At 36.8% G+C, this 132,170-nt stretch overlaps 1 protein-coding gene across 3 annotated transcripts; it reads right to left on the reverse strand.

Annotated features, from left to right (window-relative positions):
- Positions 1 to 28,845: 28,845 nt before the first annotated feature.
- On the reverse strand, positions 28,846 to 74,960 carry LOC131067365 (single-stranded DNA-binding protein WHY1, chloroplastic). 3 transcript variants are annotated; one of them, XM_058002331.2, is made up of 9 exons: positions 74,729 to 74,960; positions 74,489 to 74,619; positions 60,865 to 60,959; positions 60,616 to 60,708; positions 60,203 to 60,297; positions 59,405 to 59,478; positions 29,767 to 29,855; positions 29,583 to 29,676; positions 28,846 to 29,498 (listed from the first exon to the last, which is right to left on the reverse strand). In XM_058002331.2, the coding sequence occupies exons 1-9, from the start codon at positions 74,803 to 74,805 to the stop codon at positions 29,485 to 29,487; spliced, it is 762 nt and encodes a 253-aa protein (XP_057858314.2). In that variant the 5' UTR covers positions 74,806 to 74,960; the 3' UTR covers positions 28,846 to 29,484. The 3 variants fall into 3 exon arrangements, with proteins under 3 accessions (XP_057858314.2, XP_057858315.2, XP_057858313.2); XM_058002332.2 differs by having other exon boundaries at positions 29,799 to 29,855; positions 74,489 to 74,622; positions 74,729 to 74,959; XM_058002330.2 differs by having other exon boundaries at positions 74,489 to 74,622; positions 74,729 to 74,956.
- Between the last annotated feature and the right edge of the window lie 57,210 nt (positions 74,961 to 132,170).

A 132,170-nucleotide genomic window follows, 5' to 3' on the forward strand; every position in this document is an offset into this window, starting at 1 on the left:
TCTATACTATGTTATTCAAATAGGTCTTCAAGCTTATGTGCTTGGTAATCACTATGTAGCATCCCTGTGCTTACACTTGCCCACATACATTGTTTATCAACAGTTCCTTATTTATAAACAGTTTGCCAACCGCTTAATCTCCTTGATCACATATCCCATGATCAATCATAGCCATCAAATCTTCAAACTTGACTAGGTTCAATGTATCCTTCGATCTGAAAACGTTTTACCCTACCTTGGAACTTGCATACATTTCTTGGAACTTGTGCTAGGGTATTGCGGTTCAATCTGAGTTGTAGATCTTCTTGTCGATCTTCCTTTGTCATAGATCCTTAACAACCTTTATACACATTGTAACAATCATTTAATCATAGCCAGCTCATCAGCTTCCTTCATTAAATAATACTTTTATTCATTCAATGCATTATGTTCTTACTCGATTGCAACTCGGTAAATACTAAACTTCACTCGGTAGACATTCTGCCTTCATTAGCCAACGGTGATAACCTTAGAGTTTACCGACTAGGTTCCTTAGGGTTTACCGACTAGGTTCCTTAGGGTTTACCGACTAGGTTCTTTGCTCAGTAACATAGTATAGTATTAACCTTACAATCAATAACATATGTATGATATCAAAACAATCTAAATATCATGATCTCATCATTGTCTAACTCGGTAATAGTTGCCCATTGAATAACTTATTCCTCCCCTTATTCATCACATTCTTTCTATGTCTTTTACCGACATCTTTATACTCATCAAATCATACTTCTTAAGATATGGCAACATCATACTAAATTAGAAAATCAATTTATTAACATCAATGACAAAATAATAATATTAAGACAGTAAACATCCTTTAGCAGTTATACAATAATCATCAACAACCTTCTCAATATCCTAATTGAAATGCCAACAATCTCTCATTGTCTGTTATAATGCCAACATTCTCTAGCTCTGCAGTCATTTTCAATATTTTTGTCTAAGTCTACAGGAGTAGGATTGTCAAATATCAGATCATAAGGTGTATATCCTTTCTCAGTGATCTCCCAAATATCTTTTCCAAGACATCTAAGATGAGTCTCCATTTGGATTTTCCATATCCCATAGTTTGTTTCATCAAGCTTAGGGATTTCTCTTCTGAAAATAGTTGCCGGTGGATTTGAAGTATTAGATGTCATAGGATCTACCTCAAGCGGTTAATCTTCTGCAAAAGAGGACCAAAGCTCTGATACCAATTGTTAGAATAATCGGAGGGCAACTGAGAGGGGGGGGTGAATCAATTGTCAAAAGATTATATTAATCAAACCACTTCATAACCTTTAACCGGAGCACATAAACATTGAATACTGGAATAGCAGAAATAGATATCAATAAACAATAAAACTTAAGAATGAAACAGAGAATTAACACAATGCAACCATACGACATAACACCATGATTTGTACGTGGAAAAACCAGTAAAGAGAAAAACCACGGTGGGAAGCCTACCCACAGTCAGATAATACTTTTGCAGAAAGTATGTGATACAATAAGGGTCCTGCACATGCAGGAAGGCACACTGCCTAGAGCGTACTGCTCATTACAAAGGAGTCTCACTAACTACAGAGAGGTTATAACCACCTCAATATAATTGAAAAACAATCCAAAAGAATGAATTGCCAGTGATAGCATCTACCATGTCTCATTACAGTCTCGGTTAAGCTCAATATCGGAGGCCTTTGACCTCTTACATAAACCCAATTCGATCACCTATGATCGACCAAATCTTCTTTGCGTATGATTTTTCATTCCATGACCAGGACCATGATCTACAATGAGATCTTACATCAATTTATACAAACCCTGAGGCCTAAACCAATTAGGTTGGCCACCTAAAAGATATTACAATAATATCATTACATACATCCATATTACAATGATATGCCATGTCGTCTTCAGACCAAAACAACATTAACCAATCCATAAATCATCCTAGTAACGTGTAGAGAACATGTTACATGATACCAGCCCATAACCTAGATAGGTACCGTACCTAATTTGAGTCCACCACGCCAAAGCAATGTCTCCAATCAATAGAAGCATGATCAAGGATCACCTTTTGCATCCTAAATTCCATCTAGAAGCTGCACCAACACCACTTATGCATCCTGTCAAAGATTCTCAGTAAAAGCTTTGTCGGTAAAACCTTAAACCTTTATGATATAGGCTTATTAGAGTGTATGATAGCATTTGATCATCAAGTCAATACCAATTGACTAAAACATACTCTAGAAACGTCAAACCAAACATGTCAATAGTATCCAACTGATAGTCCCTTCTGTCGGTAACACTAGTTCTTCTATTGGTAACCAAAATTTGTCTATCGGTAACTAATCATAACAGCTAGTGTTGACATCAATGAAAAAACATCAAAGCAACACATAATCAATTCCTTCATATTGCCAACAATATATATATATATATATATATATATATATATATATATAACATGTGTGTCTTTTGAGTCAACATGGGAGAGACCAAAAGAGATCTCAAAGCTCTGCATCGTCCTCAAGTAGACAACATTAGGGACAACAAATAGAAGAATAAGAAGAAAAAATAGAAGAATGTCACAAATAAGCAAGAGAAGAGAGAGCGGGAGAGAGTCTACGATACTAATGAAGCTAATCAAGCACGCCATCCTCCCCCCGATCTTGCCCACCATTGTTTCAGGAAGGTAGACATCACGCAAGAGGAGCCACATTCAGCACAATAGATGGAGCTATTGCAAGTTCCAAACAAGGACCATTCTCTAATGATAAGTCACTTTGTTTGTTACTAGGAGCTAGGATTAATGCTTTTAAAAAAAATTCAGATAAGTCATTGTCAACGTCAACGTATTCACATTTAGCATCAAAAATATTAGGATCAACATTTTCATCACTAAGAACATTTTCATCTATTTCTTCATCGAGATTAATAAGAATAGGAGCTCTAATAGGAATAGAACTTGTATCGTAGTTTGTCTTAGCAATTTTGCCTCTTGGAGAATTAGGTTGAATATCCTGTTTAGGAGAAAATGGAATCATGTCAACAGTTGGTGTTTTGGGAGAAGAAATGGTTTGGGAAGCAACCTCACAAGCTCCAGCACGACGTCTTCATCAATGTTCTCTCACACAACGGTTTCGTCTAGTCTTGGTTGAAGGTTGAGGAGGGTTAGGCTCATTAGGTATAGGCTTCGTGTCTTCTTTTAGGGAAGGATGAGTGGGTTGAGGTCTTTTAGGTTGGGCAATGGGAGAGGCCGGTCATTTCTCTCTATAAGATGGAGGAGGAACCGCACCATATAAAGGAGGAATGGGAGGTGTAGGAAGGAGACTGGGTTCATCATGAGGAGGAGGGAAAGGTCTAACCTTAGGAGGAATAGATTGTTTTTAGGAGGAATTTTTTTTCTACCTTTGGGAGGAAGAGGAGACTCATCCATAGGAGAAGGAATGGATTCTTTGTTAGGAAGAGGGATATCTCTTTTCTTGGGTGAAAGGATACTCTTCTCTTTAGGAGAAGGAATAGATGCTTCTTTGGGAAGAAGATTATTTCATTTCTTAGGAGGAAGAACAATCTTATCCTCAAGAAGGGGTATATGATCATCAAGATAAATGCTAAGTGTTGGATTTCTAGGTTTTCTCAAGGACAAAATCATTTCGTTTTTCTAGTTTTGATATGATCTAAAAAGAGCATCACTTCTAGGTTCAAGAGGCTTGAATTGTTTGGGCCAAAAATAATCAAGACAAACATCTCCATGCCTCGGTGTACATTGAAATAGGCTATGATTAACAGTTACGTTTTTATCACTATGAGGAAATTTAAAATACTTGTGAACAGTAGACGCAATCATTTTCATGGAAGAGAGCCAAGGATGTCCCATCTTCACACGAAATTGATCAGATGTAGGAATGATAGCAAATTTAACATCTAAGAATTTAGTGCCAACATAAATAGGAAGTGTTATAGAACCAATAACATGACAAGAGAAGCCATAAAAAACTTTAACTATCACATCAATATCATCATATATCACTTGATGCAATTGCAAAGTATAGAGAAATTCTTCAGTTATCACATTAACCATGCAAGCAGGATCAATAAGGACTCCTCTAGTAGGTATACCTTTGAATTTTGCACTTATGTATAATGGACCATCAGGTGCCTTAATGGTCTCACTAGGATCAAATGTTATGCACAAATCATTAGGAGGTTCTTGTTGATCTACAAGGTTCACCATATTATTATATTCAAGGCCAACATCATTGGGAGAGAAAGCAAGATGATCAGTTTCAATCACATTAGTGGAATGGGATGGTGAAGGATCGGTGAAAATTTGAAGGTTTTGATTAGGAGGAGCTACGGATTTGTTTCCTTTATCATTCACACCTGCCACAAATATAGTGTTGTTATCAATCAATTCTTGAATCTTACTTATCAATGAAAAACATTTTTCAGTATCATGACCAAGTTGACGATGATATTGACAAAAAGATTTAGCATCAAAGTAAGGGGAAGTTTTTTTAGATGGATCAATTGGTTTGATTTGGGGAAGTTTTAGCACATTATTTTGTATTAATTGAGACATACTGCTATGCAAAGATTCATTCAAAGGAGTAAACTCTTTTTTCTCTTATAAAGAATTTAGACAAAGGAGGCACACCTGTAGCACCTACCAGTTGACTATTGTTGTTGTTGTCATTGAATTTGATGAATCCTTTGTTTGGTTTGAACTTCACAAATGGTTGTTGAGTACTATCACCCTTATCACTCATAGCCATGGAAGGAGATGATTGTTCCAATTGACTCACAGTCAGTTGATAAATGTGAAGTACTACACACAACTACGAAAAGGAAGTAAACATGGTTAAAAGAAGTTTATCCCTAATGTATTTTTGTAAATTAGCATGAAAATATTTTGAATGTTTTGATCAAGAACAGGAAAAGAAATCTGAGAATACAAATGCTTATACCTACCAATAAAATCAATCACTTTTTCTTTAACACCTTGTTTACAATGTATTAAATCAGTCAAAGTAACTTTAGGACCAATGTTATTATGAAATAGTTGAATAAAAGCATTAGCCAGTTGTTGAAAAGAAGTAATAGAATAAATAGGCAAAGAACAATACCATTACAAAGCTTTATCCCTTAATGTTCTAGTAAATAGTTTTGCTAACAACCTTTGATCATGAGCGCAGTCACTACAGAAAGTTTGGAATGTTTTAACATGAGTTAAAGGATCACCTTTTCCATTATAAAGTTCCAATTGAAGGACTTCTACATGTTTAGGAGGGATGGCTCTAACAATGTCATGAGATAATGAGCTCGCGACATCAAATGTGGGCACATTATACTTCAATTGATTCATAGAAGCTATTTGTTGTTGTAAGGAAGATATTGTTTGGGCAAGGCTATTGATTGCAGCTTTGGTAGAAGGATTTAAATTAGACATGTTGGATTGAGAGGGTGGAGTAATGTTGTTTAATGAAGGAAGAGATTGAGAATAAGGAGGTGGAACATTGTGATAAGTGGGTAATGGGGAAGATTGGGTAGCACATGGAAGACTCATAGGAGGAATGAAGGAATTGTGATTAAAGGAGTTACCCCCTTGACTAACATTTATAGGTGGTGAATGTGATTGGGTAACAAGAGGAACACTCATGGTAGGATAAATGAAAGAAGAGGTATTTCCCCCATGACTAAAATTTATAGGTATGACATTTTGGGTAGAAGTAGCCCTAATGTTTGATGTGAAGGTAGGAACACTAGTTATGGAAGTTGTCAAAGGAATAGAATGATTAGCTTGACTAGGAGGTTGTGTACACCCTAGGTTTTCAACACAACTCTTCATAGCCATGATATTATAATCAACAATATGAGAAATACCATGGAAGATATCAACACCATAATTATCACTTTGAATCATTCTTTTTAATCCTTCAATCAATGGGAGAGATTCACTATCCTGGTATTCTTGACTCATCCATTGTTGAAGATTGTCAAATTGATTGTCCATCTTCGCCAATTGATCAACGGATACTCTAATTAGCGATTCCTCCTCATTGTGAGAGTTATCAAGAGGATAAATGGGAATATCTAAAGGATGGGAAGAAGCAGCAATATCCTCATTGAAAAACCTAGCCAAATTAGGCTCCATTTCCTCAATAATTAAACCTTGGGTAGCCTTAATTCTACAACTTCTTCTAATGGGGATACTATAGGTAGGACTAATAGTAGTAAAACTCATGCACTAGGGAAAAGAAATTGGAAAGAATAATGCAATCTACTAGAAATTTGAAATTTGAAATCAGGGCTTTGCTTAAATAACCTCTTAATTTTGAAAGTTTGAAAGGAGGGAAAATCAAAATTAAAATTAAGGTTGTCCAAATTTAACCTCTTAATTAAAATTTTGAAATGAAGAAATGAATTTAATTTTAAAAATTAGGGTATGTGTAGTGAACCACTTAATTTTAAAATTCAAATTGACAATGGAAATGTTGAAATTCATATTTGTTTTCAACCTTAGGGTGACCTAAAATCAATAAAATTTCACAAATCTCTAAAATTGTGCAGTAAAATACAGTCAAAACAAGCTCCCAAAATTTGAGTAAAAAAAGTCGGGACCAAGTTGGTAGCGACTTGGTCCAAACACATGGTCCGACCAACTTTTTTCCAATTTTTTTGGGGAAGCAATATTTTGTGATTTTAATGCGTATTCCAAAAGGATATGGAAATTGGAGATGTTGAGATATTGAAAATTAAGCCATGAAGGTCGAAATAGGACACACCTAGGATGTTTGACAAAGGGTTTAATTGGAAGGACAACAAAAAGGGCACACTTAAGGGCCAACTTTTATGATGATTAAAAAGACAAGAAGAGGCTTTAGATTTGATTGAGCCAATTAATTGCTTAAAGAAAAATTTGAAATTGCACAAGGTTAATTTAATTTTAAAAATTAGTGTTTGTTGTATAAACTGCTTAATTTTAAAAATTTAAATTTGAAATTTGAATATTGCAAGGAGGGAAAATGAATTTTGAAAGTAAAGCCAAGAATCAAATCTAAAAATGAATTCAAGATCTACACAATCCACAATGTCAATTTTTAAATTAAAAATTAGGGTTTTGTGATTTAACCACTTAATTTTTTTAAAAAAATTGAAAATTGAAAGTGTAAATGAAAACTTGAATTGTAAAAATGAAGAGTTAAGATCTGAAACAATCAATCCAATTTAGACTAATGACAAGCTCAATTTTGAATCTAAAAATTAGGGTTTTTGTGAATTTAGCCTCTAAATTTTTTTAAATTGCAAAAAAATTAAGCTTTTAATTGAAAATTTGAATTTTAAATTACATGCACTCAAATCTAAAAACAAAAATCAGAAGCAAACATAAGACACGTTGGGTTCACTAAAATGTAAAGTGGAAAATTGGGAACCTTAGCCAAATTCGCCACTCAGAGGAAAGATGGGAACTTAACTAAGGTTCAATTTTCGCTTTACATTCAAAAGAGGGGGATGAATTTACTAGATCCAATCCCAAAGGATGCAAGGATTGAATACTAAGTAGATTGGAATGTAATTAACCCTCTTTTGTAAGTTGATTGATTGAATTAAGACAAAGTGCTGAAAATGGAGACAAAGTATGCGAAAAAAATGAGCTATAGGTTTGAGATTCAGTTGTGCACCTAGATTTGAGAAGTTTGAGATGATTTGGAGCTGCTCTGCGAAATCCAACAAAAGTTGCAGGGACCGTGTATCTGGACACGGGTGTCGTCCTATCGGTCCTCCGAACTTTCTGCGTGTCGAAAAGGATTTTTTCGTCTTTGTGAATAAAGTTTAATTCTAGAAGTATAGTTGCGCACCTGTTTCTTCATGAAGTTTTGCTTTCCTCCACATGGAATTAGGGTTTCATGAAGTAGAATGTTGATCTCCTCTTCAATGCTTGAAATCTTGTCTCTATTGCTGCTCCAAATCTTGAAGGAAGACTGAAAATGCTCAATTGATCTTGAATGCTTGAATGCTTGATCTTTTGAATGCTCGAATGCTTAATAATGATTGACAATAGATTTGATAGGATGTCAAATGAGAGGGGAAATCCCTCTTATATACGTGCCAATGGGTTTAATTGACTGGTTTTCTTACTTACATTAACATAGGGGGAACCAAGGGCGCCACGCCCTAGTCTTCCCCTATTTTGGGGCAGGATCAAGATGCGAGCAGAGTGCAGGGTTGAATTGAAATGTATTTTTGATGTGCATGAGCATATTCAGGTCTTCAATCAGGTCGAGGGGCGCAAACACTAAGGCGAAGACCCAAATGTAGTTGAAAATCAAGGGGTGCAATTTTAGGACGTTACAAGATGCATTTAGAATAAAATACTAGATATGGCTATAGCATTTTGACTAAGCATATAATTACTCTTACAAATGACACATGCTTCATTTGTAAAGTGAATACCAATTAATATAGAAGTGATGTTGTAGGATGTGTGTTGATTTAGGTTACATATACATACATATGTTTGTTTCAAATATCACTTGAATTCGAATTCAAATTCACTATAAGAATGATTAAGTTGACTTTATTAACACTTTTAATCAATATTTCATTTGAAATATTTAATTATATTTATGTTATATTAATATTAATTTAAAAACTCCTTTCGATTCTCAGAGGTTTTTTTTAAATTAAGATAATTTTTTAAAATAATATTTTTTATTAAGGTAAGTAGAGATTTTGAAAGGGCCTAGACACTTGTACAACAACATTAATTAGATTAAAAAAAACAAGAAACAAGTGTCTCAACCCTATACAAAGTTTGCCAAAATGTTGGGTGAAACAGGCCGAAACATGCTAGAAATAACACCACTAAGAGAGGGGAACAATTGCAGCCAAGCTGCCAAAAAAGACTACAAACGGACGAGAGTTGAGACCGCTAATGTCTCACTTAGACAATCCCAAACCTAGAGAAAGTTATCCTTTCACCCAACACTCGATAAGGAAGACCTTTTTGTCTTCTTACAAAATTCCAATAGACATTATCATCCAAATTCTTAGAAGGGAAACAAGAAGAGAAACCCCCATAAAGTGTTCATCAAGGCATGAAGAGGAAGCAATAAAATGACTAGAAAAAAGGTAAATTTCCATTGCATGAGGAATCTAGAGTTGAAGCAAAACTAAGGAAAATTAGTCCATGAGCTTGAAGAAAGAGGTTCCCCAAATGGGTTTTCAAACACATTAAGGCCACCCTAGAAGCTAGGGAGTCATCATAATCTTGAGAGGATTCATCTAACAAAGAATTAGGAGCATCGATAGCCAAGTGATCTTCATTAGCATTATTCCACCAAGTAGTAGTGCCCTTATGGCGCAAGGAAAAGTCCATAGTCAATTGGCCTATTGAGAAGCAATGACATTGAAAAGGGAGCCTTTATAATCAAGAGGTCAAGTCCAAGGCCTATCTATAACCATTAAAAATAATTTATAATATGAATGATCATAAATTTTACTACCCTCATTTTAATTGTTGTAATGGTGAGGAAATGGAGTTGACTAGTCTAAAAATTCAAACTAGGAATCAAATGCATTCATACCAACATCACATTAGGTGAATAAATCTTAAGCCCAACTTCATACTTGTTAGAAAGAGTTGGGCACAAATTGGATTCGCCACCTTTTTGTTGAATTGTTCTAATTGGATAAGGTAAACTAATTAAATATAATAACTAGAGCTAATGATACAATATTGAGAGTAATTAGCATAAATAAAAAGTTTCAAAATAGATATGCAAACTCTAAGTACAGATTTGAAAATGAGAATAAAAAAAGGAAGTCATATTTGTAATTTGAAATTAGAAATGTTGGACTATGGGGCTAGGTGACCTAGTCCTGAAGGTGTTAGATACAGCTATGTAGAAACAGTTTCAAGATTAGAATGCCACTCATAATATTCTCCTAAAAATTTATTGGACAAGTGTCAAACACTATTCAACGATTGCCACTATCTAGTGTTTTTTGCTTCTTCAAAATTAGGTTTTGTTTTTCTTAGTCTATACTTTCTAGATTTGTATTCCTTGTCTTCGAAACCTAGAACCTGTACACATAAGAGAGAGAAAATTTTGTTGGGTTGATTGGGGTTTGCTTAGGTCAAACCCTAAGTTTGAAATTAACCTTATGATTAATGAAATAGAAAATAAAGCTTACCCTTGTAGGGCAGAGCTAGATCTAGAAATAAATGTTGAATTGAAATGTTTTTTTATTAAGAAAGTAGCAAGAACATGCTTGTTAATGGGCTTCCTCAGGTTAATCCTCCTCAATAGAGGACAAGCCAAGTTAGATGGATACCTCCAGAAGAGGGTTGGATAAAGATAAATTTTGATGGTGCGGCTAGAGGTAATCCTGCTCCCTCAGTTGTTGGGTGTATTGCGAGGGATTATCACGATAGAGTTACACCCAGTGCTAGTCAATGGCTAGGAGTGGGGTCCAACAATGAGGTGGAAGTGAAAGTTTCACTTCCAGTGGTGCAAATGGAAAAGAGGTTGGGTGTAGAAAGGCTCCATCTTGAGAGAGACTCCCAAATAATTGTGCATGCTATCCTTAGGGTTAAGGCAAAAAAATACAAACTCAATCGAGATAAGTGTGCAAATCATGCCTTCAAACTTATTGAAGGTGATAAATTTGAATATGCATCATTGATTCATTCATCGATGATAATAGTTTGAAATTATTCTAGCTGTTAACATTGGTCAAACGGTTGAGGTGGCTATTTAATTTGTCCAATGTGGTGAATTATCATAAAATGCAGTGTATCTTTAGATGACTTGAATGCTTGTAAGGTGGTTTAAATTTGCAGAAGACCGAGAATCGAAATATCCATATCTTGGCTAAGCTAACCATATTGCACAATCCTATCCCATAGATGCTTTGTTTTGATGTGGTGGCGACAGATAAGTCAGGTGTTGTACCATTACAGAGGGTACTATTGTCAGTGTGGGAGAATTTTCCTTTCTTCATCCCCCGAAAAGCTAGGGGCATTAATGGAAACCATATCTAGGAGAGATTTGAACTCATTTGGCTTGTATGTTAAGCAAGCTTGAGCACATATGCATTATTGTTTTGGGGTGTCGAGAACTTATATGCTAGCTTTAATCGAGGGTTTGAGTTCAGATCCTTCTGCAATGTTTGAAGTTGAGAATTACAACTCTGAAGGAGTTTTCTGCAGTAAGTAATGGAGGCAATTTTTTCACTACAAGCAATGAGGCCGATGGTGGCGTTTTGGGGTCCTATATTGGATGAAAGACTATCAAATGTGTTTAAAATTAGGGAAAGGAACTTCCTTTCTCGAGTAAAAATTGTCTTTGGTGACTAGTATATGAAAGAAAACTTTCGATACAGAACCAACACCGACATTGCTTCCATGTTTCTGGCATGGTGTCTGGAGTTGGAGTCCAAAGAGGTGGCACACTAGATATTTACTAATTGTGTCTATGCAGAATGGAGTGGGGGCTTGGAAAGCTTCATGGGGATGTCAAGGGATGGAAAAGGTTTCATATGCTTGGGTGCGGAATGGTTTCAAGTTAGTGAATTCCCCCCTCCATTGTGACCTTACTTCTTGTGGAGCGCCAATTGTAATAAAGAAGTGAGGAGAGCCACTGCAAGAATTGGTGTGGATGGTGTGAAGGAATTCTTGAATCCTATTGAAGCACAAGCCATTCAAGAGGCAATGCTAAAATGGGGACCATATGAGATGCGAACAGGATCAAGGACATCTGCTTCTTCTTCAAAATGTAAAAGAGGCAAACCAAGGGGCTCGTTGAAGAAGAGGAGGGTAAGTATGTTGCAGATAGGTGAACTGAGTCACAAGGAGGATGCAGGTGTTATGGTCGCTTCAGTTGGTCGAGATGTGCCTTCAAATGATAAAGGCAAGGCCATTATGCTTCGATAGTTTAGCATCTTTATGTTTTTTGTAAGAAAGTGATATGGTTTAGCTGTTTTTTCTCTTGGACTGGGAGGTATTATCATGGTATGTTTTTGTAAGGGTGTTTTGGAATGGTGTGTCGGGTGTCTCATCTTTTCAATCTCAATACTACTGCAAACAATGTGACTGAATGTTATTATCAATAAAATGAACTACTTACCAATGAAAAAAAGCAACAAGAACAAGGGTGTTGACCCTTAATACAGCAGCCTAAAGGCAGTAAGAGAGACAACAAAACAAGGGAGAAATCCTCGAAAAACACAGTCGAACAAGCCAAAAGAAAAAATTTGTCAAACCTGCAACAACCCAAAACCCCACTCAAGGAAGGAGAGAGACACCTGAACCTTGACAAGTAGGGGTTTTGGGGAGGGGAGAAGAATTCCCCTTCTATATGTGACAAACCATAGTCCAAGCAATAGTATCATTGGGACCATCAAAAGAAAGATCAAGCAAGGAGGTCCCTACCGAAGCACAATCAAAGGCACCAACAGAGTGTTGTTGCAGAACAGTAGCAGGTTGCTGTAGAGGAACAACAATAGGAGAAGATTCGATAGGAGTAGGACAGAGCTACAAAACATGAGCAATTGGAGTTGAGTCCTTAAAAATCACAACAGTAACATCAACGGCAGTAAGAGGCACAACATCATCCTGGAAGGGGGTCTCATCCTCCTAAGAGGAGTCAACAGAGTCAGAAGAATAGGAAGTTTAGTGATCAATTGTAGCATCCTTCCACCCAAGAAGCAACACCTTTGTGATGCAAAAGAGAGAAATCTGAAGCTAAATGACCTATAGAGAAGCATTTTTAGTAGCGAAAGGGGAGGCCCTCAAAATCCAACAATTGAGTCCAAGGCCTATCCCCAACCATAAGAACCACATCCCCCGGGAGAGGTGAGGAGGTGTCAATATCAATTAAGATGTGGGTAAAGGTGAAGTGGCCCATGGAAGACATGGCATCATCAACCTTCAAGAATCGGCCTATAGAGTTACTGATGGCATCATAGCAAGAATGCTCCCAAAAATGAAGAGGAAGGTTTGAAAGGTGAACCCAAACTGGATGCGCATTAAGTGATTTGGTAAGAGGGTTAAATGAAGTTAAACATGGCTTAACAAAGAGGGAGTGAACTCCCCAATCCCACAACTTTCCCAAAATCAAGTCACGATCAAACGAAGAGACAAAGGAAGCAATGAAAAAACATTTAGCACAAGGAAAAAGCTCAATATTATGAGTAACCAAAGGCTTCCATGAATCACTCACCCAACAATGGAGGTCTAATAACAAAGGCCAAGGCCTGGAGAATCTGCACACCAATGTACAACGTTGATAGAACCCAATGTTGTTATACCTTCTTTATAAATCTTCTTTTCCATGAAGTCTTCATAATAAGTTTGACGTTGTCATGTAGAACTCATGCATGTATTCATATAGACATGTAGAACTCATGCATGTATTCATATAAGAATTAATCATGGATGTCATTTTGAATGCTTGAAATTTTGAATACTTGACCTCTCCTTCATTTCTCTAATGATGCTTGATTGCTTGCTCACTTGAATTTGAATTGCTCTTGAGGAATTGTAATTGGAAGATGTTGAAATGAGGGGATATGAACTGCTTTTATACCTATCCCCATGAATCATTTCCTACTTGACTTTTTCAATCACTGGAGGATTATAAAATGGGCCCTTTTGGGTTGGACTATGGCACCTAGTGCCCTAGTCTAGGAGAACAATGGTGCTAAGCACCCTAGTCTATTCCATTTGGGCTGAAACAAGGTCTAGGAGTCAAAGTAGAGAGAAAATACCATAGATTTGGCATCGATGTGAGCAAAATCAAGGATAATCAAGGTATAGAGGGCAAAAACACCAAAGTGAAGCACAAGTATGAAATTGTACAAGGATACAATTTACAACACTACGATTTTTAAAAGAAAAAATAATATATATCAAGTGTACAAGAATATATAAATAAATAAATTATCTTCGAGGGTTTTCTATAGTGTTATCTTATAAGGATAGTTAAAAATTAATAAGGGTTAAAAATAATATTGAAGTGATAATCTTTTATTTGAAATGTAGAATTATGTTTTCAATGTTGCGGTATGGGATGAATGTGTGTGTGTGTGTGTGTGTTTATATTTAAAATATCCATATTGGTGTGTGTGTATGTGTTTGTGTATGTGCATGTGTGTGTGTCAAGGGGTTGGATTGCATGGTATTCATATTGGTTGATATGGCTAGGCATATCATTTTTTTGTAAAAGGCACCTATTTCAGTCTTGAAGGTCATATCAACATAGAAGTGGGGTGTGTGTTTATGTGTAATTTGGCATATCAAAAACCATCAAATTTATGTTAGGGTTATTTTACCACCCATTCATACTATTACAATCCCATCTTGCTCACATTGTAATTATGTCTCTCAACATAAATACATTCATGTGCTCAAGTGAGACTATTTAAGATCAATCACCATCCACTTTTTAATTTCACTGTCAACATCATCACCAATAATCTCCTTTTAAGCATGTTTTCAATCCCACTCTATCCTCATTTTCAAGTGATTATTTTTCAATTAATTTCTATTATATGATGAAAAGTTCGTCTTGACATGAGAACAAATGACTTAACCTTTCATATTACATTATTCCTTGTCTACACTAAAGAAGAGCCACAATGAACTAAAAAGAGAGTTTAGATATTTACTTTGGTGTTGTATAATCTCTTAGATGCCCATGCACCCAAGATGGAAAATGAGAGCCAACTTTAAAACCTCAACAAATCATCCTTACTATAGGCAAAAATTCAAGAAAGAACGTGGAATGGAACATATTGTCTCAACCTTTCTTGCACTCAACAAAATCAAATCTTCTTTTTCTCAAATTGCATACCTCATTGTTTATGCAAACATACCTTTACATGTAAAAATAAATACAATGAATCAACCTACCTAAAAATAAGAAAATCATGGGAAGATACCTTATGCAAGAATCTCTACCAAAACCCCAAATAAAGCAAAACCATAGACACCACCACCTTGTCAAAAAAAAAGTGATCCCAAAAAAACTAAAATTCTAAATGTTGTCGTAAAAGAAGTGAAACCAAGGTTTTGATTAAAAGAAAAAACTTTACATTTTAACAAAAATAATCATTATTTTAAATTATTGTAAATGATTAATTTCATTACACTTGTACATTGGCATCACAAAATGCATCCTTTGTTTCTTATTAATATTGTAAAATAGGTTTTGAATTGGCCCCAAAACCCTGTTACAAAAGGTTGACGATTAACACAAGAAAAGGTTTGCAAAGACGAACCCCAATAAGACAAACCTATAAAACATAACAAAAAATACTAAACAATACAAGTAAGCCTACATAGTCCAAGGTATCGATCAAACCTACTTGAGGATCTCTAGTGCCTCAAGTTCATGTTGATAAAAATTCTCATGTAGTTTAGTAAAGTCCAACGCATCCTTTTTCTCTTAATCAAACGTCTTCTTTTTACTAAACCCTAGTTCTAGTACAAGGTCCAATTTTTCCACTTTTCTCCCAAGAGCAACAATCCTCATTGATAGGAATAACTTATCCCTCATGAAGATCCATCAATTTATCAATCAAAATTTGTATTCTTGTGGCACTATTTTGAATGGTGTGTTTACTAACTTGCACGACATGGTTGAGATTTTCTTTTATGGTTATGAGTTCCTATTCCAAATTAGCAACTCTATCATTATGATCATGGTTCTAATTTTCCCACTCAATCATCTTGGTCATAATCTCATCTTTCATGTCAAACAACTCTTACTCTTTTCTATTCATCTTATGGATGGCTTCCCAACCCTAACTGTTGTGCGTACCATTCGTCCCTTGCAAATTTGGTTTGACCTCCCATTTTCTTATGCAAAGAAACCAATTTCATGTTACGACAATTTATCTCCACAAATTTTTTTGTTGTAATAGCTTCCTTAATAGTATTGAAAATCTCAAAAAAATCTCCTTGGAAGATGTGTTTGTGACAATAACTAAAAAATCCTTCAGGAAGTCCAAGGTAGGGTTTGAAAACCCAAGGAAAGAAGCCCCAACTGAGGGTTCATGTGAGGCCCTACCCCAACTCATCCTAGCATTTCAGTATTTTTCATGTTGAGACTATTATGGATGATTTAGTTTTATGCATTATGGATTTGGAACTTATATGATTCTATGATTTGGATAACATTCATATATATTGATGCTTCATTTCTATGCATTATAGATATAGAACTCTATATGATTCTAGAATAAGATTACTTTGTGATGATGTATGTCATTATTGGAATTGCAGGACTTTACTATGATGATAGAAATAGGATGCATGTTTTATGTATGGATCAGCATTATGTGGATTATGATAATTGCTTATGTGGATTTATTTGGATATAAGATCTATCGATTTGTTTAAATGTAAATTGTATGCAGAGTGTTTGATGTGTATTCTTATTCATGTGTTTAATATTATATGAGGTTATTGGAATTACTAATGTGTAATTGAGATGTGAAGGAAAATTATCCATGTGACCATGGAAATATTATGGAGAACCAAACATAGACCTATGTACGTTCGTAAAGTCAGGGGTTGTCTATATGGAGAGACAACACCCTGTATGTATCGTATTTTATTTGTAATAGTAAATGATGCATGTGTGTTAAATTTTATTTATTGATTTATTTAAATCCAACAAGAGACAATTTCCATGTGTAGTTTTGTAATGTATTTTATTGTGTCACTTGACACGTGTTGATTTATGTCTTGAATTTTGACTTGTCTCTTGAAGGGAGTTGTTCAACTATAACTTTTTCAAACATTTGAATGTGGTTCTAAATTTTCCTTGGGTAGAGTCTTTGGAGTGATCAACACAGGTTTGACCCGAAATTTAACTTCATATGGGTTTATAAGGGGTCAAATGGACTCCTAGGGGTAGTTTAAAGGTGTTTCCTAAAGCCCATAAGGTATACCTATGGGTTAGGAGTATTTTTAGGCACGTGTCTACTCTCATGTGACTGTTTAGTCACCTCAAAAAGTGATTTTCCTAAGGTGAGCGAAAATTAAAATTAGAAGGTGCCATCTAAGTTAGATAACCTTCCCTTTTGATGAGAGATCCTTTTTTATCTTTTTCTTATTTTTTCCTTTTTCAGTTTTAGAAACCTGTGAGAACTCTCACTGAGGTCTTCTTAGGCAAGAATGAGATATTTTGTGGGTAATCACCCACTCTCCATTTTTGGAGACTATGCATTTTGAAAAGTTGGTTTTTGGATTCGAAATTTGGCTAAGTGTAGAAGGGAGGATTGTGGATTTGGGTTGTTCATCCTCAAACTAGTTCTAGCATACCTTTGGGCAGATTGAAGGTTGGTTCATCTCTTTGCTTTTTTTTACGTTGCATGTCTATGTTGGAAAGTTTGGTTGTATGTGAAAGTGATTCTCTTGTATTTTCTTTTGTGAAAATTATTATTATGCGGTCTGTCTTTTATTTTCTTGTATGCATTTTTTGTGTTTTTAGAGTAACCAAGGCCTTCTACTCTTGGGAGAGTAGGATGGTCTTGCGGGTGGTAGAAGTTTGACAGCCCTCGAGTGAGAGATTCTCATTATGAGAGCGAACTCAAGGGGTGTATATGTGACCCTTGTTGCATGGCCTGGTTTGTGCATTTGGGGGTCATGAGGGGAGAAAGTATGACATGAATGTCTTGGGGGGCATAAGGAATGTGGGTTTAATGAACTTATGAAATATCTTTGTTTGCCATGAGGTGGCATTGTGATCTACCATCCTTGCAGTCTCCTCAGGGTATTTGGTCCACTACCACCCATGTAAAATCATCACATTTTGTGATGAAGTGTAGCCTTGGTTGGGAAAGTGTTGTTGAGTGTTTTTCCCTTGCTTGTTGTGTTTGCATGTCTATAACCTGTCTAGGGTTTGGTTCTCCAAGCTCGAGGGTGGCTTCTAGTAAGCCTAGGCTAGGAGGTGAGCACTCCATAGTCAAGCCTTACGATTTATTTGCAGGATTGCTTGGAAAGAAAAGAAAAAGACAAGCTAGGAGTTGTTGGTTTTTGTTTTTGATTTGCAGAAAAAGAATAAGAAAAGGGATGCTATATTTTTCAGTTGCAAAAATGTAAATAAAAGTTGCATGTTGTATTTATTTTGAAAGGAATGTATTCATTTATTTAAAGTCATCATTTAATAGAAAAGAGAGACTAGTTGGGTATATCACCCATTTGTATTGTTGGCTATATTGTATTTTAAACACACTTTAAAGAAATGCATTATTTTTATTAAGTATTATTTTGTTGCAAAAAAAAAAAGTGCCTATTTCTGGATTTAGTTCCTATAGTTCTGAAACTAATATTTGTTGTGTATGTGTTATTTTCAAAATCAAGAAATTCATTTTATCCCCTTATGCATTTGAAATATTGGAAAAGAATGAAATAAAAAAGCATGTATGTTAGTAAGCTGGAAATAAAACATTTAGTCCTATTTATGGAAATGCAAATATAGTTTATTAAATTCTGTCATTTTCCCTTTTATTCATTCGCAGAAAATAAATCTAAAAAAAAAATTAACATGTCTTTTAATGTTTTTCTAGACTAATATAGTTGCTGCTTAAATTTAATTAATTCTGTCATCTTCTCCTTTATTTATTGCAGAATCAAATTTAAATAATGGCACTATAGATTTATGTCTAGATCTAAAAGATGAAATAAAAATATTGGATTAATGCTATGATGCTAGTTATTTTAATAAGTTTATGTAAATATTTAAAGAAAAAAATATATAACATTATACATTTATGAAAATCTATATTAAACCTACCTTTGACTTAACCATGGTTAGATTATATATTTTTTTTTTTTGTTATATATTTAAAAACAAAAACAAAACAAAAAAAAGATTTTTAATTTATTTAAAAAAAAAAAAAAAAAAAAACTACTGGGGGAGCCTCGCCCCCACTCCCCCCGCGCTGTGGGTGGCCGCAACCCACAGTCGAGGAGGCTTTGCCCCCCCCACTGTGGACGGCGCCACCGTGGCTATGGGTCGCGACCCGCAGGCACGATTGCGGTCGTCCCTGCAGAGAGCCCTCCCCCGTGACCTCCGCCTCTAGCCGCCATGCCTTCAGCCCCTCCTCCCTGCAACAAAAGAATATGAAACCCTAACCCGGTTAGGGTTAGGGTATATCGAAAATTATAAAAGGAATAAAAGAAATGGGGTTTGAAAGGGGCATTTTATAATATTTTTATTAGGGTCCATGTGTATTTTTTTTATAATAATGTTTGTTTAAAGAATATAAATATATATATATATATATATATATATATATAGAGAGAGAGAGAGAGAGAGACGAATATGAATGTACACATCTAACATTAGTTTAATTATTTTATTTGTACATTCATATTTTATGACCAATTATATAAACATTAAATATGATGTTTTTATATTGTAATTATTTTTGGAAATTAATTACTTAGGAACTTATAACAACTTTATAAGATATTTTGACTATAAGGGGTTATTTAATCCACCTAAATTTAGGCCATTCCAAGCTAAATTTCATAGGAAAATTTTCATTATGGATTTAATTGACCCTTTAGTCGAATTAGATTAATCACATTTTAATTATTGTTAAAAGAAAATATAGGCATTAATAATCTAAGTGTTAGGACTAATTTATTTAGTTCCTAAAAGCAATTAATGGATATTGGAGATTAATACTACCTTTATCAATTAATTTAGAGATTTTTGGTTAAATTAATTTACTGATTCAAATTGATGAGATAATAAATAACTCTTTTAGTATTCTGCATTTAATTTAAATTATTTTGCTTACTTGAGTTAGTGGTTAGAGTTAACTCAAAACATAGTTAAGACAAAACTTGTTAGTATGTTTCATATTAGCGAATTTAATGTTATTAGGTTGTTATTTAAAAAAAAAAAAAAAATTATCCCGTTGGTGCCCAAAAGTTTGGGCATGAAAGTTCAAGAATGACTTTCCCTTCCTATTCACTCCTTGGATCCCAATTTGACAATTCTCCACACTCTTATCTTGACCCTATTTCTTAAGCCTATTTTTCCTTGTCCTAAAATCATCTATTCAATCAATGATTTTCTTCCTATTAATCCTCTTACTAGAAAGAGTGTCAAGCTTCAAGATTTCCACAATGGATTTCCTTTTGAGCTTTTTAGGGGTAACAAACTCCTCGGATGCTTTATAATCTAGGTCCCTAGAGATTTCAAGCCCAAAGCACTAGACTCCCCCAGATTATCACTCAAAGTTGCATAGCATCAATCATGATTTTTTTTCTCTTCAAATGTGATAGTTGTTTTAGGTGCAAGTGATCTCTAAGAGCAATGAGGTTATCTATCAACTCCAACATAGACTTTTGAAGGCAATGAATAACATTTAAGGAATCTCCTTCAACAATTAACTCTTAAACGCCTATCCAAGAAGCCAAAAGAATAGCATTAAAAGCAATTGCCACTTCAATAAAATGACTTATTTGGTGTCCTAAAGACAAAGCAAAAGCAAAAATAATTTGCTCTTTGTAATCTCTAATAACACCCCACCCCCACTTTCCTACCAGACCCTACTTGCTTTTTGATGCTCCAACAAAGGTTACTTTAATCCAACCCTTGGGATGTCGAGTCCAAACCATACCATCTCTCATCATTTTCATATCCTTAAACAATGTAAACATATCAAACTAAAGATTCCGATATTTAGTGATTTGAATATCAAAATTAGACACAATGATCTTTGCTTTATTTGTGATCTTGTCAAAGACGCCTACATAAAGTTTTCCTTTGTCACTCGTATGATTCTCTCTAGGACCCTTCTAGTGTTGTATTTTCTTTCCCTAAAAAAATGGCATTCCTCTCTCCACAAATCCCACACCACATGGAGAAGCATGAGAGACCATAAGAACCTAAAGGAAGGATTTGAGCCGGGAGAAATCCAAAGATCAACCCAATCACATGCATAAAAGTAGGTAAATGGGAATTAGTTCCAACTCCCACATGAGAAAGAAAAGTAGAATATCTCGAGAAGCAAATAACCCCAATTGGCCATTGTACATTGCCAACATCAAGAAATGCAATAATCACGGATTCCAAGTAACTGGCCAAGCAGCTAAAGTAGTTATAAATCCCGTTAATAAAATAAGTCTAATGGAAAATCCATCAATTCCTAGTTTCCAATGAAAATGGATAAGATTTATCTAGTTATAACCCTCTTCCAATTGGATTAATGAATTACCAAAATGATAATGATAACATAATATATAGGTCATTAAATGAATATCTAATAAGCAAATACCTAGAGTATACCATCGAATCATTTTATTTCCTTTATGGGGAAATAATGGTATTAATAACCCCACAGATATGGGCAAAATAACAATTATTGTTAACCAAGGCAAATTACTCATAATGAAGAGAAAAGAGACTTTCGATAAATGGAATTAGGAAACATCCAACTAAGATTTCGAAGGGAAAACATGGTCTCCCAAATAGATAAAGGGAAGTTGCATTCTAACAACATATGAATAACACTTTCTTCATGACTTTCACATATCTATTTGAGAGAGCGAACGCCCTCTTCGTTAGGTAATAAAGTCCTTTAGAATGGCTCACGATGCTCCCTCTAACGGCTCTCCCACCAACGCAATTCTGAATGCGTCTACTCGTTTGTGGATAAAATGTTGTGGACAACATTGGGTACTATCAACGTTGTGAATTGGTGTGCAGAGTCTCTAGGCTTTGGCCTTCATTACCGGACCTTCATCGTTGGGAGAATCATTGGGTGAGTGATTCTTGAAAGTCTTTGGTTGCTCATAGTATTGATCTTTTTCTTTGTGTGAAAGGCTTTTTCATTACTTCCTTTGCTTCTTCATTTGATCATGATTTGATTTTGGGCATGTTGTGGGCTTCCGAAATTCAATCTCTCTCTGTTAAGCCTTGGAAAACTTCTTTTAACCCCCTTACTAAACCACTTAATGTGCTTCCAATTTGGGTTCGCCTTCCGAACCTCCCTCTAGATTACTGGGAGCATTCTTACTATGAGGCCATTGGTAACTCTATTGGCCGATTCTTGAAGTTGGATGATGCCACGTCTTCCATGGGCCATTCCACCTTTGACCACATCTTAGTTGATATTGGTATTTCCTCGCCTCTCCCTAGGGATGTGGTTCTTATGGTTGGGGATAGGCCTTGGACTCAACTATTAGACTTTGAGGGTCTCCCCATTCACTACCAGAAATGCTTCTTTACAAGTCATTTAGCTTCAGATTTCTCCCTTCCATGTCACAAGGGTGTTGCTACTTGGTAGAAGGATGCTACAACTAATCACTTGATTGTCTATGTTGCTAACTTTGTTGACTCCTCTCTAGAGGATGAGACCTCCCGAGATGATGTTGTGCCTCTTATTGTCATTGACATTGTTGTCAATGTTGTTGTTACTGTCCTTGCGGTTTCAACCCCTGTGGACATTGTTTTATAGCTTCGTTCTAGTATTACTGAATCTGCTCTTGATGTTGTCCTTCTACAGTAGCACTCTGTTGCACCTTTGATTGTGTTTTGAAGGACCTCCCTGCTTGATCTCTCCTATGATGGTCCTTATGATAGTATTGTCTGGACTATGGTTTGCCACAGACAAAAGGGGAAGTATTCCCCCCTCCCCCAAACCCCCCCTTGTCAAGGTTCAGGTGTCTCTCCCCTTCCTTGAGTGGGGTTTTGGGTGTTTGTTGATTTGACAAGTATTCCTTTGGCCTGTTCGACTATTTTTTTTTCAGGGATTGCTCTCACGTTTTGCTGTCTTTCTTACTGCCTTCAAGTTGTTGTATTAAGGGTCAACACCCTTGTTCTTGCTACTTTCTTGATCAAAAACAACCGAGGGGACCACAACTTTATCCAAAAGGGAACCGATTTACTCTGAGAGCCAAGGGAGCCCAAAATGTAGCGTTTTTATAGTTCAACCCAATTTGTCATATTGACATTTACGTCTTTATTTATTTCATCAACATGTGTTATATAAACATTCTTTAGGCATTAAGGTTATTACATTATTTTAATTTTCATAAATTGTTAAACAAACGGCATGAAAAAACCCATGTTTCAACAATCAAAAAATCTCAATGTTGTTAAATATGTGCCCTAGATCAGTAATCAGATTTGTAACATTTAATCATGCCCTAGTTTATTAATCAAATTTGTAATTTAGTAAACTATTATCAAGTAAATTCAAGAATGAAACAAGGAACCAAAAGACAAACACAAATACCCTGGGAAAACCTCCAAGGACGAAAAACCCAACATTAAAGACTCACAGGTCAGATTATGTATTCACTCTTATTGCACAAATACAATACTTAGCTTGCTTTTCTGAATCTGATCTTTATATATCAGATCTGCCCTTTTTACATGCTTCAAGACTGCACCAAAATGCCCTATATCCTCTTGAATAAGTTCGTCCAATCCTTGGACAAATTCGCACAACCTTCTTTGGTGATTTCGAACATCTTGTTTGCAGAGCTAATTCGTTGATTTCATGGATAACTAAATTGTATTTGCATTTGCAATTTAACCTTTATTTATATGAGTCCTTAGCCTTTATTAAATCCAAGTCGGCCTCCCTCTTTTGGCGCCAATTTATTTATCGTGGCGTGGAGTATTTAGGATGGTGTGGAGGTATAGGGTTGGGCTCAACTTGGGGGCACATTACCCCTTTAGGATAGGACCCAGTCTTATATGGGTTCGGATGTTGCCTCAAGGCAATCCGAACCCATTTTTACCTAGTTACAAACAACACTCCCTCTTAACTAGCGAAAAAGAGAATACATAATCTGAACCTTTAGAGTTCCATCTAGCACACAAGCATAGAATTACATCTTCCACCTAGCACACAAGCATAGAAAGTGTAAAACACAAGTGGGTCTTTACATAATTACAATTTTCCATCTAGCACACAAGCATAGATTGGGCACAATTCATTCTTGCACACAAGCAAAGAATGATCAAAGTGTTGTAAATAGAGTCACTGAGATTGGAGGTCCCTCTCAATCAGAGTTCCGTTTTCCACAATACCAAGTCTGTCTCTGAAGTATTTGAACTTCACTCTGGATAAGGGTTTGGTAAGGATGTCTGCAACCTGTTCATCCGTGCTAATGTACTTTAGTTGAATGGCACCTCTTTGCACCATATCCCGAATGAAGTGATAGTGTGTTTCTAGATGTTTGGACCGATCATGGAACACAGGATTTACTGACATCTTTATACATCTTTGATTATCACAATGAATGATGGTAGGACCACTAGCTTGACCAAATAATCCAACGAGGAGTTTACGAAGCCACACTGCTTCTCTGGATGCAACAGATGTTGCAATGTACTTAACTTCTGCAGTGTTCAATGCTATGGAAGATTGTTTTCTACATGCCCAAGAGATCACTGCAGAGCCCAAGTTGAAGCAGATACCCGAAATACTTTTCCTGATACATTCATTGTGCAATCTGTAATCTAAACTCAACCAGCACTCCTTAGAGAGGATCACAACAAGTAGCCAGTAACCATAAGTAATAAGTAACCAAATCACATAATGGTAACTCATCATGGATCCTTTTATAATATTCATCTTGCCTTGCCTGTAGAGGATGAATCCTGAACTTTATCATGTACACCTGCAAGACATGAATACAAACACAAGTATATATATGTTCATCATGGACTCTTTTCATGATATCTATCACGCATATACACCATTCATTGCCTACTAAGAATGATGAAGAGTTTCCATTTCAATCTTCTCTCAGAGAAGATTGCAGCACCAACTTTATTTGCACACGAGTATTCTCCTTAATCTTCTCCCAAAGAAGAATGCATTACCTTTACCTCAATCTTCTCCCAAAGAAAAATGTAACATCAAAAAATCATAATCTTTCATCTTGCTCACAAGCATAGAATGAAGCTACATAAGCCATAGTCCTCCATTTTGCACACAAGCAAAGAATGAATAAACATAATCTTTTATCTAGTACACTTTCCATCCAGCACACAAACATAGGATGAAAATCCATCTTTTCTACCATCTTACATTGTCTGCAGAGGATGGTAACAATTACTCTTCTCCCTGAGAAGATTACACTACCACCTTACATTAGCCGCAGAGGGTAGTTGATGAAACACAATGCATCATTGAGGTTGAGACTTCTTCTCAATCAAGGCGGTGTTCTTCACAGCTCCAAGTCTATCTTCTGAAGTACTCAAGCTTCAAAAGACTTGGTGAGAACATTTGCAACACAAGATTATCCTGCCATAAGACATTGAATTTTCAGGTATCTCTATACGACTCTGATAATAAATAATTATAAGAAAGCATTCAATAAGAATTTGAAAAACCACACAATTTCCTTGATACAGTTCATGCTCCAATGAATTCAGCTTCAACAGTACTCAGTGTGACTGAGGACTGTTTTGTTGTAGTCCTAAGAGATCATAGGGTATCCAAGTTACAACAAGAGATTGAAGTGACTTCCCTTATCTGAGACACTTCAGAATCTGAGTTAGCCTTCTGAAGTGATTACAGTCTTCTGCTCACAATCATTTGAGATTTTCAAAATGCAAAAAGATATGCTTGGCAGCAACAACATGCTTCAACCTTGATCAGGAATTAACTGAGGCATCCACCAATCAGCGACTTGTCTTCAAATGAATCTGCAAAATCAGACTTTGCTACAGACATCCTCAACCTTTATGTTATTTTCATAAAGGTTTACAATCCATTATTCTAAATATCAAAAGTATACTTGACTTGGAATAATTTGGTTAGATCCTTGACATATTTCTAATCCTAGAAGACAATAAATTTAGATCCTTGCGCTAATTATTCCTTATATTCCAATGATGAGAATAGAGTTAAATCATCACATCAAAAACCAAAATACTTTAAGAATGGAAGTTAGAACTTTACAAAACCCTAGACTTAACAAATGATTGTCGATTCTTTAAATACTAAGTCTTTATTGAAGATAGGACTCCCTCTTAATCCTTAATCAAATAAGAATCAATAAAGGAACCAGAAATAATATAACACTGAAGATGCTACTTGCTTTTCTCTTACTTTCACCTTCTGCAAGGTGAATTTTCGGAACACCTTCATCTTTAACCCCGAGAGGCTGAGATACAACCTAGTTCCCATCCAAATAACCATGCCTGAAAGGATCCTTATATACTTATTCAAGCAAGCAAAATACATAAGTCAAATCATCTTTCAAACTGAACAACTGAAATTAAGATTTCTTAGAAACCCAATCACAAGATATAGTATGACTACATACATATGATTGATAAATATCAAGTAGAACAGAATCTTCATACTTGGTTGAACAAGATCCTAATTATATTCAACTTTGGTGGAAGTAGAAGAAGTTAATGAGTAAAATGCTTACCTCAGCCTGAAGAGACCTCAATGCTAATCACAGAAGGAGACCACTGACTTGATCATCTTTCACTCTTCCTACATATGCTATTTACACCAATACATTCTAACTTCTACTATGTAGGAAAGAGCATCATCATAACCAATTAACTGAAAGCAACCTGTCATGCAGTTATTTTAACAGATAACTGACACATAATAAAACTGCATTTGTCACAACATTTTATGACATGAGCTTGAATGCAACAAGGATGATATAAGGATGGTAACTTGGGATAACACGGGCACAAACTTGCTCGTAGACCTACAAGGATAAACACCTGACACGGGGAACCTCAAAACATGATTGGCCCAACACGGGTTAATTCAAAGAGAATATAATTTTTCTTTCACACAACCCAACAAGAGTTTTTTTACAAAAATAAGTAAGCACAAACCCATAACAAGCAAATATTGATAATGAAACCCTTATTATTACAACTTGACAAAGAAACCCCATATAAACAAATTGACAAAGTTATTCAACAGGAATACTTAACCTTCAATTATCATAAAATCTCTCATCACAAAGTTAATAAAGAATTAAGAAAAATACACCTGTTGATGTTTAGATATCACTGACACTGGAACCAAAAGCTTCCCCAGAAGAAACTATCTTTGCAGTCTATCTTCAAAAGGCCATAATTTGCAATCTCCTCTTGATGTGCCTTAGCACAGTCAACTAGGATTTGAAGATTGGTGGAAATACAACTGATTTTGTTAGCAATACAAAATAGTAGTTGCATGTCTAGTAGCAAAATAAATCTACCATACCATCAAAGATTCAATCATTATTAAAATTGGATCGGATCACATCAAGGGTTAAGAATCATGAAATATATACCAATCTAGGGTTTAGACCAATTTTGAAAATCAACAACTCTGAAGGTCTGAATAAGGTAATAACTCCACAGTATACACTTTGCATTCCAGAGATCTGAAAATCTGAAAGGAGAAATATCAGTTACTTCCTTCTTTGATTCTTCACTCAAATCTACACAATCTTTAATGAATTAAATAATGACTCTTTGATGAAGACCCGATGATGCCCTCTAACTTCACCCCTATCATTATCTTAATAAAAAACGAACAACAACCTGAAGGTAAGAGCTTACTGAAATCTGAGGGTTAGTATAACCTTAGCTCTGATACCATGTTAAATTTGTGCCCTAGATCAATAATCAGATTTGTAACATTTAATCATGCCCTAGTTTATTAAATCATATTTGTAATTTAGTAAACTATAATTAAGTAAATTCAAGAATGAAACAAGGAACCAAGAGACAAACACAAATACCTTGGGAAAACCTCCAAGGAGGAAAAACCTAGCATTAAAGACCCACAGGTCAGATTATGTATTCACTCTTATTGCACAAATACAATACTTAGCTTGCTTTTCTGAATCTGATCTTTATATATTAGATCTACCCTTTTTGCATGCTTCAAGACTGCACCAAAATGCCCTATATCCTCTTGAATAAGTTCACCCAATCCTTGGACAAATTCGCACAACCTTCTTTGGTGATTTCGCACCTCTTGTTTGCAGAGCTAATTTGCTGATTTCATGGATATCTGAATTGTATTTGCATTTGCAATTTAACCTTTATTTATATGAGTCCTTAGCTTTTATTAAATCCAAGTCGGCCTCCCTCTTTTGGCGCCAATTTATTTATTGTGGCGTGGAATATTTAGGGTGGCGTGGAGGTATAGGGCTGGGCTCAACTTGGGGGCACGTTACCCCTTTAGGATAGGACCCAATCCTATATGGGTTCGGATGTTGCCTTAAGGCAATCCGAACCCATTTTTACCTAGTTACAAACAACACTTTAGGCATTAAGGTTTTTACATTATTTTAATTTTCATAAATTGTTAAACAAACGGCATGAAAAAACCCATGTTTCAACAATCAAAAAATATCAGTGTTGTTATGTACATATATGTATATATATATATATGACTTGAAAATATTGTACTGTTGAATATATAAGACATTTAAGGACATTACAGGCTTTCTATTATCTCGTAATGATATTACAGCCCCTGGGTTCAGTTTAAAGTTTATATAAAAACAAATTTAAATTTATGAAAAGACAAAAAAAGCAAAACTTAGTATAAGATCATAGTGCCTTATTTAAACCACACATAAAATGCAGAATTATTATTGATGATCAAAACTAACTTCAGTTTCAATTCGAGTAATGAACTGAAAAGCATCAGAGATATTGACTACATGTTATTGTCAATTAATTATTACTCCCCTAAACACATATATAGGAAAAAATCAATTACAAATACAAGAATCTAAATTTAAACATCCATACAATGCATAGACGTGATTCTGATGTGCATGTGAAATTAGTCTGAAATGCATTAGGAGGCTGCAGGATAAATTTTAATCTAACACCAAAATAATGGTTGTGTCGTTACAGGGTAGGTTTTAATAGTCTACAGTTTTTAATTTATCTCGGTTTTATTGTTTGAGCAATTTTAACATTTTTGCATCTGTAGCTATAATCAATATTTACCTAAAACATGGAGGCTAGTGATTTCTTCCATCAAAAATAACAATTGATTTTCAATAACACTGTTTCCGCTAAATATATTGCACATTATGATTGGTGATGGGGATATGTTTTATCAAAAGAGAGCTCCGTCGCCTATTTTTAAACTCTTAAATCATTATTCATCCAACACAGAAATCTACAAAATTGTGGAGGACGATGTCAATGCCTGGAGTACAGAATCTGAGCATAAATTTCCCCATAAGCAGGAAAAAATCTTAGCTTGTTTCACTGAAGTTGGTCAGGCTAACATCAACCTTTGCTGTACTTTAGGTGATACTAATCTTCGAACCCATTCTTGTGTCCATGTGATAGAAGCATAAAGAATTCAAAGAACATAAGTTCCGTAGATAGGTGCCTTTTTGCAACAGCCCTTGAATTCTTGCTTGTTAGCTACTTATCAGCTTCCAATGAACAGTTCATAACATGGGCATCAAAATGGCGGATCTGGGCAAGCAATCCAGATAATCAGGATAAATTAAACTAAACCTCTGCATTCTTTTTGAGAAGATGGAATATCAAATTACCTACCTTGCTCTGGATACTGCCAGACAGAAAATGCAGACTGGTCAGGCTTTGGAGAGTTCGCAAATGCATGCCAGCCCATGAGATGAGGCAAGATAAACTGCAAAATAAGATCAATTCACATTTTAAATATCTACCAGCCATTACACTCGAAAGAAAAACCATGGACCTAACAGGATTTAGACCATACATTAAAGGCTGACCGCATCACCGCAAATTCACCTTTTGTAATAGGTACATAGAGATTATCATCAACATTCAAATTTCTGTTTGAAACACCTACAAAGAGCAATTCACGAGGAAAATTATCACAAGTGATCAACAAATCTTTGAATTAAAGCATAGTCCGCAGATTAATACCAAGGCTGACAAAATCACATCAATCATTTAGACTCTTTTCAATCTAACATCTCCTAACCATCCAAGACAAACCTAGCCAGCCTTATGAATGAAAGGATGATCTAAATGATGATTATCATCAACAGCCATCAAACATTTTATTTTTAATTTGAAAGCATGCATTTCATATTAAAAACCTAAAACCTAGAATATGCTGATGTGCATATTGCAAATATGGAGCACATGGGGATAGAAGCCCCCAAAACTTGGATTTGCGGCAGTGTAACATAAAAACTCAAAACACTAAATTTGAAAGTATAAACATGAAACATAGTATCATTATTAGTGAATCAAATATAACATCGGAAGTTCTCATCAAATATAAATATTGAAAAAGCTTCTAGAGAAAACTGTCCGTGTTTAAATTTCATCAAGATAGTGAGACAAAATGATAAAAAGATAACATGCTAGCCCTATTAAACATGAGAAGCCAGAGATCACACAGAAACCAAGACAAAGTAAGAGGGTATAGAAAAATAATTTAATAATATAACAAAATCAATGAAAACATTAATCAGGAAAGGACATGGATACCAACACAAAATAAAAGGGTATAGGGGAAAACTGTTTTAAAATTATTAACCTAAATGAAATAAAATATACTGGAATAAGAATAGTATAGGTATATGTACAGTAATTAAAAATAGTGTGATTTTTATTTTAAGGGAATTTTAAATATGTGAAGACTGGAAGGGGAAGTGGGGCTGGAGCAATTGAAAATAAAAGGTTGGGGGCTTAAATAGATTAAAAGAGTAAGAATAGATTAGAGCGAGAAGACAACTATGGGATGTTCAGAGTGAAGAGGGGAGGAGTTCAAAGCACATGGGATGTGAAGAGGGTCAGGAGTTGAGGGATTGGAAGGAAGGTAAAGTAAGAAACTGAGCGTTTTGAATAAGAAAGAGGGTAACTTTAGGTCAAAGCTGTTCAGAGGAAGAAAGGGAGAAGAAGCAAGGAAATGAAATAAATATTTAGAGTAGGTAAGAGGTACATGATTGAAGGTGGAAAAAAGAGCAGCTGGGACAAGAAAATACAGTGCGGGGATGGGGGGTGATGTGTACAGTCCTAGGAAGGAAAGAATCTGAAATAACATCGACTAGAATCAACTGCAGGTGCTACTACTGAGTAAGAGGGTTTATGATCAATCGCCAAGAGTAGCTTCAACTCCATCTCTCATCTCTGTTGAGGTTGTGAGGGCATTTATTGATTTCAATCATTTCTCTTAATTTTCGATTGAAATAATTATTCCCTTAGGCCACAACTTTGGTAGGTTCTAATAGGATTGTATGCTTGGTCAAGGACGGGCATTCAGCAAGAGTTGACCTACCAATACATTGAAGCTTGACGCCTGCTGCCCACACTATGGTTTGAAGGGTATGCTTGAGAAATTGCCCCTGAACTGCCAAGTCTTGAATTCCATCCACAGTCAAAACCTTTATGAAGAACTCAACAACCTCTTCTGATATTTTTTGGATCAGCCATGTAGAACCCCCTTGAAATTCTATTGACTTGTCTGTTAGCAAAGGAGAAAAAACCAATATAACCCTGGATTTAGTCTCCAAAACTTCACATTCTCATATAAGACTTTAACATTTCCTATTATAGATATTTTCCTTGTCCAACAGAACCTGCATTTTCCAAGCCTCATTAACCACCTCTGGCAATCTTACCCTTTTCAGAGATTTTCCCTTAGTTCAATTACTTAAAACTACTTTTTTATATGCTGAATTGCAAGCCAACTTGTACCACCCTGAAACAACCTGCATACACTCTTAGGAGGGAAAGAACCTGAAACAACATCAACTAGAATCAACTGCAGGTTCTACTACCGAGTAAGAGGGTTTATGATCAATAGCCAAGAGTAGCTTCGACTCCATCTCTCATCTCTGTTGAGGCCATGAGGGCATTTATTGATTTCAACCACTTCTCTTAATTTTTGAATGAAATAATTATTCTCTTTGGCCACAACTTTGGTAGCTTCTAATTGGATTTGCACGCTTGGTCAAGGACAGACATTCAGCAAAAGTTGACTTAGCAACGCATTTTAGCCTGATGCCCGCTGCCCACACTACAGTTTGAAGGGTATGCTTGAGAAATTGCTCCTGAACTGCCAAATCTTGAATTCCATCCACAGTCAAAACCTTTATGAAGAACTCAACCACGTCTCTTCTAATATTTCTTGGAGCAGCCCCATAGAACCCTCTTGCAATCCTATTGATTTGTCTCTTAGTTAAGAAGAAAAAACCAATGTAACCCTGGATTTAGTCTCCAAAATTCTTCTCCTTCTCATACAAGACTTCAAGATTCCCTATTATAGAACTTTTCCTTGTCCAACAGTTGTTCTTAGAAATCTTGCATTTTCCAAGTCTCATTAAACACCTCTGGCAATCTTACCCATTTTCTTCAGAGATTTTTCGTTAGTTTGATAATTTAGAACAGCTTTTTTAAATGCTGAATTGCAAGCAAACTTGTACCATTTAGACCCAACCAATCTAGGACAACTGGTCCATCAACCCTCAATAAATTGTGAAAGTGACTCGTCCTTAAGTCACATCAGCTGAAATTAGATGAAGCTGGAGAGGAGTTGAAACACTTGATGGCTAAACTGAAAAGGGAACAAACAGAGACGAGCTCTGAAGAAATCAAGGTTTATCCTCCATTTTTGTTCCAATCAACCAAGAAAACCTAAGAATCTGTCAATCCTTTTTGCAATAGTCAATAAGCCTTTGCAGCTGGTGCCCCAAGTAAACCTTCCATAATTTGTCTAATATCCTACAGAGAAATATCATCCACGGATCAACTGAATTATTCCTAGGAAAGCTTCCCTATCAATGCCTCCAATGTCTTTATCATGAGCTACAATCGTATTAATTCTCCCCTGTAATTACTCCATATGTTTTTACAACCCTTAATTGCAGCCCAATAGCTCTTTATAAGAATAATCTCCTTAAAGCTTTATATCAGACATGCAATCCAATTTATGTTGGGGTATAGCATACTCATTCCAAATTTATTATTTTGAAATATCTTCCCATCAATACCTCTGCTGCTTTTTTATCTACCATACCTTCTAGGACGAGAGTCCAAAAGGAGAATATGCATCTGGCCATTAAGCAGCTGCCTTTTGTTGGGGGTCCTTGACCATAACATTCATGAAAAATACTTCATTTCCTTTGTGGGAGACTGCCTTCTCTTAGCCTTTCATGACATCCTAAAGCTGTAATTCACACCATGCGTTTATAACTTGCCTAGTTTCTTCATCCCCCTTTTAGTTGGTGTTTAGTTCACATTAGGAGTCTTTTTCTTTTTTATGGCATAGTTCAAATCTCAATCTCGGAAAAAACTCAGCAGATCCAAATGTGACTCGGACTTGGCAACTCAGCAACTTCATAAAAAAAGCTTAAATTCCATAAAAAACACAATTTATGTATAGTTACAATATCTGTTCATAAGTGTTTTCTATTAGATTTAATTACCAAAAAACAATATCACATCACCATGCAAATACAACAACCAGATAATAAATATGATACGTATTATAGTAATTGTCATAAAAAATTACATATCCATGCAAGTTATAAAGTTCTCAATTTCCTCTTCCCTATTCTAGTGAAAATTGGAGCCTAATTGTAGTTGGTTGTGGCTCTACTCTAGTACTGGAAGCTTGTCGCTCCACCCTAAACTAGATGGCAATAAATCTTTTCCCTCAAGTTCAACATCATTTGCAATGATGTCATCCAATCCAATTTCACCTCCTACTGCAACCCCCTCTACTTGCCTCTCAAAATCAACAATCTGATCTTATATAAACATGCTGATCTCCTCATATTGCATAGTCCAAACTATGTACCGATCAATCTCATCCAAGTATATAGTCTCCCGAGTGTACCGATCAATCTCATCCAAGTATATAGTCTCCCGAGTGTACCGATCAATCTCATCCAAGTATATAGTCTCCCGAGTGATTACGTCCTCCACTTGAATTGAATAAAAATAAAGTCATTGGGGTGTTGTGACAACTTGTTATATTTCTTGATATGGATGGCCTCAAAGAAACCCCAATTGCATTCACATCCAGAAGCGCTACAAGATTGAGACAAAATACAAAGGGCTAATTTTTAAAGATTTGGAGAATGTCCACCCCCCTCTTCCCACCAAGTAATTACAAATAAGATATTCAAAAGTTTGTAAGCAATAATTGTAAGATACAAATGAAAAGTCTATTTTTTTCTTATGTAGAGCTTGAGAATTCTCTCAAATGGTTACTGGTGAAAGAGAATGCCTCCCTGCAGCCTACTTTTAATTTTGCAACTCTTGAATAACAAAGTCCTTCACTTGTTCAAATGCCATCCTTTCAATGCACATTAAGAGGCTCTCCATAACCTCCCCCTTAATACCTATGAAGGTTTGTGAGAAAAAAACTTAGGGTTGAGGTAGTACCTGTTGTGACGTTTTCACACATCGCCCCATTGCAAATGGGGACCCCCACTTTTTTTGCTTTCTAGGATAGTGGGAGTCTTTTGCTATTAGCCTTTGCGTTGAGGAGGTGTAGTTTCTCAGGTGTCCAGGAGGAAATCAAGTCAAGTTTCTCTCTCTTGATTAAGTGAAGTTAGTCAGTTGTCAAGGTTCAGGAAATGAATCATTATATGATGATAATTCCATTTGATCATCGTCATTGGCTTGTGAGATGTGATATGAGGTGTCTTGGGCGAAATTTGACTAAGTATAGGAAAATTTCCTTTGCCAGTGAAAAAGTTTGAAGTCATTTCCTTTGCTCTTCAATGGCACTGACAATGACTTCCTTTGACCTTCCAAGGCACTGACAGTGACTTCCTTTGCCCTTTCCTTGGCAATGGCAGTGACTTCCTTTGCCCTTCATAGAAGCAAAATGTGAGGTGTGAAATGAGGTGATGCGAGATGAGGTACCAATTTGAGCAAGATAGGCAAGGAGGTATGAGAGGTAAATCCCTTGGATGAAATTTCACATTGTATAAAAAAATTTCTTTGCCATCCAAGAGGTCTGATTGCACCTTCATTGGGAAGCAAGTCGCATAGACAAAATTTGGCTAAGTATAGGAAAATTTCCTTTGCCCTCTTAGAGTGGCAGCCTCACTTCCTTTGCTCTCTTAGAGGAGCGACCTCACTTCCTTTGCTACTTGAGAGGAGCGCCATGACTTCCTTTGCCTTCTAAGAAGTCTGAGATGTCTTTGCTCTGCATGAATAATGGTTTAGGGCCTTTGTTAAGTAATGATTTTGATTTTCTAACCAGCAATCAGGCCTTGTAGACATTTTTTCTTATCATCCTAAGAGATTTGACGTATATGCAAGGCGTTCTTTGAAGGAGAATTGATAAGCTTAGGCGAATGGAGGAAGAAACCTTTAGCATTTCTTATGCTTCACCTTGAATACCACCTTGCCTTTGCTCATTGACATGGCATAAGCAAGTGAAGGGGTGGAATTGATGGAGAAGTTGATGGAGATGGCGATTTTATCTCACTTCCATTCCCCCCTTAGAGGAGCGGCATCACTTCCATTGCCCCCTTAGAGGAGCAGCATCATTTCCTTTGCCCTCTAGGAGGAGCGGGCATACTTCCAATGCCCTCTAGGAGAAGCGGGCACACTTCCATTGCCCTCTAGGAGGAGCGGGAACACTTCCTTTGCTCGGAGCGGGCATACTTCCATTACCCTCTAGGAGAAGCGGGCACATTTCCTTTGCCCCCTAGGAGAAGCGGGCACACTTCCTTTGCCCCCTAGGAGGAGCGAACTTCCTTCCTTTGCTCATTAAAGGTCCGGTTGAATAAGCAATTTTGGCGCCAAGGATTCAAAAAAAGAAGAAAATCTTTAAAATGCAACTAAGTCGGCCACCTTAGGGATAATATCAATTTCATTTAAAGCCTTAAGAGGTCGGCCTATAACTGAAAAGACACACTTATTCCCTTGCATACCTATAAATGCCAAGACAGAGCAGCGAATCTAATCATAAGAGCAACGAATTCAGTACACATATATACATATGTATGTATATATATATATATACACACATGTATATATATATATATATATATATATATATATATATATGGAAAGGTAGATGGTCGATAACTAACTCCCCCACTTCCCCGTGAGTATTCGACTGGTTTAAAACTCTTTCCCTGCGAATGAAAAATAGAAACTTGAGGAATGATGCTGAAATCCGGGTGGGTGGTCGATTCTAGCCCTTCTCGATAGCAGGTTTATTAATTCACGCAAATGTTACATCAAACAAACAACGACATCAAATCAATATACCAATATAAGAGCAGCGAATTCGATCATTAGAGCAGCAAATTTGATCATAGGTGGAGCGAATTTATCCACCTGCCTTCAAGCACCAGTGAACTTCCTAAATACTATCAGTCACATCTTTTGATTAGGTGCATCAATTCAAGGTCAGGATCAGACTTGAAAGAGGCATAATTAAACTTGATTCCTTGTATTTTCCAGTAACCAAATGCATTTCCAGATTTGTTAAATGAGTTTTGATGTGATAAGGGTGTATTAGATTAAGTTTATTTTATTCCATCATTATGATTCAATATGTTTTATTTTCAGGTTTGATGGGAAAATGATGATGAGGAATGATGATGCACATTCAGGACTACAGCTCCAACACGCATCAACATCAAGATAAGGATCATAGTGCAGAGTCTACTTTCCAAGGGAAAACTTCACAAGACTACACAAGGAGATTGCACTAGAGGGAAGTCAACACACATACACTTCACTCTTTTAACGATATACTTCAAGCTAGAGAGACATATCAGCATGAATATCTAGATGGAGAAACTGCACAAGGAAGGAACATATGACTATCTTGAATTTCCTCCAGAAATCCAAGAAGACTTGTCGGTATAAGGGGATGATCTCGGTTGAGGAGGCAATTGCATCTAGATAAGGAATCCAAGTCAGAATTACAAGGTGGTGATCAAGGTCAAACATTATTCACAAGGATTCTACATCAGGATCAAAGTTAGAGTCTACATTTCAAGACAACAGTAGGTTCCACATTTCAAGGCAACAGTAGGTTCCACATTTCAAGAGGATGTCAAGACAAGGAGGCAATCTAAGACAAGAAATTTGAGATAAGAGTAATGTAGGAACAAGCTCAAGACATCACAAGGTCAGGGTTCCCAAGTTAAGAAGGTTGAAATGCACGTATGAACAAGATGGATAGTTTTAAAAGAGTTAATCAGAGTCAGAGGATTAGCTTGAACAACATGATATAATTTGGAAATACGCCTTCATCATCATCATTGTTGAAGTTTCAAATGTTGAGTATCAAGAGATATTACTTGAAGTATCAGCATCCCTTCATGATGATGAATCAAATCTACAAGTACAAATTAAGGTGGCATCCCAGTCACTACTCACCCAATCAGAAGGTTTCACATTAGCATGTCTGGATACGATACACCTAATGCATCATATGGAGGCATAGACTCCAATGTACCTACCCTCACTATCTATTGGTCAAATATTCAAGACAGGACATGTGTCCAAATATTGTAATTATCTCATTGGCTAAGGACAGTTTGTTACAACAAACCCTAATTAGGGTTTTCATCTTATAATCTCGGTCATTAATCTCAAATCGATCCGAGCCATTATTTGTAAAGAGCTATTTATAAAAGGCTCAAATCTTCTCATTTGTGGAGGTTAATAGGGGGTTAATAGCGAATAGCAGGTTAATAGTTAGTAGCTCAAGAATAGTTTAGTAGAAGTTAGAAGTTAGAAGTTAGAAGTTAGAAGTTAGAATAGAGTAGGAGAAGAGGAAATTGTTGCTAAGGCTTGTAAATGGATATATACTATTTCATTAAAGATATAGTGAAATGTGTTATTTCAACAAGCGACATGGTTTCTCCTTCTCATTTGCTTTCATGTTGATTAGTTGAATGATAGAGCGTTGTGCATGATTCATGGTGAAACTCTTAATCCATACCACTAGCAGTTTGTTGATTGCAAATTCGCCTTGCGTGGTCAACTGGAATACTTGAATGAGCTTAATTTCAATTGTTGTTCAATCATTGATATGAATTCAATTAATGGTGTCTGTGCTTGATAATGATTTGAAAATCATCTAATTTCTTTAGAAGATTGCACTAAGCTTTGTGGAGTTGTTGCTTTGTATGTCAAAGTAAGGGTTAGTCGAGTTTCACCAAAGATTGTCCATCGTTCCTACATTCTTAGGATTAGATTAACTTCTTAAACCCTATGTATTTTGCCCTTTTTTATTCTCCAAGCAAGTAGTTAGAATCTAAGTTCCAGCAATTCAAGCATTCAATTATTCAATGTAAGTCCCCTTGGATTACCAACAATCACATCGACCATTGAGCTTATCCAGGAGTCATGACCTGACAATAGAAACCTTGGAGTTGTCTCATTTGATCGTGAAGCATAGCATTTGAGAGACTTTATTCAAGAGAGGATAAGATACCTTGATATTTTATTCTATGTTTGATTGTGCGTAAAAAACACATCAACAATACCCCACTACATAAATTAGTTGGTATAAATGATTGTTCCACCTCCTATCAAAGATCTCCCAATGGATACAAATTTGTCTTTATCTCCCCTATAGTAGTTTAAAATGGCCTCTTTGACCCTATTTGTGGCCTCATAAATGCATCCCATCAAATTTTGTTCCCTATCCACCAAGCACAAAACTCTCACCAAAGGCTCTCACACCCACAAACAAGTTAAAACTAGAATTTAAATGAATGCTTTTAAAAAGTGAATCTAAACAATTAATTTTTTAATTCAAATTGAAATCTGAAGTTACGTTGATGATCACTATGGCTCTCTTTGCCAAAATGTCATCAAAAGTTGTCTTTATGACCCTCTCTACATCAAACTTCTTTAAAGGCAATGAATCTAGCCATGCTTGGCTCACAAACATCTACTTCAACGTTATTATAGAACTACAAATTTTTGCATCATGACAAGATAGTTGCAAATCATGTCATAGCCATTCACACAATTCTTTCCCCTAGTGCAATCTCTCATCAAGATGAGAACCTAAGGGTAATTGTAGATGTATTTGGTGAGGTTCCTAGCATGTCCAACTGTTTGTCTCACGTAATCAATTTTGCATGTCCTTCAAGAGAAGGTCAAGGTAATGGGGGTAGCACAAGGGGTCAAAAATAATGGATGACTCTTTTAAAATAGTTTTTGTACAACCACGTGCTATTGAATTATTAGTAACAGCTTACATCACATTTTCAATGCCCACCTCCACCACAAACTCCGCTAACATTATACTTAAATTCTCAGTATTATTTACTTTATTAGATGAGTCTATGACTTCAAAAACACCATCTCATCATTCAAAACAACTAGGAAGTCAATGAGAGTGCAATTCCTTCCATCCATCCAACAATCTAAAAGCATGATACATCCAAATTTGTGTCCTTTCTTCCTTTGTTGTTCAATATTAATTTTGCATCTATGGCAACCTTCTCGAGCAACCATCCACATAATTCATATGGCAAGGGCACCTTGTACCCTTTATCTACAACTATCAATGTTAGAGATCAATTCCTTCCATCCATCCAACAATCTAAAAGCATGATACATTCAAATTTGTGTCCTTTCTTCCTTTGTTGTTCAATATTAATTTTGCATCTATGGCAACCTTCTCGAGCAACCATCCACATAATTCATATGGCAAGGGCACCTTGTACCCTTTCTCTACAACTATCAATGTACCCTTTCTCTACAACTATATATAGGCTCTTTGCCATGTTGAAAAGAAGGGTGTGGTCGAACCAAAAATTAGCACAAGCTATATCAACTTTCTTATGCTTTTCTTTGTTCTATGGTGTACCCTTCAAACAAAGTTATGATACAGGTAGGTTTTGAGGAACAAAAGAGTCTTGTGACTAGACTTTGCTCAAGCTAGATGAGGAGAAAGTGTCACACAAGTGTAGACCACAACTAAAGCCCAAAAGCTCTATCATATCTATCTCTATTTCTTGGGCCAAGTTAGGGTAAATGATTGTTGTCATGGCTACATTTGTCCTCATCCTCTCCAATTTATTTTGATTTGTCAATACAAGGGTTGTGTACATCTCTTGTTATACCTTATTTGTGGAATTGGGATCAATGTTGACCTCATGGCGAGCAATACATGTAAGGTCATACTTGAAGCAATTAAATGTCTCCACTCATCATCAACCCATAGTAGTTGCAAAAAACAATCATCAAGTGCAGTCCAATTGTGCCACGTTTCCAAGTGATGTCCCTTCTCGGAGTGGGTTGGCTTTCAGTTCCTAAAACCAATGTATGCTAAGTGCAAACCTGCCACATTCATAAAACCAGAAAAATGCATTTCAATGCAACATTTTTAGTACAAAAAAATGTTTAAAATTAAAATATAGCCCTTTAAACCCTAAAAAATCAACCCTACAAGCTACACCAGTAAAACAGCATTTTCACCTAAAACATAAAATAAATCAACATAAAATGTTTTGAATTTCAAACATAAATGGAATTTGATAAAACCAAAATAACGTTTTTTGAAACTAGAATTTGATAAACCCTAACTAGTAAAAAAACTAGCATTTTCCTTCATAAACTATAACATAAAATTAGCATTAAAGCTTGTGAAAACTGAATGCAATGCTTTCAAAACATGCTTAAACAAGTAAATCTAACATTTAGGAAAGAAATAAGATTGTTCAAATGCTTGGGAAAAAAGAAAAGAAAAAACTCTAACTTGGAACTCTCAGAATTGCAGAAATTCACTCCTCAAATCAAATTCAAATTCATTCAAATCACTCAAACAAATTTGAAAATGTTGTGTGAAGAAATTACATGGATCATATTTGCTTTAAAATGCAAAAAAAAATCATTTTTTTTTCGCATATACATGTTCAACATACAAACCCACTGCATATAGAGAGTCCACAAGGTAGACTCATGTCTACACCAACATGGCAAGTCTGCACTGTGAACTTGCCTAAAAACTTCTACAAATCTGTTGCCAAGTAATCTAGCCAGCATTATAACTCGCACACTGCACAAGTACTCAATGTGTTTTGATTCTATGGCTTATGAAATCAGCTAGTTGTATCTCGTCTCTAGTTTCTCTTGAGACCATTAGTATGCTTGTTGGTGCTCACGCAATGTTTTCCTTTCAAGATTGCTCCATGTTCTTTATTTCTAAACAGATCAAGATATGATTCTAAGAGTTGAGACTCAAACAACATACTTTCTATTTTCAGCTCCTTACACCACAAATTTCATCTTATCAAATTACCATGATGATGTTCACTTGATGTGGCTCTTTTTCACATGTTAGTGATATTTTAGAATTATCTCCTTCATTAGTTCTTATTCTTGAGTGCCTCCTATATCTTCTTCCTACTTCTAACTTTGAAGGTTTCTAGAGTTGCCATAAAAATTCAGCATTCCATGAGACCGTTTTCCCTGCAAAATGTAGCTGTTTCGAAAACAGAGACATACCCGAGATGGGGGGACGCCTAGGGAATGTCCCTTGGTCAACCCTCCACCGCCACCACGAACTACACCACATCTCCAGGACATTTCCTAGTCAGAGGGTACATTCTGAGATGTTTCACTTGAGAAAACATAGAAAGGGAACGCCGGGAAGTCCCCTAGACTCCCAACCATCCGTCGACTAGACAAGGGATGCACCCAAGTCTCCCATGGCGCTGCTGAAAAATTCGAGATTTAAAAAAATAAAGTTACTTCTATTGCCGAAACCTAACCCTAACTTGACCCCAACCCCAAACGCTCACCAAAAAGTTATAAAATAAACACCTAGTCTCTTTTTCAATCACAACAAAATCAAAACTGAGTGGCTGGTAGTGGTGGCTGCAGTCTGAAACAATGAAGACACTGAAAGTGAAGAGTGAGTGAGAGATTGAGGTGGAACCGTGCAAGCCTGAAGGAGACTTAGGAGGCAAGCAAGCCAAGAGGAGTCCGATTCTTCAATTTCATTCTTGCAGGAGGAAGAGGGTAGCAAGATTAAATTTAGGCTATTCAAGTTTCATTCCCTATTGTTAAGGTTGCCGGTTTGGGTTCTGGTTCTGGTTCTGGTTCGAAGAACCCGGTACGCCGGTACGGCAAAATTTTGAAAAGGGGTTTGGGTTCGTTTGGGTTCGTTTGGGTTCGTTAGTACAAAAACATGTAATTTTATATATATATATATATATATATATATATATTTTGATATTTGTGAAGCCTATAAGCATGAATTAAAATTTGCATGTCACATAGCATCATATAAACAACAAAACAAACATAAACTTGTAATCATAGCATCATGATCATACCATAATTGATAATAGCATCATATACATCAAGTTTAATATCAAAATGACAAAATATTCAAGTATCATTGTTTCAACTTTCAACAATATAAACTTAAAAGTTTAATCATCAAATGGATCATCTAATTCATCCTCCTCCTCCTCCTCCTCCTCCTCCTCCTCATTGACGTTGACATTAGATGAGCCAATGCCACTTGCACTTGCACTATAAGTTGGCTCAATTTCTGAGTCATCAAGTGTCAATGCAAGAAGCTGAGAAGCAGGAGCATCCAAATCAGTATGTTCTGGCTCTATATCCCACATCTTTGTTTCCCCTTGTGTGTAGTCATGTTGTTTGTGTGAAAGAAGACGTAGGTTGGAATGCACATATACTAAATTCTCCGCTCTTTTTGATAGCAGCCTATTGCGCTTTACTGAGTGGATGAAAGACTATGTGCTCCAATTTCTTTCTGAAGCAGATGAACTAGCAACCTATGAAGACAAAGTAAACAATTAAAGTTATACATTAATAAAAATAAAATTACTAGCAACCTATGAAGACAAAGTAAACTATAAATAAACTAAAACTTGTAAATTTAAAATTTTAATTAATTAAACTCACTTGCGATAAAACTTTTATAGCAAGGGGTTGTAGGTGTTGGAAGCATGTGCCATGGAAGTACCACCAGCTATGAGCATCCTTCTTGGATCTATGACGAAGTGCATCAACACTTAGACCATTCCCATTTGCGAATTCTATGAACTCATTTGTAACAACATCTCGCAAATCATCATCGGGATATAGTCTAAGAAATGCTGCCTTGTACCCATCAGATACTTCTAGATCTCTCCATGGTGGAATCCTTCCTGGTTTATCAAGAAACTGATTGCTATAGTACTTAGGTGTCAAGGCATAGGCAAGAAGGTGCAAAGGAGTGGTCATCTTATTCCCCCTCTCTACAATAATTACTTCCAATTCTTTGAAGAATTTCTCCTGAGGATCATTCTCTTTTTCATTTATAGTGACCTTTATTTTTTCAAGCATTGAGTCAATGCCATCATAAATCTCACTTATGCAAGGCCTATCCATGTCTGTATAGCGAATCATGCTCATGATGGGCTCAATGATACTTAGGAGATATGTAACAAGATCCCACCATTTCTCATTCAATATTCTATCCCTAATTTGTTCTGCCCTCTCAGTGCTACTTTGCTTCCATATAGCATAATTGGTGTTGATCACCATATTGCATAGTGCCACTCTAACTTTCACAAGTCACCTTAAGACGATTGTGTTTGATGCAAAACGAGTCTCAGCAACCTATAACACAAATTAATGCCAAATGATTAAAAAATAAAGCCAAACTTTAAAGAAGAATACACAATATAGCTTACACAATGATATTATGAACATTGAAAATTCAAAAAAATCAGAAAATGTAAAATTAAATTACTATTTCACTTACCTTCAATAGGTTCTAAAAATCCCTTGAGACATGTGGTGGTTTGTGATGAACATTTGGATGTCCTCAGCCTCTGCATACACATCTCTGATCCATTTTATTTTTTGCCCAATCCTTTGTAGCATAAGATTGAGTGAATGTACCGCACAAGGTGTCCAAAAGATGTGATCATAGCGTTGCTCAACCAACAAACCAGCAGCTCTACAATTTTTTGCATTGTCCATTATGACTTGGACAACATTGCGGGGTCCCACAGACTCAATGGCAGAGATGAGAATTTCTGCAATAAATTGGCCATCTTTTATTTGGCCCTCACAATCCACAGCTCTCAAAAACATTGCCCCTTTAGGGGACACCGCTATGACATTGATCAAGGGACGGTTTTTAGCATCTTTCCACCCATCTGAAACAATTGTTACACCTATCTCAACCCATGAATCCCTTATGGGTTTCAATGCATCTTCAACCCTCTTCACCTCTTTCTCCAATAATGTTCCACGTACCTTCTCATAACCGGGGCCCTTATACCCTCTTGGTGCCTCATTAACACTTTTTTATCATTTGCTTCCAATATGGGGAGCGAACAACATTGAATGACAACCCATTTGCATAAATGCACCTTACTGTATCTTGATCAGCATTGTCTCTACTCTCATTTTGGAATGCGGTTTCTAAAGGCCCTTTGTTCTTTTACGTGTCAAGGGTGGTTCACTTTGAGGTTCATTTGTGGCAAAGAAGGGGTGGTCTTCTACTACAATACTGGGATTAGAAGGGCCTTGCATTCCCTTTGTTTTCTTTGATGTGGTTTGGTTCAATCTACAGGCTTCCCTCTCTTCTGCCGCCTCATGCTCCCTAATATATTTCATCACTGTCTCATCTGGTATAGGTTTACCATTTTTTCCAGGGCATTTTTTGATGCCTCTTCCTTTTTGTAAAGCGGAAAAATCGAACCCTAGTTGTTCTCCCCTCCCCAACTCCAAGGAGAGAGAAGGGAGAGTCACTAGGGTTGATGGTTTTCACTTAGGAGAGACTTTACATTCAAAAGAGGGGTTGAAACCCACAAGATCCAATCCCACGCAATGCAAGACTGGATTTTAAATGAGTTTCAAGGGTTAAGACATCAAGGATACCCTCTTTTGTAAAGAATATAGATAGAATGATTGAACTAGGAATGTATGTAGAAGCAAGAAAGATTCGCTTATAAACAGAGATAGGGATATGGGATGAAGCTGCGGACCTGGAATTAGCAGTAAAATGTCGAGATGATGCTGTTCTGCAAATTTGAGCGAAAGTTGACGGGACGATGGCGCCTGGCGTGCACACGGTCCTCCGAAAAATCCGCGAAACGAAGGGGGATCTGTTCGTCTCTGCACAAGGATTCCAGATCTTCAATTACAGCCGCGTACCTGCAACCTACACACAGAAAAGAGAGGACGATTGGGGGGTCAGGGATTAGGGGTTTGCCTTTAGGTCAAACCCCGGTTTTGGAATTAACCAAGAAATAAGAATGCTGTAAATGTAAATGTTTGTAATGTAAACAAGTACTGATACCTTGTTGTAAGAATTTTTTTATTCTTACATGCGAAGGTGTAATGTATGTTGTATGTTGTATGTTGTATATGATCTCCTCTTCAATGGTTGAATCCTTGTCTTGAATGCAACACCTAGCCTTGAATGGAGACTTAGAATGCTCAATTGCTTGAAGGAATGCTTGAATGTTTGAATGTTTGAATGTTTGAATATTGCTTCCGCGTCTTTCACACATATGTCCTCCTCCCTTTTTGAGAGGGGAAATGTAGTTTATATACTTGTCAATTAGGGTTGATAGACTGATTTTCCCGACCTTAGGCCGACCAGGAAACAATATTTTCCAATTTGCAAACTTAAAGACCCGATGCCCAAAAGGAGACAGGGCCCAAAATAGGGCCAGGGACCAGGGCGCTGGGCGCCATGGTCCCACCTCTCGGGACAGCAGGGTGCAAGGAGGGATCAAGCCAGGGTGCAGAAAAATGCAGTTTTTGGTGTTATAAGCAAGTTTCGGGGTCTCCATTCAGGTTCAACGTTGCGCCGCCATCGTGAAGACCCAAATGCAGTCGAAATTGCAAGTGTCACAATTTTAGGACGCTACACTTTTATTCCACACAAATGGCCTACCACCTAATAATATGAACTATTAGGTTCAATATCACATCCATGGCATTTCAAACGGAATCCCCCACCTCCCGGAAGTTGTTTTATAATGTCCACATATTTCCATAAGAGAGAATTTGGATCATTTCTTTGTTTTGCAATTATTTGTTCGTTGCCAATGGAGGAAGATGTAGATGTCATTCTAGTTCCTATGGCAAGAAATAAAATAAATATATTCAAAAACAAAAACTAAATAATGAAAAAAAATTCAAGTTTCATGTTTGACAATTTGTGAAACAAAAATAGTTGAAAAAAATGTTTAAAAACCTACGCCTTGCAGCCAATGGAAGCTTGAAAATGTATGGAAATGATGCTGCAACACTTGTTGAAGCTTCAAAAATCAATCTTCAACTCCTCCTCTTTGATCTTGGAAGCCAAATTTTGTTCACCCTTTCTTCAACCTGCTCTCATAAAACTTTTGTTTGCAACACAAATGAGGTGAAATGAGTCAATAAAATGTTTTAGAAGTCATTTTTAGGTTATAAATTTCACTTTTTACAAGGCAGAATTGAAAAAAAATTAAATTTGTCTTATTTTTTGACTTTATGGGCTGCCCAACCGCCCAGGTTCGACTAGGTTCGACCCCGGGTTCGACTGGTCGAACCCACTCTAGGTTTTTCGAACCCAGGTCGAACCGGACCCGTACCACGAACCTGGTCGAACTCGGACCCACTCTAGGTTTTTCGACCCCAGGTTGAACCGGACCCGTACCACGGACCCGGTCGAACCTGGACCCATACCAAGGGGGCCCAGAGGCGAACCCGGTAACCTAGCTATTATTGTTTCAAATTCATTCCTATTGTTCATTCTGATTTTCATTTAAATTTATGAATGTCCATTTTTTCTGATTTTTTGCAGCAGCATGTTCTTTTTTTTATTTTCTGATTTTCATTTAAATTTTAAAATTTATGAATGTTCCTTTTTTTCTAATTTTCATTTAAATTTATAAATGTTCCAATTTAATTTTTCCATTTTTTTGCAGCAGCATTATCTAATGAGCTCTTAAGCACGAGTGAGGATGAGGGTCAAGAGGTTGAAGTAGAAATTTTGAGCGAAAAATGAATCATCTGATGAACCTAGCATAGGAGTGGGGTGAATCTAATACTCAAACTGAAACAAGTTCATTGGGAGTCAAAATTTGAGCTGCCCTTCTCAAACCCTCCAAAAATGAGCCAAGGGCCCCTTTGATCCAAAAGCACCTTTAAGACAGTTTGCATCTTATTACGCAAGTTATTGGTAAAAAATTTGATGTTATATTAACAATGAGCAAGAACGCTCAATAAATAGATTACAAAGATTTACAAAATAGAAAGATTCTAAAATTACAATATATTACACGATTGACCATTAATAATTAACTATTAACTTAGGAAAATATAATCTTAATACCCTCCCTTAATGCTCAATCTATCAACAACACCAAGCTGCCCCCTGAATTTGACAAACTTATCTGGACTAAGCGACTTGGTGAGAATATTTGTTGTCCACTCCGTTGTTGGAACATACAGCAACTGAACTGAACCGTCTTCAACAAGCTTTCTAATGAAGTGACAGTGAGTTTCCACATGCTTGGTTCTTTCATGGAAGACGGGATTCTTGGCAAGTTTGAGCACTCCCTGATTATCACAGAACACGGGAGTCGGACATGCTTGAGATATCTGCATATCCAGAAGCATCCGGCAAAGCCAAACTGCCTCACATGCTACCTTAACTGCTCCTCGATACTCTGCTTCTGTTGAGGAGAGAGCCACTGCCTGCTGCTTTTTACTAGTCCATGTGACTGCACCAAATAGAGGTTCACTTCCTGTCATCAACCGAAACTGCCCAATCTGAATCTATGAACCCACTGAGTCTAGGATCGTGACTCCTAGCGTAAAGGTGTCCATAATTAGAGGTGCCCTTCACATAACGCAGCACACGCTTCGTTGCTACCCAATGATCAACCTTGGGAGCTGTCATGAAGCATGAAATGTAGCTCACTGCAAAACTGAGATCAGGTCTAGTAGCAGTAAGATAGATAAGACTGCCCACTATTTGTCTGAATTGTGTTTCATCTACAAGAGGAGAATTAGACTTGGCTGACAACTTCAGTCTTGTCTCCATAAGTGTGGAAGCAGGTTTGCAATCCTGCATACGAAACCTATCAAGCAAGTTCCTGGCATACTTAGACTAAGAAATAAAAATGCTACTATCAGTATAACAAACCTCAACACCTAAAAAATAATGGAGAAGCCCCAAATCTGTCATATCAAAATCCTTGCATAGATCCTGTTTGATTTTTGCAATCAAATGTGCTAAACTGTCAGTAATGATCAAGTCATCCACATAGACAACAAGAAAGAGAATATCATCACCAGAGTGTTTGATATACAGATTAATGTCAGACGGACAACGCTGAAAACCATGAGCAACCAAGTACTGATCAATCTTAATGTACCACGCTCGAGGGGCCTGTTTGAGTCCATAGAGTGCTTTAACGAGTCTACATACTTGATGTTCTTTGTCGGCAACCTTGAAACCAAGCGGTTGCGTCATGTAGACTTCTTCCTACAACTCACCGTTGAGGAAGGCACTCTTAACATCCATCGGATGGACTTTCCATCCAAACTGAAGCTGCAATAGCAAAAAGAAGACGAATGGTACTCATCTTGGCAGTAGGAGCAAAAGTCTCCTCATAGTCAATGCCCTCCCGCTGTGTGAATCCTCAAGCAACTAATCTGGCCTTGTATTTATCTAGACTACCGTCTGCATGATATTTGACCTTATACACCCATTTGCAGCTAATGGGCTTCTTCCCTGGAGGAAGATCAAAGAGAACCCAGGTGTTGTTCTTCAGAAGGCTCTGGTATTCTGCGTCCATTGCCAATTCCCACTTTGGAATCCCTTTAGCCTCTGTATAGGTCTGGGGCTCATAAATACTATGAATGTTGGCCATGAGAGCAAAGTTAACTGTATTTTGCTGCTTGCCCTTATTTCTAGAAGATCTACCCTCAATGAGCTCATCAGGACGAAGATCACTAACGGTCTTAGCCCACCACTTAGGCCGGAGAGTAGAAGTGCCAACATCAGATGAAGGAGGAATAACTGGAACTGGAGGTGGAAGATTAGCATCATCTAAAGGAAATTAAGGTAGTGCATCATCAAATACAAAATTTGCATCATCCCTCCCATCAGCTGAACCAAATGGAAGACGGACACCCAAAACAAAAGCCTTCAAAGGCTAATCCTCAGAATTCTACTCCGACGAGGAAAGTTGAAATGGTCCTTGATCCTCATCAAAGACAACATCACGACTGAAGATAAGACGATCAGTGTCTACATCAGTCAGTCGGTAGGCCTTATGGCTGTCACTGTACCTTGTAAACATAAGCTTCTGACTCTTGGAATCCAACTTAGAGCGCTTGGCATCTGGAATCCAAACATATGCAAGAGAGCCAAAAACTTTCAGATAAGTGATTTAGAGTTTGCGACCAATCCAGGCTTCCTCAGGAGTCTTCCCCTTAACAGCATGAGTGGGAGACCTATTAAGGAGATAGACTGCAGTAAACACTGCTTCTGCCCAATACTTCTTAGGAACATTTTTGTGTTCCAACATAGACCTAGCCATTTCTGTAATGGTGCAGTTGCGATGTTCTACAACTACGTTTTGTTGAGGGGTGTAGGGTGTGGTTAACTGACGTTTTATGCCATGTGTATCACAGAAAGTGGAGAAAGCAGTAGAACAAAACTCCTGTTAATGCATGATAACCTCGGTAAGATAAATGATTGAATGAGAGATAAATGAAGTCTCTCATTCAAACATTTATTATCGTGAGGGGGCACGATCAAGTGATGTCTTGATCGGCCATGTCCAAAAGACATGGCCGGTCAAGGCATCGCTTGACCGTACCCAACCCACTACATATACCAAATGAAATGTGTGAGAATGGACATTGAAATAAAAATGCTCCTCCTCTCCTGCAACATAAAAGAAGACAATCAAATTTATACAACAATTCAGTGATAGATAATACAGAGGAGAAGATAAATTTTAATTCTGATCCACAAAATTAACAACTCCCCCCCATTATCAAACCTAAGAGTAATTATAGAACAACTAGACTCTTTTTCGACTAAGGCCTTAAATTTCTAAAATACAAGAAACACCTCTGATTTATGTCTAAGAAAGTACACCCACATTTTACGACTGAAATCATAAACAAAAAGTAAGAAATCCCTGCACCCAGTAACAAAAGGAGTATTCATTGGACCACATACATCAGCGTGGACCAACTGTAGTACCTTAGATGCTCGCCATGAGTCACCATCCTTGAATGGTGTCCTGTGCTGCTTCCCAGCCTGACAAGCTTCACAAACTCGCTGATTCTGAGTTTGAATATCAGGTAGGCCATGTACTAAATCTTCCCAAACAAGCTGAGCAAGGTAATGAATGTTCGGGTGACCATATCGTTGATGCCATAGACAGGTGATAAAGGAGGATTTTGCTGCGAAGGCATGCTCAAGAGAATCACTTGTATCCACAAGCCTGTAAAGACCATGATCCTCAATACCAACAGCAATAGAAGTGCATGTCGCACGATCAACAATCGAACATTTATGGGCACTGAAGATGACATCAAGCTGAGGAGAATGTCGCATAATCTGACTCACAGAGAGAAGGTTCAATTCCATGCCAAGAACGTAGTATACATTGAGGAATATGAGATTCCTCCCACCAAACTGTATCTGAACGTTGCCCTTGCCAACAATGGTATACTCTTCACCTCCTCCAAATATGACTAAATCAGTATAGGGAGTGAATTCTGTAAACCAATCACGCCTATGAGTGAAATGCCGAGAATCACCAGAATCAATATACCAAGCAGAAGATTTCACATGGTCTGTAGGTCTTTTAGCCATGAAGGCATAAAAGGCAGACTCTTTCTGCAATGTGTGCTCAGCGACATTGGCTTTAGGCTGAGAAACCCCTTGCTTCCGTTGTTCAGAAGCTATCCAATTGCGACAATCCTTAATCATATGACCATATTTTTGACAATAACTGCATTGAACCTTCTTCTTCGAACCTTCCTGTGACTAACTGGAGCCTTTCTGCTGAGATGACTAGGAGGATTGAGATTTGCCTTTATCGTTGTGAAAGGGTTTGGCTGCAAATGCTTGCTCTGAGGAGGATGAAGTGGCACCGCTACCAAACTGTTGTTTCCAACGATCCTGTTGTAGAAGTTTGGTGCACAACTCTGGAAATTTCAAATCAACATTCGTAGACGTAATGTTGAGAGTCTCTATGAAGTGCTCGTAGGATTTTGGTAGACTCTTCAGGGTTATGACTACCATATCCTCTTCCTCCATTTTCTGACCATTAGCTTTGAGCTGATCTCGAATGTCCTTAATCTTCGTGAGATGCTCCTGTAAGGACATGCGTTCATCCATCATGATGGAGAACAACTGGTTCTTAAAGAACACTCGGCTTTTGTCGGATGTCTCATGCAACTCCTTCAGATGCTTCCAAATTTCTGAGGCAGACTTGTCAGAAGGAATCTAAGGTAACTGGTCATCTGTGACAAAGAGCTTGAGAAGCATAACAACTTCCCTATTGCGGTCATCAAATTTGTCCTGATCTGATCCGACTACTTAAGGACAAGATTCTTTTCCCAAAACAAGATCATCAAGGCGGCGATATTCGAAGATTGTCAGCATGCGCTGCTTCTAGGTGTTATAATTCTTGCCATTAAATCGCCGGCTGCCTTCCAACATCAAGTTGGTCAATGATGCCATCTTGCACGTTTCCCAATGCACGAAAAATGAGAAAATCTGAAAGGACATAAATCTGAAACATAGGCAGAAGCAGGTACAAATGTCAAAAGTTACATCTGGCATGAATTTCAAGGCAAATCTGCAGGCACAAATACCAAGGCACAGAAAACGATGCACCCAGAAAAATCTGACGACAACCCAATTGAGATCTTGAAAAACCCACAAAGGAATTTGTGGTTAAAATTTTATTTTGACCAAAATCGGAAGATTAATGGCAAACCCTAGATCATATCAGAATGCAAAGGCGATTCTAGCAGAAAACCGCAAAAAATGATAGATCGAAAACCCTAGATGTCACCAAATCAGAAAATCGCAAACTACAAATCGTCGCATGACTTAAGGATGCGAAAATTTTCTAGAAAAAAATCGCGCCAAGCAGAGAAGAAATTTGTCGGGCGGAGCACAAAACACGAAAAATCGCGTCTAAGGGTCGCGTGGGAGGTCGCGACAAGCACAAGGTCGTGAAAATGCATTGCCGCCACGAAACACAAAGCCACTGAAAGAAAAGTCCCCTCACCGCCTTTTTTTTTTTTAAAACGCGAACAAAAAATGCAACTGTCACGCAGGAAGAAGGGGAATAAATCGCATGCAAGTGCAGAAGTCACAAAGACCGCAATTTGAAGAGAGCAGAACGCGGAATAATAATACCCGTGATTCTTAAAAAAAAAACCCCGATAATTCTTAAAAAAAAATCGGCTTAGATAAAAACGATTTCCAGAAATCTCTAAAAAATTTCGAAATTTTTTTTTACTGGAAACAAACCCCCAGAAAATTTTAAATTCCCGCTCTAATACCAATTAAAAAATTTGATGTTATATTAACAATGAGCAAGAACGCTCAATAAATAGATTACAAAGATATACAAAATAGAAAGATTCTAAAATTACAATATATTATACGATTGAGCATTAATAATTAACTATTAACTTAGGAAAATATAATCTTAATACATCTAAGGTACCAGCAAAGCCTGGGACATTTGGGGGCACTAAAAAGTCGAAGTGCACATGTGTAGAGTCTTGAATGGTTTGGCAGCATTACTAGAACTAATGCTCACTTCCTTCTTGTTCAAGGCAAAGGTGTAGATGTATGCAAAAAGGTGGAAGGGAACTTGAAATACAGGTATAAAATATTAAAATTATGGGGTTGTAATGAAGATGAAGTACCTATATCTGCTACTTTGCCACAAACAAGTACGGGTAATCAGATTTCTGCAGTTTCTACTTCTAGTTTGCAGAGTCTAAGGCCACCGAATCCATCCAATTGAGGGGCAGCAAAGCCTAAGGGAAAATGTAAGATGACTAGTCCATCTTCACAACCACTGGCAGATTTATTCAATGTGCAAGAAAAAGATGAGGTAGATGATGCCATTAGAAAATTCTCCTTTGCCAATGGCATTCCATTCCATGTGGCCCGCTCACCTTATTATAAGGAAGTTGTGTCAAAGATAATAAGGGAAGGACCATCATATGTGCCACCTATTGAAACTAAATTGAGGACAACAATCTTTGATCAAAACTATTAGAAGATTAACATTTTGATGGAGAAGATGAAGAGAACCTAGGTCACAAGTGGTTGCAACATAATCATGGATGGGTGGACAGGTATTGGGTATCGTCCACTCATCAACGTCATGGTTACATCTACCGTAGACCATTATTTCCTTATGGCTATGGATTGTTTAGGGCATAGCAAGGGTGCTCATTTTCAGTTCCAAATCCTCAGGGATGCTATAGAGGAGGTTGGGCCACAAAATGTGGTGCAGGTAGTGACAAATGCAGCCAATGTGTACAGAGTTGCAAGGAAGTTGATTGAAGCAGCCTATAGACATATTTGGTGGGCTCCATGTTGTGTGCATGCCATGAATAATGCACTCAAGGACATGGTTAAAATCAGCTGGATCAAAACAATTGTCAGTGATGCTAGAGATGTGTAGATGTTTATCTGAAACCACCACACTTCCAATGCACTCTTCAAGACCTTCACCAAGAAGGAATTCCTAAAACTTGTAGAGACTCAATATGCATCATACTTTGTTCTCTTGGAGAGGATACTTGAGTTGCAAGAGGCATTGCAATTAATGGTTATGATAGCAAAATGGAACGTGTCCTAAGTCAAAGACACAACAAGGGTTGAGGGTGAAGGAGGTGGTGAGGAATGATGTCTTTTGGGATGATGCCAAATGTATTGTCTCCATCATTACTCCAATCTTCAAAGTTATTAGATATGGGGATTCTAATTCACTTTCCCTTAGAGAGGTGTATGAGTGCATTGATTCTATACTCGGTCAAATCAAGAATGTTGTGTGAGAGGACCCCACAATGCAATTCTACACTACGCATATTCAATTGATCATTCAACGTAGACGGGAGAAGCTCAACACTCCCTTACACATGGCTGCCTATGCATCAAATTCGAAGTGGTACATGCAAAGGCCCAACAGAATTACACCTATAGAGGATGTTGAGGTGAAGGATGAATTCATGAAGGCAATTGACAAAATGTATGATTCTATAGAGGCTAGCCAAATTCATACTGAGTGGACAAAATTTGCCACTCTTTGAGGAAATTTGTAATGTCCCCTACTAGGAGGCTGCCAGTTTACCAATAATTAACATATATCATTAAATATTATTATGCCTTAAATTAAGCGTTTGAGATTAGTGAACAACTAATTCTTCATAATACAATCAATAACCAATTATATTAAGGATTTATCCTTGTTACGTCCCTCACCCTAACGGAGGATGGGGGGATTACTGTGCTAGGGCGCTTGGAAACCAATTTACAAGCAAGCTCCCTCAAGGTTTCAAGAACACAGGTCCTTACCCCATCTTAGGACTTCTCCCTCAAGGATTCCAGAACACTTGTCCATACCCGTCTTGTGAGGAATTACAATGCCTCTCCCTACACAAACCAACCTATCCTCACGAAGGCATTAGCGAAAGACCAAGTACTAGACCGTTTAATATATTGGCCTTTCAACAATTATGAATACATAAGAAATTAAGTATAAATATAATTTCTTTATTATTACCAATGCAAATTATTGACAATATTCCCTAATATACATTTATAAATAGTGTCTCATATTATAGATATTTATTCTTTATTCTTAATGTTCCATATCATATGATTGCAAATGGTCACTTAGCAATAAGTGACATATGTCATACCAAACTGTTGCCACAGGCAGTAATGATCGATCTTCTTCTTGATGTGTAGATTACCTGTATTGTTCCTTTGATTTGATTCGATGATTATTCCTTTCTGCCTTCCCTTGGAGATTGATCTTAACATTTATATCTCCCCACAGAGTGAAGAGGAATGTCTCTTCCCATGGTCACTGTTTTCAAAGGGCATGTCCCTCGTCTTAATGCCTTTTGACCATTCACTACACTCAATTAATTTTTAGTTAAATAATGATTAATTCCCCTTGTTCACTATTGGTTTCCTAATCTTGGCGTCAGGTGATGAGTATTAATGTTAATATTATAAAGGCAGCGATCTGCTTTCTGTAATGATCCGAGATCCTTACTTTTCTATCACTGCTTAGCAAATTATATATACAATTACATTTGCTTTATTTCTTAGTTGATGTACATAACTTTCATCGTTGTATTTTGAATATGTAATCACCACTACCTTTAATCTCAAGCGCTTCAATTTGATATTAATTGCTATCATATATCAGAGGTTTACACTTTGATTGCTGGTTTAACACTCCGTATTTCATGAAGTCGCTGCTTTATAGATTAGAAACAAATTAATGATGATTGCCAGCTGGGACTGGAAAATTGTGATGTCTTATAAATAAGACAAATTTCCATTTAATCAATTTTAGTTTTACTTAATATATCTGTCCTTTAATAATGGTTTGAGGAGGTGTTTGACGGGGCATGACAATATTCAGAGGCAGCCAAGATAGATCTAGAGTTGATGTCACAAGAGAACCCCAAGTTGTGGTGGATTATGCATGGGCCTAGATCTTTGACAACTACTCCAGCTATTCGTTTGCTGTCCCAAACTCCCAGGTTTCTAGTTCTTCTGTTGCTGAGAGGAGCTCGTCTACTTACAGCTTCATCCACTCCCTCAAGAGGAATAGGCTTACTTCTAGGAGGGCAAAGAAGCTTTTGGCGGTACATAGTGCCTTGTGTCTCATAGACTGCAACACACTTACGTAGAAGGAGAGTACAGCAGCCAGATGGGATGTAAAACAAGAAGAGCCAACACAGATTGATGATAATGCTACACAGATTGGGCTGGTTGGTATTGGTATAAATGAGCTTGAGCATGTGGGGTCCAGCAGTTCGAGTGATGGGGAGATTGGCAAGGAGCTTGGGGATGATTAGATTCTTGAGTATAGACGATTAGCCATTGGCTCATGAGTCATGAGTCATTACTCATTAGTATTACAGATTACTATCTAGTATTTACTATTTTGTTTTTTAAGATTAAAGTTTGACCATTGTTGATAACTTGATTGTAATTATGAATCTGATTATGAAATTTTGAAAATTCTCATCCCAATGCCTATTTTTATTATTTTGATTCTCACAATCAAAATTTAGAAATTACTACTGGTTCAATGCAATCACTGCAGTGTGTTTTGAATTAAACTTCACCTATTCCTTAGGCTTATATAGTAATAATCTTGTACATCTTTTTTAAAACTAACTTTTCAAGTACTATATGTATTATGTATTTCAGCACTGCTCCCCCACCGCTGTACCCCTATTGTTCCCAAACTTAGGCCCTGTTAGGAATTGCATGCAGAAAATATCAATTATATGCAGATAAATATTAACACAGGAATGAAAACACAGAAATAGTAACAGCGAAGAGACAATATTTAACGTGGTTCACCCAATCTTGGGCTACATCCACCAAACAAAGAGTCCAATATTATTATCCAGTAAATCAAAACCGATTACAACCAGCAATCCCTTGCAACTCAATACCGCTGCAAAATGTTATAAAATTCTCTACAAAAAACCCCTAAACCTTAGCCTTTTATCAAGACTTGTGTTGGTTACAAAATTAGGGTTACAACATGTCAGCCAATAGAAAAATAACACCTAACGCCTTTATAAAATAATAAAACTCTTTTTGGCCTCGCAGGGCTCTGCCCCTCGACCCCACCCTATATCGCGATAGGGAGCGTGCAAGGGGCGCTGCCCCTTGACCCCACCTTGGGGGTGCTGCCCCCAAACCCCCATCGGAATATATGGGGGAAAACCGCACCGATAGAAGTAGGGAAAATTTAACCTCCGAGTCTGATTAGGCTCCATATAACAACAGGCCCCAAGTACCCCTTGTCCACGAGACCAGTTCCCCTGTCTCCACATCAGGAAACTCAATGGAACATGGTAAAATATACAACCAATTTCTCATTATGCCTACTGAACCAATATAGATGTCCTACCTTGATGGATTTTTTTCCTTTCTCTAATTGTTGTTTTAGTTTCCAAACCTAAATTTTCTTGCAATTGATTGGTTGCTTGTATAAATATTATTGTTGAGATCCCTCCTAAGGTGCCCTGCTTTTGTAATAAATGTGACATCCCATTGGAAGGGATTCATACTCCAAATCTTGTAGGAAAAATCCATAACAAAAACTGATCCTCCTTAGAATCAAATCACACTTCTCTCCAAAATTTGCACTCCTGTGGAATATTTCTGAACCTAAAACACTCCACTAGGATCTCTTCCACCATCAGTCCCTCATTCATCTCAGTTTGCATTGTTGTGTCCTTTTGGACACCGATGTGCCTACACTGGGATCCTCTACCAATTTGAGTCTCATTCCCTGACAGCAGATACTCACACCCTAGTCTTCACCTTACTATGTTTTCTAATGGTCCACTTGTTTCAATTTGCCTATTCAATGTCTCTTTCCTCATTGGGAACACTCTTTTGGTTCTTTGGAATGTATCTTTGCATTCTTCTAAATTACCTCTAGCATCCTCATACTAAGTTTTCAGCTCCTTCCACTTGCAACAAGTATATTGCACATATTCCATGGCAGAATCGCATTGAAACTCTATTAAAGCCCTCTCCATCACCCTTCCTCCTCTATACACAAGTACTACACACACTTTCCTAATATGGCAGCCTTTTAGACAATGCCACAAGTACAACTATTGGAAGATATCACCCCTACATGCCTGCTCCCTATAGGATCACAGACCAGAGATTATTACATTTACTTTGGGCTGAAACATGCCCAATAGGGGCATGGACTAAAGCTAGCTCTTAACCCTAACAGCATTTTTTCCCTCCCCTTCAAAATCATAATTCTGCCAGCTTTTTATCATTACTGCAGGTACATCAGTCAGTTATGCAGCCACCAAAGAGGTGCACTAATTTTGGAGAGCAACTCTGGGAAACTCGAGCATCATAATCAAGGAGCACTACTGCCTGAGAGTCACTATTATGAGGCTTGAGACCTCCAGGGGTCACTAGTGCACCTGAAGGGTCACTCCCACACCTAAGAGGTCGTCTCCATATGATACAGTTCCAAAAACTCTGTGAACCTCCAGAACATCTATCAGCTGCTCCTCTAGTACCTTCCAGACTTCTGACACTACCGCATCAGCTCCAAACATCAATATCAGACACACTTTCTCTAACCCTATTCCATTTCCTTTTTAGTTCCATCATAATCATGAAACTCCTGTTTTATATTACTTAGCATAGATCTAAATTTATTTTCTTTACTGCTCTTTGAAAAGAGAATTAGATTATCTAAGTAGATTAACACACATTGTAGTTAGAAGAATGCATCTAAACATTAGATAGTGCCTTATTTTTATCCACATCTCCGATCTAGACTATGAAAAAAGTGGAGAATAGCAAAACTTCTATGCCGAGTGTGAGGATAAGAAGTCTGAACCAGAGATTACCTACCTCACCATCATCTGAATGAAACAACTAAAACAATTCACAATCATTCCCTCAAGACAGCTACTTTTATGACATATCTTGTCACTCCCACTCATTCATTGAAAACATTCACCTAATTCTACTTAACTCTTAAACATTTATACTGATAGAAAAATTTGACAATTTGTCAAATGAAATGGTTTAATTAAGATATTCTCTAGTGGCAATTCAAATGTCTTCTCTGTTTTACCTATCAATCGTTGCTTTGCGTGCATTTTCATATATTTCCCTTTAACAAGTCACCTTTTGATTATCTCATGCCATTCTTTTATGTTGCTTCTTCCTAGCCAAAAATAGAAGATGCTTAGCAATTAGCTACCCCAAGATTCATATTTCATGAGAGCCTGAAATCCTATGCATTCCAACCTTGAATAATTATCTTGACCTCTCATTATAACACAAAATGAATGCAGCATAATGATGAATCTTTCCAGCATGTTTTGAGCTATTGACTAGAAGATTACAAGCTTAAAAAAAAACTTGTTAAGCAAACCTCCTTGGCTATTAAATGCCTCATTTTAAAGTAAGCAAACCTCCTTTTAAAGTAATTACACTAGAGAAAACACTATATACAGAATTGCATTTTAAAAGGCACTCTTCTTATAATCAATCAAAATGCAACCAAGTGCACAGACCTCTACAGTGCAGAATATTAGCATATGAAACAACCATTAACAGAACAATTTCTAACAAGAATTCTAAAAGAACTTACTTAGGATGAAGCTGTATCCTCCCCTATCTTGCAGTGGACTGACCTTCAAAATTTTCCTTACCTTCCCCTCTTCACTGCAAAAAGACATAAGAATGACTAAGATGACCAAAAATCATAATAATATGGGGAGAAAATAACTGAACCACAATTAGATCATAGTAACAAACACCGTCAAATAACATGGCCAGAATGCTAGTTCCTGCTACAAAAGGAACAAAACAACTCATAAAATAGCCCATGTATTTTGAGAAAAGCCCATGTAACTATACCATGGAGCAAGCAAGTGGGATTTGAGCCAAATTAATTAGCAAAATCTATCCATTTAAACAAGCCAGGTTTTATTCTCTTTTATTTCAGTTCATGAAACCATATTTAGGAAAGGAAATATCATTTTAACAACCAGGATTATGATTGACATATCGTATATAGGAAAAAAACCATAAAAAAATGCATTGACGACTATAAGATGATTGGAGCTACAGACAGCATAAGGGTAGGCGGACTCAAAACAAACATGAATGTATACCAAACTAAATATATTTCTTTCAAAGGCCGTAATTCCTCAATTTGTCCCTCCTCCATGTTTTTTAATATTTTATGGAAAACCAAATTCTCCATCGGCTTTATGCAATGAGATTTTGATAAATCACCTCCCATGAATCAATTCATTCTCAGTTTAACCCCCATCCATGTAAGTTCATAGTACTACTAATTGTAAATTAGAGCATAGAATATGATACCTTAAAATTACAGACAAGGAACTATTAATCAATAATCACAAAAATCCTCAAGTTTTACCTTGTCCCCATAGAAGGGTCATGGAAGAATTCGCATGATTCATTTGAATCTAAACTTAGCAGTGTTCCAAGTTCAACGACTGATAAGGCAAATACCTGCAGAAAGTAAAAATCCCAGTGAATCACTGACATAAAAAACCAGAATGAGAAGAAAAAATCTTCAAACCAATCATCCATTTTAAGAATTTGAGATAAATTAAACATGTCAGACCACATACTTAAATTTGTAATAATTGATAAAGAGAAACACCTTATAGCAGACATAAGGCTATTTCCTCAAATTCATGATGAAGTCCAACCAAAATCATTTAGACGACTTGTTTCATCTTTAGAGAAATTAAAAACAGAAAGGAATCAGGAGCATTCAGGCATGATAGAGAAAAATTGTCTATGGGCAGATAATGGATAAAATACCTGCTTTTTACTCCAATCATATTGACGAGTACCAATAGCAGGAACAAAGACAATAAATACAACACCTGCCTTTGAAAGCTTAATTCCTCCCGTCTTACACAAAGAAAAGGAAAAGGGCATGAATTAAACAATTACTAGAAATAATAAAAAGTAATAGAACAAAATAACAAACCAAGTATGCATTACAGCCTCCGAATTTCCAGAGCAAAATCACCTTTTCCAATAATTTAACTAAGTTATAATACTTACATCCAATGCACTGAATTCAGGTGCTTTGGGCTGCAAGATAAGACCCGCTTTACCCTTGAAGAATGCATGACTGACATAAACTTTTCCATCCTGGCCTGAGAAACAAGAGTAATAAAATGTAGACTTCAAATAATGATCTGAATTGCCCCATCTAACCATCCCTAAAACTCAAGTGTAAACCTTCCCATACAAATACTAATAGCTAGCTAAAGCAGGTACATTTACTCAAGATAAATAATTTTATTTTTAAAATAAAATAAGCATATGCAAATTTCCTCAAACCAAAAGGAAATGTAAACCTTATCATTAAGTTTATGCCCTTTCTCACAAAAGTGATCTAACATTTCTTCATTTTTTAGAGATGAAAATTCAAAAATAGCTCTAGTACTTATCATGCCAAACCGACATCTTTATTATGTGAAAAAAAATTAATAAATGGCATATGCACAAGCCCTAAAACATATAAAACCCCCCAAAGTTCCTCTGAGAGCAGAGAGGTCTATAAAATATACCACATACAAAAACTTGTCTTCCACTGAAAACAGGTAGACACAATAAGGTACAGGGATTTCAATAAAAATGTTGGATGAAGATAACAGTAACCACAACTTTGCACATAAAAATGATAAATGTTGTCATTAAGAGCAACATATCAAGATAGAGGCTGCCATTGAAGCTATAGCATATAATACCCCAAAGTCACAGGCATTCTTAGTATTGATCTTATGTAAGAGAACATCAAGCCTGCATTTGATTCTGAAGAGCACATTTTGTCCAAAACTCTGTTACGTTATTAAGATTACCATTAACCTTGCTTTGCACAAAAATTTTCCACCTTAATAAAGTATCATGTGAAGTAAAGAAGCTCTATCAAATCATGATTCTAGACAAGGTCATTTGCTTAAAAAATTGCTTTCTCCCGTTTGTGTACATTATGACAAATTTGGTGGTTGTGTGCGCTTTCTACTATGTATAAAGTAGAGGTCTTTGCTGCAATATCCCCTGTTAGTTTGTTCCCTCTTGAAAATAAATTGTGTGGGCCTGTATGCAATAACGTCAGGCATTTCTATTTCAAGATTCTTATTCATAGGTTTGTGTTCACCATTCTTGGGGAAGCTGTTTTGGATGAGTCACAGACAAAAGAGGCTCTTCGGGAGCTCTTTGAACACCATCTCAATCACAGATTCAAGAACCCCTCTGCCTTCGATTTCTACAGCAAGATTTTTCTGCCAGGATCTTGCCATATAATTGTTGCTGTTTGCTAGTAATATAATTGACCTTTTGAAGGCTAGGGTTACAGAGTTGAAAGCAGAATTAGGAGAGTGACAACATACAATGGATGATGCGGTGCACCTTTTACACCAGTTAGAGCTCCTGGATCGTAATAATTTTGCTGCTAGCAAGGATGAATGTTCTTCGGCATAGACAGACATCTTTACTCCTTGCCCAAAGAAGGTAGCAGCATGGTGGAAAGCTCAGACAAAATCTTCTTGTGCAGAGATGATATTATTCGTGGATGCTAAAGAACTCAAAAAAATGCCTGCTAATGACAAGCAACTGAAGGTGGATGGAATTAATGTATTATTACTAGCTTGAGTAATGTGGTAATATCCCTCTTGTTTTACAATGGTCCTATTTGCTTGGTTGAGGTTATTGGCGATGTATTGCAGCTCAATTTTATCCTTGCTGGTTAACTATGAGCCCTTTTGGCTGATACTGATAGTAATAATAACTGTAGGTTTCCTTTGCTTTCAACTGGATGGTAATGGCCTGTAGTCTTTTATTAAGGATTATATTCTTGCTTGTAATGGATGGTTTTCTTGTTTCTCAAAAGTTGAGGCCCAATAGGTAAAGGTAATCTGGTTTTCATTTCACTGACTCACCACCAAATGGGGCACTACTTTGGTGTGTGAGATCTCCCTCATGGAAGCCCACAAGGCAATTGTTTTCCTATTTAACTTATAATTTTGTCAATAAGGAATAACTCTAGGCCCCTCCAGCTTCCTATCTATGCCCTCTCCATCTTCCAGGCTTTCACCACTAGAATCCCCCATTAATCTAGCCAAAAAAATCACCTTGATCAAGATCCAATCAAGCACTGCAAAAGAGTTTTTCTAGCTAAAAGAACAAGTAAAATATCAAATGATAACTGCCATCAACAAACTGTCAAGAAAGGATGTCCATTATAATCTAGACATAAACCCACAGATTCATTGGCAGTATAAATTGAACAGATATGCTGTCAAAGAATCAGATCTATGTTCCACCAAGTTTATGGGATAGGGATAAAAATTTAAAAATAGGGAAAATTTTAAAATATAGGCAATTTTAATTATTCTGTAATGTCCCCCCTACCGGAAGGCTACCTGTTTCCCAATAATTATTAAACATCATCATCTCTTAAATTAATTCATTGAGATTAGAAAACATCTAATTCCTCATAATACAATTAATACTAATTATTTTAAGGGTTTGCCCTCAATTCTTCCCTAACCCTGACAGAGGATGGTGGAATTATTATGCTAGGGTGCTTGGAAACTGTCTACAAGTAGGCTCCCTCAAGGTTTCAGGAACGCCTGTTCCTGCCATGTCCAGACTCTCCCTCAAGGCTTCAGAAATATATGTCCTTACCCCATCTTGGGACTTACCCATCTTGTGACAGAATTACTCCGCCTCTCCCTACAAAAACCCCCTATCCCTATGTAGGCATTAGCGGAAGATCAAGGACTAGACTGTTTAATATATCGGTCTTTCATGTACTATGAATGTATATGAAATTAAGTACGACTGTCATACATATTGCAGTCTACATTAATATTACTGTTAAATTCTGCATAAGAACATTATCAGGCTTCATATATTAAGCATGCATATTAAGCACATCTCCATGCATACCACCAAGAACAAGGATGTTACTGCCTGTAACTTAATAACAGTTCTGATCTGATCTGATCAATGGTGTTGTCGCTGGATGCTTTTGATTCCTTTCCTTCATAATTTATATCTCTCAATGTGAGGGAGAGGTCACACCTCTTCATCATGTATGCCCTTTGGCAAGAGACACACCCTTCCCACTATTACCACCCTTTGAAAGAGTCCAACTCTTCATTATTTCTGCCCTTTGAAAGGGACACAACCTTTCACAATCAGATCTGCACTTTTTATTTAAATCAGATCTGCACTTCTGATTCCCCAAATTATCCCCCCTTCAAATGAGTTTTCTTCTCCCTTTTATACCTACATATTTGGGGGAGTCACAACTTAACATTTCATGCCTTTTGACCATTCATTAACTTTAATCAAATTTAATTATATTTTTATTTTATTTTTATTTTTATTTTTTGTATTTTAATTTTATTATTATTATTTATTATTCAATTATATTTCAAAGTGGGGACATTCATATTCATATGATGAGGCATTCACCATATTCATTATATAACCGTATTATGAAATATTAGAGGTCAATTAAGAATTCACTCAAGTCAACATAAAAAGTCACAACATTTCAATGTCTAATCATTTGAGTTTTCATTATCAATGTGAAAATACAACAAAATGAAAAGGCCAGAAGGCTACAACTACAAAATGACAAATTGTCAACAAATAGATGTGTTTCTGCTATGCCTCAGCCTCATCTTTACTTAAATCAAAATTCGAGTCTACATTTGAGTCATTGCTAATATGAGAGGGCAGACACATCCAATAGAACCCCAACCAATCTCTCATGTGCCCCTCAACATTTCTGTGGGCATCTTCATGATCAGCATCCCATCATGCAAATGGAGTATGGTGATATTTAGGAATTTTGTTATGTCCCCTTTTGGGATTGCCCTAAATCTTGCCCTAGATTACTATTCTCAATTGATAGGGGAGGGTTAGAGAGAGAGTGCCTTTATCTTCTTAAAGGGAAAATAGTTTGCCAGTCCCTTTATTGTTTTCCATTCTGCTAAAGTATTCTCCCTTTTGATTCTTTTTTCATTCAGATCAGAGTGTAGATCAAACTTCTGTATATTTGTGCATATTAATCTATTTGTATGTGTTTTCTATCTGCATAAGGAATTCACTGGTAATCATACCCAGATGCTGTTATAAGCAATCAGTCGGTTATGGTGTGGCTTTCTGAAGGTCTGTGTCTTTAAGTCTGATTCGCCTGTGACATTGATGTAATTCTAGGCGCAGTCTATTTCTCTCCAACTGATTCATGTGTTATGGATATATATGAAATTAAGTATGACTGTCATACATATTGCAGTCTATATTAATATTACTACTGAATTCTGCATAAGAACATTATCAGGCTTCATATATTAAGCATACATATTAAGCACATCCCCAACCAAGAACAAAGATGTTACTGCCTGTAACTTAATAACAGCTCTGATCTGATCTGATCTGATCGATGGTGATCTCACTGGATGCTTTGATTCCTTTCCTTTATATCTCTCAATGTCAGGGAGGGGTCACACCTCTTCATCATGTCTGTCCTTTGGCAAGAGACACACCCTTTCACCATCAGCACCCTTTAAAACAGTGCAACTCTTAATTATTTCTGCCCCTTTGAAAGGGACACAACCTTTCACAATCAGATCTGCACTTTTATTTAAATTAGATCTGCACCTCTGATTCCCAAACTATGCCCCTCAAATGAGGTTCTCTTCTCCCTTTTATATCTCATGTTTGAGGGAGTCGCAACTTTTCATTTCATGTCTTTGACCATTCATTAACTTAATTAAAATTTAATTATATTCTTTTATATTTTAATTTTAATTTTATTATTATCATTTACCATTAAATTGTATTTCAAAATGGGGACATTACAAAATTCTCAATTCTTACATCATAGGGCCCTCTGTACAGCCACCAAATTCTCAAACCATCAAAAGATAAGACCATTAGTCTTGATTGACTAGATGAAGTAACAAGCTAAAAACCTATGAAAGGAGGCAAGTGGCAAGCATCCTCAACTCTAGTACATCCTTGCCATGCCATGTCCTCTAGCAACTTATAATGTCTGGATGAAAAACTTTTGTTGTTTCATTTCTCTAAAGCCCCAGATAAATTGATAGAAATGTGTTCTAAGTCCAGAAAATGCACCATCAAAGAACATAATAAGGTAGCTATCATGAGAGGAGTACATATGGATGATTACCCATCATACCTAATTCAGTACAAGTAAGGGTTACCCCAAGCCCCTCGAGGTGTCCTCTGTGTAAGAAATATAAAGAAATAAATCATTTACATATATATTGTCAGTATGCAAACTCAACATAGGCTTAAACTTTTAGACAAATTCAACTAGGCTTCAGTAGCTCCAAATTTAAGGAAACTTTATTAAATTATGAAATCACGTGGAATGTTCATTCGCCTTATGCGTTTTGGTCCAAAAAATGTCTTTAAAACACTCTAGATCGTCTTTTATCTTCCAAAAAAATTGCAGCATTTGTTTCGATCATGGAAATGCAATATAAAGTGCCAACCAATACAAATATGACCAAGTCTCCCCACAATTATCAGTCGGAATCTATGTTTAGAGAAGAATCGTGAATAATAGAAGGAAATAGACACCCCTAAAATAAAGTTGTTGAAAATATCTTTGGCAGCATCAAACAATTACTAAAAACCTGACTCCACCAAATGGTTCTATCATCTAGAGGACTTTCTGATTTTTAACAACTACACGTAATGAAAGTGACACATTTGATTGAACTCTTGGAGTACAGATGACTCTCGTGAATTCCATTACCAGAATCACCCTAAATGAAGATATTTAAGTTTTAACAGTTTGTGGAGAAATAATCATGCTCTTGGATTGAATCTGATGATTACAGAAATCCTCAGCATCAGAGATGATCAATCCAGGAAATATATTAGATGTCATTTACACTATAATTCACACGGATCCCAACAAGATTGCCCCTGAGGCTGAAGAGGGGGAGATGGGATTCGTAGAGATTCTGCACGTGTGAAAATTAGATGAGGCTGGGGAAAATAGGATGGCAGAAGATAACTTTTGGAGGTGTCATCTTCTAGTGAAGAGGTAGTGGAGAGGCTTGCTGGTTAAATATTTGATTTGGAAAAAAGATATGTTTAACAAAAACAAAATCTCGAAATTTTTGTCTAAGCAGATGCCAGTGGTTGGCAGTTGGCAGAGCATGCAGAAATGAACTTCGCTACTGAGCAAGCAGGCTGAGAGTCCCATTTTAGCTAGCCCCATGCTAGTCCAAGTCAAAAAAATATTTGTACGTGTAGGGAGAAGACCAACAAGTTTCTATTTACATTAGAGCAATCAAAGATGACCCCTCTCAAGCTCTGTATAGTATGTAGCTAGTGTTTTTAAATCAATCCCACCGCCAGAAGTAGGCTCCTTGACTAGACAGTAGATAAGTTTGACTTGACAAGAAGCTGGACAGTTCTCATTGTTAATTTTTGTAATCAGACTGAAAGAAAATAACAAAGAAAATAAATGCAACACATATCACAATGCTATCCTGGGAAAAACCTCCCTCTTAGAGGTGAAAAACCCAGCAAGAAATCTCAGATCCAATTAGGTTAAATATAATAGCAAATTGCAACATAGCCCCTCTAGGGCATACAAGTAACTTATCTGATTCACAACTCAGATTAGACTTGATCAACTTGCCCAGAATTCAGATTTCAAACCATATGGAGATTTTTGCATGCCCTAGGATGAATGTCTTCAGGTCTGGAGCAGATTCAGCAACCTTGAATCAGGTTCAGCACCCTAGGAGCAGGCTTGGTAGACTTAAGAGCAGATTCGGCAGGCCTGAGAATAAGTTCGCCCAGTTAGAAGATGATTCACTGAATAGTTCGCTGCCTTGGATGATTAATTCGCTGTTTAGGAAGTCACACAGCAGAAGTAGGAGTATTCGCTTGGTTGATTGTATTTTTGATCCTCAAATGATCTTACTTATATATGAGTTCAAGCCCACTACAAACCTTGGTCGGCCTTATTCATTTTGGCGCCAAGTCACAATAATTTGAATACTTTATTTACAAGTTACATCGAATAGGTCTTGACCTATTTACAATTTACAAGTTATATATTAATCAATTTGCCCTATTTAAGGCCTGCCCTTAATCAGATATTACAACTGAGATTTCTAAATGTCAAGGCCGACGGGCCACTTGACATTTTGTGCACTAGGTCGGCCCTAAAAGGGATCCAACCTAGCTACACAACAACACTCCCTCTTAGCTAGGGAGGATTCCTTCTGAATGACCAAGTCACATAGTGACTACCAACATGGCTACTCCCATGGATGAAAGACATAAGTGCTTATTATCATCTCAACATGACGTTCACCACTCCCAGAAGGTGAACAAGCACATCATAGAATTTTTTCCATGAAATCCACCATACCTACACGCAGAGGGTGGATCCACCATGCCTACTTGCAGAGGGTGGAAGAGGTTTTTCCCCTCAACCTTCTCCCTGAGAAGGATTCAATGTCACCTTGCATTGCCCACAGAGGGTGACTCCATCTTGCATTGCCCGCAGAGGGTGGAAGATGCAACTTAGTGCATCACCGGGACCGAGACTCGCTCTCAGCCAAAGCTGTGTTCTCAACAACTCCAAGTCTCTCTCTGAAGTACTCAAACTTCACTAGAGCAAGAGGCTTGGTGAGAACATCTACAATCTGCTCATCAGTGCTGACATATTTCAGTTGAATGGCACCTCTCTATACCATATCACGAACATAGTGGTAATGAGTTTCCAGGTGTTTTGACCTATCATGAAACACAGGAATAACAGACATCCACAACTCTGATTGTCACAATGAATGATTGTGGGTTCCCAAGGTTGTCCAAACAACCCAACAAGAAACTTGCGAAGCCATATTGCTTCTCTTGACGCCACACTTGACGCAATGTACTCAGCTTCTGCAGTACTCAAAGCAACTGAGGATTGCTTCCTACTGGCCCAGGAGATCACGGCAGAACCCAAACTGAAGCAAATCCCTTAAACGCTCTTCCTATCAGTTACACTTGCTGCCCAATCAAAATCAAAGTAGCCTTCCAAGGTGATGACAGTGTTGATTGGATACTTCAGCCCGTAGCCAACTATGTCTCGCAAATATCTCAAGATATGCTTGGCTGCAACAAGATGAACATGCTTCAGTTTGTTCATGAACTGGCTGAGGGCACTTATTGCATAACAAATATCCGATCTAGTGTTAACTAGATACATCAAGGATCCAATCAACTACCTGTACTCCGATGGATCTGCAAAATCAGATTTAGCAGCAAATAAAATCAATTTCTTCAAGTTAGTTTCCATAGGATTAGACATAGATATGCAATCCATCATTCCAAATCTTTTCAATATATCAATAGTATATTTTCCTTGACTAAGGATAATTTCATTAGATCTTTGCCATACTTCTAAACCTAGAAAATAATCATTAGGCCTAAATCCTTCATTTCAAATTCAGTGGCTAATTCTTTCTTACATCTAATGATAAAACTATCTTCACCAGTTAGAAATAAATCATCCACATATAAAACCAGAATTAGCATTTCACCATCAAATACTTTAAAGTAAAGGTTAGAATCAACATCATTCTTATAGAATCCTAAACTAACCAAATACTTATCAATTCTTTCATACCAAGCTCGAGGGGCCTACTTGAGGTCGTAAAGAGCTTTCTTCAATCTGCACACGTGAGATTCTCTATCATGAATCTCATATCCATCTAGTTGTTCAATATAGACTTCTTTCTCAAAGACACCATTAAGAAAAGCAATATTTACATCCATCTGATGTAATTTCCAGCCCTTAGCTGCAACAATAGCTATAATGATTCTAATAGAAGTATATCTAGCAACAAGAGCAAATGTTTCCTCATAATCTATGTCTTCCTTTTGAGAAAAATCGCGAGTTACAAATCTAGCTTTATATTTCTCAATACTTCCATCAACAGTATGTTTAATTTTAAACAACCATTTAGAGGATACAATAGACTTACCTTTAGGTCTAGGCACAATATCCCAAACATCATTCTTGATGATGGATTGATATTCTTCGTCCATGGCTAACTTCCACGCTTGTTGGTTCATAGCTTCTTCTACATTTGATGGTTCGGTCTCAATAATGTTGCACATCATTGTAACATAGTTGGAGAACTTCTGAGGTCTCCTGCTTTCTCTAAATGTTCCTTGGGGAGCTGCAAACTTTTCAGCTTCTTGAATTGTGTTTCTAACCCAAAGTGGTCTCTTCTTGCTAACTGCAATATCTCTGGGTCCATCAGTTGGATCCAGAGGCTCAGAAGGATCACCATGCTCAATAGGTTCAAGAAGCTCAATAGACTCCCTTTGAATCTCAAGGTTAGTATCAACATCCGTATCTTGATTACCATTAACTTCTTTATCATTATTAGTAAGGGAACCTTTAGATTTTTTAAAAGCAATATTTTCCTCAAAAGTAACATCTCTACTTACCTAATATACCTTTGCCCTGGAATGTAGACTCAGAATGCTTTGGAAGACTCACTGTATCCAACAAGAATACCTTTCTTCCCAGATGGCTCTAGCTTAGTTCTCTTTTCCTTTGGCACATGAACATAGACAAGACTTCCAAAAATCCATAGGTGATTGATGTCAGGTTTGACTCCATTGAAGGCTTCTTCAGGAGTTATGTTCTTCAACACTCGATGAGGACATCTATTCTGAATATATATTGCAGTCTTAGATGCCTCAGCCCACAAGAAGGTTTGCAGATCCTGATCATGAATCATTGCTTTAGTTGCTTCAACAATGGATCTATTCTTCCTTTCAGCCACCCCATTTTGTTGAGGATTCTAGGGAACACAGAACTCCCTCTTAATTCTCGTCTCTACACAAAAGTCATGAAAACTACCTGAGGTGTATTCAGCTCCATTATCAGATCTTAACACTTTTATTCTTTTTCTAGATAGATTTTCAACTAAAGCCTTAAATTCTTTGAACCTACTTAATACTTCATCAGATTCTTTAGTTTTCAGAAAGTAAATCCAAGTCTTTCTAGAGAAATCATCTATGAAGATTACATAATATAAGAATCCACTAGGTGAAGCAATAGACATAGGTCCACATAAATCAGAATGAACAAGTGCTAACTTTCTTTAGCTCTACTTTCACTTTTATGAAATGGACTTTTAGTCTTCTTACCTAAAGCACGGCCTTTGCAAGTATCATCATGAAGGTGACTAAGTTTAGGCATACCTTTGACCATCTTCTCAAGTGAGGGAAGTGCTTGGAAGTGTAGATGACCAAGCCTTTTGTGCCATGGTTCGCTGGACTCAGAAGCCTCATGAATGAGGACTTGAACTAGATGATTTGAAAGCTTATATAAACTATCATATCTATTACCAATGATACAAGCAGATTTAAAACTAGCTTTCTTATGCCATGCAAGTACTCTACCCTCAAAAAATGCTACTTGATAACCCTTACCTTCTAATCTAGAAATGGAGATAAGATTCCTATTAATTCCAGGTACAAATAAGATATCACTAAGATGTATAGAGAAGCCAAAATCTAAAATTAAAGAAGTATTACCGAAACCTCTTACCAAATACCGAGCATCATCACCAATTACCACATGAAGGTTAGACTCTTTCTCTATCAAATCTGAGAGGTGTTCCCGGTATCCCGTGATGTGCCTAGATGCGCCACTATCTATTAACCAAGTGTTGCTGTCAGTCGGCACATTGCTTGATAAGGTAGAAATGAAGAGGAAGTCTTCATGATCCTTTGGTTCTGCAACTTCATTCAGGTTTGCTTCTCCTTGCTTAGGCTGATTTTGACATTCCTTTGCATAGTGACCAAACTTGTCACATCTGAAGCAACGAATACGTGAGAGATCTCTTGGCTTTTTCCTTGAATCATGACTTTCAGAAGGTCTGAAATCTCCATTCCTTTTGAAGTTGTCTTTCTTCCAATTCCCGCCTTTCTTCTTGACTGATTGGATTGCAAGCATGTGATGATCTCCTCCATGAGAGCTTCTAATTGCTCCCTTGGCAGGCCAGCCGAGATTCTTCTTGGATGCAATCTCCCCTCAATCGTTCAAACTTGGGAAGCTTGATCGTAGCCCTGATTCCTTGAATGAATGGTTCCCAAGCTAGAGGAAGACCATTTAGGGCAGTCAAGGTAAGATCGTTGTCCTCAACTTCATTCTCAACTGCTGAGAGTTGATCCTTTAGATTAGTCATCCTCATGAAGTAGGAGGTGATGAATTCCCCTTTCTCCAATCCGATGTGAGTGAGTTGATTCCTCAAGGCAAGAATGCGGCTAGTGTTGTTGACTTTGTACATCTTCTCCAAGGTGCTGAACATCTCTCTAGCAGTCTTCTTCTTGGAGATGGATGACACAATATGATCCTTGACAGAGTCAATCATCACTCTTTGTGCTTGGAAGTCCTTCTATTTCCAAGCTTCCTTTTCTTCTTCACTAATAGGCTCAGCAGCATCCTTACTGACATATTCAGCAAGGTCATTCAAGGCCATCTTTACTCTGACCTTCCATGATGTGAAGTTGGCAGCACCTTCCAACCTATCTTCAACTCTAAGGTAGGACGTCATGTTGATCGGAATAGCAAGATAGGTTGAGAGTGAATATGCCTGTTAAATCTGATTACAAGTATTACTAACCAAGCTCTGATACCATGTTAATTTTAGTAATCAGACTGAAAGAAAATAAATAAATAAATAAATGCAACACATAACACAATGCTATCCTGGGAAAAACCTCCCTCTTAGAGGTGAAAAACCCAACAAGAAATCTCAGATCCAATTAGGTTAAATATAACAGCAAATTACAACATAGCCCCTCTAGGGCATACAAGTAACTTATCTGATTCACAACTCAGATTAGACTTGATCAACTTGCCCAGAATTCAGATTTCAGACCATATGGTGATATTTGCATGCCCTAGGATGAATGTCTTCAGGTCTGGAGCAAATTCAGCAACCTTGAATCAGGTTCGGCACCCTAGGAGCAGGCTTGGTAGACTTAAGAGCAGATTCGGCAGGCCTGAGAATAACTACGCCCAGTTAGAAGATGATTCACTGAATAGTTTGCTGCCTTAGATGATTAATTCGCTGTTTCGGAAGTTCGCACAGCAGAAGTAGGAGCATTCGCTTGGTTGATAGTATTTTTGATCCTCAAATGATCTTACTTATATATGAGTTCAAGCCCACTACAAACCTTGGTCGGCCTTATTCATTTTGGCGCCAAGTCACAATAATTTGAATACTTTATTTACAAGTTACATCGAATAGGTCTTGACCTATTTACAATTTACAAGATATATATTAATCAATTCACCCTATTTAGGGCCTGCCCTTAATCGGATATCACAACTGAGATTTCTAAATGTCAAGGCCGACAGGCCACTTGACATTTTGTGCACTAGGTCGGCCCTAGAAGGGATCCGACCTAGCTACACAACAACACTCATAAATACGGATATTTGGATTAAAGGGGAAAAGGGTATGGACGTATGCCTGCAAACTAATTCTCTATAACACTGTGGCAGAAGTATTGAAATTTTTCTATTATTTTAATTATGCTTATCTCTCAAAATTCTTGCTTGATGAATTGGTATTTTAAGAATTTTTCGTTGCTACATCATGCTGATTTTCAAGCTTTAACTGTAGGCTCCCTTTATTTGATTTTTAATTTTTTTGCCTATCATAAAATATTTTTCAATTAAATTTGTTTTACAACTAAAATTCATTATAAAAAACCCGGTATCCTCTGGGATGAACTCAAGTGATAAAAGTAAAAGTGGCTTCCAAAACAAAGCTGCAGGTTCAGCTTCCCTGGAGACATCACAAGTATTGAAACTGGATAGATTGCCACATCACTGTAGGGTGTGGTATACTCGCCATGAGACAAGGTCAGGCTCGATCTCAAACGAAAGAGATAATTTTCAGTCATAGCATCTAAGCTCAAGTCCACCCCACAAGTAAATACCATCATATCAGACAACAAAATCCAAGGGCATAGCTCACACAACTTATGGCGGGTCCCCTGGAAGGAGCTGGCCGTGCAGGTGATCCCATCAAAGTTACTCAGTTCGGCTGCAGAATAAGCAGCTTTATCTAAAAAATTGTAACTAAGTATAGTAAAGAGAAACCAGAGCATTCCCCAACCCGCTTGACATTTTCAGCATTTTTATGTTTTTCCTGAAAAAGCCACCGAATTTCAAAGAAAGAGCAACATAAACACTAGTATAACACCAAAGTTTATTCTAAAGTTCCCCAAATTCCCTCTGCATCACTATATGAAAATAATAGTACTTTCGCAGTCCACTAATTATCGTAAAACGCTAGTAGAAATAACCATGAATTCGGTGTCTTAAAATAACCCAACCCTTGTTACATAGCATAAATGGAAACAAACTTGATGTGATATATATAAGAAAAACAACATTGAAAATCCTCTCTTGTTGAAACCCGTCAAAACACGAAGCTTTCCTGGATTGAAAATCCGTACCAGACATTCTAGTGTTGAAAGTGGGTAACCGGAAAACACTGAGACAAATCATACAATGCAAGGTGAAAATAAAGTAAAAGCAGAAGCCCTCTCGTGGACTGGAGGAAAGAAATATGAAACTTACCCGGCTGATTAACAAGAGAGGAGCGCGCTGTATTTGTTGCCCCATAGTCAAGCGGTTGAAATGAAGAATCGTTGTAAGTGGCATTTACAAAAACCTTGGACTTGGGGGCCTTCAAAACTAATCCCCTGACCCTGCTGCATAGAGAAATATTACAGCACAACGCTTCTTCATTTTTTTAAAATTCCATATTCCTTCCATCATGAATATAAGTTTTGTAAATGAAAATATGAGACAAAACACCTGCAATTGAAGCACAGCGCAGGAGGCAAACGGGCGAAAGTAGTGGCTCTCGAAATAGCAAAGCTCGCCATTCCCATCTTTTCTTAGACTATTTAATCTGCTCTTCTGCTATGACAGCCTCTGTAATATATTACTTAGAAAGCGGTCCCATGCAAGGAGTTTTAAGACCTGTAATTATGGAAAGAGTAGTATGAGAATATGAAAAAATTGTTAAGGATACCTAGTTTGGAATTTTATTTTGAAAAGAGGAGCACCCAACTTTAGCTTTTAGATTTTCATGTAGAGTTGGAAATTTTCATCCTTGGCATGAAGAAATAAATGTCCTATAATTTTTAGAGGGAAATTTTTTATTAAATTTATTTAATATTAATTATTGTCAAAATTTTATGGAATCATCATTTTTTTATTAATCTACTTTAATCAATTTTTTTATTAAATTTTATTTAATTATTAACTATCTACTTTAATCATGGGTTGGAGGTTATATTCAATTGGTGAGGCTTTTTGTGGTAGGAATGAGGGGGCTATCAAATTCCTACTATCTAAAAAAAATTATTCGCTTTAATCAATTGGATGGAAAAGGGCACTGTTGTGAACTTCTATGTGGGCTAGGGTATGTGCCCTAGTCGCACCTCCTCTCTATCTTTTTACTACGCAAGGGTTTTTTGGTTTTGTTTGTTGTAGACTGTGGTTGGTCTACATGGGGGGAAGTAAAGGTGTTTGTTGGGTTTTGGGTAGTTGTGGGTGTGTTTGGTGCATGGGGATTGCCTCTTCATTGCATGTGGGTGGTTAGTTTCTATGTGGGGGGCTCTTCATTGATGGGAAGGAAAGATTATTGACTTTTTGGGTTCTTGTGGGAGTGATTTTACACCTAGTGGCTTTGTGGAGAGTTTTTTTTTTTTGCTTTTTTTCTCTTTGTGCTCTAGTTTTTGGGCTCGATGGGTGAACTTGGTGCTTCACCAAATCTGATGATTTGTGAAGATTTTAAGAGGGGATATCCTTCTTCATCACTGCATGCAACAACTATGGATCATTTAAAGAAGGTTTCAAATGATGAGGGAACTTCTTTGAATGGATTACCCACAGTCAAGAAAGTGAATGGTTGTTTGGAAAGATGCCAAGATCATTTGATCTTGGTGATTCAACCAAGTTCCATTGTGGATGATGTTAACTACTTGAGCAATCATGTGTTTATTTAAAATTTTATGGGGAATTGGGTTTCTATACCATTTCTAGAATTGTGGGCTTAGCGAACATGGATTCCTAAACGGGATATGGAGGTAATGTTGGCTACCAATACTTACTTTATGGTAGTTTTTTCATGTTTGATGGATAAGAATAAGGCCTTTGAGGGAGGACCTTAATTGCATATCAAGGTGGGTCTCTTCATCGAACCATGGCATGTGGATTTTAACTTTGCAAAGCAGCTTCCTTTAAAGGTAACCTATATGGGTATGTCCCCCAAGGCTCCCACATGAGTTTTGGAGGAATGACATTTTGCATATGATTGCTCTTTTGCTAGGAAAGTCAATAGCCCCTCACAATAGTCGTTGGATAAAAATTAATCTCCTATGCTCGAATTTGTGTTGAAAATGATTTGAATCATGTAGAAATTTGCCTTAGGGCCTCTTCTTGGACTCAACACTTGATTCTGAAGCACTTCTTTTTTGGTGTCAGCTATGCCATGAGTGTACATATCTGCAAAATAACTTCCCTATATTCAACTATATAGCTATCTTAGCAAATGCTCCTTCTCTTCCTATTCCTAAGGTTGATATAAAGGGAAAGCCCCTATATTAGAAGGGGTAGCAGATAAGGAGGGTTTTATCCCTATAAAGTCTTGTAATAAGGGTAGATGTCAAAAGAGAACCCTCAAGGATAGACAGAGTGATGAGATATTTAATCGGTAGAGAGTTCTCCCAACCCAACAAGATAGACTTAATAGCATATATTTTAGCATTAGATGCTTTGCAAAACAGCTCTAATTTATTTAATAGAGACTCCATATTATTCTTCCATTTCCAAAAAAATGGTCTTATCATTTACAAACTAGATGTTAATCAAATCTTCCTTGTTGTGTAAGGAGATCCCTCTAATCTTTGGGGAGTAGGATGGATCTCTTGGTAGTAAATGGAATCAAATGCAATGACAAAAAGGGTTGGAGCTAGTGAGAAACCCTACCTAATAGATCTTCCTATGGTGAAGCTGGTAGGTTGGGAAACATTAACTTCAACTTGGCCAAAGGCATCCTTCAGTAGGACCCAGATCATGTGACAAGGCTTTGCAGGAAAACCAAATCCTTCTAACATCGTGATTAAAAAGCTTCATTCAACATGATCATAAGCCTTTTCAAAATCTAATAAGAACATAACAACCTTCTAATTAGCCCGATTAGCCCAATACATAGCTTCCCAACCGGTGATAAGATTCTTAAGGATGTACCTACGCTTGATAAATCTAGTCTATGTGCTACTCACAAATTTTGGCAATATATTAACAAGCCTCGAAGCTATATTTTTTGCAAGTATCTTATACGTGACATTCAACAAAGCGATTGGTCTCCAGTTCTTGATGCAGGATTTTTCTCCTTCTCTGGGAAATAATTTGATGATACCTCTATTGATTTCTATATGTAGAAATGTTGTTATAAAATCCTCCTCATATACTTGGTAGAGATCACTACCTAGCCAACTCTTAGCCTCTTTGTAAAATTCTACTGGTAGCCCATCAGGGCCAAGAGCTTGTTCATTATCGAGAGCTCTAATAGCCTTGAGGATTTCCTCCATTGTAATTGGTTTCTCGAGGATATTAGCCTCTTCTTTAGAAATCTTCTTTAGGATGAGAACTTTGCATGTCTCCCTAGTTGCTTGTCTACCTAGTGAGGAGTCTTTAGAAGAAGAGGATTTGATAATATTTAAGGAAGGCATTTTTAATATCCTCATTATTAGTAAATTCTTGGCCATCTTCCTAGATTCTATCTATTCTTTCCTTAAATTCCTTTGGTCTCAACAAATTAAAGGAGATTTTTGAACCTTTATCTCCTTGCATAAGCCAATTAATTATGGCCCTTACTTTTAGGCCTTGAATTTTTTAGTTTGAAAATTCCTTAATTGGTTCTTGGTTAGAACTAAATGTTTTGCAACTGTTATGTTTGTAGGGTCCAATTTGACAAGGGACTCAAGGGTAGGTAGATTGTCATAGAGCTCATTCTCTACCTTCCTGCCATCTTTTAGCTTTCTTCCTGCCCATTATCTGGAATAGAACTTTCCAACTATTAACACTCTTGTTCCACTTGTCTATGGCGGAGGGGGTATTCTTGTCCCATTTATTGAATTGTCTAATCATATATATTGCACCCATGACATCTTGATCTTTGAGCAAATTAGTGTTAAGCATAAAATTATCTTTCCTAATTAGAGGTTATCTTATAGAATTATTCATAGTGACAACTACCTTAATGGGGTGATAATATGAAAGAGTGTATGGATACACTTTGACTGTTGTACCCTCCCCATCTTGTTAGAAAGAACAGTAATCCCAATTAGTGTAGAATCTGTCAAGGCAATAATATATCCTTTTATTTCCTTGCTAAAAAGCTTTACAACATGACTACCACACAAACTTATATTATTTCTTGTTGCCTTCTGAGGGATCCAAAATTTTGAGTTTCACTTCCATTTCGGTCTAATATATTTCTCATTTCCTTTCCACTCAATTTTCAAACTTTTGTTTTTATCTTCCTAGTGTTCAACCATGTTGAAGTCACCTCCTAATATCCAGGGTATACTGGGTAGGTTGAAGAGCCATTTCCAAAGTTTAATCCTTTCTCTATAGTAATTGGAGGCACATAAGGAGCATAGGCCCAATTTAGATCCATTGTAGTTGATGACAACCCATACTGCCCTATTACATAGGGATACCCTATTATCAATTACAAGATTTGTCCATTTGTTAGCTAGGAGGATAGCAACCCCCCCCCCGCCCCTTTTTCCTCTAGTATGCTTAGTAACAAATTAGGTAGTGTCCTTCCAAATGTATCTTAGGTCAACATATAGGGTAAAGTTTGTAGCCTTGACTTCCTGCATGAACATAACATCCACATGCTTGCACTCACTCAAGAATATTTTCACAATATATTTTTTTTGGGGGACTCAAGTCCATTGACATTCCAAGAAATGCAGTTCAATTCCATGCAACGACTATTAGAAGGCGACATTTATGGCAGCCTTGAAGCTGTTGAAACACTTTCACAATTCTTTGTTCTTATCTTGCTTTTTTGGTAGGAAAGACATGTTAGTTTTAGGTCTTCCCCTCTTTTTCCCCAATACAACAAATTGGCCATTCCCAGTTGGGATTAGTTTATCTGAATTCTCCTTTATGGAGGATATTCTAAAACTCTGATCAGGAGACATCCTCATTACCCATAGTGGGATATACATTGTTCACTTTGGCCTCTAAACTATCCATTTTACCATTAGAGCAGGGGAACCCCATATTAGCAACTTCATTAATTCCAAGGGAAGGGGATAGCAACAGGGGATCATGGGCAATGGTTTGATTCTCCTCACAGGGAGAGGAAGAATAATACTCACTCAAATCTTTGAGGTGAGAGGCCTTGACAAAGGCTTCAAAAAGGGAACTAAAACTATTTGTAATCATTAATGGGATGGGCCTCCCCTTGGGGTTAACCAGACCATCTAGCCCACTTAATCCCAAAATATTGTTGCCCTTATTCTCAAAATCACTAATCATAAATTTAACAAATGAGTCCAGGTACCATTTTTTGAAACATTTGTCACATTCAGCTGTAGAAAAGAGACGAAGATAGATTGGGTTGCGTATGCGAGAAAATGTGGTGACCAAAATGAATAAATCAAATCTAAAAGACCCACACACCAATGAGACTCTTGATGCAAGTATATGAACTAATTCAATTAGTTAAACTTCCCAAGGGGTATCCCATTGTTCTATATCTTATCGGATCCCTAAAGTCAATGTTTTGCTCTCAGATCATTGAGAAAATGACTTAGGAATGACAACTCCAAGAACGAGTGATATTGGATTTATATGCATGAATGCATTCTAAGATATATATATATATATATATATATATATATATATATATATATATATATATATATATATATATATATATATATATATATATATATATATATATATATATATATATATATATATATATATATATATATATATATATATATATATATATATATATATATATATATACTATTGATATGAAAATGAAATGCTTTTAAATGTTTATGATGATGTTTTAACAAAGAGAGGCTAAAATGCTTAGTAAATTAGACTATAATGTAGATGCATGAAACTTCGATGATCTGGAAATGAAGAATGAGAGATCTATTTATAGGGAAAATATAGCAATGGATGGTTAAGATTGAATAATCTTAACAAGGGCTAGGATTGAAAGTTAATCAATCCATGTTTACAATTCTCACCAATGAAATGGTGACAATTGTCAACAAGAGGTTGCTTGAGAGGAGATGCAAGAAGCATTAAATGCCTGAGAAGACATGAAGGTTACCCTAGGAGGTAAGGGTTAAGGTTAGGTTAGGATTATCCATTGGATAAAGCTTTTGTCCAAGGGGTAAACTCTTGTGCAAGGATTAATAGGATAACCAAGGTTAAACCCATGAATGCTTGATGAGACCCTTGAGTCAAAAGGATGGTTAAGTTAGAGGAAAGTCTCTAACCAAAGGTCAAAGATGAGTTAACCATAAATGGTTATGTAAGAGCCTTTAATGGTTTGGAAGATTTTAGAGGTTAACCATTTGAAGACACAAAGCCTTTAATGGTTATTGAAGACTTTGGAGGCTTTGAGAAGTGACTTCTCTTTGCTTAGGAATGTGACAATAATTAGGAGATGAATTAGGCTAAATTGGAAGTGAATAGAAGAATCTAGAAGGGATTTAGGAGGCAAGTGGGAGATGTAGGAAAATGCAAGTGGGGGGGAAAGGATTTTAATTAAAATAAAATTACTTTATTTCAACTAAAATAGATGCAACTTGCATAAATACAAGTGGGGGGATAAATAAATTAGATTTATTTATTTGCAAGGATCAATTTAATTAAATGTAAATTTAATTAAAAGGGGATAAAAGGGAATTAATTAAATAAAGTGATTTATTTAATTAAAAGCTAGAAAAGGTTTAGGTGAATTTAATTAAATAAACTGAGTAATTCATTTAATCAAATAGATGAAAAACGAATAAATTAATTAAATATAATTTAATTAATAGGAGGAATGGGGTTAAAAATAAATATTAAATATTTATTTAAGAAAGTGGTTAGATTTATACGTCTACATTTTTGCCCCTCTTTGAAGTGATGTGTGTGCACATGTTGATTCAAAGAAAAATCGTTGGATATGCCACCAAAATATGATCGATATGATGTTGTATGTCAAAGTTGTCGATATGATGCCCCAGATGTAGATTTGAGGAACAATATTGATGATGCCCCCTCGGGAGATGAATCAAGGATTTAGTGAAAAATTGTCAAGATGATGAGCGTTTTTGAATACATGCAATATGAAAATATTGACAATGTTATATGCACATTATTGATTCATCTCCTAAAAAATGATGTTGCTAAGGTTTAAAAATGAAAAAGTAGGAGTAAAAATACATGCCCCACTTATTAACCCTTGATTTTATCCTATTAAAAGGTAAAAAGTGACTTTGAAAAATCATTTGCACACTCGTGTCTTTGTGATTGTGACGTTTGGAGCTTTGATGATGATGTTGATTCCATATTCTTCGCACCGATTTGAGTGCAACAGGCGATACCGGACACCCACCACATATGGCCCACCAGTAAGTGGCCAAAATCCATCTTTATTTTTGATTAATTTTATTTATTTTCGTCACATTTTTTAATTTTGGGTCTAATTTTGCCGATTTAGCACGTAGGGTAGTCTGTCTAGCGCATACGATAGGAAGGTTAGCGTGTAGCAAACCCTAGGTAGGTTTGGCATCGTATTGCCACATTGTAGCGCGGTTTGGGGGTAGGTTAGCGCGTAGAATGATTTTAGCGCATAGGGTATGCATAACAGCGCAATGGGTAGGTCAGTTAGTGTGTAGGATAGGTTTAGCGCGTAAGGTGTGTTTGATAGCCATTTGTAAAAAAGGTTAGCGCATATGTGGCGGCTTAGCGCTTTGGGGCCCTGATTTAGCGTGTGGGGTCAAAAGTTGGGAAAAAAGTGTTGTGAAAAATGCGTCGTGAGTCAAACAGATTAGATAGATTATGTAGATGTCGATATGGGTTCGTCGATTACTCTGATATGGTTCATGATCCAATGCGAGTCTTGTTTTGTGATGATGTCTGATGCAGATATGCTGCTAGATTACAATATGAGTTTGTGTTCGATATGGATCTTGTTGCTTTTGATATGAATTGCTTTCGATATGAGTTGTTGAGTTGATTCGAGCATTGATTTCGATATGGGTCTAATTCTAATTTCGATAAGGGTCCTAGAGTCTGATTTCAATATGGGTATTTGATTTTTGATATGAGTCCTGATTTCAATATGGATCTTTGATTTTCAATATGGGTCCTTGAGTCTGATTTCGATATGAGTCCTTGATTTTGATTTCGATATGGGTCTTTGATTTTCGATATGGGTCCTTGATTTCTGATTTCGATATGAGTCCTTGATTTTTGATATGGGTCTTTGATTTTCAATATGAGTTCTTGAGTCTGATTTCGATACGGGTCTTTGAGTTTCGATATGGGTCCTTGAATTTTTATATCGATATGAGTCCTTGATTTTCGATATGGGTCTTTGATTTCTGATTTCGATATGAGTCCTTGATTTTTGATATGGGTCTTTGATTTTCTATATGAGTTCTTGAGCCTGATTTTGATATGGGTCCTTGAGTTTCGATATGGGTCCTTGATTTCTTATTTCGATATGAGTCCTTGATTTTCGATATGGGTCTTTGATTTTTGATATGAGTTCTTGAGTCTGATTTCGATATGAGTCCTTAATTTTGATTTCGATATGGGTCTTTGATTTTCAATATGGGTCTTTGATTTTTCAATATGAGTTCTTGAGTCTGATTTCGATATGGGTCTTTGAGTTTCGATATGGGTCCTTGATTTCTGATTTCGATATGAGTCCTTGATTTTCGATATGAGTTCTTGAGTCTGATTTCGATATGAGTCCTTAATTTTGATTTTGATATGGGTCTTTGATTTTCCATATGGGTCCTTGATTTTTGATTTCGATATGAGTCCTTGATTTTCGATATGGGTCTTTGATTTTTCGATATGAGTTCTTGAGTCTAATTTCGATATGGGTCTTTGAGTTTCGATATGGGTCCTTGATTTCCGATTTCGATATGAGTCCTTGATTTTTGATATGGGTCTTTGATTTTCGATATGAGTTCTTGAGTCTGATTTCGATATGAGTCCTTGATTTCTGATTTCGATGTGAGTCCTTGATTTTCGATATGGGTCTTTAATTTTCGATATGAGTTCTTGAGTCTGATTTCGATGAGTCCTTGACTTTCGATATGGGTCTTGATTTTGATATGGATCTTGATATAATGCACTAATTGATTAACTGATTAATGTGAATATGTTTCTGATGTGTTCTTGATATGCTTCGTTGTTTCAAACTGATTTGCTTTAATTGATGATAGATTGGATGGAATTGAGAACTGATGATGGATACTTGTTGATTTGCAGGCAGAGCTTGGCGCGCTCCAATCTCGAGAGCGATTTCCAAGGCCATGGATACTTTTCCCATGTTTGTCACAAGCTGACAGAGATGTGATTGAGAGATGTGGGTTATCATCTTTGTTAGACATGCCCCGGTATATCATTAACCGGGGTTTACTGATAGCTTTGGCAGAGAGGTGGCACAGTGATATGCACACCTTTCACTTGATGACTAGTGAGATGACAGTCACACTAGAGGATTGTTATCGGATTTTGAAGATTCATGTGGTTGGGGCTTTGTTACCTTACGAGAAGACTAAGGAGGGTGGCACAGAGGCTCTCCGTCGTATCTTTCGGGATGATGAGATTAGTGGCTACGAGATCTCGTGGCAAGAGTTTTTGGATTTAGGTTATGCTCTATTGCCATCAGTATTAGCATGTTTCATTGGTGGGTTCCTGTGTCCCGACCGTAGGTCGAAGGGACTAGTTGTTGGATGGGGATTGGTTCTGGAGGACATGGTGACGCGGGGACGTAGATTTGCATGGGGGTCTTTCATGTTGGCCCATCTATATAGAGAGATTCACCAGGTAGTATATTTGGGATATACTAGTTTATCAGTCAAGGTGACATTATTACAGGTGTGGGCCTGGGAGCATATACCAATGTCAAGACCGCTTGCAGACAGGGATAGGCCAGTTGGTCGGGCATATGTTTATGGGTATACAGGTGTAGCTGTCCAGCGTAAGCTGGGCAAACTAGAGCATTGGCGGAGGGCGCTGGATGATATCGATACGGTCATTTGGAGACCGTATATGGATTGTGAGGTGTGGGCAGAGGACAAGCTAGAGATGCCCTATGTATATATCTCGAGGTACCTGATTGGGCAAATGCCCTTTATTATTGAGTGATTTTTGCACACTCGCATTCATCAGCAATATGGTAGACAACAGGGGATGCCACAGGGAGCCTGTTTATATTCTCGTCGGCGATAAGATGTTCTGGAGTGGGGACCTACCCTAGATAGCGGAGCAGTTGTAGATGAGTACATGTCCCTGGCGGGATAGATCTGGGATTATGGGGTTAGGATCATGGATGTTGGGATGATGAAGGAGTTCTCCACCTACTTTGTGGCACATGTCGTGGCATGCATATCTGATTCGACAAAGTTGTTGTATGCTTTTGACGATGATGAGGAGGAGAAGCCACAAAGGTGAGGAGGAGCTAGACGGAGAGAGGAGGATGAGGGAGAGGAGGTAAGAGAGGGAGGTGGAGGCGGTGGTGGGGGAGATGGAAGTGGAGGTGGTGGAGGAGGTAGAGGTGGAGGTGGTGGAGGAGGAGGAGGAGGTAGAGGAGGTAGAGGAGATGGAGGAGATAAAGGTGGAGGAGGAGTTAGAGGTGGAGATAGAGGAGGTAGAGGAGATGGAGGAGATAGAGGTGGAGGAGGAGCTAGAGCTAGAGCTAGAGATAGAGGTGGAGGTCTTGTTCTTGGTGCCGGTGGGGGTGGGAGGCTAGGTGAGGTATTAGTTGTTATGGGAGGGATAGAGGATGATAGGCGACCTGCCCATAGGAGGATATCTGATGTTCTACCTCCACCAGCACCTCAGACAAAGACAGGTTTAGGTGGGACTATGACACAGGTACCCGTTCAGATCAGGGTGCCCACCCATCGATAGGATTCTCATATTAGAGTGCTATGGGTCTCGGTGTAGGAGCTGCAGGCATAGGTGCTAGCACAACAACAACAAATTATGCAGGTTATCATAGAGCAGGATACAGAGGTAGAGAATCAGGGTCAGGTAGAGGCCCTTGCTAACATGTTAGAGAGAGCCTCAGTCAGTGCCCAAGTTCGGGACACACTGAGAGAGATACAGTACTCAGCCAAGGAGGCTAAGTATTATAGGCATTTATATGAGGAGGTGGCCCCTTGAGATCATAGAGCTCCTAACTATGTTGCGGTGGCATCCACTCGATCTAGTCATAGCCATATGAGGATAGAGAGTAGAGGTGTTACGGGGCCTGCTCGACGTTATCCATCTGGTGAAGATCTGGGAAGTGGGACATCTGTTGTCAGACCGTCTGCCTCAGGAGATAGTCATACCTGAGAGACCTGTCTCTGTTGCATTTTGATCACTTTTATTGTATTTTGATAGACTCGATATCCCTTGTACATTTTGACCATTATATATATATATATATATGGAACTGGTTTTATCTGATCCACATGTGATGTGTTATTGATGATGATTGATTTATGATATGCATTATATTTTGATTTTGATTATTATGTGAATGCATGATTCATGATGGAATGGGTGATAATGTGATGATGTATTGTTGTGTTTACTTTGATATGTGATGTAATGTTATCTGAATGTTTATGATTTGTGATATGTATCTTGAAAATGAGATGTATGATAATGATAATGATGTGAGATGTATCTTGAAAATGAGATGTATGATAATGATAATGAGATGTGAGATGTATCTTAAAAATGAGATGTATGATAATGATAATGATGTGTGAGACTAATGCAAGTTAAAATGATATGCAACTAAATGCAAGTTTAAAATGATATGCAACTAAATGCAAGTTTTAAAATGATATGCAACTAAATGATCACTTTAATTATGTCGTTGTCATTCCCGTTCAGTCACTTGTTTGTGCTCTTTTTGTCATCATTGAGCTTTTGATATGTTGAAAGTTAATACAAGCATCATGGTATAATTGAACCATAAGGACCTGAGTAAAACTTACATGGATGTTTTGATATTGCAAAACGACACAAGCGTCAAGGTATAATTGAACCAAGATGACCTAAGTGTTGCTTGCGTAAAACAGACAAGAGTTAACCATTTTTATGTGCAAAGTGGAAAATGTCTTCAATGATATGTTTCCATTCATGTCTTGAGACAAATTTGCACCATACGAATGATCGCCTCACAGATAGAAAACCAAAGAAAATATCAGATTCCTTCATTGCTTCTCTAGCTTAGTGCATCCTTGAGTAGCTCAGGAGATCTAATGATTCAGAAATCAAGATACAAATAGTCAAAACTTCATGTTGAATGTAATCAAATCATAATTCATAAAAATCATCCATCGTGTGTGTGTTGAAGTTGCAGTTGGATAATGATCCTATTTTCTAGCCCGATTAGTAGTTTTGACATTGGTTCCCTAGTGTGTTGCGATCCTTGTTTGTTGTCTGAATACTAAAGTGAGAGGAATGTTGCCCCCAGTTATGGATACTTGTTGATGTTGATATATACGTTGGTCACCAAGACATGGTGGGATATGATATGGATAACTATTTAGATAATTAAGGACAATGACTATGCTAAGTATGTCCAGGATAATGTTGCTTGTATAAGTATTCGGAGATGGCGATCAACTAAGACTAGAGGGATCAAAGATATGATGTGAGTAAAAATAGATAGAGGAGTTTTTCTCTCACAAATAGCACCTGTTGCTAGGTTTTCACCACTTGTTTTTATTGCACTTTTTGATATGTTCATTTTTTTTGTATTTGTCTGATTTGTCTGATTTTATTTTTTTTGCTTGATCTATGCATTGGACAACTCAAATGTAGAACTTCTTTAGATGGATGTTGTTGGTTGGTTCGTTGAGCACGTCCCCTTCTGAAGTTGACAACTGATATGCTCCTGATCCGTAGGCTGATATGATGACAAAGGGTCCCAACCAGTAAGGTTCAAATTTCCCCTTCTTTTCTCTATCTTGCTGATTTCTGGGATTTTCTTTTAGTACAAGATCACCGATTATGAAAGCCCTTGGGATGACTTTGTTATTATAGCTTCTACAAATTCGTTGTTGATATGCCTTGAGATGATCATAGGCACGTTGTCATTTTTCATCAAGAAGCTCTAGTTCCTACAACTTGTTCACTTGATATTCCTCAACTGGTATGAGGCCCTTCAAAGATACTCAGAGAGATGGGATTTCGACCTCAAGAGGTAGAATTATTTTTGAACCATACACCAATGAATATGGCGTAGCCCTTTTAGGTGTACAAATACTGGTTTTGTAGGCCCAAAGTGTCGGATTGAGTTGCACATACCAATCCTTGCCAACATCATTTATTGTTTTCTTGAGGATTTTCAAGATTGTTTTGTTTGATGCTTATGCTTGGCCATTTCGCTGCAGGTAGTATGGTGTGGAGAAGCAATGTTGGATTTTGAATCGTTCGCATAGCTCTTGCACATATTGATATTTGAAAGGACGTCCATTATCTATGATGATGGAACTGGGAATGTCATATCTGCAAATGAGATAGTTGAGGATGAATGATGAGATATGTTTTCCAGTTACGATGGTCATCGGGATTGCTTTGATCCACTTGGTGAAATACTTTGTGGCGGTGATAATGAACTTATGCCCATTTGAAGAGGAAGGATGAATCTTTCCTACCAAATCAAGTCCTCATTGACATAAAGGCCAAGATGTGGTGAATGGTTGTAGCTCCTGTGTTGGTGCATGTATGAGGTTACCGTGAATTTGACATTTAGGACATTTCTTAGCAAATTGATAGGACTCTCTTTCCATTGACGGCCAGTAATATCCCATTCTTAGAAGTTTCTTGGTGAGAGTAGGACCACTTGAATGCGTATCGTAAATACCTTTGTAAAGCTCATGTAAGGCAGAGTCAAATTCGTTACGATCAAGGCATCGAAGAAGAGTACCATCTAGACATCAGCGGTAAAGTGTGTCAGCGGTTAAGGTATAACGGGCGACTTGTTAGATGAAGTTGCATTTTTTGTTGCGAGATAAGTCAGGTGGGAGAGTATTGTTTTTGAGATAATCATAGATTTTCCCATATAGAGGTGAATCCGAACCGGTTAGGGCGTGGATGACTTGGAATGCGAAATTGTCATAGGCTAGAGAAAACAATTGCTCTACCAAGAACTTGTAACGACTTTGTTTATCTGGAATTTGCAGCAATGAGGCGATAGTGGCCATTGCATCGACAACTCTATTGTCCAATCTTGGAATTTGCTCAAAGGCGATGTGCACAAAGTACTTTTTGAAATAATCTACCATTCTCTTGCAAGACATTAGTTTATCATCCTTTGTCTGATAACCATTGTTGATATGGTTGATAACTATTTGAGAATCGCCATAGACTCTCAATTCTGTGATTCGCCATTCTATAGCTACCTTGATTCCTATTACCATGGCTTCATATTCAGCAATGTTGTTGGTGCATGGAAACATCAGTCTATAAGATCTTGGAATTATGTGCCCCTCTGGAGTGACGAATAAGATGCCGACACCCGATCCATGTTGTGTATAGGATCCATCAAAGTATAGGGTCCATTACTTGGGGGTGATAGTGAGCACATCCATATTTGGGAATTCCACCTGCAGTGGTTGTTGGTCTGGTAGTGGTGCTTCTACCATTTGATCTGCAATTACCTGTTCTTTGATAGCCCGTCGTTCTGTGTACTGAATATCAAACTCACTTAGAATCATGACCCATTTAGATAATCATCCTGTGAGAGTTGCCTTGTTGAGTAGATACTTGAGAGGATCCATTTTTGCTACCAGCTTGATTGTGTGGGATAACATATAGTGGCGGAACGTTTGAGAAGAAAACACCACTGCCAAACAAGCCTTCTCAATGAATGTATAATTGAGTTCATATCCGTTCAAAGTCCTATCGATGTAATAGATAGCCCATTCTTTGCCCGCTAGATCTTCTTGTGCTAACAGTGCCCCCAATGATACTTTTGTTGTTGATATATATAGAATGATACTTCTATTGTTGATATATAGAGAATGAGTGGCTTGCCTGCTATTGGAGGTACCAAAACTGGCAGATTCATCAGATATTGTTTGAGTTGGTGAAATGATTCCACACACTTGTCTTCCCATCTGAAAGGTATATTCTTATGAAGTAGATGATTGAATGGGAGACATTTGTCTGCTAGCTGAGCTATGAATCGTCTGATGGATTGCAACCATCCCTGTAGAGATCTGAGTTGGCTAATGTTTTTAGGAGGTGGCATCTCCATGATAGCCTGAACCTTTGCTGGATCTACTTTGATGCCTTTTTCTGATACAATGTAGCCTAACAATTTGTCGGATGTGACCCCGAAGACACACTTCTTAGGGTTTAGTCTGACCTTGAATTGCTTCAATCGTTGAAAGATTTTATCTAGTATGCCTAGGTGTTCTACTCTAGTGAATGATTTAGCTAGCAAATCATCCACATAATCCTCCATGAAAGTATGCATCATATCGTGGAAGATTGTTATCATGGATCTTTGATAAGTTGCACCTACATTTTTCAAGCTAAAAGGCATGACGTTCCAACAATATGTTCCCCATGGACAGGTGAATGCATTTTTATCTTGATCCTTTGGGGCTATCTTGATTTTATTAGAGCTAGAGAAGCCATCCATTGATGATAACATTGTGTGGCCTGTTGTTACATCCACAATAGTGTCGATGCTTGGCAAAGGAAAGTCATCCTTCGGACATGCTTTGTTGACATCCCTAAAGTTTGTGCATATTCTGATGCTTTTATCTGGTTTGGAAACTGGTACAATGTTTGAGATCCATTCAGCATAGTCTATAGGTCAGATGAATCCAACATCTAATAACTTCTTTAGTTCTGCTTTGACCAACAATGCCACATGTGGATTCATCTTTCTTAATTTCTGCTTGACAAATTTAGCTCCAGGAGTGATGGATAGGTGATGCATGATTAGATTTAGATCTACCCCTAACATGTCAGCATAAGACCAAGCAAAATTAATTTTCTTTTCTTTTAAGAGTTTGATAAAATTCGATTGTTCTTCTTCTGTGAGTGATTTTGCCAGATGTATGGTTTTGACTACTGCTTCCATGCCGATGTTTATTGATTGATTGGCTCAATCAATACCGGTGACCTTTCTTGATAATGGTCAGACAGAGTGTCAAGTATCCCATCTTTAGGTGCCTCAAAAAGGTTTTCACCTTCAGATGCGTCCTTTATTTTTACTTTTTTACGATCTAATATTGCCATTGACTGGTTTTCACCATTAGATCATTTGTTTATTCCATTTTTGCGACTGAGAGACTTGGCACTCCCCTGATTGTAGATATCATTATTTTGTTCACTGGTGGAGCACGTTTCTGAGTTGACTGAGTACAAGTATTGGACAATTGATTCATCATTTGGTAATATTGGTATATCATGGTGTTCAGGTTCTTTCCAGTATATGATATCAAGATATATGAGTGGTAAGGAGTCATTTGGTGGGTTAAGATCACCTAATGTAAGTTTCATGATGGAGTCATCGTTATAGTCATTTGGGATATTGGTGAGGTCTATGATATTTTCTCTTCGATGGTATTTTCTTCGATATTGCCTTGTTCGTATTGTCGCTACTCGTTCTCACTAGCCTCGTAGATATGTTGTCGTCTGAATTCAAGCGGTCAAGATTCCGAGCTTCGTCCCTCTTGAGAAATAGTTGTGTATGCGTGGATGGTATCCACCTCAATGTCTTCAATAATATCATAACAACTATCTCACTCATATTCATTGGAACCGGTTTCAGAATCACTATCCCAGGTTATCTCGTTGTATCTGACAAGTATGTTGTATGGTGAGAAAAGATCACTGATGATTGATACTAGTTTTGTAGCTTGTTCTGATTCGGGATCGGTGCTTGCTTTTACTCTTTGAATTTGTTCATATATTGCTTCCCTTATGTGAGTAGCAATTTATTTAGGTGGTGGCTCCACCTTGGTTTGATTAGGTTCTTGCACATGATGTACTTTTTAATAAGAGGTTTCCTCCTTTTGAATAGCGAGCTCTTCTTATCATTTCTCATTTTCTTGATGCTTTTGCTCCTTCCTTGTCATTTTTGCTGCATGGTGTAGTGCTTCTTCCCATGAATCTTCATTATGTTGTTTCTTGGCTCTCCACTGAGGTTTTTTATGGTGATTTTGCTTTTGCCTAGGCAGAAGATGTTGTCCATACCCAAGTCTTGTTTTGTCTCTTGCAAATTGTGAAGGAAGTTGCGGGGGTTATGTAATGCCTTCTTGGCGCTTGCCAATAGGTCCTTTTCCTTTGTATCCCATTACTTGCATGATCCAGAACCCATTTCCATATTATTTTGTTGGTACAACCACTTCTATGGTAGCAGCTCTGACTTCTTCTTCATCCTTGTATAACTAACTAAGGATGTTTTTCTCTTTTGATTCATCAGCCAATGTGCTCAGTTGGATAAATTTACCATCAAACTTGGTGATGGGTCGTGTTGCCTAATGTCTTGATGTGGAAGGTTGTCCATAAGATTTTGGTGATGTTGGCAATTTAGATAGACATAAGGGTTCAAAAGAGTATTTCCCCATGTCTTGGTCCTTTATTTTCATCTTTTGCTTGAAGTCTATGGATAGAGACTTGAGTGCCTCTTGATGATTGGATGCTGAGGAATCTTGGGCCTCCCTGTTGTGTGGAACCAAGCTATCTTGAGCTACCCCCATAGCATTGCAATATTGAAAAGGATTATTATCTGTAAATATTGAAATTTCTTGTCCATTGTAGGGGAACTTGATACATTGATGATACGTGGAAGGCACCGCTTGCATTTCATGGATCCATGGACGACCCAATAGTATATTGTATGTCAAGTCTATGTCCAAAACTTGGCACATGGTGTCTCTTTGTACATGACCTACTTGAATGGGTAATATTACAACTTTCCTCAGGATGATCTCTCTTCATCGTCATAAGCTTTGATGGTGATTTTATTTTTGGGATCAATAGACTACTCAAAGAAGCCCAATGCACAAATAAGCTTTAGAGTACAAATATTGAGACTAGCTCCTCCATCTATCAACACTCTTTTTACTCAATGTTTATAGACTAAGACTTTAATATGGAGTGGGGTGTTATGCGAATGATTCAAGGAGACATCATCGTGTTCAGAAAAAGATATGTTGTGTGGCACAATCATATGGGCCACCGTGGCTTGGAATAGATCAATATCCAAATTATTTGGAACAGTTGTTTCAATAAGTGCTTTCTCCAAGATATGCTTGTGTTTTGGCGAAAGTTTGAGTAACTCAAGTATAGATATCTGAGCGGGAGTTCTCTGTAGTTGGTCGACCAGGTTATAGTGAGTTTTGGGGGGATTTGTTGATGTTGATGTGTTCCCTTTTAAGATATATTTATGTGCTCTTGTGGTCACATTTATCGACGCATGTTCTTGCTTGTCTTTGATTTTTATGACATTTACCTGATTGTCATATGTCGATATGTGATTGATGGTGTTTTCGTATATGTGATTAATACGAGCTCCTTTGGTATTGTTGGACGTTGACACTCCTCCTTTGTCATAATTGAGAAGAGGATTTTTGAAAGCTTCGTGATCACTATTGGTTTTATGACCATCAACCATTAAGTCACCCTTGTCGATCATGTCTTGAACTATGTTCTTCGGCCTCATGCAATCATTTGTGTTATGCCCTTTGTTTCGATGAAAATCACAATAATGTGAGTCATTCCACCAGGGTGGTTTGACTTGGGGTTCAAAGTTGCTTGTGGCTGGCAATGTGATGATCTTATTTGCGAATAGCTCCCGAAACGTTGATTCTAAGGTTTGTCCTAAGGGCATGTATATTCGTCGATATGGGAAAGTATTAGTGTTGCCCTTTTGGTTTGTATTGTTCCCTTGGTTGTTGTTGTTGTTGGCTTGGTAATTTTTGTTGTTTGACGTTTAAGCTCCTTGGTTGGTATTTCGCTGATAAGTGTTAGTGCCTTGATTAACACTTTTTTGATCATTATTGGATGGTGGGTTGCTTGATAAAGTCAACACTGGTTGTTTAGACTTCACATTGTTGGCATCAATTACCCCATCATTAACAATGTTTTTGTTCCTTATCCAAAATCTGGATTTGTCTAAAGTGTTGTTATTGTTTTGATTGTTAAAGGTTTTATTGTTTGACGAATTAACACCTTCCTTAAAGAACTTCAATGTTCCTTTCTTGATGGAAGCTTCCTCTACTTGGATACTATTTTCTATCAATTTTGCAAAAGATGGTATGCATTGGAGTTTGAGTTGATAACTCATCTCACTATTTAGATTGTCTATGAAAATTTCCATCTTTTCCTTTTCAGGCACATCTCATGGATGTCTTGAGACCATGCGCCTCCATCATTGCAGAAACACCATTAATGTTTCATTGTTATTTTATTTCGTGTTACACACATCTAGCATGGTGATTGCGTATTGGATGTTATACGAGTATTGTGTTATAATTTTGTTTACCAACTCATCAAATGTTCTGATGGGAGGTGTAAGCTTTGACAACCACTCCATTGTTTTCCCTCCCAAACTTCTTGGGAATAATCTCATTAAGTATGTGTCATTGTGAGAAAACTCTAAGCTCATGGTACAAAATTCCCGAACGTGATCACGGGGATCACTCTTACCATCATATTTGTCATGCTTTGGTATATCTGAATTTGGGGGAAAAGGTACCATGTTCAATCTCCTATCAAAAGGATAAGGACATATTTTGTCCAAGGAGTATCGTACCGTGGTTCCTTGTTGTATGTCCTGCATTTGTCTTTGCAGTGTTTGGAGTTGTTGTGTAAGAGCAGCCATGGGTGCATTTGTCCTTCGATGGGGAGCTTCCCCCCGTTCATTAAGATTGTCCTGATTGCGGGCATGGTCTTGTTTATGGGTGTTGTCTTGTTCATGGGTGTGATCTTGGTTGCATATGTTTTCTTGATCACGTGCCTCTTCTTCTCTTCGTTGTTCTTGATAGGCATAGTTTTTTGATCTTGTTCTTGAAATTCTCTCATCTATATTCCTTAAGTTTTTTGTGTCAAAATCCTCAATAATGTTGTCTCCTTTGCTAGTTAGCATGAGTAGATATTTTTCCTTATCTGCTTCTATAAGTCTTTCTACGAGTTTTTGGAAAGACGTGTTCTCTTGACATTCTTGGAGAAGTTCTTCGGTGATCTCCGTTTGTCCCATATTTGCATATTCATCAAAAGGATTGGATAGTCTACGACCCATGCTTGATTCTGGTTGTGATTCCTTCTCTTTATTTCTCTGAGATCGAGTGACAGTGGGCATTAATATATCTCTACCGTGATGAATTTTTCTTCTTCTATTGGGGTTCTTGGTGGAGTTGGTGGCTCAGGTCAAGCTTCATTGTAAGTGATAAGAAACTTTAGAAACAAAACGGGGTTAATCCTTCTTCCACTATTAAGGCGTTGGTTGAATGACACTTTATGAATGTAAGCCCTACTTTTCAAAGGCTCTTTGTCAAATTCGTTTGTTTTTCCTTGGATATATAACCGCATATGACGCAAGAATGCACAATGTGATGCAAAGAGTTGACGGTTGATATGGAGAAATTTATTCCTTTTGATAAGTGCCTTAGAACTAGGTTGTCTCTTCTTCAACTTAGTCTTTTGATGATGACTTCTTCTTCTCAAAATATGAGGAGTGGTCATACACAAATGATCAAATGTTGATGTTGATGTTGATGTTGGACATGCATACTTCGTTTGGAAACTCAAGTTTACTTTATCAAGTAGAGGTTTAGTTTTATTCGCATGCACGACAAAAAATGTCAAATGATATGAGTCAAGTTTCCTGATGCAGAAACTTAATTTGATAACTTGATGACCCAACTAGGTATTGTTTTGATAGGATTTGTTGGATGGTGGAACTTTGATCACTGTTCTGATACTCTTTAATTTTGTTGGATGAAATCTGATCTCAAACTAGTTGATTATTTGATACCTCTTTATAAGAGTACTTTGTTGGATTCAAAATTTTCTCACTTATGATCCTTTTTCAAGGTTTTGTTGCGGGATTTGTCGGAGGACCCAAAAGGGTATTTGAAACTGTTGATAATTTTTTTCCAAAGTAACTGGTTTGCTCTCTATTTTATACTAACTTTGACCATGCGCTAAGACAGTGATCCAATGTAGTAAAGGATGTTCTCAACACGCTACAAAATGTTTCAGATGCGCTATGTTGCCTCTCCCACACGCTATTTTATACTATTTGATAATAAAATTGATGGATAGGTTATGCTCTAATATGTTCCTGTGACGCACTGATGTTTGGTATGAAAGCGCTATAATATGCTTTGAACGTGCTAGGTTGATGCTTGCATGTGCTACAATGATGTTGATAAGTGCTATATGAATTATTACCAGTGTGATAATGATTATGCACTAATGTGAGTATTGAAAGCACTAACCATTGGTTGGAATGCGCTACTGAATGTTTGAGATGCGCTAGGATGTTGCTCCTATGCGCTAACTGTCATGTTTTCTCCGTTTTGATGCTTTTGCTGTGATGTTGAGAATAACTCTTGTGATTTTGATGCATGATTTTTCCAAAAATGACTTGAAAACACAACAGATAGAAGAGATAGCAACTTGTCTATTCTAAACAAATAGTGTATGTTCTTTTGAGGATGTTTTCAAATCCCCAATATTTTGACTGGTTTGGATTACAAAAAGATAGATCAAGCAGACTCTTTATTCAAGGGTCATTAACAATATCATAGCCCACTAGTCTCAATACTCCATCAGCTCAAACAACCTTGTCACCCCTTAGGGGGCACCCGTTTTTTTGCTTTTTGCCAGAAATTAACCCAAAATGAATTGCTTCACAATTGAGTAGCTATCTTGGGAGATATATGGTGGGTTATTTTGGGGGCAGATTCTTCCCCACCCTTACACTATGATATTGCCAATGTTTGGCAACAGACTTGGTTCAAAGTTTCTAATTCTAAGGTTTGTAATTAGGCTTCCATTCAGTCTTCAGTGATAAACTCCCTCGGGAGGCTTCCCAACCTTTAGAACAAAGGCTTTATATATCTTAAAGATACTAGGGAGAGACTAATCATTGAGAAAAACCGTTGGAGGGGACTTTCGTTAGCCTCCATATTTGATTATAGTGGATTGGAACACTAGACGATAAAGTTGTTTCCCACCTAGGTTGTTCCACTCTCACTGGCCATTAATGGCGCCCTAAGGGCAATTCGAGAGGGTAGGCCTTCTAAAGGATTTAAGTTCTTTGAAGTAAAAGAAAGTATGAAAGAGTGGTTTGGTTTTTTGGTCACCCAATTAAGGGGAGAGCATATACCTTCCACTTTCGAGACAAGGCAAACAAGTGTTCTTTTTAACCTTCAAAACAATGACGATCTATCCTCTATTTGGAGATGTTGCTCCAAAAAGCATGGTGTTCTTTTTAGTTCCTCATAGCAATTTGTTTGTTAATCTAGGAAATGAAATCCTAGCCAACTTAAAATAATGCACGTTGCTTGAAAGTGAATTCTTTTGTAAGAGATGAACAAGTTGATTGTTCTTTTTAATTTTTGCAAGAAGATGTGGATTTTTCTTTTTACCTTTGTGCAAGAAATTTGAAAAATTGATGTTCTTTTTAGAGTCCAAAATAAAGTATTTTCCATAATCTTGCAAGAAAGTAAATGTGAATTTTGTTGTTCTTTTTAAACTTGCAAATTTGGATTCTTTTTAAACTCAAAGAGAAAAATGTGGCTGATTTTAAGTCCAAAAGAAAGATGATGTTCTTTTTCTCCAACTTTAAAAAAAGATAGAAAGAAAGCAAAAATCCTAATTTTAACCCCTCAAACCTGCAAGAAACTTGTTAAAATCTGCAAGGAAAGAAGTTAGAAAATCAAAGAAAAATATGGTGGGCTTACAGAAGCCTAATTTTTCTAATTTTGTTACAGACTTTTCCTTTCCTCTGTTAGAACCACATGCTAAAATTTTGCATAGATGCGCTATAGAATGATGCCAAAGTGCTAAAATAAAACCCCTAAGCACTACTTTGATGCTTGAATGCGCTATATTGATACTTCTATGTGTAGAAAAAGCAGAGAAGGTTATGCACTAACAAGAAGTTCAAAAGTGCTAGAAGATGGATCCTATGCGCTAAACAGTGTGATGAATGCGCTACTGTTTGCCACAGATGCGGTAAAGTATACTCCAGATGGGCTAAAAGGGTATTCTAGTGTGCTTGCAATCCTTAGCCTACACAAAAATAATGTTATTTATGGGGATGTGCCCCACAGTGGGTGCCATAAATGTATGCGGGAAAATGTGGTGACCAAAACGAATAAATTGAATCTAAAAGACCCACACACTAATGAGACTATTGATGCAAGTATATGAACTAATTCAATTAGTTCAACTTCCCAAGGGGTGTCCCATTGTTCTTTATCTCACAGGATCCCTAAAGTCAATGTTTTGCTCTCAGATCATTGAGCAAATGACTTAGGAATGACAACTCCAAGAACGAGTGATATTTGATTTATATGTATGAATGCATTCTAAGATATATATGATGTGTTAAAACTATGATGATTAAGCTAGTATCAAGATAATGATATGATAAAGATATTGCTAAATTATCCCAATCATGATATGCTAGTATGGATATACTATTGATGTGAAAATGAAATACTTTTAAATGTTTATGATGATGTTTTAACAAAGAGAGGCTAAAATGCTTAGTAAATTTAGACTATAATGTAGATGCATGAAACTTGGATGATCTGGAAATGAAGAATGAGAGCTCTATTTATAGGGAAAACAGAGAAATGGATGGTTAAGATTGAATAATCTTAACAAGGGGTAGGATTAAAAGTTAATCAATCCATGTTTACAATTCTCACCAATTAAATGGTGACAATTTTCAACAAGAGGTTGCTTGAGAGGAGATGCAAGGAGCATTAAATGCCTGAGAAGACATGAAGGTTACCCTAGGAGGTAAGGGTTAAGGTTAGGTTAGGGTTATCCATTGGATAAAGCTTTTATCCAAGGGGTAAACTCTTGTGCAAGGGTTAATAGGATAACGAACGTTAAAGCCATGAATGATTGATGAGACCCTTGAGTCAAAAAGATGGTTAAGTTAGAGGAAAGTCTCTAACCAAAGGTCAAAGATGAGTTAACCATAAATGGTTAGGTAAGAGCCTTTAATGGTTTGGAAGACTTTAAAGGTTAACCATTTGAAGACACAAAGCCTTTAATGGTTATTGAAGACTTTAGAGGCTTTGAGAAGTGACTTCTCTTTGCTTAGGAATGTGACAATAATTAGGAGATGAATTAGGCTAAATTGGAAGTGATTAGAAGAATCTAGAAGGGGTTTAGGAGGCAAGTGGGAGATGTAGGAAAATGCAAGTGGGGGGAAAAGGATTTTAATTAAAATAAAATTACTTTATTTCAACTAAAATAGATGCAACTTGGATAAATACAAGTGGGGGGATAAATAAATTAGATTTATTTATTTGCAAGGATCAATTTAATTAAATGTAAATTTAATTAAAAGGGGATAAAAGGGAATTAATTAAATAAAGTGATTTATTTAATTAAAAGCTAGAAAAGGTTTAGTTGAATTTAATTAAATAAATTGAGTAATTCATTTAATCAAATAGATAAAAAATGAAGAAATTAATTGAGTATAATTTAATTAATAGGAGGAATGGGGTTAAAATAAATATTAAATATCTATTTAAGAAAGTGGTCAGATTTATACGTCTACAGGTGGTATTGCTATTGATGGCAACAAGGCTAACAATCTCAACATATTCTGGAGACATCTTCATCATGTTGCAATAATTCTTCCTTATGTTCTCTAATGCCAATCCAACGATGGCAGGAAAGAGTCACAATCTTATCATTGACTGTATCTAGTGACCACTTGAGGGCCCTGAAGGTGCAATTACAAACAGTCTAATACTATCTCTCTACTATAGCTTTCTGTGATTTCATGTCCTAATACTATCTCTCTCCTATAGATTTATGTGATTTCATGTCTTTGAATTTTTTTTTATAAAAAAGCCCTTTCTGCAACATTCTAAAAATAGAGAATTGGAAACCTAATTTTTTAACCCATACATTTTTTAACCATTCATCTAAGAATTTTCGGGCCAAGATCTTGTTAGTATCCACAACTACTAAAAAAATTGCAAGGTTAGATAATCTATATTTTTCTTTTGATAAAACAACACTCATATTAGAGCTAGGTGTTGTGACCTAATCACACATCACCCCATCCTAGATAGGGACCCCCCTTTGCTTTTAGGCCTTTTTGGTCATTTGGTTTTCATTTTGCATGTGTTAGTGGCAATCTCTTCTTTCTCTCCACGTTTCAGGTGTTCGGGAGTCAGTTGAGGTTAATCTGCTTCTCTGTCAAGCAAATTCTGTGAGGTCTAGGGCCTGTTTTGTCCTTTTTCTAGGGTTTTGCCTTCTGTCCTAGATTTTAGGGGTTCCTGTTAGGGTTTTGGAAAAACTAAGCATACGACTGGAGTCGGGACCCTTCAGGGGACCTCCTAGCAAAATTTGAGCCCAAACGGAGTAACTTTCTATTTTTAGAAAGTCCCTATTTTTTAGGGATTTTTTCGAGTCCCAGAATGTTGCCATTTTGCCAAAAATCAAACTTACTATTTTTAGTAAGTCATCCTGCGCCCTATCTTGACTCTGACATTTTGGAAAGTTCCTATTTCGGGAAATTCTATTTGTGGCAGGGTCAGGCTAGCAGATGATGGAGAGTCAACATGCACAATCACTTCTAAATCTGGAAAGTTGAAAGCAGACAGGCAGGGGTCTAAAATGGCTAAATCTGAAGAATCATCCCTGAAATGGAAGGTCAAAATATTCTAAGTCTGGAAGTCGTTCACAAGCAGGAAATTCTGCCTCTCCATGGACAGAGTGAAAATGCGCCTAGGTCAGGCCTGGGGCGCTGAAACCAAGGAAGCATTCACAACTACAATTTTTCGCCTCTCCATGGACAGGGCAAAAATGTGCCCAAGTCAGGCCTGGGGCGCTAAAATCAAGAATGCATTCACAGGCACAATTTTTCGCCTCTCCATGGAAAGGGCAAAAATGCACCCAGGTCAGGCCTGGGGCGCTAAAACCAAGAATGCATTCACAACTCCAATTTTCCGCCTCTCCATGGACAGAGCAAAAATGTGCCCAGGTCAGGCTTGGGGCCCTGAAACCAAGGAAGCATTCACAACTCCAATTTTTTGCCTCTCCATGGACAGGGCAAAAATGCACCCAAGTCAGGCCTGGGGCGCTAAAACCAAGAATGCATTCACAACTCCAATTTTCTGCCTCTCCACAGACAGAGCAAAAATGCGCCCAAGTCAGGCCTAGGGCGCTGAAATCAAGAAGGCATTCACAAGTGGAAAATTCATGAATCCTTGGCGTGGTAAAATTTCACCCAAGTAGAAAATTTGAAATTTTGCCTAAGGCACGGAATCCAAGGAGTCAAGGAAGGTTAAAAAACAGAAATTCCCCTCGGGCGAATTTTCAATTATGCTATTTTTAGACATCAAATCTTGGCCAAATATGGAAATTTTTATAGATTCCGAATCAGGACGAAATTCCTCATCCAATGAACCTGACTCCTAAAATTTAGGAAGATCCCTAAAAAATAGGGATATGGAGAAAGGTCGGGAAAGTTCCTTCGATGACACGAGATGACAAGTTAGAGTGGAATTGAGCAAATCCTGAGAAAGATCCTGCAATCTCCCTCCAAAATTGGAAAGAACAGAATCAACGAGTTGGCGGGAGGAATCTTCCAAATTATGACGCATGACTAGGAGCATTTAAGGAAGGTTCTAAATTTGAACTCACATGCATGGGAAACTGCCTTGCATGTCTTAATAATTAAGGAAAGTATGACGCGCCATAAATGCAATTACTTATTTGATACCTCTTGGGAATTGTATATAAGTTGGAAATAACATTTCATTTTTCACGTGCAAGATTCAGGAAAGAAAGAGCGAAGAAGTGAAAAGTTTTCTATACTTAGTCTCTATTTCATCATTTTGAAATATTCCCAGGATGGCAGAACCTAGCAGGACAACTAATATATCCAAGCAAGCAATGATCAAAGCAGAGACGAAGGGTTTTCTTCCCCATTCTCGGTTGAATTCAAGATGGGAAGAGATCAGTGATACCAACTTTGACACATTCAACTGGGCTGCATTCAAGATAAGAATGTTCGGAACTGTAGGACACAATCCATCTTTGACAGTTGTCAAGATTGTGAGAAGCGAAATAGTTGCAGCAGCTGGCTTTCCTCCCGCCATTCAATGCCCAAATCTAGTCTTGGAATATGCAGCACGTTACAATCTGGAGCAGAAGACGATCTCAATGCTAAACGACAAGTTACTGGCAACATTGACTCCAGAGGCGATTGGTGAAGCCTTCGGAATCCCTTCACATTACTCCATGACATACAGGACCAATAGCGGAGCCCAAGCAGTCTATGAAGCAGGCCCTACCAGGTGCGCTAATTTGATCAACAAGCAATGGTTGCTGAAACCTAGAGTGCACGTTTCCAAGATGCCCGAGACTCTCACAATCTTCGAGTTCAAGCAGGAATATGTGGACATGATAAAAATGCTGAGCAGAGTAATGGGATTCTCGTACATGGTGAACTTCGAGCCTTGGATGTTCTTCTACATTGGCGAGATCATGAATTCTAATACATTGATTGACTGGGCCAGATTGATCAGCCATTACTTGCACGAACAATTGAAGAACCTGCAGGAGAAAAAGTCTCAGTCCTTCTTCATGAGTTCCTATCTGTTCTATATGCTGGCACGAAGGGGTGGATTCGATGGGCTACCAGCAAGAGGAATCATGGGCTGCGGACCAGCTCAGCTAAAGGTGCATGAATGTTATCCTCAGCTACATCTCCACAACGTGAATTCCTACAAGTTGGCGAATGACACCTTCACCATGTATCTGACACGACTTATGCAAAATAAGCTGCACATGAGGTTGTCTCCGCAAGCAAGTGCTTTGATCCAGAAGTATGACGTCGTGTTCCTGCAGTTCCCCAAGTTCATCTACATCTGGACATAGGGTTTCTCCTTCCAATCTTACAAATTGCCTAGATATCCATCAGATAAGCTTATATTGTTCGAGCTCATGAGGCAAGTGACTGCTTACGACCAGCTACAGAAGAAGAAGAAGAAGCAATCTATTGAATTTCCAGTTGTCTTGGGGGATTTCATGGAGATATGCCCAAGATTGGAGGCCGCTGAAAGTGTAGCAAGCGAGTTGGCATTCTACCGACTACCATTTTACACTTCCAGGGCCCAATATGATCCTTACAGCCAGATCAGGAAAGTTACCGGTGTTAAATTCATACATAGATTTCTCTCGGAGGATTACTGGGTCGGTGTCGAGGATGAATTTGAGGTCCGGAGAAGAATGCACTCCAGACTGCCCCTCGACATCATCAGAATAAGTGAGATCCATCAGGTGCCAAACCAGGTGAAGGAAGACTCAAATTTGATGCAACCCGAATTTGAGAGGATAAAAGATCAACCTATCTTGTTGCCAGATTGGTTGGAGCTGGAGGTAGACGATTCGAACATTTTGGCTAGGCCAGTGCTAAAATTCACTAAGCATTGGACTGACAGGAAAACAAGAAAGTTGGTTGAAAACCATGTCCCTCTGACATACCAGCTAATGGGAAATCTAGATTCTCATAGCGAGGCAACTGAAGACTCTTCACAGGGTCAGGTAGGAAGAGAGGCCCGGATAGATAAAGGAAAAAGTGCCCCAAAGAGGCCAATGATAACAAAGACGAAGGATGCTCAATAGGAAATCCCATGCGTGGTTCAACAGGAAGCCCAACAGGAGGTGCCTCCACAAAAGACAATGAGGACAGGAAGGGAACATTCACCAGTCAGCTCCGCGAGCGTACAAGAAGTAGAAATGTTCCCACATCCCGCAAGACCACTTCCAGGAAACGTTCTAGCACTTGATATACTCAGCATCAATGCTTCATAGGGCCGCCATCAACCAAGAAGTTAGAGGCAAGAGGTTTCCCCGCGCCTGGAAGAGGTTCGCCAGGATAATTTCATAGAGACTATCCCTGGCGAAATGGAAGAGGAATCTCAAGAACAGGTGCATGCAGGGGAGTATAGCTATTCCATCCCCACGCCAAATTGGTTGGTAGGCAGATTGGGGAATGAAGCAAGAGGGGAGCCCAATCCTGCTTAGGAATTAGAAGAATTATTGAAGAGGATGGATCAGCCACCGGAAAGGAAGGCCCCCCGGAAGTTTTCCAAGGTAGTCAGGGAAGAATCCGGAGCCCGGACCTTGCACATTGCTGAACCTACTGTGGATAGGGATAGGAGTGAGATCAGGCAGGAGGATTACGTCATCAGACAGGTGGATCTCGGCCATGCTTCCACCAGTCAAGTAATGGGAGATTTTGACGATTCTTCCTTTGCCATGAAGGAGAAATTGCTGAAAACAAAAGCAAAGTGCAAGCGGTTGAAGGGGGAAAACGAACTTCTATGCGAGTATGTCAGGAGTTTCAAGAAACCCCTCAGGGAAGTAGGTCCTTTAGCCATTCCCCCTCCCTTCCTTCCTAAGGAAGTAATTGACGATACAGAACTTACAAAGGCAATGACACAGAATTCCCGAGAATGGATAGAGGATGTTTATGCTGAGGCAGGGAAATTTGTAGAAGATCTAGCTCAGCTCCATTCAAGGTTCGTCGCCCTCCTAAGTAGATTGGAAATGGTAGAAGGACTATGGGAAGACGTTGATGTCTACCAAGACTTAACCATTTCCCGACTCAGGGCTCTGATGAGGACTCCAAGGCAAACACTAGTAGATGGGAAAGTAATCCAGGAGAATGAAGCCTATGACTTTCCCCGATGGTTCTACGCCATTTGTTCAAGGAAAAACACCCTTGATAAATTCAGCATTGATTCCGTCACCTTGAAGGAATCCATCAGAGGGATATAGGAAGAAATCCTCAGTGCCATGGAAGCTTTATTTTCAAGAAAACTTAGCGACGAGGGAATAACAGTGAATTCTTTGAAATCCTAGTTGCATGATTTCTTCTTCGTCGGTTCATTTCCCAAAGAACATTTTGCAAATGTTTCTTCATTCTCCGGTATGATGAAGAAAACGCAGGAAGCCATGGCAGATTGGGAAAGTTTCCTTTCCAGAAGTGAAGAGGAGATTGCCTTGATGGAATTCAACATCAAGAATGTGACAAGTGTCTCCATCGGAGAATTGGAAGTCGTCGTCGGTAGGTTCATTACTTACGCCATTAATGAGCGAGATAATGGCTGTCTGTTTTTGGATGAAAGTCTTTTGACTGAACCATGATGGCGTATTTATGGCTAAAGGGAACAACTGACTAGGCGTGGGACTGGTCAACGCATGCCACCACAGGATAAGGGAATCTTCTTGCATGTCGTCCCCTCATAATGGTTTTATGACGGATTCTTTTTGCATGTCGCCGTCACTTGAAGGGTGATGGGTATTTATGAAGATGTCAGTTATATTCCGGGCATGATCATCATCAGGGGTGCTATTTTAGGCCCTTTTAAATTTATTGTAAGTGGGCATAGCGGGTTAGTTAATGCAGATTTCCACCTTGTTGCATCATGTGTGGAGAATCTTTTGGGAAAACCCTAATTAGGGTTTTGCATGTAATCTGGGCTGAGACCTATATAAGGGGGTGACCCCCTCATTTGTAAGGAGGAGAGACTATAGTCAGAGATTGTTGCTAAGAGTTTTTGAAGCAAACACTTAATACATTGTTCGATTGTTGGTGTGTTCTTGTGTTGTTTCGGAACTCGCATGGTCTCGTTCTCTTCATAGATTAGATTTGTTTTCATGCAATTAGATGAATTGAATTTGATAGGATCGCTTGTTGCCAAATTCCTGCTCATACTTTTGGTGTGCAGTTGATTGTTGCATATAAGTGTATGTTCAACTTCGATTGTTAGAAGAGATTGTTCTATTTGATGGTTTCTTTTGATGATTTGAAAATCTTTAGCACTCCCCCTGAAGGTTGCACTGCCTTCGTGTAAGTTGTGCTTTGCTGGCGAAGCAAAGTGTGGTTGGATTTTGCACAAGTTTATCCCATCTCCTTGTTCCTAGGATTAGATTACCTTTAGTTTAGTTTCCCTCTACCCTATTCCTATTTACTTTCTGCATATTTCATAATCCAAAAATCTAAAACTTAGAGATTCATTGCAAATCATCCGCATCAATAAATTCTCAAGCTTGCATAGATTTATTCAACATACGTAAGGCCCCTTGGATTACCAGCAATCACATCGGCCAACTAAGCCACATCCGCAGCATAAAAGGAACCTTGGAGTTGGTTGTCTGTTTCTCCTACTATATCAGCATGCAATCGTACTTTGATCAAGAGAGAGTGAAGTGACCATTGGGCAACTTTATTCTGTGTTAGATGGAGTCATAAAAAACACGTCAACACTAGGGATAATAGAAAGTTTGGTGAAGAGAGTGGTAGGTTGCTTACCTTTTCCTCCTAAGACTCCATTACCTTCTGAGGGCATGTCCGAGATGATTTGAAATCTTGCCACTATTGGAATGTCAAGAAGTTTATCCACCAATTCTTCTTTAAAAGACTTGGCATATGGAGAATTCAAAGTCCCTTTTACAGGACTTGCATTGAGAAGGTTGTCATCCATAATGGTAATCAATGCAAGGGAGGCTACAAAGCATTTATTGCCTTAAGACATTCACACAAAAAAATATAGTGAAACCAAAATGAAATAAACGCACACGATACAAGTATGTAGTAGGTTTATTACCTGCATGGAGGAGGCCAACATCCTCCTCCACTGATGTGGAGCATCCACACTAACTCAAATACTTAGGGATATCCTTCTCCCAACTCACCTATCTAGTAGGTGTGTCTCTTCAACTAGTGGCACTCACTCACAATTCATCAACACCTTCTCCTTTCAAGGTCTCCACATACTCACAAGTCAGCCATTAACCCAAGGGTACCCAAAGACACATCATAGTACTCCATTCCATGACCAAACACATGAGACTCAACTTATTCAATCACCCTAAAAGGTTTCATGACACCCAGTTACCTTAACCCTGCTCACTAGGCTTTTATCCCAACAATAGGACAGCCACATATAGGTTCAGAACAGTTTTTAGAGATTGGTTCATTTGACCCCTCAAATAGTAAGATGAATTTTTATGGTAAGAATAAAGTTTATTCACAACACCATAATATATCCTCACACCAAGTGACAGGTTCTTATTCGACCATACATTTCTGTACCAACACAATCTCTAACTGCAGGTTTGGGAAATCAATTTCTGAACAGGCTGCCTTCACCAAAATGATCATAACTTTCTTATTTTTCAATGAAATTACATCATACTTGAATAAAATGAAAGAAGACTCAATATTATTTCCATCCATATGACATTTGTACCGTAATCATTCCATAAAAAGGAGTATAAAGCTCTGCAACTCCCAAGAATCAGGATTTACCAGACCAAGACACAAAAAAAATCAGCAAATCTTCTTATCTTCCACACATGTCAAACTTTTTCATGAAGCCCTTCACACATTAGAGGATGAATATATACATATTTACAGTCTTTTCATCCATTTGGATTATTTTCAAGGCATGAAAGATACAAGTTTTACATTTTATGGTGCCTGTTGGAAACCCTTGTTTGATTCCAGGCAGTTTTTACAAAAACTATTGTATCTTATTCAAATCAAATCCAAATTCAACGAGACCACCACCAAATTAAAGGGGATTCATCCCTCTTTTATCTCCAATAAAAAAGGAATGACAAAAACCCTATTTTACAAGATAAAAATTCAGAAAAACAGTCTGTTATGTCTGAAAAATCAGAAAAATGCAAAAAACTTCAACAATTTTATTGATTTCTCCTTAGTACATTGGACAACAACCTTGATTCGACCTTCCAAGGTCTATTTATGCATCCAAATGGTGGTTACAATGCTTCCAACTACATTTTGAATTTGTATTACTAACTAACCCCTAATTACTCTCATAATGCAAAAGTTGCTTTGAGCATTTTTTTGACAATGTGAGCAATTTTGCAAATTTTAACTCCTAGACCCAACCTATGATTTTAAATGACTTCAATACACAACCAATGGTCTTATTGACCTTATTAAATCACATATGGTCATAATTGACCTTATTACATTGAACATCCATCAAAACATAAAAATCTCATATTTTGCCTCATAAAGGCTTGAGGATCAATGAGGTGCTTCTGTACCATCCACCTTGAGCATCAACCCTACAGTTGGGTTTCACCCTACGGATGCTCTTCCTTCCTTCACTAATCCTTCAAAGACCTTTTTCTGATTCTCCAATCATCTATCAATGAAAAATCTGTACAATCTATTATTTTATTTACTTGCATTTAGTTTATCTAGTTTATAATATTAGTATTTAGTTTATTGTATTATATGCACAAATGATAGGTTAAACTCAGTACCTAGGTAGGTATCTACTTCATCATGTGACTTATAATTTTCTAGTTTGGGGATGTTGTGCATATATGTGATCACATCTCATTTTGATCATATTGTGTGTACATTCACATCTTTTCACCATGTATTTTATGTATAACCACCTCATGTAATCTTGTATCTAATTTGTTCTATTACATCCTTTGATTATAATAAATTCATTCTATCATATTGATCTTCTTATTTATTTATGCTTTCCTTTAGGCCTTCTTGATCTTGGGTGGCTATATTTTTATCAAAAACTTACACTTTTCTACTAACCTTAGAAATCTACACAATTCTTTCCCTTAGTTTCCACTTGATTTGTTGGTTTAACAAGCAAAATATTATTTTTATATTTTTGTTATATTCTTCTTTGTTATGCTCTTCTTCTATTTCTCTTGTCCATTATTCTTGAGGTTCCTTAACTTTACTTAGGTCCTTATTTATATAATATTCCCAATTATATATATATATATTTATACTAAATATTAAAACACTTCTTTTGAACATTATTTTTTTATTATTCCCAAAATATCCATGCAAGAATATCCAATAACACCATCTAATCCATCTGTGTCCAAAGTGTAAAATATTGAATGCAAAATATGTTTGTCTACAAAAAGCTTTAAATATTAAAAATTTGTGTATCATTTTTGTCTATTTTAGACTTCTTATATTAATTAATTACATGTATTTTACTTGCAAAAATCAAAATTGGTGAATTTAAGCATACTGCTAGAATTTATAAATATAACAACTATATTTTTTTTTCATATATTCATTAAAAATTGGAAAATACAGTCTTTCATTCTTAGAGCTAAAATGACTACTCTTATCTTTCATCTTCCTTTTCCCCACCATTACCATTTTTTTAATGTTCATCCTTATCCACATAACCAATTTATTTTGGTACCCATCCATCTAACAAAACTTATCCAAGTACATCCAAAGAAGAAGGAATGTCATTTTTATGTGATGGCTAATGGAATTTTCTAGCTTTACCTTATAAATATAAATAAAACTATACTTTAAATATTATACATTGATCATGAGATGTTTTATACTAGATGAATGGCCTCTACTATGTACATAAAGTTGGTGCAGTATGTCACGCATTCAACCTAATCGAATGTGCCCAACGGGGTAACCTAATGTCCTAAGCAGAGGTTCATTTATTTATCAAATAGGGACATGCCTTCTTCAATGATGTTAGCACCATATATGCACTAAGGAAGCCTTCTAAGTTGTTCTAACATTTGTGTATAGCAAATAAACTCAAAACAATAAATTGAACTAAAAACATAACTGAATATGGTGAAAATGGATAACAATAATAACAATATTGAAAGGCTAAATGAATTCAACCACAAAATCCTAGCCTAAGAATCAACAAAGATCCACCATAACATATGAAGATTACCTAAGACAATGCAAATCAAATGAAATCACAAAGATTATACCATCACATGTCCACTAGGGTTTTGATCTCCATTCTTCCTATCTCCATTGATCTTGCTTGATATATTTGCTCTCAGATTTTATATGCACAAGAGCTCAACAAAGAACAGAATGTGGTTGCAAGTAGGATCGTAGTGTAGTCAATTGATCAAGTCCTTAGCATGAATGATTAGGGTTTGATAATGAAGGAAGCATCTCCTTATATAGAAGACACTTTATGAAATGGAGGGATAAGATTGAGAGGTTTAAAAGGAGGTCGGCTATGATTAGAGCGTAGGTAAAAGAAATAATAAAATAATGAAGAGGGTAGGTAGTGTATGAATTAAGAGATGAATGACATGTGTCATGGGTAGAAAAGGTTAATGAATTAATTAAATAAATAAAGATTTATTTAATTAATAGAAGAAGTGGGATAATTAAATAAATAAAAATATTTATTTAATTTAAGAAAAGGATAATTTAAATAAATAAATGTATTTATTTAAATGAGAAATAAGGCTAGAAGAGGATAAATGAATTAATTAAATAAATAAGGATTTATTTAATTAATAGAAGAATTAAGCTTAGATAATTAAATAAATAAAATATTTATTTAATTAGACTGAACAATTTTAGGTGTCTACAATAACAATGCTAAAAATAAATATAACTACACATAAGTGGCTATGGGAAAATTGGTTATTTGCACAGTGGCTGCAGGTAGATTGGTCTAAAACTAATGAAATTAAATATGCTGAAACAAAACCTATCTTAAACAAATGATCACTAACAGTAAAGCATAATGAACAACAATCTAAACTATTGTAGATCTAAACTATAATGGAATCACAGTTCCTCAAGTGGCCCTTGCTTGAGTGGCTTCAATATGTCATTAGCATTCAACATCCAATCTACAAGCTTTATTGATCAAATAATTTTCTTATTGAAAAAAAAAGATTACATGGACATGTATTAGACTTTCTAATTGAACATAAACACCATTAACAAGACTCAACACTAACTAGATACTCTCTCTCCATCACAACTCAACAAGATTCCATATTTATAGATAGAATCCTAAAGTTGGATTAATTACAGACTCTAATAATCTTGTAAAAAATGTCAATTCTCCCACAACATAAATGAGATGACTTATTCCTTAAAAAACTAATAATAAAGACTAAACTAACATGAGTTGGGAGAGTTTGAATCCTCTTCAAACTCTTACAACATAGTTGTGATTGAAAATGGGGAATTACACCTGAAAATATGGAGAAACATGTCACAATGACTTATGATTTATAATTTGTTGTTTCCACAAGTTTCTCTATGATCCCTTGTCTTCAATAACTTCCAAATCCATAAGATAATCAAGAGGTAGAAGAGTCCAAATTGAATCAGATCTCAACCTCTAATTGCTGACTGAAAATCTGCTAGTTTGTCTTAGTCAACTTCTGGTCAATGTTGCTAATTTTAAATATTTTAAATATCAAACGGTTTAAAGGGTTTTTAGATATCCTTTTAATCTTTCCAAATAATTTTGAAGATCTAAATTTCGTTAATAAATGTGTGAGATATGCTTGTTTTACTGAAACTAGTTTTTTAACTTTTTCAGCACTTCAAGTCAATAACTACATTTGTTAATGTCTCAAACCACTCACAAATAACATGTTAACCACTCACAAAGCAAAGACCTTAAAGAGGCAACAAATGCGATGATGATGCTTGTCAGGGATGCTGAGGAGACCATAAAGATTTTCACCTAGATGTTCTAGTTTTGTTTTAGGTGTGCCAGTTTCTTGCTGGTCTTTTGCTGTTCTTTTCTCTGGTTGTTGTCTTTTGTGCTGTTCTTTTGCAGCCTTTATTTCTTTGTTCTGTCCTCTCTTGCTTCTCTAATGCTTTTCTTTTCGATTTGTAAGTGGGTTTCGAGTCCCTTAAAACCCGTTTTTCTTTAATAAAAAACATGTTAATCCTTCCAAAATACTTTACATTCAACAATAACCAATTATTATAATATTTTAATATTATTTAGCATTAACTAACTAGACATACAAATGCATTATCAAATACCATTAATCCTAGTTAATGCTTCATAAAACCAAGGTAATGTTTGAAAATAACTTGGAAGGACATTATAAACATGAGGTAAAATGTCATAAATCATGGAATACTATGGTAAATTGATAGGCTCATTACTAGATCCAATGCCATTTATATATACTATCACTTTCATCAAAATTGGGGCTCCCCGTTAAATCTAGGTTTTAAATTTTTTATTTTTAATAAATAACTATTTTGTCACATATATGAAAATAAAATAGTGTAAAAGGGTAGATTTAAATATATATTTTCAAATATAAAAAACAAAATGTGATTTCCTTAATGAATTTGTAAGAGATCAATTTTTTTAAAAAAAATTGGATGACAAAAATTTGGCAAAAAAATGATTTGTAGGGCCAACATCAAGTTGCCATATTATCCTTTTTATCACTCCAAATATTTGATATGACCACTTTTTGAAAAGGTCACAAAGTCTTCTAAATGAAAAATAATCGCTTTTTTGAAGACTTATGTGAGGATCACAACAATTTATAATAGATTTAATCCTAAGGAAAAATCGACAAAAAGTTTCTCCCACTTTTTTCAAAAAAGAACTCTAACACAATAGGTTATAAACTTGCATAAAATAGCATCAATAATCTAATAATAGAAAATAGATCTCACAAATCAAAGTTATCCAATATATTTAAAATATAGATTAAACTTCTGACGTAGGGCAATACCATACAATATTCTTTACATATATAATATGAGTCTCGTGCTTACATTATATTATACACTCAACTACCTACTACTACACCTTATCCACACATGTAGATAAATACTTTTGTTTTGATTAAGAAATGATATTGCTTACAAATTATTTGCACCGCAATCCTTTATTTATTACTATCTAAAGAATTATATTATCACATTCCTAGTACATTATGGAGGTAAAATAATTAACCAACAATGACAATTAAATACTAGTGGATATCAAAGTTGAGACCATTACACTAGTTAAACATGTTCATAAATTCACTCAAATATTAATAAATAAAATAAGTATACTTAGCTCTAGGTCTAATGTTGAATAAATTGAGACAAATGATGTTTTGTGATTAGTTAGTTCTATGTGTTAATGTTTGGGATATATGAGATGATTATGTGTAAATAGATATATTCATTATTTATTGATCCATGTTTTGTTTGCACCATATAATTGATCTTATGGGTTTGGATTCAAATTCTACTATAGGAATTTAACCCATTTTGCACATTTGATCTTATATTGTCAATATTTCAGATTCATGCTAGCCTTGAATATCTCGACACACAATATAAAAATTGATAGTCTTGATAAAAATCTATAGAAGCTTGTAATGTATTGTTCTTATCCTCATTCAAGCCCTTGAACTCAATTAAATAATTTTGGAATAATGATTGAAAATTCAACAACTAATCATAGTACACATGCCTATTTAATCTATTATGCTATTCCAATGATGTTGTTGATGCCATAAAAAAGACTATTTAATGCTTACTAGATTCTATATATCAAGAAATCATACTATATGACAAAATGCCAAATAATTATACTATATGCCTGTGCTATCTATTACACTAATTCAAAGATGATGTTGATATTGTAAGAAGCTTACTAAATATTTGCATGAAAAATCATCCATGCATCCTCGATTCTTTATTTAAGATGAATTACAGTTTGTACTTATGGTCCAAGCCAATTAGGCAATTTTGCTTGTTGCTCTCATACAATACCCTACCTTGCAATTTGAATAGTTTTGTAATCAAGTTATTGTAATAGGTAGGAAGGGGTTAGAGTGGATCTATCATTAAATTTTTTGGGGTCAAATCAATGATACAAATTTATACCAAGTTAATAAATTTGAACTATAATTCTAGAATTGTTTTAAGATAATAAATGGATCTATTTCATAGTAGGTTTAAATTCTAGAAATATGAAATATCAAAATCAATCAAGGCTTAGATTAGTTATAACTTTTGTATACAAACATATCATTTATATACTAATTATTACACTTAAAATGAACATACTAAAGTAAATTCAAAATATTATATTTTTTTACAATAAATACACTTTTTGCTCTAATAATAACTAATATATCATCATAACCATTCCAATATTTAATCAGTTATTTAATTTTATTAATAATATTTTAAATATATAAATTAAAAATACTAATTGAACTATAAATTTTCTTATAAAATTAATAAAGTTATATAAATAAAGAACTTTTTAATTAATTTTTCAATAGAATCCATTGAAATGTCCTACAAAAAGATAGGATATATTTCTTTACATACATACATACATACATACATACATATGTACGCACGTAAATAATGTATTCACAATATTTATGTCTCACATTTATTATTATAATTTTAGTATTATTTAAAGTAATAGATATGACCCTCTTATTATAAATTATAAATTATAAATATTATAGAAATAGAATCACCTCATGAGATAAATGATTTTATAACATTAATATTTACTAAAGTATAAGTTGAGTTAAAGAATATTAAAAAATATAAGATAACATTTTAATAGAAACTATATTATTAACATGGTATTTTAAAAAATTATATCTTAATCTATTAATTTCACACATGATATTGCCTAAGACAATTCACATGGCAACAAGAATGAATCACATGGCTGTAGGAACAATTGACAAAGACAAAACATGATTTAATAGGTTCAACTTAACATCTGAAATGCATATAGTCAACTTTTAATACATCATCACTATCCCATTATCAAAATATGAGAAAAACTTATGAGTTATGGGAATAAAAAGATGCTAATGTCTCAACTCATCATGCCTCCCAACTCAAGGTCTTGTTGATCCTCCAACAAGAGGAAAATTCCTGATTTTGGCACTAACTCTTAAGTCACCAATAGTTCCTTGACCTATTCTTCCTAAAGCTAAATTCCAATAAAACCCTTTCATCTTTTCTAGCCTGGACCATCTGGCCTCTTCTATAACTGCTTCATAGGGTTTGTCTATAATCCTAAATCCCAACAATGGCCACAAGAGGATAGGGGGCTAAAAGATCAAAGGTAACCAGTTATGGTTTTTTATTTTGCCCAGTTGGATATATTTAGGGGCTCTTTGTATAGCTGCATGAAAATTTGGCAGTGAATGAGGTTCTCCCTGTTTTAATTCTTCTGGCAAATTGTTCCATTGCTAAGTCAGGCAGTCAATTGCAGTTGCACCTTCATTCTGAATTAAGTGTTCATATGCTTGGAATATTTCTTCCCTCATTGGCAATACTTGGCCCCTTACATCTAGCCTTGCCAATAGCTTTTGCCAGTCATAATAAAGAACCCTTGGGTCTTTTGCTTCCTTCCTAAGTGGCAATGGACAATCAAATTCAATACTCTTATGTGTTTTGGCCTGTGTTCCCATATTGATCTCATTCTGAATCCATGACATTAAGACTTTTATGTGGATATCACCAATGTATAGCAAGGGATTCCACTCACTGTCAGAAGTCATAGCATAGTTATGTAAGTAGAGTTCACACAATAAATTTTTCATAGCTGTTAGAGAAGTCTGATAGGCATCATAAAATTCCTCAGGGGTGTCTAAAGAAGGGATAAGGTCCCTAATAATGCGGTTTAATTTAAAATTTAAATATCGCTCCTTTAAATGCAGAGCATAAACTCTTGACAACACCCTACATTGTATTAACTCAGGGACCATACTGGTAATTGCATCAATCTTGGCTTCTAATTCTTAAATTTTTTCATCCCTTCTTTCTATTTCCCTCTGTTTCTTATCAATAATTCCCTGTAATCTAACCCTCTCTATCTCCCACTACCTATAGAATATTAATGCAATAGATAAACTGGTGAGAGATGATGGAGGTCTAATAGTTGTTACCTTAAGACGTGAAATTTCTTCAACAGATTCCTCAAGTTGTTCTGCCACATATGCCAGACTTGAAAGTCTGTCAACGTCATGTTCCTCCTGGGTTTCAACCTCTGCTGGACTCTCCCGTTCCTCTTCTGATGCTTCAACTGAAATAATCTCTGTTGCATCACTTGCTGAACAGACTTTTTGGGTACTACTTTGAGTCCTTCTTGCATAAACCTTTGGAGTGGCTGCAGGAACAATTTCTACCAAAGGCTTTGCTGCAGGGGTATTTCCCTTCGTCCTATGCCTCTTGGCTACAGGAGAAACCTGCGTTGCCTATGGTTGAATCATAGGTTCATCTTCTGCATTAATTACTTCTAATTCTTTCCCTTTTCTTTTAGAAGATGTCGCTCCTCTTTGGAAATAAGTGGAGGGCTGCTCAATATTTGTTTCCGCCATCTCTTCCTCCGTAATAGTCAAAGCTTCTTTGGTGACAAGAGATTCATTCCCTTCAGAAATTATAGGAGAAGAGAGTCCTCCCGTATCCTCCTTTTGAACTGCTAACTCATTTGCAACAGGAGCATCTTCAACCCTAAACTGCAACATGTCCTAAAATACCCCCCATGCCATATGTGAAACATCCCTAAGAGAACATTCTACCAACACTTTTATCAGACCATGATGAATGATAGAACAATTTCCATTCTTTCGTGTTTCTTTGTCACTTGTGAAAATGAGGTGGTATAAATTTTTTGGAACATTTACCCTCCGGCCATGCTGTAAATGACTAAGCAATTTGAAATGGGCTGAATGTAAATTTGAATACCTTCCATGGAAGGTAATGTACTTCATTATATACAAGGCCACCTGGGGCCATTTTGCTGGAAGAGATACTCGTCTGGTTCCCTTCTTATCCACCATTATAGATCCATCTATGGGGTTCATAAATTCTTCTCTGGCGCTTCTTGCATCCTTTGATTCAGGAAACAACTCTCCTTCCTGCAACAACCCAGTAACTTCAGCTATTCGTTGCTCTGTAGCAATAACCCTTAATCCTTTGATAGTAGCTTCCCCTTGGTTGAATGAATGCATGAACTCAGAGGCAATTTCCTCATTATAATCTGTTATTTTTTAGAAAGTAGTCAATCCAACCATCTAGACGGAAATAATGCTCACAAAAGAGAATCCTGTAGCAACGCATCATGGATTACTGGTTCATGGCGGATAGGATCTCTACCCATGACTATCTCAGTTAATGAAACAATTTATGCAGCTGAGAACGGGGAACTGAAATACTCTGCAGACTGAAAATATTTGATTGGAACTTCCTTACTTACTTATAGTTTTGGCAGCATAATTCATTATTTTCTCATGCCAAAAAAAATATCTCATGAAAAGAATGATGGTAAGCAATCAAATCAAGGTACTAAAAAGGATGGATAATTACTAATTTTGGAAATTGGACCATAAAAAACCCCCCAACTTATTTTGGCATTCGAAATAATCAAAGTGAAATAATAAATGCATAATTAAAAAAAAATATATGTACATACCCACAGTCGTGCAAATAAATGCTGCATGAAAGCGGTTAGCCAAAAGAATGGTGAAATGAAATGATTTGACATGAATGAAATGATAGATAAAGAAATGAGATGGGATGATGCGGATGGAATATTTATTTATGGAGAATAATATTTTCATAAGACATGGAAATACCTTTATGAAATGATGCTTGAAGAATTATAGAGTGTTAGGAACGTTCCTTGCAGAAATTGCAGGAACCGTACTCTGAATGCTCCCCTCTGTGGCAATATGAACTTGCCCAGTTGTTGCAGGAAGTGATATTTGATCTTTCTTGGCGAATTTCTGCAGGAACTGCTCTTTGGTTGCAGGCTTATGATAGAGACGTAGTGGGTGACCATTTACTAAAAGCTTAAATTGAACTGGATCAATAGTGGTCAAATGAACAACTCTATTTTTGAAAACTTCCTCTATCTCATATGAGCCTAACCATCTGGTTTGCAGCTTTCCCATAGTATCTTTATATATCGAATCATATGGCAACGCCCAGTCACCTGCCTGAAACTTCTTCTCCTTGATGTATTTATCATGCCACTTAGCTCTCTGATTTTGAATTAGTTCTGTCTGCTGGACAACCATTTTTCTCCACTCATCCAAAGCATTCAATTGCTGAATACGATCTTTCTGTGCTTTAGAAAGTGTCGTATTCAATTGCAAAGCTGTTCTTAGAGTTTTATGTTCAAACTCAATAGGCATCATTGCTGCTTTTCCATACACCATTTCAAAAGGTGTAAAACCAATTGGTGTCTTCCATGTTGTTGTATATGCCCAAATGGCTTCTGGAAGTCTGTAAGACCAATCTTTTTTATGAACAACTACTGTTTTGGTAAGAATGGCTTCTAGCTCCCTATTTGTGACCTCTACTTGTTCATTTGCTTATGGATGGTATGAAGTAAATTTTATGTGCCTTATATTGTATTCATTGATCAAGGCTGCAATCAATATAGAAGTAAATTGTGGTCCTTGGTTTGATACAATTTCCCTTGGAACTCCATACCTGGTAAATATCTCTTCATAAAGGAACTCAGCCACTTTATTATCTCTTGCATGTGTCATAGCTCGAGCTTCTACCCATTTGGTTACATAATCCATACATACTAGATTGTAAGATTTTCCATTAGAAGGGGGATCAATTGGCCCAACAAAATCTAATCCCCATTTATCAAATGGTGCAACTAATATTTGTGGGTATAATGGCATCTCCTCAGATTTAGTAGGCCTCCCCATGCGCTGGCATCTATCACATTTCCTTGTATACTGTGCTGCATCCCTATATAATGTTGGCCAATAATATTCTATGTTCAATATTTTAAGTATTGTTCTCTTAGCAGCAAAATGTCCTCCACATGGTTCATCATGACATGCATGCAGGATATCATATGTTTCATCCTCTCTTACACATCTTCTCATGACTTGGCCAGGTCCAGTATAAAACAAACAATCAACAATCCATGAGAAGTTAAAGATTTTCTCAACTAACAATCTTCTTTCTTTAGGAGAGAAATGAATTGGCATTTTAGCAACAACTAAATAATTGGCAATATCAGTATACTAGGGAGTGTGGGCTTGTATAAGGAATAAATGTTCATCTGGAAAAGCATCATCTATGGATGCAAGATCTTCCTGCAATTGAAGCCTTGAAAGATAATCTTCAACCACATTGGAGTTTCTTGGTTTATCAATAACTGTGATATCAAATTCATGCATCAACAATAACCAGCAAGCTAATCTTCCAGTAATTGAAGGCTTATTCATGAGATATATGATTGCATTATGATCAGTGTCCACAAATATATGATATCCTGTTATATTGTGCCTGAATTTGTTGAGTGCATATATAACTGCTAGCATTTCTTTTTCAATCACTGTGTAATTTAACTTAGGCCCCTGCATGTTCTTGCTGATATAATATATTGCACTCTCCAACTTATCAATCTTTTGTCCTAAGACTGCTCCTATTGCATAATCAGATGCATCTGTATGAATTTGAAATGGTAAGGACCAGTTTGGACCTTTAAGAACTGGTGCTTGGGTCAAAGCTTGTTTGAGCTTTAAGAAAGTTCATTGCATGAAGAAGTCCATTTAAATTCCATATCCTTGGTTAGAAGAGAATATAAGGGAGTTGCATTTTTGCTGAAATTTTTGATAAACCTTCTATAATATCCAGCATGACCAAGAAAACTTCTGACATCTTTTTGCTTTACCGGTGCAGTGATATTTTGAATAACTTCAATTTTTGCTGGGTCAACTTGTATTCCTTTTATAGAGATATGATGACCAAGGACTATACCTTCTTGCATCATCATAAAGCACATTTCACTATTTAGTGACAAATTATAGTCTTCACACCGTTGCAAAACTTTCTTCAGTTTTTCCAATGCTTCTTCAAGTTCTGAACCATAGGTTGTAAAATCATCCATATAAATTTCCATGTTATCTTGAGAAATATCTAAAAATATGTTTATCACTGCTCTTTGAAAAGTAGCTGGAGCATTACATAATCCAAAAGAAAGAACAAAATATGCATATGTTTCCCAAGGACAAGTAAATATAGTCTTTTCTTAATCCTCCGGGGCAGTTTGAATCTGGTTGTAGCCACTAAATCCATCAAGAAATGAGAAGTATCGCTTCCCTGCCAAAGAGTCTAATACCTGATCCACAAATGGCAATGGAAAATGATCTTTTCTAGTTGCTAAGTTCAAGGCTCTGTAGTCAACACATACCCTCCATTTTCCTCCCTTTTTAGGAACTATTACTAAAGGTGATACCCATTGACTATGAGAAATATGATAGATAAATCCAGCATTCAATATTTTTTGCAATTCCTTTTTAAGTATTTCTCTTAATGTAAGATTGATTATTCTTTGTGGCTGTCTAAGTGGTCTACAACCTTCTTTTATGTAGATACAGTGGGTACAAACTGTTGTATCAATTCCATGCATATCCTTGTAATCTCATGCAAAAGCATGTTTATGACATTTGAGCAAATCCACAAGTGCCACTCTTTGAGTTTCTGCAAGATTACTGTTGATATTCAAATATTTATTTGAATCAACTTCCACTTTAATAGTAAGATCAATCTGAGATATATCAGAAAAATGAGAAGTACAGACTTCCTACGGCAACAGAGTATGCAGTATGTCAGTGGCTGCAGGAAAGTCTGAGTCTGCAATATTTGGTACTAACTCCTACAATTGTTGCTCTTGTCTTAACTCATTTGTCAAAAATTTATAAATAATTGAGTCTTCATCATGAAATTGGATGAATGGTCCTCTATTAATCATCATAAGGTGATTGATAGAGTTAACTCCTTTGAATTCTTCTCCCGAGTTAGGCCAAACAACTTGTTGTTGATCAAATTGGGGCTGAGCAGGAGAATACAAAACTAATGTTTTGGTAGTGTTCCCATTTGAAATAGTCATATCCCCTGATCTACATCCAATATATGCATTAGCTGTAGTAAGATAAGGTCTTCCCAACATCACTGGATATCCTCCCAATGTGGCCTTAGGTTAAAGGATCATAAAGTCTGCAGGGTATTCCCAAGAATCCAAAGCAACAACTATATCTTCAATCATACCATCAGGTCAAACTGTAGAACTATCATCAAGCTGTAGGATTGTAGGTGTAGGTCTGAGACTAGTGATTTCAAGCCGTTGCATAATATCCCTTGTCATAACATTAGTGGCTACTCCTAAATCAATCAAAACATTCTTTATTTGAGTGCCATTAATGACTATATTTACAACAGGGCTACCAAGATCAGCATACTTAGGAATTGAAACCTTTGCTAGCATAATATCTGCCAGTTGACCTATTACATGCACTGTTTGCGGATATTTCTTCTTTCTGCTAGGCTTCTTTAGACATGATTCCCTAAGTGCCTTACTATATACTGGAACATCCTTTATTGCTTGTAACAATGGGATTTTAACACATATGTGTTTCAATTGATCTATAATATCAAAACCTTGCTCATGTTCTGGAAGAACCTCTTTTTCTTCCAACCTCTGAAGAAATGGGGGTAGTTGTTGTTTTTGAGGTATTGGGACTGTTGGACTAGAGATTTCTTGTTCTTTGGGTATTTTAGTTATAATAGGAGAGGATGGATTAGGCAGAGTTATCCCAGATCTAAGGTGAATATCACTTATAGATAAAGAATAGGTTGGGTATTGATTAGGATCAGTTGAATAAACTTGTTGTTGTTGCTAAGATTTGCTATTAGGTTTCGACATTGGTTGAGTAGGCAACTATGTGGGTTTAGGTGGAACAGTAGTGGTTGCAGGGGGATGCATTATTGCAAGTGGTTGTGGATATTGCATAGGCTGCTGATATCCAAAAGACTGATTGGTCCATGGTTGACTCCCTCTCCATTGAGGAGCAGGTTGCCAATTTCCTTGAAATTGTTGCCATTGTCCCTGAGGTGGAGACCAATTTCCTTGTGGCTACTGCCACTGTGGAGTTTGACTGGCAAAATGCTGCCCTTGGCCTTGATGACCATACCAGTTTGGATAACTACCAAAATTTTGAGCATATGGTGATTGCCATTGATTGTTTAGTGCATAGGAATTTCCACTATAACTAGAAAAAGAAAGTGGATCAGAAGGCATACCTTGTCTTTGAAAGTTTGGCCTTCTTTGAGCAACATAAAAAACTTGTTCATCATCACCTTGTATTGTCTTGAAGTCAGGAACTTCAATATTTTCAACCATTTTACATCTGCAGTCTCTTTTCCTTTGTCGACAATGAGGGCAAGAATTGCATTAGCTTCCTCATGCTTCTTCTTAGCTGAGAGTGTGTCTAAAAATTGAGTAGCCATATTATTTATGATATCCTCCTTAAAGTCCTTCAACAAATGGCTAAGTTCCATTCTATAAACTCCAGTACTTGATGTCGATGAAGAAACTCCTGGCTTGAAATGCCTATTTTTTTTAGAAGCAGATCTGGCATGCTTCTAACAAATTTGTCTAATGTCATTCCATGTGGATTGTGTTATGTCACCTCCTCCCATAAGATCCAAAGCATTAGTGTATTCATCATTGATTCCTCTCAAAAATATCAGCTTGAGGGAATCTTCATTTAGTGTGCTATGCTTGGAATTTTTGACACTGAATAGAAATCTCTCTAGATAATCTTCAAGACTCTCATCTTCTTTCTGTGTCATTCTAAAAATATCATCCCCATGGCGATCAGTGCCTCTACAATAATCCTTGTACTTTGCAAGAAACAATCGCTTCATCTCATCCCATGTAGTAATTGTGCTACTTCCTAGTCTCATAAACCATCTTAAAGACAATTCTTTCAAAGTGACAGGAAATATCTTGAGTCTATGGGCATCTGTAGTATAATCAAAACTCCTACAGAGAATGTCAAACTCAAATAAGAATGTGTCTGGATCCTCTGTCACTAATCCATATAATTTAGGGAGGGAAGAAGCTGGAATGTTCTTGAGATTAGCATTATCATGTTGATTAGATATAGGAAACTCAAATGTTGGTGGCAAAGGTGGGGGTGGATTATTCCCACTAGGAGGTGGATTTCCTTGCATTAGACTTTTAGGGGAGTTTACTAGATGAAGTTCTTCTTTTGAAGGTCCAAAAAGGAAATGGAGGTTGTTCTCAAGAAATTCAGATTCAGGGTGGTTCAAATTCTCTAGGGTTTGATAAAGTTCAAAAAAAGGATTTACATCTGAGGGATCAATTCCTGCATGATTAGGATAACTGGGTAGGAATCTACCTTGAGCATAGATCTTCTTTGCCTATGCATGCAGGTTCATAGAAATTATTTAACAATCAGGTCTATCAAAAATAATTAAACTAAAAAATAAAGAGATAATAACCATAACAGGTTCTTAGTTTGACACCATCCCTGACAACAACGCCAAAAATGTTCATCCCAACAATAAGAATAATAACTATAGATAAAGTCTCAACACAAAGTTTGGACATTCACTCGGTGAAGTTACTATTTCCATAGCTGGTGTTCATTTGATTGTCAACTCAGGGACGTAATACTTGAAATGAGTCTGCACTATATATGCACTAAGTTCCCGTGATAGCTACCCTTCATTACTACGACAACTAACATCTATGCGGGAACGGTAAGCAAGAATTGAGACAACTGAATGGCTACAGTAAAAGATCTGCATTAACATAAATTTCATTCAAGAAATACTAACTAAGTCCAAAGCTGACAAACAGGAATTACTCTGTTTGCTTTGGCTGTAGGAACAATCAATGGATCTGTTTCCAATGGCTACAGGAACAGTTAATGCAAGAACGTCTACTACAGCTAAAGAAGAAAACTAATTTTAACAAAGGCACAGGAACACTCACCAAGTCGGCCCCCTTTGATGAGTGCTTCCAGGCTTCCAAAAATAAATTTAAGTGCTCAAAACAACATATCTTTATTCATTTTTCCTCAAAAGTCAATACATTATTCAGAATCAAAAGAAACTCAAAATGCCTTGTCACTTTATTTCTAAATCTTCTACTCTTTTTCTTCTCTTTTCTTTCAAACCTCTGAAAAGAGACAAAGATCCTTATTTAAAAGAAAACAACTATTTCCTACAACATAGATCACGCCAATGAGAAGAGGCGGATAATATTCATGAAGGGAAACAGTCGGAGTTAGGCCACTGATTGTTAGGTCCTAGGAAGGACAACTGAGAGGGGGGGGGGGTGAATCAGTTGTCAATAAATTATAATCCAAATGCAAATTGTTCCAACTTAAACTTAAATGCCGGTAAACCAAACTTAAGTGCCGGTAAAACAGATTAACAATTATATCAGTACCGGTTTAACTTAATGCATAAAATATAAAGAGAAACAAAATCCACAACACATAACACAAAGATTTTGACGTGGAAACCCGGTAAGGGAAAAACCATGGTGGGAAACCTTACCCACAATCAGATGATACTATTGCAGATAGTATGTGTATACAAATGGGGTCTACACATGCAGAAAGGTCAACTGCCTAGAGCTCACTGCTCAATCACAAAATAGGAGTCACATTGACTACACAATTGGATGGTTAAATCCAATGATAATGTACTGCTCAAAATAGCATCTCCAATGCAGGATTTAGTATCGGTTAAGCTCTAAAACATGAGTGTCAAAACACCTTCATAACCTTCCTTTAACCTTCAAATAATGTCTCCGTGATTCACACAAGGATCTGCTTATTTTCACTCTTCAATATTCGAATACACTCATGCCATAACCATATCATGATCTTCAACAAGATCTTACAATTATTTATACAAAACCTAAGACCAAATGTATAGGTCGACTCACTAAAGATATTACAATTAAATTAATTACAAATAAGTCTTGATGTGATACAACATGTCGGCTCAATACATTTACCACAATATCCAATCAATAAACAATCTCCATAACGTGTCGTGCTGATCTAGAGTACTGGTCCATAACCTAGACCTATCTGCCGGTAAAGGCAAATCTGTCAACCCGATTAGACCAATAAGAAAAACACCAAAACCAAACTTCCAATCCATGTCTTCGACATAACCAAATGATCTCTAGATGATAACAAGTCATCATCGTTGTCGGTGAACAATATAACCTACTGGTGAACACATACCGGTGACTATGCATAAGCCACTAACCATACCAGTGAACATAATGTAAACCTCCAAGAAGATAAGTGTTGACATCAATGACAAAACCAATGCAACACATGACAAAGTCATCCATAATACCAACAATCTCCCCCTTTGGCATTGATGACAACATTAGATGGAAAAACATCTAAGTTAAAAACAGAATGCCAAAAATAGTAAACCAATAAATCTCCCAAAGATAGATCAATACAAAGTTTGTTACAGAATCAAAACCAAAAATACATATATCCAAAGAGTATATATCTCTCCACCAATGAATAATCTCTCCCTCAAGGAATAATATTTTTCCATAGATATTTCTCCCCCTTTGACATCAAATGCCAAAGCACTTAAGAACTTAACATTCAACCAACTACTCCCCCTGAGAAGTAGCTCTACTCGATCAAAGACGGAAAAAGATTTTTCTGTTATTTTCTATCGGTTTGATGCCAATCTTCAACATCTAAGTCTCTGTTGGTGGGGAAATTACCCCAAGCTGCTCTATGAGATATTCAATTGTTTCCTTAGGCAAAGGCTTTGTAAAGATATCTGCAATTTGCTCTTTAGTATTCACATAAACCAATTTCACTTCATTTGCTTCAACATTCTCTTTCAGAAAATTATACTTAATAGAAACATGCTTTGTCTTAGAGTGAAATACCAGATTCTTTGATATATCAATTGCTGCTGAATTATCACAATAAATGATTATTGTTCTTTGCATTTTACCTTTATATCCTTCAACATTTTCTTAATCCATAATACCTGAGTACAATTAGTTGTTGTTGCAACATATTCTGATTCTGCTGTTGATAATGATGTACAAGTCTGTTTCTTGCTGATCCATGAAATTAATCTGCTACCAAGAAAGAATGCACCGCTAGTGGTACTCTTTCTATCATCTACATCTCCTGCCCAATTTGCATCGGTGTATGCACATAAATCAAAATTTTCATCTTTAGGATACCATAAACCAAGATTTGTTGTGCCTTGTAGGTACCAGAAAATCCTTTTAACTACTGATTCATGATTTTATTTAGGATTGCTTTGAAATCTAGATACAATACATACTGCATTCATTATATCAGGTCTGGTTTGTGTCAAATACACTAAACCTCCAATCATAGATTTGTACCTTGTTGGATTAATAGGAGCTGAATCATCCTTCAATGCCAATTTATTAGTTGTAGTCATAGGAGTGCTTACCGGTTTGGAATTTTCCATACCAAATTTCTTCAAAAGTTCCTTCAAGTACTTTGTTTGACATATGAATATACCTTTATCTGTTTGTGAAATCTGCAAACCTAGAATTTTTTTTTCTCTCCAATCATAGACATTTTAAATTCTTTTTGCATCTGATTAGCAAAGTCCTTACATAATCCATCTTCACCTCCAAAAATGATATCATCTACAAATACTTCAATAACCAAAATATCATCATTGGTAACTTTGTAATATAAATTGCTGTCAGCATTACCTTTTGTGTAACCAAGCTTCAAAAGATATTTATCTAGTCTAGCATACCAAGCTCTGGGAGCTTGCTTCAAACCATATAAAGCTTTCCTTAACCTGCAAACCATGTCCTTATTATCTGTCAAAGAAAATCCATCAGGCTGTTCAATGTAAACTTCCTCCTCATGATCTCCATTCAAAAATGCACATTTTACATCCATTTGATAAACTCTATAGTTCTTATAGGCTACAAATGCAAGAAATAGTCTAACTGCCTCAATTCTGGCTATCAGTGCAAAGTTTTCATTATAATCAATTCCTTCTTTTTGTGAATAACTTTTACAAACCAATCTTTCTTTGTTTTTGATTACTTCTCCATCTTCATTAAGTTTATTTCTATATACCCATTTAGTTCCAATTACATTTTTGTTTTTAGGCAGGGGAACTAATGTCCAAGTGTTGTTCTTTTGAATTTCTTCTAATTCATCTTCCATTTCTTTTATCCAATGTTCATCCTTACATGCTTCAATAAAAGATTCTAGCTCAATTTGAGAAATTAAACATACCTCTTCATTTGCCAGTCTGCCTCTAGTCATAACATCTTGATTCTTATTTCCAATTATTTGATTCTTAGAATGATTCAATCTTACATACCTGGGTTTGTTCTGATTAACATTCACAGGCTGTTGTTCTTCAGTCACTGTTGAGTTTTTTGATGATGCCAGTGTGACTGGGTCTTCATTCTGTACCGGTGCAATCGGTGCCAATTCATCTATAATCATTTCAACTGCCGGTTCTACAGATCTTGAATCTCCTCTAAAGTGTTCATCTATCTTCACATTAGTACTCTCAATGATTTTTTGTAACCTTTTATTATAACATCTATATGCCTTGCTTTTAAATGAATAACCAAGAAATATTCCTTCATCACTTCTAGGATCAAACTTGCCAATATACTCATCTCTTCTAATATAACATTTACTTCCAAATATTCTGAAATACTTAAGAGTAGGAATACGACCAAACCATAGTTCATAAGGGGTCTTACTGGTTTCACTTTTGATGTGAACTCTGTTGAAATTATAAACTATTGTATTCACCGCTTCTCTCTAGTACACATGAGGTATATTTGCTTCCATTAACATGGTTCTTGCTGCATCCAGAATAGTTCCGTTCTTCCTTTCCACAACTCCATTCTGCTGGGGTGTTCGAGGTGCTCACAGTTGTCTTTTGATTCCATTCACTTCATAGAATGCATTAAATTCTCTAGATGTAAATTCTCCTCCTTGATCTGATCTCAAACATTTGATTTTCTTGTCGGTTTCATTCTCTACCATTGCCTTGAATATCTTGAATCTTCCAAAAGCTTCTAATTTCTCCTTGAGAAAAGTAACCCAACACATTCTAGAATAATCATCAATTATTAGCATAAAGTATCTATCTCCTTGTAGACTTCTTGTTCTTGCTAGACCACATAAATTAGTATGAATTAAATCAAGAATATTATTGGACTTCTCAGTAATGCTCTTAAATGATGTTCTAACTTGCTTTCCCATTTGATGTTCCTTACATACCGGATTATGAGGTTTCACAATCTTAGGTAAATCCCTTACTACCTTAGTTGAACTGATCTTTACAATGCAATCAAAATTCACATGACAGAGTCTTTTATGCCATAACTAACTTTCATCAATGTGTGCAATCAAACATGTTTTATCATTGGTATTCAAGTGAAAGATATTACCTTTAGTCTGATTACCGGTTGCAATCTCCAATCCAGTTTTGTTTAAGATTTTGCATTTCCCATTCTTGAATTGTAACTGAAATCCTTTTTCCACTAACTGACCAACACTCAAAAGATTATGCTTTAAACCTTCTACATAATAAACATTGTTAGTATTGTGCTTACCATCCAAAGATATAGTGCCTTTTCCTTTGATTAACCAAGATTTATCATCTCCAAACCTTACTAGACCTCCATGAATTTCCTGAAAGAATATGAACTTGCTTTTATCACCAGTCATATGATGCAAGCATCCAGAGTCTATAATCCATTCATCTTTTTCTTCATTTTGTTGTCAGTGCCTGCTCTACCGGTTTGACAATAGGTGCTGGTTGGTCTTCTTTTATTGCAACTAAAGCCCATCCATTATCTGCTGGATCTTCATCTGAATCATTTGTAACACCTTCATCTGCTAAGTAACATGACTTATCTCTATTTTTCTTAAATCTGTATCTCTGATATTCAGGGTTAGGTTTATATGATCATTTTGCTTCCTCCCTTAGTCTTGCATGTCTATCAGGACATCTAGATGTCATATGACCAACTTTATTACAATTAAAACATTTGAAAGGTGTTTTACCTTCATACTTACTTCCTGCAAGACCTTTAGGCATTTTCCTTGCAATTAGTGCTTCAAGTTCTTTATTTTCTCTCCTCATATCTTCAAGTTCTTTTGCATAAAGTGATTTCCAATCAATTTTGTCAGATGATGATGATGTTGATGCTGATGATGATGCTTTGAAAGCTAAATCAATCTTTATAGTAGCAACGGGACCAAATTCCTCAAGCTCAAATGCTAAAAGTTTTCCAACCAAAGTATCTCTAGAAACTGAAGTATTAGGCATTGTTCTCATTTCATTAATAGCAGTCACTTTCATTTTGTAAGCCGGTGGAAATGCTCTTAAAACTTTAGACACAATTTCATCTTCACTTAGGGATCCTCCACAACATTGTATTCCTAAAACAATTTCATTAACTCTTTCCATAAATGCAAAAATTCTTTCATCTTCTTCCATTTTAAAATTTTTATACTTTACTTGGTAACATTCTAATTTTGCAATTTTGATAGTGGTATCTCCTTCATTTAGTGTTTCCAATTTATCCCAAATAGCTTTAGCAGTAGATCGATCTAATAATCCCATGATTTGCTGATTTGATAATGTGCTTAGAAGTGCTTCTCTTGCTTTGCAATCATTGTCCATGTCCATAGCCAATGTTGGTGGATGAGGTTGATTCAAAATAGGAGCAAAATAGCCATTCTTTGTAACATCCCATATATCTCTTCCAATGTAGTTCAAATGTGTTTCCATTCTGATCTTCCATATGCCATAGTTAGTTCCATCAAGCTTCAAACTGTCCTTCCTGAAAAATATTTGTTGCCATAGGGTCTGCTCAAGCTGTTAGGGTTCTGCAAAAAGAGGACTTAGCTCTGATACCAATTGTTAGGTCCCGAGAAGGACAATTGAGAGAGGGGGGGTGAATCAGTTGTCAACCAGTTGTCAATAAATTGTAATCCAAATGCAAATTGTTCCAACCTAAACTTAAATGTCGGTAAACCAAACTTAAGTGCTGGTAAAACAGATTAACAAATATAGCAGTATCGGTTTAACTTAATGCATAAAACATAAAGAGAAACAACATCCACAACACATAACACATAGATTTTGACGTGGAAACCCGGTAAGGGAAAAACCATGGTGGGAAACCTTACCCACAATCAGATGATACTACTGCAGATAGTATGTGTATACAAATGGGGTCTGCACATGCAGAAAGGCCAACTGCCTAGAGCTCACTGCTCAATCACAAAATAGGAGTCACACTGCATACACAATTGGATGGTTAAATCCAATGATAATGTACTGCTCAAAATAACATCTCCAATGCTGGATTCAGTACCTGTTAAGCTTTGAAACATGAGTGTTAAAACACCTTCATAACCTTCCTTTAACCTTCAAATAATGTCTCCGTGATTCACACAAGGATCTGCTTATTTTCGCTCTTCAATATTAGAATACACTCATACCATAACTATATCACGATCTTCAATAAGATCTTACAATCATTTATACAAAACCTAAGACCAAATGTATAGGTCGGCTCACTAAACATATTACAATTAAATTAATTACAAATAAGTCTTGATGTGATACAACATGTCGGCTCAATACATTTACCACAATATCCAATCAATAAACAATCTCCATAACGTGTCGTGCTGATCTAGAGTACCGGTCCATAACCTAGACCTATCTGCCGGTAAAGGCAAATCTGTCAACCTGATTAGACCAATAAACAAAACACCAAAACCAAACTTCCACTCCATGTCTTCGACATAACCAAATGATCTTCAGATGATAACAAGTCATCATCACTACCGATGAACAATATAACCTGCTGGTGAACACATACAGGTGACTGTGCATAAGAAACTAACCATACCGGTGAACATAATGTAAACCTCCAAGAAGATAAGTGTTGACATTAATGACAAAACCAATGCAACACATGACAAAGTCATCCATAATACCAACACTGATAATGTGGATCTAAACCAAACCACAACCATAACATAGCGTGGCGGTATTTACAATATTGATGCCCACTTGAGTCAGACATCAATAAGTATTGCGCGCCTACTTCTCCTCTGTCGTTCCTTACGCTCATCATCTTCTCCGCTGATTTGATCTTTCAGTCACCTCCTTTAATATCTCATACTGCAATTGGTGTGACAAGAGAGCTTTCACCGCAACATCATAATTATTCCTGCAATTCAAAAGAAAGAACATACAAGCACTTACACATCTATTTTAATTAATCAAAACATCTATTAATTTCACACATGATATTGCCTAAGACAATCCGCATGGAAACATGAATGAATCACATGGCTGCAGGAACAACTGGAAAAGACAAAACATGATTTAATAGGTTCAGCTTAACATCTGAAATGCATATAGTCAACTTTTAATACATCATCACTATCCCATTATCAAAATATGGGAAAAAATTATGAGTTCTTGGAATAAAAAGATGCTAATGTCTCAACTCATCAATCTCCATGAATCAACACAACCTCTGGTGGTCACCTCTTTTTCAGGTGCAAGGGTTACCACTGGCCAAAAGCCAGGGTGTTAGTGCTTTACGTTTTCACAAATGCAGCATTAGAACACCTAAGGATCTATTTTATAGAGCTTCTATGAGCCTCCGGTCATGGGATGACCTCTAGGTCTAGTTTCGTCTGTCTCGACCAGATCGACAAACTTTTGACCTTCTAGTCTTAACCTTACCCTCACATTTGTTACATAAGCTTGGCATTCAGTCTGTCAGACCTTGGTGGAAAGATTGGAAATGGTATCCTTGGACTCCTTTCACCAGCTACAAACCCAAAATGGGTTATCTCTGGCCGGTTCCCCATTTGCCTATGGTCCATATTCTCAACCAGCGGTGACACTTGCAGTCTTCTCAGACTTCCTGGAGATTCAGGTTTCTTGTTGTCTAGTTGGCCACCACTAAACCCAAGATTGCACACTTTGCTTGGTGTGTACTCTTTCAAGGGTTGCCTTTGGGTTCTAGACTGAAGCATTTGGGGGTTCCTGATCACCCAGTGCCCTTTTTGTGGTCACCCAAAAACTTTTATACACATTTTTTGGTTTTGTAGAAGAGCTCAACAATACTGGAGATGGATCCATGATTTCTTTTGGCCTTTTCGGGCCTGAGCCCTTTTCTTGGCATATGGCTCTTTTGGGCGATTCGCCTAGAATCCCCTTCAAATTTTCCTAGATATGGCATGCTTTCAAAATGGAGATCCTATTCACTCTTTGAAAGGATAGAAATGCAGTTCTTTTTACTCACAACTTTTTGGATATTAATGTCTCTCTTTATGCTAAAGCTTGCATTTGTAATAATGTATTAATGCAGATTCAGGTACAAGCTGACAAAGTGGCTTTGGAGGTGGGCCACTTATAGGAGCTCCTCCAGCATTGGGGCAGCGCCCCCTATGTGGTTGCCAGAGTGTCGCCGGATTCTGTCTCTGCCGATCGCACTCCGCTCCGTGGCCGCCGCTGCAGTTCCTTCTCCCACTGCTCTCAGACCCCGCGGTCCCAGGCTCCTCTCCGCTCCTTTGGCGAGAGAGACGATGCGTGGAGGCATCACTTGATTTCTCTTCTGCGTTGTGGCTCTTCCTCGGGGTGGCCTTCTGCTGCTCCTGTGACTTTGGCTCCTCCTATTGGTGATGGCTTTGGGTGGCCTTCTGCCACCACCTCCAAGTTTCCCCGCCTGGCTCTGGCGATTTCGCCTCCCCGACGGGAGGAAGGAGAAGTTGACAAAGATCCTGAAGATGGGTGGTCTGTGCTGGACCCAATTCCTGACCCCGCTGATATAAGGGGCAAGAAAGATGATCTTGATCCTCCTCCCTCGACTGCCTTTGCTTTGGCTACTTGAGGAAGTTTTTTGATGAATAAATTTGTCTTTTGACTCCGGCTTCTGGCCGTGTGACTCTCACGGGGTGATCTTGTATCCCCCGACCTTTTTTTGTGAATATGTACTTTAATATTTTTAATTCATAGAGAAGGTCT

The sequence above is a fragment of the Cryptomeria japonica genome, chromosome 6, assembly GCF_030272615.1.
Source record: "Cryptomeria japonica chromosome 6, Sugi_1.0, whole genome shotgun sequence".
Taxonomy (NCBI): Eukaryota; Viridiplantae; Streptophyta; class Pinopsida; order Cupressales; family Cupressaceae; genus Cryptomeria; species Cryptomeria japonica.

Excerpts from the sequence above, each read along its gene's own strand:
- LOC131067365 (XM_058002330.2), bottom strand. The coding sequence starts at position 74,805 with ATGGGAATGGCGAGCTTTGCTATTTCGAGAGCCACTACTTTCGCCCGT. Across the intron at positions 60,960-74,488 it reads CTCTCTTGTTAATCAGCCGG|GCCAGGATGGAAAAGTTTAT; the intron begins GTAAGTTTCATA and ends CTTGTTTCTCAG. Across the intron at positions 59,479-60,202 it reads GACCCTTCTATGGGGACAAG|TGAAGAGGGGAAGGTAAGGA; the intron begins GTAAAACTTGAG and ends GTCTTTTTGCAG.